General features: G+C 43.4%; 5 protein-coding genes across 6 annotated transcripts in view; 3 read left to right on the forward strand and 2 right to left on the reverse strand.

Annotated features, from left to right (window-relative positions):
* Positions 1-5,618: 5,618 nt before the first annotated feature.
* Positions 5,619-13,098, reverse strand: hnrnpub (heterogeneous nuclear ribonucleoprotein Ub). Its single transcript, XM_015948358.3, has 14 exons — positions 12,533-13,098; positions 10,580-10,694; positions 9,269-9,348; positions 9,055-9,194; positions 8,867-8,966; positions 8,275-8,387; positions 7,665-7,928; positions 7,467-7,586; positions 7,147-7,275; positions 6,905-7,073; positions 6,535-6,816; positions 6,190-6,464; positions 5,977-6,111; positions 5,619-5,899 (listed from the first exon to the last, which is right to left on the reverse strand). Exons 1-14 carry the CDS (start codon positions 12,957-12,959, stop codon positions 5,849-5,851), a joined length of 2,400 nt encoding a protein of 799 aa, XP_015803844.3. The 5' UTR covers positions 12,960-13,098; the 3' UTR covers positions 5,619-5,848.
* A 4,982-nt stretch (positions 13,099-18,080) lies between these two features.
* On the forward strand, positions 18,081-56,261 carry LOC107378231 (kinesin-like protein KIF26B; the record flags this gene model as incomplete). The annotated part of the gene is made up of 14 exons (XM_070541943.1): positions 18,081-18,455; positions 24,853-25,332; positions 27,744-27,865; positions 28,457-28,628; positions 33,260-33,472; positions 33,587-33,680; positions 35,132-35,403; positions 37,311-37,488; positions 37,775-37,913; positions 38,108-38,267; positions 40,849-43,909; positions 47,670-47,810; positions 51,473-51,623; positions 55,817-56,261. Coding segments are annotated over 14 exons (5,613 nt in total), but the record flags the coding sequence as incomplete, so codon positions are not given.
* Positions 56,262-60,597: 4,336 nt separating this feature from the next.
* Positions 60,598-80,441, forward strand: cnstb (consortin, connexin sorting protein b). Its single transcript, XM_070548885.1, has 10 exons — positions 60,598-61,134; positions 65,829-66,210; positions 68,393-68,505; positions 69,240-69,270; positions 74,501-74,587; positions 74,669-74,771; positions 75,125-75,146; positions 75,224-75,269; positions 76,342-76,586; positions 80,183-80,441. The coding sequence occupies exons 2-10, from the start codon at positions 66,126-66,128 to the stop codon at positions 80,183-80,185; spliced, it is 735 nt and encodes a 244-aa protein (XP_070404986.1). The 5' UTR covers positions 60,598-61,134; positions 65,829-66,125; the 3' UTR covers positions 80,186-80,441.
* A 438-nt stretch (positions 80,442-80,879) lies between these two features.
* On the forward strand, positions 80,880-83,875 carry LOC139066368 (trichohyalin-like). Its single transcript, XM_070548884.1, has 2 exons — positions 80,880-83,653; positions 83,740-83,875. Exon 1 carries the CDS (start codon positions 80,882-80,884, stop codon positions 83,477-83,479), a length of 2,598 nt encoding a protein of 865 aa, XP_070404985.1. The 5' UTR covers positions 80,880-80,881; the 3' UTR covers positions 83,480-83,653; positions 83,740-83,875.
* A 21,910-nt stretch (positions 83,876-105,785) lies between these two features.
* snap25a (synaptosome associated protein 25a) overlaps positions 105,786-144,179 on the reverse strand; it is a 50,103-nt gene continuing 11,709 nt past the window's right edge. Inside the window, exons 2-8 of one of the 2 annotated variants that reach the window (XM_015948367.3) lie at positions 140,465-140,608; positions 139,560-139,601; positions 132,258-132,306; positions 123,791-123,908; positions 110,549-110,668; positions 108,310-108,454; positions 105,786-107,549 (exon numbers count right to left, since the gene is read on the reverse strand). In XM_015948367.3, the coding sequence (XP_015803853.1) occupies positions 107,481-107,549; positions 108,310-108,454; positions 110,549-110,668; positions 123,791-123,908; positions 132,258-132,306; positions 139,560-139,601; positions 140,465-140,536 (615 nt within the window). In that variant the 5' untranslated portion in view covers positions 140,537-140,608 and the 3' untranslated portion in view covers positions 105,786-107,480. Of the gene's footprint in view, positions 107,550-108,309; positions 108,455-110,548; positions 110,669-123,456; positions 123,575-123,790; positions 123,909-132,257; positions 132,307-139,559; positions 139,602-140,464; positions 140,609-144,179 lie in introns of both variants that reach the window. The other variant, XM_015948366.3, reaches the window with a different exon arrangement.

The raw sequence follows: 144,179 nt of genomic DNA on the forward strand, positions 1-144,179 counted from the left end.
ACTGTAGCCTCAGTTTCCTGTTCTTAGCTGACAGGAGTGGCACCCGGTGTGGTCCTCTGCTGCTGCAGCCCGTCTGCCTCGAGGTTCAACGTGTCGTGTGTTCAGAGATGCTCTTCTGCATACCTCGGTTGTAACGGGTGGCTATTGGAGTTACTGTTGCCTTTCTACCAGCTCCAACCAGTCTGGCCCTTCTCCTCTGGCATCAGCAAGGCGTTTTACTGGATGTTTTCCCTTTTTCACACCATTCTCTGTAAACCCTAGAGATGGTTGTGTGTGACAGTCCCAGATCAGCAGATTCTGAAACACTCAGACCAGCCCGTCTGGCACCAACAACCACGCTACGTTCAGTCACTTAAAGAGAGACTGGGTCGTTTTGGCTTGCTTTTAACACCCCCTAGTGTCTGTTTGTGGAACTGAAACCAAAACTGGTCAGTATGATTCTTTAGGTCACCTAGTAGAATTGGGATCCCTACTGAGTGATTTTAAGGATGTTTTACTCACAATGCTAGTTGGACCCATTCACTTACTGTGTTTTATGCTAAGCTAAAGCTAAAAGAGTACAGCCAGACTGGGCTAGTTACAAAATCCCACTTATCTTATCTAAATCTGGGAAATGTGTCAACAGACAAAATTTCAATTATGGGTGGACTATAAATCCTGATATTTCAGCCTTTATTTGTTATAACTGTGATGATTGTGGCTCACAGCTGATTGCAAACGATTTTAACAATTACTTTACTAATGTGGGACCAAACTTATCAAACAAAATCCCTAAAAGAACTAATTATAACATCAGTGGAAACATAACAAGTAATAAAAATAGTATACTTCTGAGTGCAGTAAGTAGTCTAGTAACTAGTCCAGTAACTAGCGATGAAATAAGAATCATTGTAAATAGATGCATCAATAAAAGAACTACGATTGTAACGATCTAGACATATCATTAATAAAAACTATAATAGAAAATATCATCCATCCCTTCACGTACATATGTCATTTATCTTTTACAACAGGGACATTTCCAGATAACATGAAAATATCAAAAGTCATACCAATATACAAAAGTGGTGAAAAACTCACTTTTTCCAATTACAGACCAATATCCTTATTGTCGCAATTTCAAAAATGTTAGAAAAACTATTTATTACTGGGCTAGATGAATTCCTGACGCAAGAAAATATATTAAACGAGAGTCAATGTGGTTTTAGAACTAATCATTCAACTTCCGTGGCACTAATGGAACTTACAGCAGAAATATCAGAAGCCACTGACAAAAAGAACCATTTCATAAGTATTTTTATTGATTTAAAAAAAGCGTTTGATACAGTAGATCGTGAAATTCTTCTTTAAAAACTTAGTAAATATGGTATCAAAGCAATGGCTCTAAAATGGTTAACAAGTTAAATGAATGATAGGAAACAATATGTACAAATAAATGACATTAAATCAAATCTACGTGATATTACTTGTGGGGTACCACAAGGGTCAGTACTGGGTCCGAAACTATTTATTATGTATATAAATGATATTGCCTCTATATCAAATATATTAAAATGTGTTCTATTTGCAGATGACACTACCTTTTATTATGCAGGAGATAATATCAAACAGATGGTATGAACAGTACAAACTGAGATGAAAAAATAAAATTATGGCTTGATGGGAATAAACTCTCATTAAACACTGATAAACAATTTCATGATATTTAGTAAAAGTAACTCAAATGATACAAGTCTATTGAATACAGAAGATATTAATATTACAAGAGTAAAAGAAGTAAAATTTTTGTGAGTTATAATCGATGAAAATGTATGTTGGAAGCCACATATAAACAACGTGAAAACTAAAATAGCTAAAACAATTGCAATGTTACGTAGAGTAAAATGGTCACTGGATGATAGCTCCCTATATTTATTATATAATTCACTTATTGCACCATATTTGAACTATTGAATAGAAATCTGGGACACTACATACAAAAGTTATACTAATTCTATCTATATATTGCAAAAAAGCTATAAGAATCATTACAAGGATTAATTACAGAGATCCATCCAACCCGTTATTCATAAAAACAAAAACAGTAGAATTCTATGACCTAGTGGACTACAATATTTCTATATAATGCAAACAAAAAAAACCTTCCTACAAATTTACTTAGAAGATTTATAAAAAGACAGAGTAAATATGAACTAAAAGGACATGAATTATTTACAATACCTAAGCATAGAATAATTATAAAGGAGCGCTGTGTCTCTACATATGGAGTTAAAGTATGGAATAAGCAAGGTAATGTAATCAAGGATGCAAAAACGATATTTACTTTCAAAAACTAATTAAAAATGAAATACTGGAATCATACATGTGCAAATCAATTATATACAAATAAATAAAGCTATAGAAGATGTGAGTAGGTATGTTCATGTGTGTATGTATACATATGTATGTATGCTTGCGTATGTAGTGGATACGTGTGTACATCTATATGTATATGTAGAGATGAAGTATGTGTGACCATATGGGCATGCGATGCACTTTAATGTATATATGTATGAATAGGTATATGTGCAAAAATCCTGTTGCTTTTTGAATTATTATTGCTATTAAGTTTTTCGTTTTTCTTTAAAAATTGAACTCAAGTTAGCTAACCAGTCGAGCCATTACTTTGTATAGGCTCATTTATAATTATTGTTATTTCAGTGTTAAAATGTAATTTTAGTTAAAAAGGGGCAGAAAATACGTTTTCTTCTTTCTGTTCCCTTTTCATTTTCTTGTTTTGAGAAACCTCATTTTATTGTTAGTATTGATTTTTTTCTATTTTCTACTATAAATGAAACAAATAAAGAAAAAAAACACATTCAGAATCTTAGGCAATTATATTATGAAAAGGTTCAATATAAGTGTCCCACTATAATCAGTTAATGGATCCAGAACACCTGCAGAGGGTTCCTGAGCCTTTAGATGGTCTCCCAGTCTGAGCTGACCATATTGGTTTATGCTTGACGCATTCACTTTCCGCGTGGTGATGCAGCTCGCGGCTGGAACACGCTTCACAACTTGCAGTGTTTATGGTTCATGCGGCTCGTCTCTGCGGTGAGCCAATATTCTGGAGGTAGGAGGTGGAGGTAGTCAATAAGTACAAGTACCTTGGGCTGTGGGTGGACAATAAACTGGACTGGTCATGCAACACAGGCCACCTGTATAAGAAAGCCCAAGGTCGACTGTACTTCCTCAGGAGGCTGAGGTCTTTTAACATCTGCAGGAAGCTCCTGAGGATGTTTTACGAGTCAGTGGTTGCCGGAGTACTTCTTTTTGCTGTGGTGTGCTGGGGGAGTGGCACAGCGAAGAAGGACACATCTAGGCTGGAGAAGCTGATCAGGAAGGCAGGCTCTGTGGCCGGCATGAAACTGGACACGTTGGTGTCAGTGGCAGAGGAAAGGACATTAAAAAAACTGCTTGACATCATGGACAATGCTGGGCATCCTCTGCACACGGCCACAAACAAACAGCAGAGTCTGTTCAGTGAAAGGCTGCTTCTCCCCAAGATGAGAACTAACAGACTTAAAAACTCCTTCGTCCCACACGCCATCAGACTGTATAACTCCTCTCTGGAGGGGAGAGGGAGGAGAAACAGGAGGACAAAGGAGGGGGGGACACCGAAGCTGTAGTGACTCTTCGCTTCACTGTGCAATACCTCAATGCAAGTACAGTTAAATTGGTTTAATGCTCCACGGTGCTAAGGACGTTGATATCCGGAAGGTGCGATTCAATTGTATTTTTATATTTATTTCTATTTTTATTATTATTTAATATTTTCTGACGTTCTGTAACCTCTGTCGGTGTTGCGCTGCTTTTTTTGGAAACTGAATTTCCTGAAGGAACTCACCCGAGGGATTAATAGTTTTATCTTATCTTCTCCCAAACTGTAGGGGGCAGCATGGAGCTCTACAGCATGCATCCAACACTACACCATAGTAGAAGTAGAAATGACTGTTTACAACATGGCATTCCAGCATTTTTAACAGCGTCCTCGTCTTTTCCGACAGTGCGAGCTATTTCTCTCCAAGAATTATTAACAACATGTTGATCACGGTGATCTCTGAGAGCTGAATCATACAAATGCCTGTATTTACCAACCTCTGCCGTACTAGTTCTTGCTGGTCCGCCATGTTTTTCCGCGTCCGTCCGTCCGCGTGGTTAGAAATTTTCCGAGGTGCGCGATGCGGAAATTCTGGGCCGTGCGGAGACGCGGTGGAGGGGCGTGGTTGCTAAAATGACGCAACTTTTCCGCGCGGAGTCGCGCGGACGCGTCAAGCATAAACCAGCCAGGTTCACTGGTGGAGAGCCAGCAGACCAGCTCCAGAGGAGAACTTTGCTTTCCTTTTGAAGTAAATCGAATGAAGATCAAACATTTTCATTAGATTGATCTACATCTACAACTGGTTGGCTTGGAGGATTCAACAGATTTACTTGGGCCACTGGCAGCATAATTAAAATCTATGGAATCATGGTTCATACAGAATTTTACTACAAACACAGAAGTGCTCTGATGTGTTGGGTTTAATGTTCTGTTAGCAAGGGGGTGAATGCCTCTGCTGTTCTGTATTGGTTTACCAATAGTGATGTCATTTCCTTTATAATAAACATCTACTGTAAACCGAGACACCGCGGCAGTGATGCTGTTCACGCCAAAATAAGAGTAAAAAATCTCAAAAGGTCTTAAAATGTTGGAGTTATTTATTGAGACCTGATTGTTGTAAACCTGTAACACCGTCATAAAAATACACCACCAGCTGTCGGCCTTAAGGGTTTACACACGGCAGAGAAACGGACGGACATGGACTCCAGCTTCTCTTCACGTCACAGAACACATGCATGAATAACCAGTGGGGTATTTACAGGCGTCTAAAGCCCAGCAGGAGGTAAAGCAGGATGTTTCTGCTGCCATGGGGAGCGGCCGTTGCCCCAAAGCCACACAGTCACCGAGACAACGCAGCTAGAAAGGTCCAGAAGCTGCTGGAAAGCCGTGGGGACGCTGTGCAGTTCGCTGGTGAGGAAGTGTCGGAGCTGAAGCGTCGTCGGGTCAGCTCGGGTCACACTCAGAAGTCTACAGCGCTACAGGAAGCAGCAAACCCAAACCCTGCGTCTCCTGAAGCGTGTAGAACCAGAGCTCCAGTGTGACGGGGAGGATGGAGGAAAACCTTCTCATAAGCAGAAACACGCCAACGAGGCGCCCGTCCACAAGCCTTAGAGCTAAACTACAACTCACACGTCAGAAAGTAGAAAAGCAAAGGAGAGTTTATTGTAGGTCTATGACGTTTATTACAGATTTGAATGAAGGAAGTAAAACAACCAACTGTAAATGACCTGCTTCCTGTAACGCGTCAGATTAACAGCTATAATTTATCCTGGGTTCTGCGAAGGAACCCACATTTGTCTTGATCAGAACACACGTCTCAAACGTCCGACAGAACTAATAAAAAACAATATTTACAATTTGTAATAATAAAAAAGCAAAAATCACAACACAGATAAAATGCACAACCCTGAAAACGAAAACACGCCACGGGGAGGGTTTCTGCTCCTGCGGGTAGAGGTTTTCTCTGAGAGCAGGGGGTTAAACGTGGAGGAGGGACGAGCAAACCTAAAGAAAACCATAAAGACGCTGAACCCGACCCTCGTGCTGCTCCCTGATGGAAGGATGGAGCTCCGCTTCGCTCCGGTCTCCGTGGGCTTCAGGAGGTTAAAAGGGGACTCTAAAGAAAACAGACTAAAGGGGGTGGGGCGGGGTGGTTTCCGTGGCTACGGTGGGTTCTCAGTGTCGACCACCAGTCCCTTAGAACGAGTCTCAGTAGTACCCGGGCTGGTACTGCTGGCTCCAGCGTTTCTGGTTCCAGAACTGGAAAAGATCACAGACAAACAGGACGGATTACTTTCTGCTCATGAATCATTAATGAGGTGCAGGAGGACACTGACCCCTTGCTGCCAGCTCTGGTTAAAGGCCTGGGCCTTGTCCATGCCGTTCCTGTTGCCAAAGTTCCCACTGTTCCTGCTGTTCCCAAAGCTGTTCTTGTTGCCAAAGTTGCCACGGTTACCACCTCTGGGCTGGAACTGTGGAGAACACAGCCACACATGACTTGAGATATTTACGCTTGCAGCCACGCAGCAGACCCGGAGAACCACGCCCACCTGGCTGGGATGACCCCGGTTTGGATTCCGACTCATGTTGCCTCCGCCTCCTCTGTTCATCTGACCCCCACGGTTCATCTGACCCCCACGGTTCATGGGTCCGCCCCTGTGTCCCATGTTACCCCTCATTGGACCGCCTCTTGGAGAGCCTCCCAGACTGGGAATGGGGGCGCCGCCACGGCTGAAGCTGCCGCGGTTGGGGAACCCCCCCCGAAAGGCCGGCGGAGGCAGGAAGCCACGAGGAGGACGGCTGAAGCCACCACGGGGGCCAGGAGCTGTGGACACGTCGATACAGTTAGCTGTTCCACTAAACTCCCAGCATGCACCACTCCCCTGAAGACCTACCTCCTCTGAAGTTGCCTCTGTTCTGGAAGCCTCCACGACCCCCCCCCCTCTGTCCAGGTCCACCACCACGGCCAAACTGGTTCTTGCCTCCCCGGCCGCCACCACGCGGGCCACCGCCCCTTTTTGGCGCCGTGCTCCCCTGGTTGGGCTTCTTCTCGGCGGGCAGGGCCGACTTGCTCTCCTCTTTGTACTGGTCCAGCAGCTTGGCGGCGTCCGCCTTGGGCAGCTCAGCGTAGACGACCTCGCTGAAGCTGTCGCCCTCCTCCGGCAGAGCGAAGAAGCCTGGTGCGGGTTAGGGGCGCAGGGAGGAAACCAGGACAGAGTCAGACACCAGACTAAAGAAAAGACTTGTGGGTGAAATAACGCGGACCTTTCATCTTGAGCAAAGCGTGCTCCGGCACATCTTTGCCGTCACTCTCCACCTTCTTCTGGACTCTCTGCTTGTACTCCTCGTCAGACGGACAGACCACCACAGCTTTACGCTTGAAGCCGGCAAACAGACACATCTTCCTCTTCTGGCCGGGTGCAGACAGGTTGGTCTGGAAGGAAGCAGTCAGGAGTTACACACACGCGCCAACCCTGAAAACAGCGTCGTCACGACCGCCCACTTACATGGTCTAGTATGTAGTTCCTCTTCTTGCGGGCGGCGATCTCGATGAACTTCCCCAGGAAGAGAGGCGCTCTCTGGGAAATGGTGCTGAGCTTGGTGATGTCCTTGGACTGGCGCTTCAGGCTGTTGATCTGGTTTAAACCACACACACACACACACACACACACACACACACACACACACACACACACACACACAGATGAGTGGAAGGACAGAGCCACTTCTACCCAACCAGCTAGCTGCCACACACACACACACACACACACACACACACACACACACACACACACACACACACACACACACACACACACACACATACCATCATTTTGTCCACAATCGTGTCACTTCCCAGGATGTAGTACTTCCCAGGGTTCTGTTGGACCTGGTTCTTCACCCATGTGGTCTTGCCTGAGCCTGGCAGACCAACCATCACGATGATCTGCAAAAGCAGGCAGTTTGCTCAGGTTCTAGTCAGTCGCACCGTTATTCACACACCGCAGAGGTCCGTCACACACACCTCGCAGTCGGCCTTGGTCTGAGGCCCCTTCACACCCCTCACACGCTCATCGACGGGGATCTGCTGCATGAAGGTGTAGCCCTCAGGCTGAGGGAAGTACGGGGTCTCCATCTGGCCAAAGTTGAACTCCACAGCACAGTTGCGACAGATGACGTGAGGAAAAAGGGCCTGGCCGTTTAGAGAGTCTTTCTGGACCTGGAAGGCCACAGCTGGCTCTCCACCATTCTTGGAGAAGGACAGCACCACCTCCTCACCCTCAAAGTCCTGAATCGAGGAGGAAAGGCGACATTTTGGTTTAGAAAGATGTGGTGAATGTTCTAACCCTAGAACAATCTTCCTACGCCCCCTACAGGGGCTCAGAGGTAAAGCACCCACTCCTGCAGCTCTGGACCAGGCCTCTGGGAGGTTGCTGGTTCCATGCCAGGACACTGCTGCTCTTCTTTTGCACTACGTCCACTTTTTTCTAGTCTAGCTCAGCCTACTCACCTATCTCTGTGCCTGCACTGGCTCGTCCAGCCAATCACAGGAGGGGTCACGCCCTTTCCTACCGTACACCATGGTACGGGTCTAATGTGTGTCTGGAAGTTTTAAAAAAGGAATCTGGACTTACGATGAGGCAGCAGATGACGTCGTTCTCCTCGTACGGCTCTCCGAAGTCCTCGGTCACACAGTTGGTCGTCTTCTTGCCTTTCCAGGAGTAGCCGAAGGAAAACTCCTCCTCACCTGAACACCAACAGATTACCATCAGCAGCCACAACTCACCTCCGCTGGCATTCACACCAACATGCTATGTTGCTTACAGCCCACTAGAGGGAGCTGTTGAGTCGGTCACGCATGACCGCAGCTGCCTGACGTCATGACTAAATAAACACATGGGGTAGAGACTTCCCAGGCTAAATCTGATGTTATTTATATTTAAGAGAAAAACAAGATAAAACAACAATAAAAGACACGAAATCCAGTTCAGCAGCTGTGTGTTTGGTAAAAATGTGACCTTTGACCCTGATGAATGTCACACACAGCGCCATAATGAAACCCTACAGTGGGTTTAACATACGGACTGGACAGGCATAAAGACAGCTCGGCCTATCGCCGCTGGTCGTTAAACCGGCTTAAACAGGTTCTGCTGCTGCTTATGGAAGATGTGGTGCCAGGTGTGAGAAGCTAAACCCTCGTGTAGCTTCACAAGCTGCTTCACCGACCTAGGAGCAGCGAGCCGGTAGCCAGAGACCATCCGACCTGGACATCGTGAATCTCCAGGTTCTTGCTGGATATGTGCTTCACTGGAATCTTCTCTGTAACCTGCAATCACACCACACACGACTCTAGCAACACCACCAGTCGGGGTTTAAAACACCAGCGCTGCAGGAAGCAGCAGCAGAGGACTTACCTTCATCTCAAAGCAAGCCTTGCCTTGGTTTACACCGTGAGTGGCCTTGCCTCCAGACCAGAGGTACGCGAAGCTCTCCATCGTGAGGGACGAAGCGCTGTAACGGTCCCGCGACACCTTGAAGTGCAGGTCGCAGTTGTCTGCAGAACACAAACTTCCCGTAAACAACACCGGCATCAACGTGTCCCTGCAGGTCACCAACATCAACTCTTACAGCTGTCCAGGCAGACTTTGGTCTCATCAAGCTCCTCGTCCTCTTCCTCCAAGGGCGGTACCGGAGACTTAAACGAAGCACTGAAAGAAGACGGCAGCGAGTAAATTAGAGGATTCACGCGGGGGTGACAGTGGAGCACATTGATGTTCTTTGGGACCATTTGCTGAAAAACATCACAGGAGAGAAGTGGACGGGCTTTAAGAAAGGGAAACAGAACATGACTGAGCCTCACAAACCCTGGCAGGAACCGACTTACCCAACAGCATCCGCAGAAATCTAAAACGGGAAAGATACAGACCGTCGCCATCGCCCCGTGATGTTGATCAGATGTGAATATCGTCCAGGTGAGTGTGAGCTCAGGGCTGCTATGTGATGTGTGGGACCGCTGGATCATGTTGTGTTTTAAATCAAGACTAAGAATTAAAACTGGACATCATGAATCTATGAAACACCAGTCTGTGTCTGAAACCTTCCCTGGTGTCCTCACGCTGTGTAGCAGCCGAGTCTGGATCCCGTTCATACCAGGTGAACGAAGACTCTCGGCACCGTAGAGGTGATTTAATCCTTGTTCAAATAAAACCTCCAGATCTACGTTCAGCTTCTGCCCGTTCATCCTCGGTGTGCCAGCAGCGCAATGAAAACAAAACACTGACCGGTAATAGTTTCATGTACACACACACACTCACACAGGCCATGCATGATGTCACCTATGCAGGGGTAGAAACAGTCCTGCAAAAGTGCACGCACACACACACACACACGATACAGAAACAGCATCTGGACATCAGTCATCCAGTGAGATAAATGCACAACAAATGACAAACATCGATAGACCTGCGAGGCGGAAACAACGGGCGATCGGTGAGCGCCTCCACTGCTAGCTCAGCGGTGGTCCCCGCAAACCCACGCCTCTGGGATACTCCCCCACATCGACCCCTCCCCCTTCTACTAATGTCGCTGGGTTCTCCTAAAGCAGCCTGGAGTCTCCTTGAGGATACAACGGGCTTTCCAGAACAATAGGTGGCATGAGGAACAGATATGAGATTGATAGATGCACTTCTGCTACAGAATGCAGTCGTTAAAGACACAATGTGAGTGTAAAAAGGTAAATGGTAAGGCTTTAGCTATTCAGGGATGACCCTCAAACACATGTGTGAAAGGTTATATCATAAATATATGATAGAATACTTCAAACGAGGCTTTACCTCTTGCTAGTTATGTGCATTGGCACTTAAAGCCAATACAGTTCAACAAAGCTTGGATGGCGCTTCAGGGATGCTGAAGGCCACCTCGGCTCTGTCCCATCCTTACCAGCTGTATTTGTTCTCTTCAATAAATTCAAAGTAGCCCCTTCCATGTTCCTCCCGGCGTCTCTTAACACCCTTCTTATTCTTCTGATCAGCATTCGTGTCTTTGTCCGCATCTCCTTTGAAAATAGAACAAAGATATAGAATGAGGTGCTCCTTTTTGAGAGAGAGAGAGGTCGGACTGGCAGTGGGGTTCTGGCCCACGAAGCCCGTTCATTATTTACATTGCGTCTAGCATGATTACCAAGAGGAAACACCTCATAGTTACATTTAAAACAGTACAATCATATTACATGACTTGTAACAACTGGTAAGACCAGGTAGTAATTACAGCATGAACTGGCCCAAATGAACAGCAGCAGCAGAGCTTGATGGGGCTGGAAAAGGGGTCGTGAAAGGGTAAGAACCCTTCAGATACAAGTCCTCTAGTCCTAGATGAGGGTCTACTGCATCAGGGGGAGTTAACCATGCAGGGAAACCTACCTAAAGCCCAATGACACCCCCCGCTAAAGAAAAGGATGATATGTAAATAAAAATGTATGTATACCCTTTAATATCACGCTTGTATTTCAAATCGAAAACACACGATGGACGTATCAGGAAAGTTGTAGGCCACTCCGTTCTTCTGCAAAGCGCTGGGTTAGCAAGTTCAGAGGTTCCCAAGCTCATAACCCAAACTAACACCCAAATACAGCTTCAGGTCTTTTACATCAGCCTGCTGAGGCTCTTCCTTCAAACATCTGCACCTCATAACCAGACCTGATGCTAGTGTTGGCTTTTGATCCGGCTAAACACGATTCTGGACTTCACTCGTCTACACTAGATAGAATCTTTAATAATTTAATCAATCACATACAGTCCAAGACTGGGACAATTTAGTTCTTATGGGCAACTCAAAGTGGTCCAGCCCAAAAACACGCAGACATCTGGACTAACAGTTTGAAGCTGACATGCACTGACCTGCGGAAGGAAACCATGGAAACCCACACATGCACGCGGAGAACAAGCTAACTCCATGCAGAAAGGCTGGAGCTGGGATGTGAACCTTGCTAAAAGCTAAAAGTGCTACCAAATGGAGTTTGTGAAACCGTTAATCATTCAGTAAGACTAAAGTGTTATTGATAACGGGACCACATCAGAACCAGTCATATGAAGCAAGGTGACAGACTCTGGTGCCTTGCTGATCTCTGGACCAGATCAGAAGCGGTCCTTGTAGAAAACTTCATCAGTAATGTGTGCCACTCCTAGTTGATCAGAGGTAGAAAATGTAACGCATGGGGGATTTAGACCACGTTTGGACCCACTCATTAAAAAAATCTAAAAACTAAAATTGTCTTCAGTAATTTGTGTTTTTGCGACTGGAGCACGTAAGAACTGATCCTGTTCTGAAAACAGAACACGTTTTAGTTTTTATATGTATTAAAGAATTACTTTAGCCCCCTCCCGCCTCGTCTACGTGCTGTAGTTCTGAACTAGAGCTGATCAAACGTAGTCCAGATGAAGCCTTGGCGAGAGGAAAACCGACTAAAGCGTGATGGGAACCTCTGAAATGGCTAACACGGCTAGCTAGCGCAGACCGATACAAAGGAAAAACGATGCTAACTAGCGTGCTACTATCAAGCGACACAAGAGAAAAATAACAAATTAATTTCTTAAGAATTATTTATAAGCATGTTCCTTAGTTAGTCCGTGTCAATTAACCTACTATCCGTTGGTAAACTGGGTTAGAGAATCGTACATTTAAATTATTGTAACCAAGGCGTTGGCTAATGCTAACTAGCCTGAATCACGCTGACTGACTCAACATGGACGCCATGATAAGCGGTAACAACCGGCTACCCCTCCCTTACGGAAAAGCATTCAAATCTACGCTACAGTTCCCACCTCCCCCCACAAAATGACACCCAGCCACGGTTCATCCAACAAATCATTTTCATAGCGTATTGTTTCTTCTCACCCTCAGTAGCGTGATCGCCGGGCTCACCATCTTCTGTGTCAATTTTCTCCATGTCGTCTACATCCTCCTTTAGCATGGGATCCATCTCGTCCTCCTCGTCACCTTCCTCTTCCCCCTCACCCATCTCCTCGTCCACCGACACACCGTTCCCGTCGCCGTCATTCGCCGGCTCTTCTCCCTCGTTGGCCTCCATGCTCTCCTCTACCGGGCCTTCTTCTTCCTCCCCCATACCCTCCTGGATGTCCGCGGCCTGCTCGTCCGTCGCCACATCCTGAGCGGCCGAGTCTCCAGCGAGGGCCTCCTCGTCCAGCGCGGCCTGCAAGCGGTCCATCAGATCGGCCTTCAGCCCCTTGTCTGATAGGTTTCGTTTCTTGAGCTCGTCTTTTAGCTCGTTTACTTTAAGCTTCTTCACGTTAATCGTGCTCATTGTGGACGTTTAACGACAAACTACTAAAATACGTCGACAAATAAACAATAACGTGCACTTTGTTAGTAGATGTTGCTCGAAACGACGCCAAACGTTACGCGCGATCCAACCTTTCACCAACGGAGAGGGAGCTGATGAGCCAGCCTCGGCGGCGGGAGGGGGAGCAGAGCGCTAACCACTACCGTAATGATCCTAAAAGCAGCACAGTCGAGCCAGAGCCACCACGGTATTAAAACTGGAACAAGAACAGGGCAGTGCAGAGATGAGAGACGGGTGCCCCAAGTTTAAACGGGGCACCTAAAACAAGACTGTCAAACCCCTTACATCATTTACAGATGACCAGGTAGACTAATAACAACTCATTATCAATAATCTATCTAATCACACCATCTGCTTCAAGCTGTGTTTTGTTGCCTCTACCTTTATTGCGCCTGTTGCTTGAACAAAGGGCAAAACATTCAGGCTCTAGATGTGGAAAGCTGGTAGGGACATAACCCAAAGAGACACCCCCCAAAGCCATTCAGCTGTAATTGCAGCAAAAGATGAGTCCACAAAGTATTTATGCAGGGGGCTGAATACAAATGCACAACACACTTTCATATTTTTATTTGCTTAAAATTTTTGAAAACCATGTTTCATTTCACACTTATGTGCTTTTTTATGTTGATCTAGCAAAGAAAATATCAATAAAAATATTGAAGTTTGTGGTCAAAATATGTAGAAGTTCAGAGGGTATGAATACCTTTGCAAGGCACCACGTATGTATGTATGTATGTATGTATGTATGTATGTATGTATGTATGTATGTATGTATGTATGTATGTACGTACGTACGTACGTATGTATGTATGTATGTATGTATGTATGTATGTATGTATGTACGCATGTATGTATGTATGTATGTATGTATGTACGTATGTATGTATGTACGCATGTATGTTTGTATGTATGTATGTACGTATGTATGTATGTATGTATGTATGTATGTATGTACGCACGTACGTATGTATGTTTGTATGTATGTATGTACGTATGTATGTATGTATGTTTGTATGTATGTATGTATGTACGCATGTATGTATGTATGTATGTACGTATGTATGTATGTACGCATGTATGTTTGTATGTATGTATGTACGTATGTATGTATGTACGCATGTATGTATGTATGTATGTATGTATGTATGTATGTATGTATGTATGTATGTATGTATGTATGTATGTATGTATGTATGTATGTATGCATGTATGTATGCATGCATGCATGCATGTATGTATGTATGTATGTATGTATGTATGTATGCATGTATGTATGTATGTACGCATGTATGTATGTATGCATGTATGTATGTATGTATGTATGTATGTATGTATGTATGTATGCATGCATGCATGCATGTATGTATGTATGTATGTACAGACGCAAACTGCCTTTCAACCAGTGATGGGTCGGCAAATGTATCTAGCTCATAGAGCGAGACCCTGCTTTGGTATGAAGAAGTAGTCACATGACCAAAATGGCTGCTGTTTCGCCTGCCACTGAAGCACCAAACTGTGTTAAATGTAGGAGTGTCTTCATCTGTCCACGAGACGAGTTTCTGCCAGAAGTTCATGTTTTGGACCTAAATGATTCCACGGTTACATCATGGAGCCAGAAACAAAATGGAAGGTGGCCCTCAAAGGATAATTTTTCCTTATATAGGCAAATAAGTTATTTGTTTTTGTTTACTTGTTTCCTCTCAGTTTCTACTTGATCCATCAGAATTTCTTTTCTAAACTATTCTTTTAAAACATTCATTCTATTTTCTGCAGGTTATATGCTGCATTTGTTCAACTGAACTTTCATACATTAAAGACGGATATGGAACACCAGCGTAGTGACATCCAGTGTGTGGAAGTTGTAGTTGGAATAATAGAACATGGTTTCCAACTGTCCGGATACCAGGTTTGTTGCCGATACGTGAAGTGACCAGCCAGCACCATGTCCAGTGACGAAATACTGGTTAAAGTATAATTTATACTAATAAGTTTAATTATTGTATATTTCAAATGTACCAAAGATATTTAAAGCTTGGATTAAATAATGCTGTGACGACCCTCGTCATCCTTACCTGAGCCTGCTGTCCCCACCGCCGAGTTTTCAGCACCTGGGACAGTTCCCAGAGCAGTTCACTCTCCCTCCGGGACCTTAGAGAGAGAGGCGAGCCAAAAAGGCAGCAGCTGATCTGAATCAGCCATCAAGCAGCCCACAGGACTTCAAAAGAGGAGCACAGCAGACAGTCGAGGAGGCCCAGAACTAGTCTGCGATCCTCCTACGCCGGTGTACTCGTTTATACTAGCCGTAGTCTTTGCCCATGTTGGACTTGTTATAAGTTTGTGTTTAGACGTTAACCGTTTATCCTGCCCGACTTGGTCTTTTTACAGAGCTAGACTCTGTTTTTGATTTCATTTCTCCCCGAGGACTTTAAAGCTGGGGATCATTCTGATTTAGGGGTTTTCGTTAGAATAGCTGTGGACCTTTAGTTAGATCATCTTTGGTTTAGAGAAGGATTCTTTAGTTATCGTTAGCCTTTAAGAGGACTCCCTTTGTTAATAAACCCTTTTAACTTTTACTCTTCTCACCTCGCTATTTGCACTGTCACACCCATCCACCTATTTCCACTGTGTTTGTCCCCTCATCCTCCTAGACGGCCAGGAGGGGATGGAACAAATGCAGTGTATAAGACAGAGTTGATGCTTAAGGTCCAGCAGGTGTCAGTAGACTAACATAGTGACACAGTTTGGGTAATGTGCACTTCAGAGGCCTCATCTGCCCATCACTACTTTAAATGGAATAATATTCTAAAAGAAACTCATGGAACAGGCCTGGACAAAAATTATGGTATCCCTAGAAAATAAAGGGACATGTTAATTCAAGGCGTGTCCACTAATTAGCATCGCAGGTGTCTACAGTCTTGTAATCAGCCAGTGGGCTTTTGTATGGCGCTCAGGTAGTCACCGTGTTGTTTGGTGGCATGGTGTGTACCACTCTCAACATGGACCAGAAGAAGTGAAGGAAAGGGTTGTCTCAGGAGATTAGAAAGAAAATTATAGACAAGCATTTTAAAGGGAAAGACTATGAGACCATCTCCAAGCAGCGATGTTCCTGTAACTGCAGTTATTCAGAAATGGAAGATCCATGGGACGGTAGCCAACCTCCCTGGATGTGGCTGCAGGAGGAAAACGATCACAAACCAAAGAAACGGATCATCCGAATGGTAACAAAAGAGCCCAGAAAACCTTCCAAAAAGACCCGAGGTGAACTTCAAGATCAAGAAACATCAGCTAAAGTGGACTACATAGGAGACGACCGAGGAGGACACCACTGTTAGAAATACATCATAAACAGCCAGACTGGAATGCCAAACTACATGGTGACAAGCCACAAAGCTTCCGGGAGAATGTCCTATGTAGAGGCCGACCGATGTGGGTTTTTAAGGCCGATGCCGATATCGATTTTTAAAGAATTTTGTTGCAGATGGCCAATATCTAAAAATAAAAATGGTAAATGGCCTGTATTTGATATAGCGCCTTCTAGAGTCCTAGAACCCCCCAAGGTGCTTTACAACACAATCAGTCATTCACCCATTCACACACACATTCACACACCGGTGGGGATGAGCTACGATGTAGCCACAGCTGCCCTGGGGCGCACTGATGGAGGCGAGGCTGCCGAGCACTGGCGCCACCGGTCCCTCCGACCACCACCAGCAGGCAAGGGGGGTTAGTGTCTTGCCCAAGGACACAACAGCAGCGACAGACTGAGTGGGGCTCGAACCTGCAACCTTCTGATTACGGGGCGAGCACCTGACTCCTGGGCCACCATCGCCCCCTTAAACTGATTATTAAGGCCGATATACATACGTTTTAGCAGCACATTGATTGTGGAAGACAACTGAACACTGTGTGCAATATAAAATAAATAAATCAATAAGTCAATATTTATTGATCTTCAAATATAAAATAAAATCAAAAACATAATAAAATTGTGTGTTGAGGTCCTTCGGGTGCTTTCTTCAGTCTATAGTGGAAGCAGTTGGCCGTTTTTTTTTTTCAAATCGGCTTTTAAAAATAATTTCAGCCGATTTAGGAAAATTGAATATATCAGCCCGATATTTCTATATCGGCCGGCCTCTAGTCCCACGCAGAGGTGAGTCAAAGATGGAACTTTATGGCACATTAGCTCTATGTTCACAGATGGAAAAATGAAGCATATTAAGTAAAGAGCACTGCCCCTACTGTGAGACATGGAGGAGGATCTATGATGTTCTGGGGCTGCATTGCTGCATCTGGTCAGGGCGTCTTGAATCTGCACAGGGTACGATGAAATCTCAAGACTGTCAAGGGGTTCTAGAGACAATTGTCCTGGCCAGCTTCAGAAAGCTTGGTCTCAGTCGCAGGTCATGGATCTCCCAACAGGACAACGACCCTGAACACACCCAAGAATGGCACATGAACCCTAACCTCAGTCAGTGAGCGTCTTTGGAAGGAGCTGAAACCCCTCTGGAAAAGGCGCTTCAGACCTGAGGGAACTGGAGCAGTTTGCTGGTGAGGAGTGGGCCAGAATACCTGCTGAGAGGTGCAGACGTCTCACTGACAGTTACAGGAATTGTTTGATTGCCTCAAAAGCATGTGTCCTGGTTATTTATCAGGCGCTGCTTATTGTGAAGAAGAATGAGAAAATTCACTCAGATATTCAGTGATATCTCACCAGTAGCTAAATACCGCCCCCCTGAGGCCTTACACGGAACTCTCCGTCCGTCCCTCTGAGCTCACCGTCATCTCTTCCCCTCCTGTCCGACTTTCGCAGAGTTGTACCCAAAACCTGACACGACTCAGCAGGATTAGTTTATACTCTCAGAGCTTCAGCTATAAACCGCTCCCTGCTTTTGTTCCACACCTTTTCTAATATTTACAAGTTCTCCTGCCATCTGGGAGGGGAAAGGTTTCCAGCCCAGAGGAGATGTGTTTATTTATTATTAGCTATTATATTATTATGATAGTCAGACACTTGGTGACACGCGAGGAGGATGCTGCGGAGTTTTAATGTGAGCATCATGTTGCACTGCATGAAAAAACCCATCAGGGTGTGGTTACAGTTGTCCGCGTCTACTCAGATCTAATTTCCCCGAGCCAGAGCCCATCCTCCGTGTTCATGAGGAGTTATCTCCCAGCCTCGCCGGGAGCCAGCAGAGGAGGGCGGAGGGGGTCCAGCAGGGGCGGCCCACACCGGAACAGAGAGCGGACGGTGTCCCGTCCTACAAGTCCCAGCCCGGATCAGCGGGAGCCCGCCTGAGGATGTCCTTCGGCAGCGGGACCGTATGCAGAGGCTCTGGACCGGCCGGGACCGGGAGGTCCGGTGCGAAAGTTGGCTGCTGTGAGAAGTGCTCCGCGGCTCTTGTCGGTCTGAAGAAGCAGGCTCTGAGTCTGGCGGTCCACCATCACTTCTCCTATAAGGTCAGTGGTTCTGATGGACAGCAGCTTCGTGGACCAGGGACGCGTTACCCGTGTTAGAATGAACAGGTTTGGTTGCGGGTTGCAACAGTTTGTCCACATGTGGCAGAACTAATTATGTCAACAAATAAAAATGGTTTATTTTTCTCCAACAAGATGATCACTAACTGAGTTTGCGGGATTTAGATGTTTAGAAATCATGTTTCAGCCGCTGAGACGTGACGTGACGCTCTCTTTGTCTCAGTGGTTTTACCTTTGGGCGCGTGCTTGTGTCCGTCCCACAGTCAGAACGTAATCTTATAAATTCATGTTGAAAAGATGAAGGTTACTGCATCATTTTATTGGATTGATTAGATCCCATGTGTGTTTTAAACATTGTCTGTTACTTTATTTATTTTATCTTTCATTTATTTGATCATAATTTTACTTTATTTATCATTTATGCATGCTATCTTAAACTGTGCCTGTTAATAAACATGATCTAAAAAGGATGCTCAGCTGATCAAAGCTGCAATGGCAAATTTCCATGCCCCTCGCTGGGCTGCCACCTTGGTGGAGGAATTTGAGCGTCCCAACAATGGGAGCTAAGTTGTCTGAGGCTTTGTGCCTCTGGTAGGGTCAACAAGAAACACGATGACTTTATATTGATTTAACCAATCAGTAATTTATGAGGTGCAAGACAAAAACTAATGTTCGGACAGAACGTCTTCTTCAGACGACATTCTTCCAATGAATGTGGAAACAGACGTGGGCCACCAGGGCACCCCTCTGGAACCAGGCCTGGAGGTGGGGCACACTGACGAGCTCCTGGTGGCTGGGCTTTCACCCATAGCATGATAATGTTTGCATTCAAAACCTAGCTTGTATTCATTTCAGTTCAGTTCAATTCAATTCAATTCAATTCAATTCAACTCAACTCAACTCAATTAAGTTTAATTCAATTCAATTCAAATCAACTCATTCAGTTAAATTAAATTCAGTTAAGTTCAATTCAATTCAATTCAATTCAATTCAGTTCAATTCAATTCAGTTCAATTCAGTTCAGTTCAATTCAATTCATTTCAATTCAAATCAGTTCAATTCAATTCAGTTCAATTCAATTCAGTTCAGTTCAATTCAATTGAATTCAACTCAACTCAATTTAGTTAAATTATATTCAATTCAATTCAATTCAACTCAACTCAACTCAATTCAGTTAAATTATATTCAATTCAACTCAACTCAACTCAATTCAGTTAAATTATATTCAATTCAATTCAACTCAACTCAACTCAACTCAATTCAGTTAAATTATATTCAATTCAATTCAATTCAACTCAACTCAATTAAGTTTAAAGGGGCATTATGGAAGTGTGACAGCCAAAACATGTATAGAAATAATAAATGTCTTCTTCAGACATTCTCCTGCAATGCCCTGGTCCTGTAGAATGAGCCCTGGCATTTTTACTGTGATTGCCTGTTTTTCTGTAAAACCACAGAAAAAGAGAGATGCTCGGGTCGAGCAGGCTGCTTCATGCGCGTTCACGCTCAGGCATCGCCCGTAGCATTTGCTATCCGTAGCTTTAGCAGCAGAGAGAGAGGCAGTGCCACTTTGTCGCTGTTCCTAACGCCTAGTGACAAAGCTAGCTACATTTCTGAGGACCCTTAGCTACTTTCTTGTAGATATTTCCTGCAAATTAGCAACAAAATAGCCATTTTCACTCCGAACCGTTCTTTGAACGTTGTTTCAGCTGTCATCAAGGATATAAAAGCTACAGATACAGAAGACGTTATGGGTGCTTTAGCTCACTTAGGAAGACGATGGGTTCAAATCTTGATGTGAACATAGTTTATTTAGAGTTTCTTTTTTTCATTAATGATATATTTTTTACAGTAAGATGCCCAAATTTTTATTTGAGACTCGCCGAACGGCATTGAATTCACAGATAAAAAAGATGTGGGTTCAGCTTTCATTTTGGAACAAATTTTCAAGCAAGGGAAGGGAATGATCTGAGCATGCAGGAGGACTGACCCATCATAAACCTTTGTCGCTGTGCTGAAGAGAAAGGTACAGAACCACATTATTTAATTAAGTAGCTGCACGTTCTCCTGTCCTCTGTCCTCCGGCCCCCCCCCCCCCCCCACCACACACACACACACACGGAGCTGACTGTCTCAGCTGTTATTTTCGTTAAGGAGTGTGCACGTACAGCATGCGCGCCTCGTGCACGAGCATACTATTGAAGCTCCTGTTATGCTTTTGGCCTGAGGGGGCAATCGCAAGCATTAAAATTCAAAACTCAGTAAAGTCCTTTTAATTCAATTCAGTTAAGTTCAATTCAATTCCGTTCAGTTCAATTCAATTCATTTCATTTCATTTCAATTCAACTCAACTCAACTCAAATCAACTCAAGTCAATTAAGTTTAATTCAATTCAGTTCAATTCAATAAAATTTCATTTAATTCAGTTTATATATTTAGCACTGAATCACAAAAAGAGTTGTCTCATTCCAATTGAACCTACAAATTAATGAATGCATTAAGTTCAGTTCATTATGCCAATTAGTTAAAGGTGTCCTAACCCAACAGGTTGCAAAGACGGCAGACACGTACACGCACCCACACACACCCGCACACACACACACACACACACACACACACACACACACACACACACACACACACACACGCACGCACACACACACACACACACACACACACACACACACACACACACACACACACACACACACACGCACACGCACGCGCACGCGCACACACACACATACACACACACACACACACACGCACACACACACACACACACACACACACACACACACACACACACACACACACACACACACACACACACACACACACACACACACACACACACACACACACACACACACACACACACACACACACCAAGTGAACTAGTAGTAATAACACATTCTTTGTTTAGAAACATAAAAGCATCAACACATGGAGATACATTTTGGCAGCTGGCAGTCTTTCTTATGAGCTAATTTTTAATTGATCACATCTTTGTTAAAATTTGTAGGTGAGATGTGGCACTGCTCCTGATATTTTAAGTAAAGAAACAGAGTATTTGGCAAGAAAATCCCATTTACATTTTTGTTAAAGTAGTGTGAAGGAAGACACCATGTACATCTACAACTGATGAGCAACACATGTTGCATGAGCTGTTGGAGCAAACCAAGTTCAAGATGGCTGCCAAAGCTAACAAGGTTAGCTTCAGTCATCATTGAAGTAAAATGTAGACGGTCAGTCCCTAGGTTTCATCCACAACACCTACAATCTGAGCAGTATCAATACGTGTATAAATGACACCCCGAATATTTCCTCACATTAGATGAAAGATGATTGTCTAATAAAAATATAATTTTTTGACAGAAGAGAATATGTTTGTATTTTGTGTGATGGACATGGACAAAGATGTTTTAATGCATCTCTAGCTCTACGCTGTTGTCACCTCCACCATCTGTCACTCGGGCGCCAACAGGAGTAAATCTGTGGCATTCCTGCGTGAGTGGTTTCAGATGAATATTTCATAGCGACATCCCTGTGTCGTCGTCAGATCTCTGCACTGGAGAAAGGCTATTTATTTCTGTCCTCCTAAGTGGGGAAGGCTGCAGGGCTGATGTCATGACTTCAGGGAGGGACCACAGAAAATGATGGAGAAAGCTGAGAGCTTTCTGCCACTGACATGGTCAAGAGAAATCCAATAAGCCCGTTAGCTCCTCAGGTTTATTGATCAGCAGCGTGGATTCTCAAAAGCGCCATGACCCTATGATATCATCGTTGTTGTTTAATGGGCCGGTCGAGGCCAAAAGCTCTGTGTCTTGCGTGGCAACAGAGACCATTACTGTTGTTCTGATCCAATTTGAAGCACGTGAAACTTTAAGTTGGCTTCCAGACACAGTTACAGCCACTTTAGCGCAAACAGTACATCCTGCTTGTTTTTCTGCTTCTCCGTGTTGGTGTAAGGATGCAGCAGATCTCGGAGGCTGGAAACAGAAAAAAGAACATTGTTTTGGTTGTGATTCAGAAACGTCCTCATCAGAGTGAAAATGGAGGATTTCTGATGTTATGTTGTCAGATTTGACAGCCAAGCTCCAGACGGAGCCTCCAAACATCAACAAATGTTTAGTGTTATCATTTAAATTTTACAGCAAAAATATCCTGGACTCTTCCGGGTTATGGCGTAGAAACGCACACGTGTTTTCTCTGTTTGTTAAAATTATTCACACATTCCTCGTTAATCATCAGGTGTGCCATCATCATCGCTTCAGTTTGTGACTTTAAGGTCAAATTTAGTCCTATTTTTAATACATCTGCAGTGGTCTCTAGTAGGAAAGCATGACTTTTAATTCATCGACAGGGAGAAAAAAAGCTCCGGTGCACCATTTTCAGGAACTACACGTGAGCCAGATCAGAGCTGAGCTCGTAGCATTATAGGTTAGACTTGGAGATCACACAGCCACGTGTTAAGAACCGATAGCCTCACCAGCGCAGGATGTTCGGTGCTTTATTACAATAATCCCCAACCGTACACGCCCGCTTGGCTAGATCAGCTTATACCAAACAAAGCCACGTATCTCACATGAGGCAAAGCAAACAACATTAGCTTCCACATGTGTCAGATTCATCCACACTGTCATGTTGAGGTGTGGATGGCGGAGGACCGTGTGTGGTGGAGCTGACCAGGAGGCAGGAATGCAGGCACGGATAAAGTAACAATGGTTTTAATGACAGGGAACGGCAGGAACAACGAGATCAACACGACAAACAACAACAATCCGACGATGACTGATACAAGAAGGGAGGTATAAACACACGGGGGGAATCAGGAACACACGGGCCGGTTAACAAGGGGCCGGCGAGAGTCACGGTCAGGGAGGCAGGAGCAGATTGTGACACACACGAGTGGGAGAACACGACTCTACCACTGACTCTGTTTGCTCTGCTCCACAAATAACACAAGCCTGGAGGAGTTCCGCTGTGTGGTGGAGTTGCTAATGCTAATGGTTAGCTTCTACAACCCGATGTGTTTTCTGCTGTCTCCTGGACGCTGAACCAACAACAGCCTTCCCCGTCGTGAGTCCATGAATGTTAGTGACAGGGTGACGTAGATCTGTCGGGATTTTCCAATCCTAGAGTTTCACCGTCTGTTTTCCATCAGAAGCTACAGCAGGAGGGAGGTGTAGGAGACTATTCTCATGTTCAGCCTGCATGAAACACTCAGAGTGACTGATAATAATCAGAAATAATCATTAAAAAGGTTTCTCAGTCAAGTTTTTTTAAACCTTTTATAAAATGGTGCTGACGCACAAAAAAGGCAAAATAATGTCTTTGACTCACTCCTTGATGGTGATGATGACTTACAGGAGCGTGTTGTTTCCTGCTGCAGCCTAAGGAGACATTTGTTAGACCGGACTTATTAGAGAAAGCAACAAGTCCAGGAAATGGAGGGAATGTCTTCGGAAAGAGGATCATAGATTCTCACAATGGCACAAATCTTTTGCAGCCGTTCCTAAAGAGTCATCAGTTTAAGCAGCTTTTTATGAGTAAAGGTCATTAAAGCAAAGCCAGCCACCCCCCCTCAGGTGGTAGGAAACTGGTGAAGTAGATCAGGACCAACCAGGAACCAGCTGGACCGGTGTTTCCATCTCCGGGGCTGCTCCAGAAGACCCATTCAAAGCCAGCTGTTCACACGAAGCAGACCAGTATTTTCTAGAGAAATGTTTCTGATCATCAAACACATCAGAACCGGTTTGTGATTGGTTCCAGCAGGCTGACAGTAAGCATCAACCCTGGTGGACGTACGGATTTCCATTCAAAGTTGACTTTGACCAGTTTAACCCGACCAATCCTGCCAAGAAGGGATGCAGCACCAGCTGGGATTATTCCAGAAGAAAACCCACAATAATAGTTTCACGTGTTTAAATCCTTCAAGTGGAAATTGATCTAAGCTCCACTTTAGCATCATGTTTATACGCTGCTAAAGGAAAAGAAGTCTCTCTTCCAGGTCTTGTGTAAAAGTGAACGAAGCATTAAAAATGAGTGTTCGTGTACCGATCAGCTGTGTTTACGATGAGCCGAGGCTGAGCGGAGCTACACTTAGCATGGCCAACAGAACATGTGAGTCTGGTTCCCGTCGGACTATTTTTGATTTTATGTGTAAGAGCAGGTCCTTGTGTGAGGAAAGGAAAACAGACACAATAACGCGTCGTGCAACGATGATTCCTGACACGTAAACTTTGGTTCCTGCAACACACCGAACTAACGGACACTCCAGGAGTACGAACAACATCTTTTTACATGAGAAAGCTAGAAGCTTGAAGTTTTACAGGATTCTGAAAGTATTTCCTGCTTGTTTGTTCAAACTCTGCAGGAAACCAGCGACCTTCCATCCTTTCTTCATGACAACCTTCGTGTCCACACCCGTCCCTACACAGAGTCCAGGGAGAGGGAGAGAGAGCTGGGTGTGTGTGGAGCCTGTGGTGCTAACCTGAGCCAGCTCAAACACGAGGCCATCCACCTGGCTCTGAGTCGGGGTCGCTCATTAGCAAGGCCCCAGCTTGGGCCCGGTCTCCGAGCTGGAGCAGTGCTGGGACACACGGAGACGAAGCACGAAGACAGAGTCACAGGGGAGGCTGTGCATCAAGCACGCAGCCAATCACACAGCCCTCAGGTCTCACGGAGCCCCAGGACCACACAGAGGACTCCTCAGAGGACCCCTCAGACCCTCAGACGGAGGGGGGGCAAGCTCCCCAACCACGATATGGACCGATGGGTGCAGGAGCAGCAGCAGCTGGTGGGCTCCAAATCTACATCCACTACAGATGGTGTCAGCCTACATTCTCACCATAAGGTACCCCTAAAAGCCCGCTGTAAGCACCGCATCACTCAGCCCCCCCCAGCCCCTAATGAGCGACGGTTAGTGCATGTCTTCATGAGAGCCTGCCTCAGCAGGTCCGTGATTCATCGTTCCAATCAGAGTTTATTTCCATCTCGTGTTCTTTAAAAGTCCTTCTGCTAATGGAATCAGGTCATGATTTACCCGTCATAAAAGCTCGCCAGTCAAAAAGCACTTGTGATCGGGGGGGGTCAGCCATATTTAAAATTGCAGCCGGTGAAATATGCATTACTGTGATGGAAGCTGCTGCAACGTGAACCCGCCCCTCCCCCACTGCCAGGGAACCACAGTTACAACTCAGGTGGCAGAGATGAGAGAGAGAGAGAGAAGAGAGAAGAGAGAGGGGGAGAGAAGAGAGAGAGAGAAGAGAGAAGAGAGAGGGGGAGAGAAGAGAGAGAGAGAGAAAGAGAGAGAGAGAGAGAGGGGGGGGGGTTGAGAGAGAGAGAGAAGAGAGAGAGAGAGAGAAGATTTCTAACCTGGATCTTCGTCTTTATTCTTCTGGCTGAGCAATAACTTCCATCCTATCCTTCTTATTTCCAAAGACGATCACTTCGGTCTTGTCTTTGTTTAACTGGAGGATGTCTGATTGCATCTGGTCACTAACTTTCTCCAGACACCGACAGAGTGAGTCTGGAGGACCACAGTCCCTAGGTGATAGAGCTAGGTACATCTGGGTGTCATCTGCATAACTATGATAGGTGATGTTGTTATTGTTCATGACCCAGGGGGAACATGTGGAGATTGAAGAGCAGTGGTTCAAGAATTGAGCCTTGGGGGACCCCACATGGCACGGTGATCAGCTTTGATTTGTGATCACCAATAGCAACAACATAATCCATGTCTTCAGGATAAGACTGAAACCAACTATGGATCTAATTTCCTTTTCTTTACAAGATATTTAGCAGCAGCAGTTTTCAGTGATTTAGGAAAAATACCCGACATCAAGGAACAGCTAACGGTTTTCAGTACATCCTCTTTCAAGCAGCTACTTTGGAAGAAGTTAGTTGACGGGGTGTCCCGACAGCAGGTAGATGAGTTTAAGGTCTTAACTATGTTCTTCGGAGTTTTATCACTAATCTGGCACTCTACCCAGATAGCTGTTGTGTGGCTGTAACAGAGGTCTGGCTGTGTCTGTGGCGGGATCAGGAGGAACAAATCTGATCTGATGTTTATGATTTCTTATTGAAAAATAATTCAAACCCATTGGACTTAGTTTGGGATATGACATTAGGCTTTAGCTGTGTTAATGCCTCAGTAATATCAGGAGTGGTTCATATTATCATTAATGACTTTGGAGAAAAAGGCTTGGTTCTGACCCGAGGTTCTACCAGCTGACTGAGCCCTGCTGGGTGTGTGCACAGGAAATAGATAACAACACAATAAGTGTGCAGCTGCATTCTGAAGATTTCATAGTGATCTGGTAGCTTTCCTGCATTCTCTTTTCTGATTGGTTACTGGTTTAGTAAACCTCCATGGAGCCAAGTGCTCGCCAGAGATACTGGTGTCGAGGACTTCAACAGTTCTGCAGTTGAAGTGATTTAAAAGTGAATCAGCACAGCTGGTTGTCAGACGTGTAGATGTATTCATACGTTCATCCGTTGTATAACGACGGATGCAGTGTGATCACCCAGACACCTCTCTGAGCCTCTGCTTGTGCAGATCATGTTCAGGATACGAAACACAGGGCGGCCTCGCAGGCTGCTCGTTGATTCAGAGCGAGGACTCAAGTCTGTGTTCCTGCAGGGCGTGCACCGAAGGAGAAAGTTAGCATGACATGAACGGTTACTGAGGGATTCTCGCTCTGATGAAGAGACGTGGAGGTTGAAAAGAGGAGGGATGAAGAGAGGAATGAAGAAGAAAAACAGGAGAGAGGTAGGGAGACAGAGGAGAAAACAAGATGATAGAAGACTGCATGGGAGGGATGTTCGAGCAGAGAGGAAGTAAACGTGAAGCCGAGGACCCGAGTCCCCATCAGCCCAGCCTCGTCTCAAACCGCTGCAGCACTTAAGGCTCATGTTCCTCACAGAAACCTGGGCAGAGACGCACGGATGTGATTTCATGCAGACACGTTTACTGCTAACAGTGACTGAGTTAGTGACACCTCTGAGCCGTTACTGTTAACGTATCTCCACATGGGGCCTTCTGGTGTACAGATGTGCACCAAGGCCATCATCTGAACTCAGTACGATCAAAAAGCACATCCTTCATGCCTCAGACCCAAACACAGACAGACAGAGTCTGTTTACTGTCTGTGCTCCCAGCCTCAGATAACCTAGTTACAGCAACATGCCTCTGATGGTAGCGCCTCTCCTCTGAGCTTCAGGATGAACTCTACATGTTTGGGTATTCATGCGTTCCCCCAACAGGCTGCAGATGGCTCCACGGTGACCTGTGGTGATGCTGGGACCATCCAGGCGAGCTCAAGGATCCCTCACATCTCCAGGATGGTGACCATTGCCAACACGGCTGCTATGTCGCTCCTGGCTAAGTAAGTCACTTCCTACCAGCTCCACTCTAATGAAAATAGTGTTTTTTCCATCTTCAGCATGTTCCTGAGGCATTTTCTGTTGCTACAGGCCACACCAGCACTCACATCACTGTGAATCAGTAGCAGACGGAAACATTCAGTCTAAACCTTACTGGCTTCGCTATGGCACACACTGCACTAGAGAGGAAGATGGATGTTTATCTGTCTGCAGATGCCAAAAGGATAGCTCGACTAGTGAGGCACCCTGCTGCCATGCAGGGGACCTGGGCTTGAATCCAGGCGGGGCCGTCATCACGTCATTTATCGTCTTCTTTTTACATTAAAACAGCAACACGTGTTACTGCTTTCTGCCCCCCGGCTAACTTCTACTTCCTGAAGCAGGAGCCCGCTCACATATGGACACCAAAACAGTTGACATTGTTTAAAAAGAAGCCAGATTAAAGCATGAAATAATAAACCATGCAATAACTTCGTTTTGAATTTGAACTCCAGGGCATTTGCATGCAGTGGGGGTATTTTAGTGCATTAGTCACCGTTGCTATAGCAGTGCTTCCTCCCTGACCACTGACATCTCCTCCCTCATCCCTGCAGCGCAGCTGAGAAGCTCAACATGACACTGAGAAAAAAGGGCCAGGCTTCTGATCCAGCTCCCTCCAGTCTCACCTTCTGCTTCAGGGAGATCATCCAGAAAAACCCGCCTCCGGTCCCCTCCGTCCTGCTGCAAGCTGCGGCTCGAACCAAAGACCTGCCCGATGTGGCCAAGGTGGACGCCAAACTCCATCACATCTTCATTTATCTTTCCTACAGTGAAGCTCATTAACATTCCAGAACATGTGTCCATCTAACTGCTTCTGTTTGCTTGTTGACACACAAAACTAATACTGCATGAAGTTGTTTATTAGCTGTGTTAATGCAGCTTTTAAAGTCAATCCGGTTCCCTAACCCTCAGAAAACCTCGGGTGCCCCGTTACGCTTTGGGGGTTTCAGGATGTGAAAGGATAGAAAAATCCCAAAGAAACGGTTGAACATCTAAACTAACCCTGACCCTACTCAGACGTCATCAGCTTGTCTAGAAGGTGCAAAGGTCGTGTCTCGGTACTCCTGTAAACATGTCCGGATCTGTTATAAACGTTGTTTTAGCTTTATAAACACTGATTGTAAACACTCCTTACTGATCTCTGATTGGTGTTTAGTTACTCTACCAGGAGCCTTAGACAGTAGCAGGTGAACTTTAAAGAACCAGCAACATTTATGATTACTGCATCAAACAGTGTTGATGAATCCAGTTTAAGATGGTTCGTGTTGAGGCAGCTCTCACCTTCTCTAACCACTCTACCTGAACAACAACAACAAACAGTCACCACCACAGAAAAGGTCACACACACTAGTATTTCGCTGGACCGCCTTTAGCTTTGATGATGGCACACACTCGCTGTGGCCTTGTTTCGACCACCCTCTGCAACGTCGCCAGTGTTTCCATCCAGTGTTGCATGAATGTGTCACCAAGGTGTTGCATCGATGATGGTGGACTCTGACCGCTGCACAAAGCCTTCTCCAGAACATCCTAAAGATTCTCAGTGGGGTTCAGGTCTGGACTCTGTGGTGGCCAATCCCTGGACCACTCTTTCACTATCTGACCCGATGAATCCTGGAATTGTCATCCTGGAATATGGCCGTGCCATCAGGGAAGATGGAATAACCTGGTCCTTCAGGATATCCAGGTAGTCAGCGGACCTCATTCTTGGAGCACATCCTGTAGCTGAACCTAGACCTGACCACCTGCAGCAAGCCCAGATCATAGCCCTGCCCCCACATGCTTGTACAGTAGACACTAGGCTTGATGGGTGCATCACCTCATCTGCCTCTCTTCTTACCCTGATGCGCCGTCACTCTGGAACACTCACAATATGGATGTTGGTCTCCATCTCCTGATAAAAGTAGCTATTTTCTCCAGCTCAGAGAAGATTTGGTGCTGTGTTACAGCCAGACTGCTGCTGGCCCATAGACTGAGCCGGTTTAGACCCGAGAGCACCGTGCAGAAACATTTTGCTGTACAGTTTCCTGGACATCCCTCCATCCTTACCCACGAGCAGGATCTTGGATGTGTTCTTTTACCATTCCTGTTTCGGCATAAGGAGATCTCAGTCAATTTGGAAGAGATCCAGTATCACTCCCCCTCCACGATACACTGTAATGTGGTGCTAATGTCTCCATCCCGTCACCCCCACCCTTCTCCTCGCCTCCTGTGGGAGAGAAACCGAGAAGATCAATATGGCAGCTTGTGCTCCCATTGTCTTGTAGATGGACTCCTGGGTTCAGTCTAGAGTTACAGATGAGGGCTCAGAAGGACCCCGCCTGATTCATGTAGACCTTAATCAGTGATAGGAGGATTCTGTCTGCTTGTTTTCTTTATTCGTCATGAATAGTTTTGGCACGTGTTGGACGGCGTTAGACGTCCTGTTCCTACTTTAATGAGAAGGAAGAAGTGATCACATGACAGAAGGAATGTGGATGTTACGTTTCCCGGTTCAGTCAATGAATGATGAGCTCATCGTGGTGTAATGTGATTCTGTGGAAGATCAGGACAGCCAGGTTCGTTTGGGTGTCAGGATGCATATGTCTACTGTCAGTCTCGCTGAGCTGAAGCCGGAGCAGGGAATGTGGAGCTGATTCCGTGTTGCATGCTGGAACGTGAGTGTAATCTAATCAGGACGGGAATAAGAAAGGAGGAGCAAAGTCGACCTGGCCAGGAGAAACGCTAATGGATGAGATAAACATCGTAGAGTTGTGCTCTGGCTTTCATTACTGACCCTAAATTATACTTATCATTGATTATTGACTCAGTCTGACCTGAAAATCCAACATGGCTGCCTGTTACGTGAAAAGCGTCGGTAGCTGTGATAAGTAGTTTATGTTCACCGCGTGAAATCATGCAGAACTGTCAAACCTCAGCAGCAAAAGCAGTGCCGTTATGATTAGATGCACAAAATGTAGTGATGTCATACATGCTAGCTACTTGAGTTGCTAACAGCAGCTAGCATGATTACTTAGCAAACAACTGGCAAATCCTCTTGCAGCAAACTTAAACATGTTCCAACGGCACGATAGAAAGTGTTTTCGATGCACGACCAGAGTAGCACACCTGTTACAACATTCATACACAAAACGTGGCGCGAGCGGGGTGTCAGTGGAATCGTACCACTGGACCACAAGCCGCCCTGAGACTGGATGGTGGTGGGTTCAAATCCACGGTCATACCAAAGACTTTAAAGGTGGTTCACTCATCATACTAGTAGGAATGAACGCCTTGTAAGTCGCACTCAGGAAGGGGGTGAAAAACACCGGTGCTCCGATTCCAGGAACCAGAAGTGAGCCACATCACATGTTGAGCTGAACACAGCAAGATTTGGAGTCTTACTTCCTGATATTTGGACATCTCTCCTCTGATTGGCTAACAGCAAAATGACTCTACCACTGACTGTTTTCTCTGCAACATGGATGTTTTATCTCCACACATAACACGAGCCTGGAGGAGTTCTGCAGTGTGGTGCAGTTGCTAATGCTAATAGTTAGCTTCTACTAGCTGAGACATTCTCTGCAGTTTTCTGGACGCTAAACCAACAACAGCCTTCCCCTGTGTGAGCAAGATGGGTGAGTCCATAAATGTTAAAGTGACAGTGTGTATTTTTCCTGGCGATAGGGGGCAGTAGATATCTAAATCACTGCAAGCAAGCAGTATTTTTGTGTTGGAGTAAGACCTTACCAACGGGTGGCCATTAGGGTCAAAAAGCCCCGGGGAATGCAAACTTTAGCAAAATAACGGGCACATCCGGCTCCCGGTGGCAACAAGTGAAGAAGGAAATGTGTAAAACAACATTTAAGACTAATGAAAGTTTTGTAATCATTTGCTACAAATCAGTAAATGCCTTTTGTCCTCATGGGCTACCGTAGAAGGAAACATGGCGTCGCCCAGAGACTTAGATCCGCTCCCATACCTGATTTTTATGGTTAAATGTTACAAAGCTGCTAATATTTTTCAACAACTGGGAATCATTTAATTCATTTTCAACTACAGTTTGATAGATATTTCCAGGAATGAATAGTTAAAACTACTCACTGTCTCTGTGGCAGAAGCTAATTCTATCAGAAGGTAATGCAGGAGATAGGTGTAGGAGACTATTTTCATGTTCAGCCTGCATGAAAAACTCAAGAGTGACCCGTTATATCAGAAGGACCTCTTTAAATGAATCACGTACAAGTGCACCGTGCTGATTAAATACCTTTACAAGCGGGATCTCTGGAGGGCTACTGTTTGTGGTTCGGATGCTGGATGTTCGTTCGGGTTCTTTTGATTGTAGGGTTAGGGTTAGGTGAGATTTAGGTTTGACATACAAGATCCAAGTGAATTTTATTTTGCTTTCTGGTTTTTATTTCGGTTCCAAACGGACCACAGAGCCGATGCCAAGTACTTTCATGCACTTTTACTGGAGTCGTAGAGACATGATGTCATTGATTGGACTGTTGTCATGTTGGGGCTGGGCCAAGAAACGGATCCAGGACAGAAACCTAAATGGTGACTGCAGTGGAAAGTTGAACGGACTAATATTTGGGATTTTAAGCTTATGTACTGTTTCTCAAGCTTCTCCTGGGGCATTGATCCTGTTGCATTGTGGGTTGGGAATATTCAGGAGTCATAAGCTAGGTTTCATGTCCAACCCCCCCATGAACATTAGGAATGTTTGTTCAACACAAGTCGCCTAAACCAAGCGTTGCAACACTTGACTTGTTTCTGTTTTTGATTCTGTTCTCAGACTATTAAGTTAAAGGAGACATCTTTTATTTTAATTATATTAGTTCAACGATCAATACATGCTCAGTTCTGTGCTTCTGTCCCTTGTGACATCACAATGAAGGACTTTTTGAAATGGCAGATTCTAAAAGCAAACTCTGACAGGAAACAGATGGACAGTTTTCATTCCCACTTGGAGTGTTTATGGAATCACTGAAGACACACACGGCAGCACATGGACATAATTTTCACTTTAGAAGTGTGTGTGTGTGTGTGGGGGGGGGGACACACGGGGGGGGGGGGGGGGCTTTACAGTATGTTCTAATGGGAAACAGGCTTCAACACAAACGGTTGTCTTCCGCTTGGTCCTAGAGCTCAACCAGTGTCAATTTAATACAGCGTAATGTTGTTTTTGGATGGTAACAAGTGCAGGGGTCAAAACTTGACTTTGGAAAAAGTGGGGGGGACATGTCCCCCCCCAAAATTACGTCCATGCGGCAGCATAAACAGATGTAAAAGCGAGATTTGCCTTTCATTTTATGAAATGCAAGAAATCCCTGCATGCTGACATGCCGCCATGGTTCTACTTGTCCTTTGGTGCACAGGTCAAAGTCGTGCTGAGGGTGAGTCGGCTGCTGTCCGAGAGCCAAGACCAGCAGCCGCCTGTTCTTTGGATCGACCCAGCCAAGAAAAGAGTCACCATAATGGATCCGGTGACCAAAACTCTACCGTACTCCTCACTGACACTGGGCCGGCAGGGCAAGCGTCCACTGAAGACCTTCAGCTTTGATGCAGCTTTTTCTCAGGATTCAGGCCAGGTTGGGCTCTCTGTCCTAACAACAGTGTGAATCTTCCTGCTGTTGCTGGAGCGTATGCTCTTCACCCGTGAACCCTTCCTGAGATGAACACTGGGCTTTGTTCTGTGTGACCAGGCTGAGGTGTGTGCCGGTGTCCTGACTGATGTCCTCCGCTGTGTCCTTAGTGGCAGCGACGGATGTGTTCTGGGTCTGGGAAGTGCTGATGTGGGTGAGTTATCAGTCAAGAGATGAGAGTGGGGTGCTCTTACCCATAATCCCCTCCCCTCCCAATTACCCCTGTCTCACTCCTCCTATCGTTCATCCTGTCACCCCGTCTCCGGTTTAGGTTCTTGTCCTTCTACAGGTCTTCATTAGATCTTAAACTTCCTTAAAAATTCCCCTTTTTGTCTTTTTTAGTTGTGACTCTCGAAATCGGATCAATCTTTCACCTGTTAGTAAATCAAATCATGTGCATCAATACACCACAGATCTTTTTAAAAGCCTCCCGCTCTAACATTTCAGCCAAAAGGCTCAGATATTTATTTATTTATTTATTTTAAACTCAAATCAACTGTAAACAAAATGGAATGTGATCTGTTAGGAAGATGGGACCCGCACTTAGAGCTCGTGAAGGACAATAAGAGATTTATCCCTCTCTCTCTCTCTCTCTCTCTCTCTCTCTCTCTCACACACACACACACACACACACACACACACACACACACACACACACACACACACACACACACACACACACACACACACACACACACACACGGTAAGGACAGGGTCTCCATGTTTTTTCACATGACGCCATTCTCCGTGAGCCTGATTGAATCAGTGGGCTGATGCAGACTGCCCGTGGCCCGAGGCCCGCGGCCCGGGGGGAGATCCATCTCCTGAACAGGAAAGCTTTCCCCTCTGAGTAACGGCTGGCAGCTTGGCCTTTAATTGGGGTAAACCGATTCTCTTATCCTCATTCAATTAGAGTCTGGAGAAGACGAGAGTAGCTAAAACAGGCTGCATGGTGGCACAGTGGTTAGCACTGTCGCCTCGCAGCAAGAAGGTTGCAGGTTCAAAACCCAGTTGTGGCCTTTCTGCGTGGAGTTGCGTGTTCTCCCCATGCATGCGTGTGTTTCCTCCGGGTACTCCGGTTTCCCCCACAGATCACAACACGCCCTACAGGTTATAAACTGTAAGTCGCTTTGGATAAAAGCGTCTGCCTAATAAACAAACATAAACATAAAACTGGCCCGTAACTCAGATCAAATGTAGTAGAAAATATGTCTTGTTGTATTAGCTGACACGTATCTGAATAACTGCTTTAACCTTGAATGTTTTGTACGTGTAAAAAGCACATTTTCTCATATGAACACTTGTTAATGTTGATGTAAAAGCTACTCCTTCTAATATACGCATAGTCATGGTCACGATGACTTTGGGCTTTTAATTAATGATTTAGACCAATTTGTCTCAAAGGGGAAATACAACATGGGTTCAGTGTGTGTGTGTGTGTGTGTGTGTGTGTGTGTGTGTACACATACATATACACACAGACAAGTTTTGGGTTATATAATAATTCCATCTAGGAAAAAAGCTGTTCGTTCAGTATTTGAGTCGTAAAATACGGCGACTCTTTTCCCTTTCATCAGAACTGTACATGTGGTGTTTTTAAATCAGGATCCTGGTCCAGCATGGTGGGCAGTGGTGAGAACATCCAAAAGCTTGGTCTGATTCCCTTTGCCATCTCCTGGCTGTACGGTGCCATCGAGCGGCGCAGAGAGAGGACATGGACTGATCTGACGGTGTCTGTGTCCGCCATCGAACTGTGCTGTGGTGAGGAGGACACTCTAAGGGATCTGCTGGGGGAGGTCGGCCCATCATCGGGGGGCATCCAGGACAGTCCAAAAGCCCATGTCAGAGTCCAAGAGGACCCCACCCACGGGATACAGGTATGGGAATATGTTTTCTTTGAAGGGGAGAAGGGGAGCTGGATAAAGAGCCCAAACAGGATTAAAGCTCATGGGCTGTTTCATAAATAATTTGGTACAATTGAATCTATTTGGCCCTACCCCCCTCTATTAGGCAGTCTTCATCCATTGCTGGTTTTAAATCTCGGCTGAAGACTCACTTCTACAACTCGGCTTTTGGACAGTGACCCTTTTATTTTGTGTTTTTACTGATTGTTCTTTTCTCTATTGTGATGTGGTTTTATGATTGTTTTGTGCAGCACTTTGGTTGGCTCCCATGTCGTTTTTGAAATGTGCAATAGAAATAAAGGTGTATGGTATGGTGTGGTACTTTAGTTAACAGGACACGCTAGAGCCAAAAGGTAGTAAAAGTATGTGTAACCACTAAAAACAGTAGTGTTCTGGCCCAGGTGGCAGTAAAACCCAGTTCACACGGCTTGCACGAACGGATCTAAAGATAATCTTAGCAGATAGTCCTACATTGTGTGGTGTGTTATGAGCACGCAGGTCTACTTGAAGCACATCAAGTTTGTAAATCTGGACTTTCACATATGTCGGAATGTCTTGGTCTGAAAAATGTTTTCTTCACAGTGATGTTACTTTTTGAGGTGTTTGAGCACGGAAAGTCCATGAATGAAAGCGGTTCATATGTATATGTGCAGAGGTGCTGCACAACACACTGCAGGACTAAAACGGACATACAGTTTTACTACTGTGTGTGGCCTCTCAAGCATTGAAAACTGGATGATAATTTGAAAATCCCGTTTTAGAATTAACATTCAGTAAAGTGATGTAACACTTAAAGAACAGCGCATCCTTGTGTTTTAGAAAACACCGTAGAAGTCACTGCATGAGTAGCATACTTGTAACGGCCCATGGTCTTTTGGGCCGTGCTGCAACAGCTCTGCGCCAAACTTGGGCTGGTTCAGCACCCTGGACAGCTCCTAGCTCCTGCTGGCCTCCTACCCTGCCCCTCCCTCTGTGACTGCGTCAGCGCCAAGCCTGGTGAGGAACCGGATCAAACGCTGTCAGATGTTTCTCAGAGAGCTACAGAATTGTTTCTGTTAGTCTTCAGGTCGCAGAGATCAAGCTGTTATTCGGGTGTGAAAGTAGACCTCAGAAGTGTCGTAGAGATTGTTGGGCAACACTTTAGTTCATTTTTTATCCTGTGATCTTGGTGGTAGTAGTCGCCGCTGTGATAATTCAGGTTTTGGTTTGTATTAAGAAGCAATTCTTTGGTGATCTTGTTTACATTGTGTTGGTTTTTTGCTACATTTTAAGGATGCACGCTTTCCAAAATGTCTTTAACCGGCTGTTTACGCCCGTTAGCGGTCAATAGTCGGTTACCCGAACCGTTGGTCGAACATGTGTGTTGTTTGAAAAAACAAAACACACTTTTACTTCCAAACTCACGCTGACCTCTTTTATTCTTTTATAACATCAACCCTCCCTTCACACTCTCCTCCATGAGGGTTGTAACATGTTTTGCTTCCTTTTCTCTTAGTTTCATGACTAGTCCTGCTGCAGCAAGCCCTCTGTTCAGAGTTTTCACTGAAATGTGTTTTTTTCTTTTTACAACCCACTCGCTTCTCTAACATGGTCCATGAACCCCAGGTGTCTTTTTCGATTTTTGGTGCATGAGAACCACCTCACCCCTGCCTCTTGGACCCTAACCCTGTTCAACCATCCTTTGTCGGGGAGGGACCACCTAATAGGGCAGTGGGAGGGTTAAAAGGATATCTCTGCCATTTTAAAGTCGGTTTCCATAACGGTTATAGAAAACAACCATACTTCCAGTCGTAGCTTACTGAACAGCCTCAGTTTAATTAATTAGCTAATGTCTCCAAGCACAGTCAAGACCAAAATGGTTCTTTTGTCCTTCCATCTAGATACGTAACCATAACCGAGTGAAGGCTCCGACGGCGGAGCGGGCCGCTTCCCTACTGGATGCTGCCATCGCAGCTCGTCGACGCACAGACTTTGTTACATACCTGTGTCACAGCTCTATAATGTTCTTCACCCTTTACATCCAGCCTCCGCGTACAGAGAGCAGCACCATTGGCAAAGGTTGGTATGAAATATCCATCTACAGCAAGGTGACTTAAAAATAGTGCATAGGAGGGTGAATTTATCCTCTTAACATATTTTTGATGGAAGATTGTGTTTGACTATTTCAATAATCGTTGGGGAATCTCTTCAATCTACTTTCATTTTGGTAGGCTCCTTTCGATCTACAGCCGTCTGAATCTGCATGTTGGTTAGGCATTAACACAACCAAGCGCTGCTATAGTTTACCTACAGTCCTTTAGGGGTATGTGTGAAGATCTCCCTTACCTGTCATTTCTATTCTCAGGTTCAAAAGGCCCCCCCAAGCTGACCATGATTGATGTGTGTAGTGGTATGAGAGGTGTGAGCAGAAGTAGACCCACTCATTCTGAACTGGGGCCCATTGTCCTGTCTCTCCTGGGTGGACATAAAACCACCCCCAGCAAGTAAGACTAATGTGTAACTTCAAAATTATACTGGTGTGTACATTTAGTAAGTTACAAACCCATATTCAGATTTATATTCAACACTATCGGTTGCTTATAACGGAGCTCATGATTAGCATGTTGTCTACACATATTTGGCCACCAACGGGCTGAAGCATGTCCTGGGTCATTATCTGGCTACTGTCTTTGCACAGGGTCAGTAAACTGTCCATGCTCCTCCGGGAATCAATGCTCCACTCAAACTGCCACGTTGCTGTAGTTGCTCAAGTTGCTGACTCATTGGCTCAACTTCAAGAGAGCTTCTCGACTATCCAACTGGCTTCTCGCATACGCAGGACACAAAAGAGGACGAAGGTACTGTTTCAGCTGCAAGTCAACAAGCTCAAATGGGCCCATAGGGGCATGTTTCAGACTATTTTAAGTGTGGTTCTGTGCAAAAGTTATAAATAAGCGCTATCTGAACCATTACAGATGGATTTTTTAATGGCCTTAGTCAGAGAAATAGAGTTTAAGACCCCTATCAGAAGCCCCCCAATGCAGGGAATTGGGGTAGAATACTTTTTCATGTGCCTGCATGAAAAATTCAGACTGACCAATCAAATTTAAAAAATGACAAGTAGAAATGTGTTTCTCAGTGAACTTCACATTTAAGCAAGTCACACTGTGTCTGCTTTAAACAGTAAACACAAGTAAAAGCTCAAAGGTTGGATGGCTGCTTTTCAAGGTCCAGAAGAAGTGCCCAGTGGTATTAAAGGTCAGGAGTCTGGGCTGGGCAGTATGGACGAAAACTTATATCTCGATATCTTTTTGCTGAATTCCGATTTACGATATATATCTCTAAATTAATACTGGAAAAACAATAAAAGATATTGTGGATAGTATTTTTCTTGATAAAGTAGACGAGAGTGAAATATTACAAATAGTGCAACAGTGTCCGAACAAGACTCCAGATGATTATGTCGATATGAATATGTCTCTAGTGAAAAACATCATAGACGCAGTTATTAAACCTTTTACATATATATGCAATCTATCATTTGTTAAAGGAATACTTCCAGAAAATAGGAAAACTGCTAGAGTGATACCACTCTATAAGGGTGGAAATAAGCATGAGTACTTAATCATAGGCCAATATCACTGCTTCCGCAGTTTTCAAAAATTCTGGAAAAATTATTTGTTGTTACACTGGAAAAGTTTATTCATAGGCATAGTGTTTTGCATAATAGTCAATATGGGTTTCGTTCTAATCATTCAACTGCAATAACTGACTTAGAAGAGATTTCAATAGCAATAGATAATAAACAATATTTGGTGAGTGTTTCTGTAGATTTACAAAAAGCGTTTGATACGCTGGATCATGTAATATTATTAGATAAACTACACAAATACGGGATTAGAGGAGTAGCACATGAGTGGGTCCGAAGTTATTTGACGAACTGACAACAGTTTGTGGAAATTAATAATATAAAATCCTCTATACATAATATTAGTTGTGGAGTACCACAAGGATCGGTCTTTGGACCATTACTCTATTGCAGATGACACTACCTTATTTTATTCAGGAGAAAATATAAAAGATGTTTTAAATGTAGTTGAAAATGAATTTACAAAAATTAAAATATGGCTTGATATCAATAGGCTTTCTTTAAATATCGATAAAATTAAGTTTATAGTTTTTTGTAGTAGTAAAAAAAGTGCTGATGCATCAATAAATGTTGAAGGAATTGGGATAGAAAGAATAAAAGAAGTAAAGTTTTTATGTGTTATTATTGATGAACATTTATCGTGGAAGTCTCACATAAATTATATTAAAATAAAAATATCTCGAGCTATTTCAGTACTAAATAAGACGAAGGAATTGTTGAACATAAAAGCTTTGCATATTCTATATAACTCGTTAATACTTACATATCTGACATATTGTATGGAAGTATGGGGAAGTACCTGCAAAACATACACACATTCAATTCTTCTTTTACAGAAAAGAGCGGTGAGCGTTATTAGTGGAAGTGGATACAGGGATCACACTGATCCGATGTTTTCACAACTAGACCTCATGAAATTTGACAAACCAGTAGAATATAATTTATTAAAACGTATGTACAAAGCACATAAAGGAATTCTACCAATAAATATTCAAAAGAAACTTGAAAAAAGAGAAAGTAATTATAATCTAAATTATAATCGCCTTCAAAATAAAACATTTACCCTATAGTTTACCATTCAAATCTTTAGAATAAGTTTGAGGTAATTTGGCCACTCCAGCTATCTGTAGATGTTTCCCATTACACAGGGGAGGGAGGGGTTTGGCTCGTCTCTCCGCACAAGTAGGATGGAAAACAGAACGCCGTTGGCGTTGAACGTCCCCAAATAATTAAAAACCAGGAAGCCAAATGCAGTTTAGAGCAGCACATTCACACAGGGGCTCTCAGGTTGAGCAGAATTGTGAGAATACACGTAATAACCTATATTAATGTCGTTGGTAATAACTGCTTAGAGATGGAACAACATGTCGCTAGCATAGCGGCTAATCGCTAGCATAAGCAGTTTGACCAGCTACATCGATATAAAGATATAAAGTCATCTTGTATCTTGTTTAAAAATTATATCGATGTTTTAAAAATATCGATATATCGCCCAGCCCTATCAGGGGTCCATCATAAAGTGGAAGTTTCCTCGGATTTTATACAATCCCTTCCTCAATATTACCCCTCCCCCCCCATCCCCCACCTACTCCATAAAAACAACAAAAACTATGTTGAACATCATCACACAAACGGTCAAACACAGTAACTGTGTTCTAGGTGGAAGGGTCTGGGGCCGAGAGGTCCATAAGAAGTAAAAAAATCATAGAAATAATTTCCTCGTTGACTTTTGACCCTAATTTAAGCTTTATGAGAAACTTTAATGACATGATTTATCTTTTATTCAACAGCAGTCTACATCACGTTCTCCTTGTGGAAGGAGTCTACCCAAAGAAAAACGGGGGGCTTTGCCCTTAAGAGCATTTCACTCCACTGAAGAAGTAGATTTGGACGGTCAGCCTTTCTGCCTTCGTGGTCGGCTGGATCGTTCCAGCAGCGACCAGTCCTGTGACACTGTCATCCAAATAAATTCAGATGGTTCTGTCCATTCTAAAGCAGCCCCTCTCCTCACGCAACCTAGGTTTGTGCCCATAATACCTTCTTTGCATCCCAACAAAGGTGATTTGGATGACCTAGAGTTTACGGCTCTTCTCGAAGAACTTCTGAGAATTCCTCAGCTGCACGAAGAAAAGAAGGCAGAGGAAGCAGTCCAGGGCTGTGTGGATGCTTTAAAAACAGAAAGGAAGTCACCAGAGAGGGACTGTCTCAAATGTGATACCTTTGCTGAACTTCAGGAACGTTTAGGTTGTATTGATGGAAGCGAGATGACCATGGACGTGCTAAAGTCTTCCTTAAAAAGTGCTTCTCTTAAGAACCTTTTAACAAAACCACAAATCCCAAAAGAAACATCCGAAGCATCACAGACATTGTTGACTACGGGGATGGGTTACAGTCAGACCGCCCTTGGAGAGAAGAAGTCTGATGGTGCTTCCTCTGGAGACAGTTTTCAGAGAGAGGACTCTGGTCTGTTTGACTGTGAGGAGTGCAGTGGAACAAGTTCCAGCGAGGAACTGCTGAATCAGACTCTGGGTCTGAGCATGACCGGTCGTTCCGAGTTTCCCAACACCAGACCTAGTAACTCAGGAAATAAGCAGGACTCTAGGGGAAAGACCACTGCTAGTCCGTCTGATCGTCACCCATCAGATAAACAAGAGTGTCAGGAGTCTGCTGACTGGTTCAAGGCAGACAAAAGAGCTTCACCAGTAGGCAAGAGCTCACCCATATCTCCTTCCTCCTCCTGCTCACCGAATTCCCTCGCTAAAAGCATCGTAATAGGTGACATCTTGCCTAACCGCACCACACAGACTGTTAAGGAAATGAAGGCCACTATCACTGTGACTGTTCAGCAGCCGCTGGACCAAACAGGTCAAGATGAACTTGTCCTCTCAATGGTGGAGGAGGTGACCTTCAGCGGTGCATACGACAGAGGGAACACGGGAGGAAACATCATTTGCATAAGAGAACCTGCACAGCCTCATGTTCAGACTGCCGCCAGCTGTCATCCCATAAAGATTATCAGCAATGTCAGTGATGATGACTCTTCTGCTGCAGCCGGTTCGTCTGTTGTTCAGCCCACAGACTCAGGTGCAAGCAGAGAGAAGAACAGTTATCCACTCAGAAGAGAAAAGGGGTTCTTGCCTTCCTTTATAAATCCCATGTTGATCGATACCGATCTAGGCTGTGACTTGGATGGTGCCAAAGGAAAGGAACGTCCCCAGGAAACTTTAAACAAAGTCAAAGTAGGGTCTGAGCTCAAAAGGAACGTTGCTGAATGTCAAGAAGGTGAGGAAATAACCGATGAACCAAACAGAAGAAGTCATGGGACACATCAGACAAAGAAGTGTGAAAAAGAATGTTACTCAGCTTCTGCTCAAATGTCTTACGGCAAAGACGCTTTCAGAGACAAGGACCGCCCCCAAAAAACAGACAAAAGCAAAATGTGTGAAAAGAGACACGAGAATATGGACCCAAGTGTCCCCAGACAACGTCAGCTTGTTTGTTTCACTAACAGGGAAAAGCTCTCAGCTGGGGCAGCATCTACCAGCAGACCTGTTGACAACATCCCCCAGAGAACAGCTGTTGTCCCTGGTTGCCAAGAAACCAACCCTGCTTCCTCTCAAACAAGCAGTTTACCAAAGGCCTGGCGAAACCTCACCCACCAAGAGAGCCACTTAAGGGAGGTGACATCATCTACCCCCTGTAGCCCGGGGGAGGTGTTGGAGACGAGGCATGGCAGACAGCAGTCTGCAGCAGACCACGGCCTCCATTCATCCTCCTCGCCTAAGCTAGCAACAAAATTCAAACAGGATCCTAGCGGTGCTCTCAGGAAGGCCACAGGGTCTTCTATGACCTCAAGTTGGACAAGAAAACTTGATGACCCCTGCAGCAGGCTAAAATCCCCCGCTGAGAATAGCAGCAAGCTCTTCAGCACCAAACTAGAGCAGCTGGCGACTAGGACCAATTCCCTCGGAAGGACCCCGAGAGATTTTCCAACCCTGGAAAGAGGCAGTAGCAACACCTCTGTGAGCTCTAAAGGAAGCTCCCGGGGAAGTGCTGAAGCTGCTTGGAAAGTTGGTTGTAAAGAAAACTGTGATAGAGAATGCACATTTCCCCGGTCCAATAAGAGTCCCAGGAGGAATCCTCGTTCTGACCTGGGACATCACTTCTTTCATTCTGAAAACTCAACATCCTCGCCTGCGAAGAATTCTCCTTCCAAGCTTTCAGCTGTAGGAAAGCTTAGGATGGGAAGCCCTAAAGTTCGTCGCCTGTCCACCCCTAGCATCAAGAGCTTAAGCATGTCCCATAAAAGCCTGCAGCAGTCCAACCGCAGCGCCAGTCTTTCACCAGACTGCAAGACAGTAAGCTTTGAGAGGACTTCTTCCTTTTTTTCCTCCTCCCCTCCACGATCTCACCGCTCCATCAGCCGGACCCCAAGCCAGAGCTCCACCTGCTCATCGACAAAATCTGCCATTCAGGGATTTGTTAGCAGCAAGATCTCAGATTTCCTCAGGGAACGGGCCCCCAGCCCAACACTGGCAGGATTAGATCACATGACACCTCTCCCCTCCCCATACAGCCAAGTGACCGCTCCACGCATTCCCGATGACCTGAATGGGCATGCGAGTGACACCACCAGTGTTTTAAGTGGAGACTTGCCACCAGCCATGGGAAAGACATCCCTACACTTCTCTAACAGGAGCAGTCTGGTGAGCAGTGGCTACGACAGCTTGGTCAGGGACAGCGAAGGCACCGGCAGCAGCGCTTCTAACCGAGGATCCATCAGCGATCGGAGCGGCTCGCTGCTCAGTGCGGCTCGCAGCAGCCGATCATCTCGCAGGAGAGGGAATGCAGGTAAAACCTCTCACATGCTGGATTACTGACTGAACTAGATGACTGAATGGTCATAGGCTGCAATCCAAAGCACCCGTGTATGTTATGTATATTTTACGGTTTAATAGCTCTAGGTTGGGTAATTATCAGAGGTGCAGACTGGAGACACGTGACTTGGACTCGGGTCAGACTCATGTCACTCCGGGTCGATTTAGACTAGACCTTAAAAAACAGCAAAAGGCTTATAAAACCATGACTCGGTACCACTTCTGGCAATTTTGTGTGAACAAAACCCCGTAAATGGTTTGGTTTTCATAGTTTAGCTCTTTTCATGATAATTTGCTGATTAATAATGTAAAGCTCACATTTATTGTTTTCTTTTGACCTACAATAACCCCACTGAGTAAAGTCACTCAAAAACAACTAGATGTTGTCTCAGATAAACGCAGTGATGTTAAACCGCCACACGGATTCTAAAACCAAACTACTACTCAGCATGGACCCAAGCCAACGATGTACTCTCATGGAGAAATATCTGGTTTAATTCAGCATATTAACAGCTGTGGTTAATGACGGTCCTTGACCAAGACTAAGATGCAAGATGGCGGCTTCAATAGCGAGTCCGGCAAGTGCTAAAAGGCCTTGACATGAGTGGGACCAGCGGCTTGTGTCGTTTCTAGATCAGCAGCAGAGTGAGGGGTTGTTTGGTGACACTGACATGATGCTACCTACGTGTGATGTGCACACACAAGTCTCACAAACAATTTACTCAGGCAGCCGGCGTCAAAACAGCATCGGCAAGCACGAGACATGGCGTTGGCATAACTATCTTGCCCCTGTGGACCGGGCCTAATATGTTTTCCTCCTTTCCTGAAAAGTCCATTTCGGAAAATGCAAGGCTTCCTGGCTAAAAACCAAAATCTGCTGACTCATGAAAACGTGATAAAAATAACTGTCTGTAAGAGTCTGCCTATAATCCCGGTTCAACACATTCCTTGGTTCTGATTTCAGGTTTTCTTTTTTTAAACAGGTGTGGCTTTAATAACGTTCAAATAAAACGCCAGTAACAGTAAATTCCCAAACAACGTTCCAGTAGGCGTTCCAGCTGGTAGATCTGTTCAGGTTCAGTCAAACTTCAGGACTTTTGCTGGAAATGTCCACATTGTGTCTGGCTGTGGACGCGTCCTCTCCTTTTGCTGCTGCGTCTGCTTTAACTTCTGTTTAGCATCTTCCTGGATGTGAGGTAACAGCACCAGCCTCTTCCATAGCCGTCCTGGTCAGCAAAGTAACTAGCCTACCTCGACAGGGTAGGAAGGATCCTTCAAAGGATGCATCTGCTGAATTTGGACCAGATGGGCTCGAGCAGCCTGATCTGCCCAGGGCCTACTGATGACATCACACTGACACAAGGCCACTTGCACAAACTAAATTTTGCCCCATTGTTTTTTTTACAAAGCTAAGCACTATGATCAGTTTCGGACTCTACCAACAAAAAGCCTCTAAATGCAGTTCATACGTGTGTTTTTGCATGTATTTATATAATTATCTGCTTAAGTGTTGAATTCTTCTTCATACTTATTAATTCTATCCTTGAAACTTGCTGTTTGTTCACTGAAGTTATTTAATAAATAAAAATGCATCATCCCCACAGCTTACTTCTTGCCATGTGAGTAATTTGAGTATTTAGATGATGTCATTTATTGATTTATTTGGTGCAGTCTGGGATTATTTATTGGATGGAGTATCGGTTGAAAGGTGATGGTGGATGCCTGTAAACGTTCTACATCAGTGAAAACTACAACCCCGAGTAGATCAGGCTAACAAACCAAACTCCTGAGCACCAACATACCAACGCCCAGCCAGTCATGCAGAGTGACATCATCATTGCAGGTTTGAAACTCGGCTGCGGTCTCTCTGCGTGGAGTTGCGTGTTCTCCCCATGCACGCGTGGGTTTCCTCCGGTTCTCTGGTCTCCCCCACAGATCACAACACGCCCTACAGGATATAAACTGTAAGTCGCTCTGGATAAAAGCGTCTGCATGATAAATAAACATAAATAAAAACATCAACAGACACTGGGTCTGGAACAGATCTGGTACCTACACTACATGAGTTGCTGTTTCCAGAGGTGTGGACTCGAGTCACATGACTTGGACTCGAGTCACATGACTTGAGTCAGTATTTTAATGACTTCTGACTTGACTTGATAAAATCTATAAAGACTTACGACTTGACTCGGACTTGCATCTGTTGACTTGACGATGACTTGAGCATATTTGATATTTTAGCACAAACGTGGCCCGACATGGACAAAAATCATAAATCATTCTTGGTTCTGGGGTTGGTTTACTGCTAAATGCAGCAGCAGGAGCCGTGAGAAGCTTTATTTCTGGGATTTGTTTATTATCATCGCCTCGCCTCTGTCAGGGCGCCCCAGGGCAGCTGGGGCTACATGGTAGCTCATCACCATCAGTCTGTGAATGGATGAATGATGCACTGTAGTGTAAAGCGCTTTGGAGTCCTTACTCTGAGAGGCGCTATACAGAAGCGAGTCATTTATCATTAAATTGAAGTTGGACAGATGACTTGATTATGACTTGAAAATTCAAAGTTAAGGACTTGGACTCCCACATCATTGACTTTGGACTCAACTTGGTTGTCTTTGACTTGGACTTGACTCGAGACTCGACTGGAAAGACTAGTGACTTTTAAAGCAGTGACTTGGTGACACCTCTGGCTGTTTAACACTGGATATGGACACGCGCCTCGTTTAAAAACGTTTAATTTTACTTTAAAATGTACCGCTCACACTCCTAACAAGTAATGTTCGTGTTTCCCTTCTCACCTCTGAAGTTGTTTTACTGAATAACAACAGAGCATGACCGTAGTTCTGTAAAGTAAACAACCCGCATTTTAGGGTTCTACAACCCCCCAAGGCACTTCACAACACAATCAGTCATTCACCCTTTCACACACATTCACACGCTGGTGGGGATGAGCTGCGATGTAGCCACAGCTGCCCTGGGGCGCACTGACAAGAGAGGCCTGTCGAGCACTCCGACCACCACCAGCAGCAGGCAAGGTGGGTTAAGTGTCTAGCCCAAGGACACGACAGCAGCATTCTCTGGCCGGAGCCGGGATCGAACCAGCAACCTTCCGGTACTGAACACCCTGCTCTAGCTCCCGAGCTGCTGCTGTCCCAGTATGTGAGTTTTGGTTTGTAATCTGGCCCCATGACATATTAATGTGACGCTAATGAGAAGTGACACGTGGCTGTAAAACGCAGCCAGGCCTAGGCTCCTCCCCCGCGTTAAAGTGTAACTAGGTACGACGTGGCATAATTAATACATGAACCCGGTGTTGCACTCACTAACAGAAGCATAAATGTAGAAATTCATGTGCTAGGCTAACAAAACGGAATTATAGAGATGGGTGTTGGCAATCTGCTCTTCCTACAGAAGCGATGATGTGAGCAGGCAGAGCTATGAGGCTGCTGATGGAACAAGAAAAATCTGCTTTGTGGTGAAGGAAATTCTAATATTCTGATGCAAAGTACACAAAATCACTTAATTTGTGTACTTAAAGTTTTTCAATCCAGAAAGAGTACAAGTAAAACTTACTTTCACCCCAAATTACTTTGTTGACTAAATCCAGATTAATGCACACTGACACTGAAAAAGTGGCTCAGCAGCAGCCATAGTGGACCAAAAAGCTGTCTGATACATCACTATGTCTTCTTCAAAAGAGAAAATGACGAGATTCACCTTTTACTCTGTTTCAGGTCTTTCCCATGATGCACCTCTGTCTATGAAGCGCTCAGCCAGCGGTCTGCGGTCTCGCTGGACAGATCGTGGAATTCCTGAGGCGTACGAGATAAAAGTCTATGAGATCGACGATGTGCAAAGGATGCAGAAAACAGCAGGTGCTGGAACACAGAAGCTGCATTTACTATGGTCTTTTCAGAGGAGGTTAAAGGTCACCATGTAAAGTCAGGGCTTGTTCTTAAAACAGTCGATTCAGGACAAACTGGTAAAAACAAGATCCCAGGTACAATTATTTTACATTTTTGACCCCTCAATAAACCCTCTTACATCCTCTTCAGATATTTCTCCAGCACCTGTTTTTAAAGCTGTTTTATCACCATCAGCCCCAGGGTCCAGTCCATAGCAAGGGCCCCACTGGTCTCAGTAACTCCAATCCAGCCATCAGGTTCTGGTTAATATGAACAATGCGGTCATCAATCCAAATGTGAAAAGCTATGTACTAAATTATCGAGAGGATTGTGGCCAAGCAGCTACCTGCTGCTTTAGCAAACGTAGCATTCTGGATCAGTTTTAACCAGGCCTCCGTAGAGGTCATTTGACAGAGATGGCTCTTCTTATGCTTGGCCTCCCTCAGCTGTGATACAAGCAACCACCACACCTTACTAGACGGGTTTAGGTAATGGGCTGGTGTATCAGGATCTGCCTTACAGAGGCCATCTTCTATCCTTAGTGATTGTTCAGTTAGTGTTGCTGCTTCACTTTATAGGTCACCTTAAAGACATCTTTGCTGTGGTGTACCCCAAGGTTTTGTTCTCGGGCCCCTGCTATTTCGGATTCATAGCGTAACGTTTTGTAAGTGGTCATGTTGAGGTGTAGGAGTTGGTGGACCATGAGTGGTGGAGCTGACCAGGAGGCAGGAATGCAGGCACGGATAAAGTAACAATGGGTTTAATGACAGGGTACGGCAGAAACAACACGACTAACAACAATCCGACGTTGACTGATATAAAGAGGGAGGTATACATACACAGGGGAAAATCAGGAACACATGGGCAGGTTAGCAAGGGGCAGGTGAGACAAATAAAACTAATCAGGAGGCAGGGGAGAGTCACAGTCAGGGAGGCAGGAGCAGATTGTGATAATTAAACTGGCAATGAAATATGAAAGGCATTCAACAAGATGTAACGTTCCATAAATAAATGGATCATTAGTATTATTGACACTTTAATATCCAGTTAACACTGGAAATAGGTAATTTGGATGTTAAAAGCTCAAAAATATTAATGATCCATATATTCATGAACATAATATCTTGTTGAATACTTTTCATATTTCATTGCCAGTTTAATATTTGTGACCACTTACAAAACATTACAATAGTATGAACACCTCAAAGGTCAATAGAAACCCTTCATGGATTTTCTGTCTGATTTTACTTCTAGGAATCATAATCTTCTACAGGCCATTTCAAAATGTCCCCTATTGTGACATCACAATTAGGAAAATTAGCATAGAATCCCCCCTCACCTGGTTTTGGCAGGATTTCACTTTGGATGTGGAGGAGCAGCCCCAGCTTCTAGCCCCCTCCGGATAACCAAGCTCCTCACTTCCTATGGCGCAATCAGGGGATGGGTGAGCGTGGCCAGAAACAGCTTATTTACATCAACGTGACAGAGCCATGAAACGGGTCATTCTAGAAGTTGGTACTGAAAATGTCCAGAACAGAGCTGCTCAGATCCCTTCATATGAAACTGATTTTGTGCAAAAAAGTCATAAACTTTTTTTATACGAACCGTAGACCTGTTTTACCTTGTTTAAAGGCGTGGTTCACTTGTTTAATTGATACATTTGTAGTGGTCTCTAGTAAGAGTGAATACCTTTTAAGTTTAAGTCTGGTTTAATTCACTCTAATCGAGATAATTCAAAAGCTCTTTTTTCTCTCAAATAATTTCACAAAACCTCCCGACTCCCTCCCCCTCTTTCTGCAGTCCACTGACTTCTGTCACGCCCTCATGTCCTTTTCTGTTTCAAAAGTCACCCACATCACTCAACATCTAACTTCTCACAGTGCTTCTGTCCCCAAAGTGGACATCACTCTCCCTTCCCCACATCACTCAACATCATTTCCACCTTCTTCCCTCGCTCAGTCCAAGACATCACTGAACTCATCCTTAAATCCAGACCCTCCACCTGCCAGCTCGATCCCTTCCCTAATGTTTTTTTTAAACCTGCCTCTCTTCTCTCGCTCCTCTCATAACCAACATTATTCATCGCTCCCTAAGCTCTGGAATTGTCCCTTCAACCTTCAAAACTGCCATAATTACACCTCTTCTGAAGAAACCTGGCCTAGACCCCACAAACTTCTCTGACCCTATGTAGCGTCACCGAAGGTCCTCTAATTTGTGGCAAAGGTCACATCTACACAGCCGGGTCAAGCTGGGTCAAACAGTACTTTTAAATCCACAGATTAAACAAGGAGCCACGATGTCTGCTCAACATCATATCCACATCTGCTGCTGTAATCAGCCAACTTCACTGGCTGCCCATCAAACAGAGAATCAACAAAATTCTGCTCATCGCATTCAAAGCTCTCCATAACCTGGCTCCATCCTACATTTATGATCTCATTCACATCACCACTGCTGACCGCGCTCTTCGTTCCTCGACTGCTCCTCAGCTCCCCCCGCTCGCCTTGTCACCACGGGGAGTAGAGCATTCAGCCACTCTGCTCCCCACCTCTGGAATTTTCTTCCCCGATCTACGCACCACTCTCTCTCTCCCACTTTTTAAATCAAATCTCAGAACCCGCCTCTTCACACCTAGTTTTAATACGTTGTTTTTAAATGTTAGCATCTTGGTGTTTTTACATATTTCTGTACGGTTTAGCTTGTTTTATTATTTTCCCCATTTTTGTAAAGTCTCCTTGGGTGTCCTGAAAGGTGCTGTTAAATAAAATGTAGTATTATTGTTATTATGAAGTTATACTCTGGGTATATAAAGCCCGGGTGGGCCTGCTCTAGAAGATTGCCAGATCAGAGTGAAGCTTCAGACGACAGGGTTTGGAGTCTGATCACCCAGATATGTTGCCTGTGCAGAGCTTTGATGGGTTCGCTATAGTCGTTGGTGAGGGTAACAAAGTCCTGCCCTTCCATGATCCCACTCTCACAAGAATATGACCACCAACCATCCTCCTGATCTAACGAGGCAGCTATGTGTCGGGTTCTCACCGACTGCTGCTGAGGAACAGTGTTTACCAAGTGTGTGCCAGGACTGCTCAGTTAAAACATGCCTGAAAGCAAAATGTGGTGCATGTGGTGATGTCATGTCCCCATGGTGACAGGTCAGCTCCCCTGAGACTGTAGGTCTGCCTCTGCCGGTCTCAGACGCAGCTTCTTTGATACAAATTTAATGACCACATGGGGAAAACTGGGTCAATGCTCTGCAACGGGGAACAAAGGCGTCCTCCAAACGTACAGTTAACATGGCACACTGTAACACAACCGCTTCTAAAGAAGAACAAACCAACAATACTTATTGTTGCAAAGTTTATCGTTAACACTGAGGTCCATATTGTTGGTGTTTAACAGGACATGTGTGTGTTTCGACTCGTACATGTGATGAGGTTAGGGTTGCAGGAGTAACGCCCACAGACCTGCTTTGTTTCCTTCCTCAGAGATAGTCTGCATCCAAACATTGTGTTAATGTGTCTGAAGGGCGAGGTTGCTGCTCAGAGGTCATTCATCACTGCAGACGACGCAGACACACGACAATACATATTAAATAAATTAAACGGGTAAAATGTGTGTTTTTATTCCTTCAGGGCCTTGCATGCTTCAGCGCCAAGCTGCAGTTTGTGGAGCGCCATCAACGGAGGACCTCAGAGGTTCAAGTCCAATACAACAGCTGGGGGAGCGGGCTAGAGCAGGTCCAACACAACCTCATGCTGCAGCCTGCCAAACGGAACCAAGAGTGTGAGTAAATGTTATCGTGACATCACCGACGCGTCTCATTTACACCATCATTACAGGTCACAAATGATGATCAGGCTTTGTGAAGAGTCAGCACATGGACTCTGTTCACAGAGTGATCAGGAACATACTTTCATCCAGCAGTAGAGCAGCAGCAGCTCAGGTGGTAGAGCGGGTTACCTCACGATCGCAGGGTCATGGGTTCGATTCCAACTCCCGCCAGGAATAAGTTCTGCTGTTGTGTCCTTGGGCAAGACACTTCACTCAACCTTCCTGTGTTAGTGGTGGTCAGAGGGGCCGACGGCACCAAATGGCAGCCTCGCCTCGGTCAGACCTCCCCAGGGCGGCTGTGGCTACAAGTAGCTTACCATCACTGGCAGTGTGTGAATGTGAGTGTGTGTGAAAGCGTCTTTGAGTGTCCTAAAAAGCGCTATATAAGTTCGATGTATTATCATTATTAAAAATACAACTGAGTCAGATGTACCGTTAATGAACCTAAACTTTTAACCAAAACTGTGTTTCGTGTCTTTAGGGAATTTATAAAAAACCTCCCAACTCACAAAATTAACCCTACGATACCAAATAATTTACTTTGAAAAACAAGCTTCCTGTCCCTGCTGTGTCCATCTAACTTGATCAGATGGGAGATGATAAGAATTTGGTCAGTCAAAATAACAAATTGTGTTGGGCAATAAATTCTCACAGAAAGTCTTGAGAAAAGTGATAATTTTGTTGTTTTGAGACCTTTCTCAACAGATGCCACGATAATGGCAAGTACACCCTCTCAAAGGTCAACGAGGTGTAATTCCTAAAGAACGTTTAAGAATGGAACTGGAATACATATGAGATATCTAAAATAAACAAACAAAACAACCAAAACCAAGAAGCGTGATGGATTATGAAGTCGGATGGGGCTTGGGCCTAGAAGTCCCGTCCATGAAAAGTACGAACAGAATCGGTGATAACGGGCAGCCTTGGCGGAGTCCAGCCCTTACCGGAAAGGAGCTCGACTTACTGCCGGCAATGTGGACCAAGCTCTGACACTGGTCATACAGGACCCTAACAGCCCGTATCAGAGGGTCTGGTACTGCACACTCAGAGTACCCCCCACAGTACTCGACGCTGCAAAGCCACATTAACCAAACCAGCCCAAACACACCCAGAGCCTTAAGGAACTCCGGCGGATCTCAGCCATCCCCGGAATTTTTTGACCACCTCAGTGACCTCGGCCCAGAGAATGGGGTCCAACTCAAGTCCCCAGACTCTGCTTCCTCACTGGAAGACGTGCCGGTGGGATTGAGGAGGTCTTTGAAGTATTCTGTCCACCGTTCCACAACGTCCCGAGTAGAGGTCAGCAGCACACCGTCAACGCTGTAAACATTGTTGGTAGCGCACTGCTTTCCCCTCCTGAGACGCCAGATGGTTGACCAGAAATTCCTCGAAGCTCCATGGTCTCACTGAACTCCTCCCACGCCCGGGTTTTTGTCTCCGCGACCACCCGAGCAGCATTCCGCTTGGACTGCCAGTACCGATCAGCTGCGTCTGGAGTCCCGCAGGCCAAAAAGACCCGATACGACTCTTTCTTCAGCTTGACGGCATCCCTAACTGCTGATGTCCACCGTCAGGTTCGGGGGTTGCCACCACAACAGACACCGACGACCCCGCAGCCGCAGCTCTGGCCAGCCGCCTCAATAATAGAAGCACAGAACATGGATCACTCATAACGTCCCCCGCTTCCACCGGCATGTGTTCGAAGTTAAACGATACACGATAAAACCCTTTTTGGGTGTCTGGCAGAAATTAAGATACGGTTGGCAGAAAACTTCCTGCGTCTCGATGGGAAACAACAGAGGCTCTGTTGTTTGGTCCGAGCGGACACGTTGAGTTTTCAAACGTAGACTGCGGTGAACTGAACTCCTGTTTGGGTGTCTCAGCAGTCAGCCTTGGCGTGAAGATGGACGGTGCATTCTGCATGGATGCTCATGTGGGTACTGTAGTATCCTCTTCATTTGATCATGGAAGACGTTTGGCTAAAGCAAAGCCGTTTTTCTCTAGACGTGACCTTGAGACTGCTGTTCATGCTGTTACTACCTCACGACTCGACTGCTGTGATTCTGTTTTATGTGGTGGAAGTAAGGTGCTGTAACCCGGCTGCAGCTTGTCCAGAATGCTGCAGCTAGACTCCTGGACAACAAAGGGAAGCATGAACACGTGACACCAATGTTGGCTGCTCTCCACTGGTTACCTGCTGATTTTAGAGTTAGGGTTAAACTACTTTTAATGGTGTTTAAGGCGCTGAGTGGTGTGGCTCCAGCCTATTTGACGGAGTTGCTGCAGCCGTATGTTCCGGCCCGGTCACGCCGCTCTGAGAACCAGCTGCTGCTTGTGGCTCCTAGGCTAGGTTGAAGTTGAGAGGGGTCAGGGTGTTCTCTATTGCGGGTCCAAAACTGTGGAACGCACTGCCCCCAACTATTAGGGGCTCTCCATCGGCAGCGGTTTCTAACATGAGGCTGAAAACCTACTTTTACGATCAGGCTTTTGATTCTGTGGGTTAGCGATTGCTAATGTTTTATGTTTTGTGATTCTTATTTGTGGTTTTAATTACGTCTGTGGCGCTATGTGTTTTATTCTTCTGTTGTACCGCGCCTTGGTGGCATGCTCATGCCTGTAAGGTGCTTTATAAATGAAGGCTGAGTTGAGTTCGAAGTTCTGTCGGAGGTGGGACTTGCAGCTCCTTCTGACAGGATACTGCCGGACGTTCCCAGCAGACCCTCACATTACGTTTGGGCCTGCCAGGTCATCCAGCACCCTCCCCACCATTGAAGCCGACTCACCGCAGCTCCGCCCCTCTCTTCACCCGAGTGCTGAGGGCATGCAGCCGCAGGTCAGATGAAAGAACAACAAAGTCGATCATCGAATAGCGGCCTAAGGCATCCTGGTGCCAAGAGCACATATGGACTCCTTTATGCTTGAACATGGTGCCAGTCATGGATAATCCATGACTGGCACAGAAGTCCAGTAACAAAACACCACCCTGATTCAGATCAGGGGAGTCGTTCCTCCCAACCACACCTCTCCACGTCTCACCGTCGTTGCCCACGTGAGCGTTAAAGTCCCCCAGCAGAACGAGGGAGTCACTAGAAGGAGCGCTCCCTCCAAGGACTCCAAAAAGGGTGGGTAGTCTGACCTGCAGCTTAGCTAGCTAACCCTAAAGCCTGGTTTATGCTTCTCCGTCAGCTCCGCAAGGGACAGACACGCACGGATTGACGGAAGCGTTTTGCTCTTTCACTTCTCCGTCTCCTGGGGAGTGTTGCAAAGCAATTGCCCGCCAGGACAGCAGAGGGCATAGCGCTGTTCTGTGGTATCCCATCATGTATCGGTCCAAGATGGTTGTTTATATTGTGTTTTTTGTTTATATGAGACTTTTAACACGGACATATTTGTCTCTCATTCTCCCACCTCTTCATGCGCTCCCCACCTCTAAACCCACACTTCCTGTCATTTCCGTCCACCAATAAAACGCTTGCTGCACATCTTTTCACTCCTCCAGTCACGGGAGAACCAAACGTTCATATTTTTAGAGTTTTTTCGTGAGGTATTCTTCAAGCTGCTCCGTGTCTGCCGCTAGTTATCCTCGGCTCTCTTTGCAATGGCGGCGCTGTAAACAACAGCGGCGTCCTGACCAATCACAAGCTTGCGTAATCCGTCTCGTTCGATGGATGTTTAAAAAAGTGGGCTCGGCTCTGTACGTACTTGCGTGCCCTACGCAAGGATGGATAATGGCGTTGTGTGTCTCCGCACTGACACAGACGGAGAAGCATAAATCAGGCTTAACCCATGAGCACCAACCACATTCAGAACCCGCCCCCACACGAAGGCGGAGGGACGCTACCCTGTTGTTCACCGGGGTAAACCCCAACGCACAGGCACCAAGGTGGGGGGCAACAAGTATGCCCACCCCTGCTCGGTGCCACACACACACGCACGCACGCGCGCGCGCGCGCACGCACGCACGCACGCACACACACACACACACACACACACACACACACACACACACACACACACACACACACACACACACACACACACACACACACACACACACACACACACACACACACACACACACACACACACACACACACACAATAAGCAGTAGATCAGGTTGTGAGATGAAGTGTTTCCTTCCCCAGCAGACCCGCGGTCGACTATCGAGGTGGACTCCCTGGAACGTCTGGAGGCCTTTGAGGAGGTGAAGATCCTGCTGGAGAACGACATCAACCGTACCAAGGCCAGCATCGTGATGGTCACCTGCTCTACAGCGTCCAGCAGGACGCAGCTCGGTGAACAGCGATGAAAAGAGCAGAAGCTTGGAAAGATGTGGAAGTTTATGGTGTTCCCGTGTGAAAGACACGACTTCATCCCTGGACTCTGCCACTGCTGATGATAAACACAAACTCTGTTTGTCTAGTCACGGCCACCCAGGTGTTTATTTACAGTCAGCATGGAAACAACTCCTAATAACTTCTACACAGAAAAACACGTTAGAAGGGCTGAAGTACCTCAGTACCACATCCTTCCACCAGACACACACCTCTGTGAAGTGTACTACGCCGTAAACAGTCCCCGTCATGGTGGCTGGTGCATTCACAACGGCCACAGAGTGCATCAAGTTCTGTAGTTCAGATCGGGCCAAACACACCAGTAGTGGACAACATCTGGAAACTTTCAGAATAAAAGTCCCATGCAGATTTCCGGTTGCGTAACTAGTAAAAACTAGAACATGACGACCTGTGACGCTCGTGTAAATGGAACAGAAAATAAACCGCAGACCCTTTTGGGTCCGTGCTGCCATCCCTCTCCTTCCTCGTTAGCATGTGAACCGCTGAAATGACGCGTGGTCTCGCAGTACTTCGGTCGTCATGTGACCTTGTGTGAGCAGCTTTTGAGTAAAATGCGTCTGATGTGCTACGCGCCGGGTTGGGTTGGGTTGGTTCAAAAGAAGAGGCTGATGGATTTAAACCTGAGCACTAGTTTTGTTTCTCATGATGAAAGATGATGTCATCAGACAAATACCTCACGCAGAACTTTATCTGTTTCTGCATCCATGCTTTTGCGTCACCAGGGTGATAAAAATGTAAAGTCATAAGCGTAGCTAACATCTGAGCTAACGGTACTTGAGCGGACAACGTGCTGATGAGCAACGGTCCGGTGTTGTTGGGATTTAAGCTACTGACTGCTCAGAAAGTCTTCCAGACACGACACACCCGTCTGCATGAAGCCGCTCTGTAAATGTGTGAATATTATGAAAGGGTTAGGGTTAGCTCAGAAGCTGAAATTCACTCACTCACAGACAGAAGACATTCATACATTCACACATTTTAATGCTCTCACATGCTTTCTGTTCCTTACATTTCAGCCTTTCTCACAGTTTGACTCATATTAAATATGTGTGGCTGACCGGTTCTCAGAGACTTTTGTGGTTTTTATATCCGTAGGATAAGATTTTCAGTTTTGTGTGAAGCTGGTCTCGATCAGTCGGGCTGATCAAGTCTAGTCGTGTTGAACGTGTTTGTGTGTCGTGGTCAGTGAGTTAGCTCTCCTACCCCCGGTGCCATGGTGTACATAGACTTTTGGTGCTGACATGGTTGAAACTTCATATTTTATTGGAAGATCATGTAAAGTGATGCAGCTGATGCCTTTAAACGTGTTTCAGTGAAGACGTTACTGAGCAGACGTTGACATCCTAGAGGGAATGATCCGACGCAACAGGGAGTTGCTCCATAACGACCTTCTGGCTCTCAACCAATCAGAGAGCACCCACTGATGCACGATAATCAGCCCACAACTACAGCTGACCCAGATATGTGCATTTCAGTTTTACATGGAAGAAACACATAGTTTGTTTTTGAATCATGAATCAGCACGATGAATGAATGAATGAATGAATGAATGACCTCAGATTTGCGTTTGGATGTCAGGAGAAACTCTGGAGACTGCAGCAAAAATAAACTCTTTACACTCCAGTTTTCATGATTTCTGTCTTTTCTGCACATTTCTCTGTGACAGCTGATTCCCACCAACACCCTGGGACGGTCCCCGCCTGTCGCTGATGAGAAGGTAAAGAGAATGAGCAGAGATCAGCCCCGAAGGGGTCCAGTTACAAGAGCAGTGTTGTCAGAGCAGACGCACGTATTCCTGCTTCCACGACGTTCCCTGCATCTCCTTCTGCTCCATTTCCTCGTTGTTCTGGCTCGTCTAAAGGTTAATAATTCAGAAGGAGACCTTAGCTAGCTCATGCTCATTTCACAGGAGATTTCTGCTGGAATGAGCTTCAGAAATGTTGTTCTATAGGAACCATCATCAGAGTCTGCCCTGATAGCAACCCATCAGTGAACCATAGCTTTGGTTGTGGGTTCAGATCCCAGTAGTTCAGCAGGTTCTGAAGTACTCTAACTCCCACGTTACACAGGGAGGGAATGTCTGCTGATGCTTAGTTAGATCACCAGCAGACCATCTCCACCCTGGCGTATAAATGCAGTGGTACTGGTGTAAACAAGCAGCTGGATGTCACGACGCTCTGGTGAGTGGAGCGGAGGTACGGATCCAAACGCTGGGGAGGAATCAGGCAGGCAGACAACCTGGGACAGGTAAAGTCTTTTAATACTAAACACGCGCAGGACATGGGAACAGTGAGGCAGCAAGAGACACAGCACTGGAGGGGTTTAAGTACAGGAGGGCTGGGAGCTGGGGTGAGGGGAAGCGAGAGACAGGACAGGGCGTGAGTCTGGATAGGCGTACCTGATAAAAGAGGCTGGTGAGCGTTTATGCTCAGTTTTGTTCTTCGTCAGACCCTCCGTGGGCTTTCTACATCACCATTAGTCATCATCACGACTTATGGCATAGAGTGTGAGGAAATAAGGATCTTTCCACATAATCCAGTCCTCTCGGACCACTTTCTGATAACCTTTGAGTTTTTTATAACTGAGTTCTCGAGACATGAAAGTAAATTTCACTATAGTCGGTCTCTATCTGACAACGCAGTTGCATCTTTTAAATCAACTGTTCCATCTTTACTGTCCTCAGCATCTCAGAGGAACGTAGCAGAGGGCAATATTTTCACTTCTAGCCCCTCACAAATTGATGCCTTAGTTCATCATGTGAATTCCTCTTTACGTGTGCCATTAGATGATGCTGCCCCTTTAAAAAAGAAGGTAATTAGGGACAGGAAGTTGGCTCCCTGGTTTAACTCTCATTTACGAGCCTTAAACTCTAGTAAACTGAAGAGAACATGGCGCTCTACGCACCATGAGGAGGCCTACCTATCCTGGAAACATAGTCATGCTTGCTTAGTATGAGGATCGCTGTAAAGACTCTGACACGAGTCAGTGACTCGATGCGACCTGCTGGGTTCCTTATATAGGAACTTGTTACTGATTGGCTTGATGACCTGACCTGTACTGGTTACTGTGTGCAGGCCCTTGAGACGACTCTGGTCCTGACTTGGCGCTTTGTAAATAAACTTGAATTGAATCTCTTTTGTGCTTTTTCCTTTTCTTGTGACACTTTATGTTTCTCACGCTGAAGACTTGTACTGAACACATTTGAACCTCCTTATCGGTACTTTTACTTGAATGAAAGGCGAGCATGACGTCCACCACTTTTTAACAGTTGGTTCTAGGTGTTCCTGTTCCCGGCTCCACCTGTCTGCTCCCCACCCAGCTCTCTGATTGGCTGTAACAGGATTTTTCTGTGAGAACATCTAAGCAGCATCAGTGTTTCTGTAGGAACTTCCTAGGTTATGATGTTGTTTTGTTCATTTATATTTATGCAGGTAAGGCACAGCCAGGAGGCTGGCTAAACAGAACCGGTCTTAGCAGCGGCAGAAACCTGGTATGGGGGTGGGAGAGGGGGCAATAAACAGTCAAATGTCAGTGAGTAATGCTGTTTCACGAGTTGCCAGGTGGGCTTGCAGCCTTAACAAGTTCACTGAGAAACCAGCCAATCAGAGGCAAGATTTCAGAATATCAGGAAATAATGAGTAAGAATCCAAACCCTACTGGTTTTGCTCTAGCTAACCACAACTTCCTGAAACAGGAGCACCAGAGCCGTGTCCCACACACAGATCGACTCACAAGGCCTTCGTTAATACTAAAGACCCACAGATGTGTTGAAATCTAGTGAACTTGGCCTTCTGATAAAAAAATGTTCGAAGAGATAAAGTACTACAACATCTCTGTAACCGTTTCACAATAAAGAGGGCCAGTACCACTCACAGATAAAATGTGACAGTCACATGATGTAGAAGCCATTCCATTCATCCGTTCTGACTCACAGTGATGCAGGGTTCTGGTTCTGGTCCTGCTGGACCTGACTGCAGCCTTTGACACTGTTGACCATCACCTGCTACTGGAGAGGCTGAGAGACTGGGTAGGCCTATCAGGATCTGCTCTGGAGTGGTTCTCCTCTTATCTCTCTGAGCGCTCCTTTTCTGTGGCCGTCTCCAAGTTGAGGTCCTCCACCACCTCTCTTACCCATGGTGTCCCACAAGGTTCTGTGCTGGGGCCTCTCTTACCCATGGTGTCCCACAAGGTTCTGTGCTGGGGCCTCTCTTACCCATGGTGTCCCACAAGGTTCTGTGCTGGGGCCTCTCTTACCCATGGTGTCCCACAAGGTTCTGTGCTGGGGCCTCTCTTACCCATGGTGTCCCACAAGGTTCTGTGCTGGGGCCTCTCTTACCCATGGTGTCCCACAACCTTCAGGAAGAGGATTTCTGACTGGACAGCTCCAAGGACTTCACTGTGAAATGGGAGAATGTTGTATTTAGTTTTTTCCACATGCACATTAAATATGTTTACTTCATTATAAATGTGTTACAGCTAAATGTGACCTCCATAACCACAACCTAACACTATTACAACGACACCCTCTCAGATCAGTGGATCGCTAAAGAAAAAGCCTTTAAAAACCATCCATGTTTCACTGCCTACAACCGTTCTGAATGCATGCAACATTTCTATAGTGCAGCCCTGGCTTTGGTTATTTGTAGACTTACATCTTTGTTCAATGAAGAGAAATAACTCCTCGGTGGCTTTGAGCAAGTATACCACCAAAGCCCCGACAGGGAAACCGCTGCCCTACACCATTAATAAAGGTTTAGAGCCCGTGTAAGGACTAATACAGTCTTGTGTCATCGTGTAACAGTGATAACACAACGTAGCTAGGTGGTTATTTCCCCTCATATCCAGGAGGTCTGCAGCTCATCATCTGGTTACATTAACAGCAGGAGCAGATGCACACACCCGCCAGCAGAGGGCAGCCTCGGACTCGGGTTGCAGCACGCAGACAAGTCCGTGCAGGAACCCTACGTAGACGTGTGTGTGTGCGTGTGCGTGTGTGTGTGAGCGGTGAGGGAAGCAGGAGTAAACCGAGCCTGGGTCCTGCTGCACAAGAGGAACACATCACCACGCTCCTGGTGCACTGATGCGGACACTCCTCATCCTCCAGCTGGGTGAGTTCGGCTCTTGCCTCCATCCTCACGACCCGTTCTTTAGATGGCTCACATAAACATACAGAACCCGAACAGAACGTGTGCTGGTTCGGTAGGGCTCGGCGGGCTTAACTCGGTACTTTGAACCACCATTAGGACCATGACATGGCTTCAGTTCAGCCAAGCGGGTGTTAGAGCCAAGAGCGCAGAGATGTGATGATGATGATGATAAAGGTAAGAAGAGTAATAACAATCCCAAGATTAATAGTATCGTTACTATTATAATAATAATAATAATAATAATAATAATAATAATAATAATAATAATAATTATTATTATTATTATAGAAATTCAAACGTGTATGTACTGGAGCGTGAGCTTTGATTATGTCACACACACACACACACACACACACACACACACACACACACACACACACACACACACACACACACACACACACACACACACACACACACACACACACACACCTCTAAATATATTTTGTATGAACTCTGTTGTCTATATTCTATTTCTGATGACAATAAAAGTAGTTTTATACTTTTTACAGTTGGTATAAATATTTGGTTTTTAGTTTTGTTACCTGGGGCTGATTCCTCATTGATTTAGTCACTTTATGTTTGTGTAATTATTAACTTAATTATTTATTAGAATATTTTGACACTTAGGCCAAAACATATGTAAAGAAAAATAATGGATTTTAATAATAACACTGCACACATTTATTGTAATGATCAATATCTAGTGATTAGATAAAGAAGTAAGATGGCATGGATATAATAATAACTCATTAGTTAGGTCATTATAACCCAGCAATGACGGTTCAAATAACATAAATGCTGGGTTGAAAAAGAATACCCATCAGGATCGACCCAAGGGTTTGGTTAACAACAGGTTAATTGGATAACCCAGAGTTCTGTATTAAAGTAACCCAGTGTTAGGTGAGACCACTCTACCCGGTGGCAAAGTACCACAAGTGCAAAGTGCCTTGTGGATCTCATGCATATACATAAGCCGGCTCGTTGAAGCATTTCAGTCGCGACCGCAGATTAAGGAAACCTTATTTCACCCAAGCAGAAGTTCAGGTACCTGTAGGTGGGGTGGAGAAATGAAAGGAAGTGCTTTTGCAAAACAAGTAAGAGAAAATCCACGGAGTAGCACAGTGTTGCTGAAGCCGTCAATGCTGTGAGTTCTTTGTGAGTTTGTTCTGCGTGAAAACGAAGCAGTACACGTGATAAAGCTGCTGGATTTCATAATGTTATCCTTCTCAGCAGCAGCGCTGCAGGTGCTCTCCATGTCCAACATGTGTGTAAGCTCCTTAAAGTCATCTTAAAGTTGCGTACATTTTCCCGTTACGTTTTCTTTCATAAATCCCAAAGTTTGCGTGGAAAGTTGCTTACGCAGTTTTCCGACCCCGTTTAGTGCGTAAGCTAGCTCGATAAATGAGGCCCCAGATCTTGTTCTTGCCATTGAGCTGAGTTCTTAGGACTTGCCTTGCTTGTTGTTTAGGACTTGCCTTGCTTGTTGTTTAGGACTTGCCTTGCTTGTTGTTTAGGACTTGCCTTGCTTGTTGTTTAGGACTTGCCTTGCTTGTTGTTTAGGACTTGCCTTGCTTGTTGTTTAGGACTTGCCTTGCTTGTTGTTTAGGACTTGCCTTGCTTGTTGTTTAGGACTTGCCTTGCTTGTTGTTTAGGACTTGCCTTGCTTGTTGTTTAGGACTTGCCTTGCTTGTTGTTTAGGACTTGCCTTGCTTGTTGTTTAGGACTTGCCTTGCTTGTTGTTTAGGACTTGCCTTGCTTGTTGTTTAGGACTTGCCTTGCTTGTTGTTTAGGACTTGCCTTGCTTGTTGTTTAGGACTTGCCTTGCTTGTTGTTTAGGACTTGCCTTGCTTGTTGTTTAGGACTTGCCTTGCTTGTTGTTTAGGACTTGCCTTGCTTGTTGTTTAGGACTTGCCTTGCTTGTTGTTTAGGACTTGCCTTGCTTGTTGTATAGGACTTGCCTTGCTTGTTGTTTAGGACTTGCCTTGCTTGTTGTTTAGGACTTGCCTTGCTTGTTGTTTAGGACTTGCCTTGCTTGTTGTTTAGGACTTGCCTTGCTTGTTGTTTAGGACTTGCCTTGCTTGTTGTTTAGGACTTGCCTTGCTTGTTGTTTAGGACTTGCCTTGCTTGTTGTTTAGGACTTGCCTTGCTTGTTGTTTAGGACTTGCCTTGCTTGTTGTTTAGGACTTGCCTTGCTTGTTGTTTAGGACTTGCCTTGCTTGTTGTTTAGGACTTGCCTTGCTTGTTGTTTAGGACTTGCCTTGCTTGTTGTTTAGGACTTGCCTTGCTTGTTGTTTAGGACTTGCCTTGCTTGTTGTTTAGGACTTGCCTTGCTTGTTGTTTAGGACTTGCCTTGCTTGTTGTTTAGGACTTGCATTACTTGTTGTTTAGGACTTGCCTTGCTTGTTGTTTAGGACTTGCCTTGCTTGTTGTTTAGGACTTGCCTTGCTTGTTGTTTAGGACTTGCCTTGCTTGTTGTTTAGGACTTGCCTTGCTTGTTGTTTAGGACTTGCCTTGCTTGTTGTTTAGGACTTGCCTTGCTTGTTGTTTAGGACTTGCCTTGCTTGTTGTTTAGGACTTGCCTTGCTTGTTGTTTAGGACTTGCCTTGCTTGTTGTTTAGGACTTGCCTTGCTTGTTGTTTAGGACTTGCATTGCTTGTTGTTTAGGACTTGCATTGCTTGTTGTTTAGGACTTGCATTGCTTGTTGTTTAGGACTTGCCTTGCTTGTTGTTTAGGACTTGCCTTGCTTGTTGTTTAGGACTTGCCTTGCTTGTTGTTTAGGACTTGCCTTGCTTGTTGTTTAGGACTTGCCTTGCTTGTTGTTTAGGACTTGCCTTGCTTGTTGTTTAGGACTTGCCTTGCTTGTTGTTTAGGACTTGCCTTGCTTGTTGTTTAGGACTTGCCTTGCTTGTTGTTTAGGACTTGCCTTGCTTGTTGTTTAGGACTTGCCTTGCTTGTTGTTTAGGACTTGCCTTGCTTGTTGTTTAGGACTTGCCTTGCTTGTTGTTTAGGACTTGCCTTGCTTGTTGTTTAGGACTTGCCTTGCTTGTTGTTTAGGACTTGCCTTGCTTGTTGTTTAGGACTTGCCTTGCTTGTTGTTTAGGACTTGCCTTGCTTGTTGTTTAGGACTTGCCTTGCTTGTTGTTTAGGACTTGCCTTGCTTGTTGTTTAGGACTTGCCTTGCTTGTTGTTTAGGACTTGCCTTACTTGTTGTTTAGGACTTGCCTTACTTGTTGTTTAGGACTTAACTTACTTGTTGTTTAGGACTTGCCTTGCTTGTTGTTTAGGACTTGCCTTGCTTGTTTAGGACTTGCCTTGCTTGTTGTTTAGGACTTGCCTTGCTTGTTGTTTAGGAGTTGCCTTGCTTGTTGTTTAGGAGTTGCCTTGCTTGTTGTTTAGGAGTTGCCTTGCTTGTTGTTTAGGACTTGCCTTGCTTGTTGTTTAGGACTTGCCTTGCTTGTTGTTTAGGACTTGCCTTGCTTGTTGTTTAGGACTTGCCTTGCTTTTTGTTTAGGACTTGCCTTGCTTGTTGTTTAGGACTTGCCTTACTTGTTGTTTAGGACTTGCCTTGCTTGTTGTTTAGGAGTTGCCTTGCTTGTTGTTTAGGACTTGCCTTACTTGTTGTTTAGGACTTGCTTTGCTTGTTGTTTAGGACTTGCCTTGCTTGTTGTTTAGGACTTGCCTTGCTTGTTGTTTAGGACTTGCCTTGCTTGTTGTTTAGGACTTGCCTTGCTTGTTGTTTAGGACTTGCCTTACTTGTTGTTTAGGACTTGCCTTGCTTGTTGTTTAGGACTTGCCTTACTTGTTGTTTAGGACTTGCCTTACTTGTTGTTTAGGACTTGCCTTGCTTGTTGTTTAGGACTTGCCTTACTTGTTGTTTAGGACTTGCCTTACTTGTTGTTTAGGACTTGCCTTACTTGTTGTTTAGGACTTGCCTTACACTCCCGTAGGTATTTGGCTGTGGCTCCTTGCAGCTTCATCAAGGTTGCCATTTGCTTGTGGGATACCAAGGTACTTGTAGCTGTCCCCAATGTCTGCTATTGTTCCTTCTGGGAGTGATACCCCTTCTGTGAGGACTACCGCAGGTAGTGTTGGATTTCAGAGGAACGAGGAGGGAGGACAGAACGACGTCTCGTGCAGGATCTCTGGGAGGAAAAACACAGGAATAAGTCACGAGGCTAACGCAGGTACAAGTCAGGAAGGCCTGTGGTTACCATGAGAGTAGTGGAACAATCTGGTGCTGTCCAGGTGGAGTCCCGCTCCTGTTATGCTCCTTTGATGATGCACCTGATGAAAAACAGCTGTGGGAGCTGCCTGCCACACCCTGCAGAGGGGAAAAAGGATAAACAAGGAATACTTCCAAAACACCAGCAGGGAAGGGGAACCCGACAAGTACAAACTAATAAAACCTGGAATTCAGAGAAATGGAATCATGATGGAAATCTGGAAGAAATCAAACACAAATAACTGGGCCGGCTTAAAAAGTAAAATGTTAACATCGAATGACGTCACAACAATCATGGATGTTGTCTCGGACTGGTGCCATCTTAAAACAGGGTTAGGGTTAGGGTTAGATGATCTCATCACCAGTAAACATAGAAATCAGCATTTTTCATTCTTCACTTTAACTGTTTGTGTCTGCTTGTCTTGACAGCTGATTTGGAACAAGGTCCTGAAGTACTGATGTTTGAAGAAAAGGAAAAGATCAAAACCGCCTAGTGTTGTGAGGTCAGCCCTCTCTGTTCTCCGCTCCATCAGGACCCATCTCAGCATTTCTGGAAACTCTTGCTCCGTTGCTGGGGTGGAGTGGAGCACATTTTTTTAAATCCTTATCCTTGCTTGGAGGGAACACAGTTCCTGTTGGCCCAAAGGGTCTGGGGAAAAGACACAGCCCCTGGAGCAGCAGCGTTTAAGAAACTTGGACTAGAAGACTGCAGCGGTGGGGAAGGTGATGGGGAACAAAAACACCAGCCTGCCCAGAGGTCCTGATGCTGTCCCAACACTAAAGGAGCAGGCGGTATCTGATGATGTCACCGGTAAATGACTTTATGTTTGTTTGATAGACAACATCTTTCTGATGTGCAGCAGCTTTGGGAAATAGTTGTTGCAGTATTGCAGCGGCTTTCGCATGGGCTCCATACTCAAGTGATGAAGCCTTCATGCAGCCACACACCATCTCTTGGAAACATGCTGCACCTACATGCTTCACATTGGACCTCAGTGGCGCTGAGCCATCGAACATTTTAATAAAAGACTTTTTTGTCTGAGTATAAAGAGCTGAGCATCGTCTGACGTCCCTCGTAGACATGCTTTCCAGGCTACTGCACCTGCTTACGCAGGAAGTAAAGTTTAGTTGTTGAGTGCCTTTGTGAAGCATCTGATCACTGAGTAGCCTGCAGGAGGAATGCGCGACATGGCCTGAAATCTATCTACTGATAAACTTAGGTAACGATATATGTTGCAATGGGTTCTTTTCTTCTGTTGATGTAAAAATGAACAATCTCAAACCAGAAGAAATGTAGAACAAATAATTCTAAAAAGATAAAAAATACATTTAGTTTTCAAAGCGTATGTAAATAAATACAAAAAATCTCAAATAGTTTTTATGTTATGGTTCTATTTCGTCTAGTCTTAGCCCTTAAGCTAGCTGCTATTGGAAGGGTGATCTCAGCATCAGCCAATAATGAAGAGCTTAAATGTACGCCCACCAGAGGTGGGCATCCCCGTGGGTATATAAGTGGAGCGACTCCACTGTTCACCTCCGATATCTCTTCAAGCCAAGCTTAAGAGCTTTCATTAAAGAGCAATTATCCAAGAGCGATTATCCTCACCGACCATGTCCAGTGACCTCAGGACCTGCCCGGCCTGCCAGATGGGCTGCATCTCCAGCGGCAACCTGCACGCCAAATGTGGGGTCTGTCTCGGGGCTCATCACGCTGGCCTGGCCTTGACCCCCCAGGCTTCGCACCCGTTTTGTGCCGCTCTGGCCATGGCTGAAAAGATCCGCCAGGTTGAGTACTTCAACCCCGCCACCGACAAGGAATTTCCGGTGGCTGACATGCACTCGCTGGACAAGGCCTTGAAGGTTCCTCAACGTCGGCCAGGAGCCGGCTGGCTCCAACCGAGTGGACGATGACATCGACCTTGAGGAGTACGACGAGGCTGGCTGCCATAGCCCTTCTTCCCTCCTGAACAACATGGAGGTCGACGACCCTAACCCTAACCCTCAGCAGATTCCTCTCCTCCAGTACCTTCTCGCTCCTCCATGCCAGCAGTTAGATCACCGGTGCTGCAGGAAATAACATCGCCCTTCTTGCCTTTGGCGTCTCCAAAATGGTAGAAGAGCTCGACGCTCCTGACAAGTCGAAAACCATCATTACCAAAACTGCTGGTGCCATTCTCAATCTGTGCGCTGCTGAACGCGGTGAACCAGCGGTACCTCTTTACCCGGCCAGCTCCACCAACACGTCATATTTCAACCCATCTTTGACCAAGCAGTGTTAGGTTAAACACACAGCATTTCCTCCCATTCAACTAGCGAAATAAAGTACAGAAACATAATTTTACTGGATTAGCAGAAACTTCTTGGATGATCTGTTGGTGCAGTCAAAACCACAACTTGCCCTCTTTGTCCAAATAATTCCATGTTGAACATTCAACCACGAACACACGGAGGACTCAGCTACAGCTCACTGAGTCAAAATGACCAAACATCGGTTAACGTGAGTCCCAGGCTGAGGCCTTCCCCGCTAGCCGCTAGCGCTAGCTCTGACGCTTGTGCTACCTGTCAATCAAATCTAATTATTCATATTTTCAAGTATTAAATTAAGCCTAAATGAAAGAGTTACAAAAACATTCACCCCCTCAGAGCTGAATGTAAACTAGATCCATTAAACCTAAAATGGTTTTTTGAACCAGGATGTAAACATGTTTATTTCTGCTGTGAAATTAGCATCTTTAACATGGGAGTCAATGAGGATTAGCTCACTTCTGCTGCCAGACCCTAGTGGACGAGGGTGGAACTGCAGGTCTGTGCAAGTCTGGTTCCCCCTGAAGATCACTGGCTGTCTCTGGGAGAAAACCCTTCCCATAATAGTTTTAGTCTTAATAGACTCACTCAAATATTTGTTTTGACACAATAACTCCACACTGAGGTGAATTACAGGAAAACGTTCTTAGCGGTAGCATGAGCTATATTTAGCCTGTTTGTGTTTGTAGGTCTTGTCTCTACACGCCATCCTCTGAGCCTCAGCCCAGAGCTGCTGGCCTCCCTGCAGCACCTCAGAGAAAACCACGATGACTATTGCCTGCTGCCACAGTCTCTGCACCAGGTGTGTGTGTGTGTGTGTGTGTGTGTGTGCGCCCATGGTGCTTGACTTGTTGAGAAAAACCCAGAGGAATATATTCTTCAGGGTTTTTGTGAGTTGTGTTGGACTGAAATAACTAAAGAACCTGATAAAAACCAGATCAGTTTATTATGTCCAGATGCATCAAATCTGTGGATTTTATTGATGTGTTTTCTTTTTTCTGCCTGTGGGAACTCACACGTCTCACATTTACTGGAGTTAACGTGTATAATCCTCTTCCAGTGTTTTCTAGTCTCGGTCGGTTGGAGAAGACAGTTATTGTGTTATAGTTTTCTCCTGATTTACGATGAAGAACAAGTCTCCAGAAACAAGAACATAAAAGGACTCGGAGTGGCTGTGATGGAGGCTTTAGGAGATATTGGTGTACTGGCTACTGAGTGAAGTTAGAAGCGACTGGATGGGAACAAAAGCTCACAAAAACACGTAAATCCTTTCCATAATCAGGTTCGTGTGACTCCATGTCCGACAGTCAGCTCCTGATCCTGCTAGGATGCCGACGTGATCTTCAGCTTTAAATTATTTGAGGAATTTCAGGCAAAAGCCTAGAGTTGAAAACGTCTGAGTAAAGTGGAGAAGCATCACTCGTAGTGTGGCTTGTTCCATGGAGAAATTCTCTTTCATCGTGTGTTTTCTGCATCTTCATAAGGGTTTGAATAATGTAGGTTGTGTTTTTAATGATAACTTTTGCTTTTTCCCAGACTGCAGAGGTGTTTTCACTGAAAGGCGACTGTATCCTTTAAACAGCACAGAAATCTTGTAACATGCTTTGACTTTTGAGTCTCTTCAGTGTTTTCATTATTCCAGCTGAGTCAAAGAAACACGCATGAGGGCAAAACGGTATGGTTGTGAAATCAGCCGTGGAATTAGATGCTTCCATCACATTTGGCTGGAGGAGGATTCATTTGTTACAGGGCAGCTTTGGGGATTTGATGGCTGCTTCTTCATATGAAAAATAGACCAGTTCTTGCTGACTTTTGTCTCTCTGGGCACTTTCTGTCAGCTCATCCCCCTGCAGACATGGGGTGGGTACTTCACCTAGGTTAAAGCCCTGAGGGTCTGGAGTTGTGGTGGTTTCCTCTGGAGCTGTTTGCTCTGTTGTCCTGGTAGCACGTTCGTGTTTAAACGTGGAAGGAGGAAGGCAACAGAGAGAATCTGTTATCTAACGGCAGAGCTGAAGAAATCATCAGTATTAAGCTACAGAACATCACCAGACCTTTTAGCACAACCATTTATTTACAAGGCTGTGAAAAAGTTGATGTCCGTCTGGATAAATCATGACATAACCGAGTTAAACACGGTGGTGGAGGTTTAATGGTCTGGGGCGGCTGAGCTGCTTCAGGAACTGGTCCAATGGAGGACGTTCATTAGGCCTCGTGTATTTATTCTAATAGGCACTGAGTAGTAGCAGAATAGATACCTAAGGGTTAGGGCTTCTCGCTGCTTCATGATGACAATCTGCTGACGCGGCTTACACAGGTGCACAACACATTAAACAGACATTAAAAACAGATTGTCAGTCCTTCTCAGACCCGGTCTGGTCAGGTGAAACAACTGTGGGAAGGAGCAAGGACCTTTGCAGGAATTTCAGCATCAGAATTTAAAAGCGACACCGGTCTATAAGAAATGCAGCATGTGTTATTTTTTTTAAATCTTTTTTCAAAAGCAGTGAAATAACAGTTTGATGCATAATTGGTGGAAGTGACCGAACAGTCAAGGACTCATTAAATACTGACGACAGTACTGGTGAGAGTAGTCCAGAAATTTTTAGCCACAGAACCATCCAGTCCCTGGGGATTCACTACTTAGACCTATTATCGCACGATCTCGGACATTAAGGTTTATTTTTCTAGACCCTCAACCAGATCCGCACTTGCAGAGGGGACAAAACCTTCAAATCATCCCCAGTGAAGCAGATTTAGACATCTGATCGTCATTTATTCCTGTGATGATCTGAGTGGCCGATTCTTGTCTCAGCAGATGTCCAAGCAGTCATCACACGCGTGATTCACAACTTCATGTTCGGCCATTCGATTCTCAGTTGTCCTCCTAGGACCCTGTGTCCACGTACGTGTCCACATACGTGGACACATACTGTGTTTTCCAGCACCGGTAGTTTAGTAACGGCTGTGGGGGAATTTCACCTTGTTTTCCAGCACCGGTAGTTTAGTAACGGCTGTGGGGGAATTCCGCCGTGTTTTCCAGCACCGGTAGTTTAGTAACGGCTGTGGGGGGAATTCCGCCGTGTTTTCCAGCACCGGTAGTTTAGTAACGGCTGTGGGGGGAATTCCGCCGTGTTTTCCAGCACCGGTAGTTTAGTAACGGCTGTGGGGGAATTCCGCCGTGTTTTCCAGCACCGGTAGTTTAGTAACGGCTGTGGGGGAATTCCGCCGTGTTTTCCAGCACCGGTAGTTTAGTAACGGCTGTGGGGGAATTCCGCCGTGTTTTCCAGCACCGGTAGTTTAGTAACGGCTGTGGGGGAATTCCGCCGTGTTTTCCAGCACCGGTAGTTTAGTAACGGCTGTGGGGGAATTCCGCCGTGTTTTCCAGCACCGGTAGTTTAGTAACGGCTGTGGGGGAATTTCGCCGTGTTTTCCAGCACCGGTAGTTTAGTAACGGCTGTGGGGGAATTCTGCCGTGTTTTCCAGCACCGGTAGTTTAGTAACGGCTGTGGGGGGATTCCGCCGTGTTTTCCAGCACCGGTAGTTTAGTAACGGCTGTGGGGGAATTCCGCCGTGTTTTCCAGCACCGGTAGTTTAGTAACGGCTGTGGGGGAATTCCGCCGTGTTTTCCAGCACCGGTAGTTTAGTAACGGCTGTGGGGGGATTCCGCCGTGTTTTCCAGCACCGGTAGTTTAGTAACGGCTGTGGGGGGATTCCGCCGTGTTTTCCAGCACCGGTAGTTTAGTAACGGCTGTGGGGGAATTCCGCCGTGTTTTCCAGCACCGGTAGTTTAGTAACGGCTGTGGGGGGATTCCGCCGTGTTTTCCAGCACCGGTAGTTTAGTAACGGCTGTGGGGGAATTCCGCCGTGTTTTCCAGCACCGGTAGTTTAGTAACGGCTGTGGGGGAATTTCGCCTTGTTTTCCAGCACCGGTAGTTTAGTAACGGCTGTGGGGGAATTCCGCCGTGTTTTCCAGCACCGGTAGTTTAGTAACGGCTGTGGGGGGAATTCCGCCGTGTTTTCCAGCACCGGTAGTTTAGTAACGGCTGTGGGGGAATTCCGCCGTGTTTTCCAGCACCGGTAGTTTAGTAACGGCTGTGGGGGAATTCCGCCGTGTTTTCCAGCACCGGTAGTTTAGTAACGGCTGTGGGGGAATTCCGCCGTGTTTTCCAGCACCGGTAGTTTAGTAACGGCTGTGGGGGAATTCCGCCGTGTTTTCCAGCACCGGTAGTTTAGTAACGGCTGTGGGGGAATTCCGCCGTGTTTTCCAGCACCGGTAGTTTAGTAACGGCTGTGGGGGAATTCCGCCGTGTTTTCCAGCACCGGTAGTTTAGTAACGGCTGTGGGGGAATTCCGCCGTGTTTTCCAGCACCGGTAGTTTAGTAACGGCTGTGGGGGAATTCCGCCGTGTTTTCCAGCACCGGTAGTTTAGTAACGGCTGTGGGGGAATTCCGCCGTGTTTTCCAGCACCGGTAGTTTAGTAACGGCTGTGGGGGAATTCCGCCGTGTTTTCCAGCACCGGTAGTTTAGTAACGGCTGTGGGGGAATTCCGCCGTGTTTTCCAGCACCGGTAGTTTAGTAACGGCTGTGGGGGAATTCCGCCGTGTTTTCCAGCACCGGTAGTTTAGTAACGGCTGTGGGGGGATTCCGCCGTGTTTTCCAGCACCGGTAGTTTAGTAACGGCTGTGGGGGGATTCTGCCGTGTTTTCCAGCACCGGTAGTTTAGTAACGGCTGTGGGGGGATTCTGCCGTGTTTTCCAGCACCGGTAGTTTAGTAACGGCTGTGGGGGGATTCTGCCGTGTTTTCCAGCACCGGTAGTTTAGTAACGGCTGTGGGGGAATTCCGCCGTGTTTTCCAGCACCGGTAGTTTAGTAACGGCTGTGGGGGGATTCCGCCGTGTTTTCCAGCACCGGTAGTTTAGTAACGGCTGTGGGGGGATTCCGCCGTGTTTTCCAGCACTGGTAGTTTAGTAACGGCTGTGGGGGAATTCTGCCGTGTTTTCCAGCACCGGTAGTTTAGTAACGGCTGTGGGGGGATTCCGCCGTGTTTTCCAGCACCGGTAGTTTAGTAACGGCTGTGGGGGGATTCTGCCGTGTTTTCCAGCACCGGTAGTTTAGTAACGGCTGTGGGGGAATTCTGCCGTGTTTTCCAGTGTGTGGCGTTCAGTAAAGCGATGTGGTGGCGTATGAGCGCATGTTTCATCAATCAGGTTTTGACCGTTCTTACAAACATTCTAAATTTCGTTGATAGGAAGGAATTTAGGGATTTTTCTACGAACGTTTGATACATGCGGCCGCAGACCTTAACCACGCTGAGGGTCTTTGGGATGAGCTGGAGGAGGCTTTGTGCAGCGGTCAGACTCTGCCAACGTCAAAGCAAGATCTTTGTGACAACAATTCTGGATGAAGTTAATCTTGTGACATTGCAGAAGCGTATCGAAACAACGCCACAGCGAACGTGTGCCGTAATCAAAGCTAAAGATGGTCCTATGAAATATTAATGTGTGTGACCTCTTCTTTTGGTAGCTGCTTGTTTTTGGCCAGGGAGTTTAAGTCTGCTGGAGAAAACTGGCAGACTACAGTCAACTCACTGTGAATATAAACAATCATTTCTATGTTTGTTTTAAGGAAAGACAAGCGCGTTCTTATTAATTATAGGCCTAGCTGGGCTAGCCACCATGCAGGCTACTGTCCATGGATAGTAAATAAATTCAGCACATTACTGAAAATACACAAAGCTGGTCTTCAGTCATCATCAGAGATGATTGACTCTGTTGAGGCGTGCGTCTCTTGCTTTGTGATCTGAAGATTTATGTCTATAATTAAGTATTTTTCCATATAATTCTAGTTTGAAATCTTGTTTCGGCACTAACCGCTCTCGTTGTAAACATTCAGGAAACTAACAGCTTGTCTGAGTCAGCAACTTAAGCTGAAGAGGGTGGGGCTTGGTGGGGACTGGGACACTTTCCTTTGGCTTGGCAGTGTATTATATTGTGGCACGCCAGCATGTGTGGCAGGTGGAAACATGTTTACTGGGCTGCATGGTGGTGCAGTGGTTACCACTGTTGACTCGCAGCACGAAGGTTGCAGGTTCGAAACTTGGCTGCGGCCTTTCTGCGTGGAGTTGCGTGTTCTCCCCATGCATGCGTGGGTTTCCTCCGGTTCTCCGGTTTCCCCCACAGATCACAACATGCCCTACAGGTTATAGATTGTAAGTCGCTTTGGATAAAAGCGTCTGCTAAATAAGTAAACATAAACATAAACATGTAAAGAGAAATAGCAGTGAGCACGCCAGCTCCCTCGTGTGTCCGGCGCAGCACTTTTATGCTGAAGGCAGCACTCATCCTTGCCTCCTTAGTAATTGTGTTCATTTGGAGGTTTCTATGGGTCAAGTGTGCTGAGATGAGTGGAAGGAATTATTTAGGAGAGAAATGAAGTCGTTTAACAGTTTCAGTCATTCAGGGACTCGCTGGATGTGATGATCAGTTTCTGACGAATGACTGAGTCCAGTTTTAGGGTAGGAAGAGTGATGCAAATTCCCCAGTGAGCTGTGATGCACAACAAGCTCTTCCAGAGAGAGATATTCATTTTAAGGCAGATCCAGTCTTTCAGAGGCAAAGTGGGTCCTACAATAACAGTTTATCTACTGGGGACACAGAAAGCAGAGACGAGCATCTCTCACCAGTAAAAGTTCGATCCAGAGCAGTCAGGCACAGATGGAGAAAGAGAGGGAGTCAGGAGTCAGGAGAAGGTCTAGAAGACGATACTAGTGTGGTTTCTTTAACTGGTGATGCTCTCAGACCAGTGGGCCATCCACTTCTTGCAGCTGGAGAAGATGTACCATGAACGGCTGCTCTCCAATCTCGCTTCCCTGCAGGAGGACTGGGGTACTGCATGCATTTAAAAATCTCTATTTGTGTAACAAAGTCACGTGTAACAAATGAAATGAATTGAATTTTTGTCTCCAGAACGCCAGCTAAGAGAGAATGACTCACACCTGACTTCTGATACAGAGGGTATCAGTCAGAAACACATGGAAACACTGGCTCACATCTGCAGAACTCACCACAGGTAAACACCAACTGGTATCTAGGTCTGCCAGTTTACATCCTTGTAGTGGACCTCCAGGTGACAGAGTGTCCTTCCTGGGTTGAGTCATATTAAAGTCATGATGACTGGACAAGCCCAGGAAGGCTGGAACCGCTCACTAGCCTTGGCTTCACTAGTAACACTTGTTTTTATGTGCCTGACTTTAGAGACAGCTTCTTCTTCTGCTTTATACTGGCAGCCTGTTGATGAGTCAGGTCACTACTGCCACCTAGTGACTGGAGGCTTGTTTAGCATCTATTCACCAAAAGAAAATAAGAATAATGAGTCCACCTCCCCTATCACCCCCCCCCCCCCCTCTCTCTCTCTCTCCTCAGACCAGCCGTGAGAGTGACCCAGGTAGGACATGTAGCCGTTTGTTGGTGATCTTTAATAACTTTTAGTTTGGAGTCAGTTTTCTTTGTTTAACTCAACAGGAAGCGCAGGCGAACCGTCACATCCTGCAGTCTAGTCACAAAGAAGGTAAAAACTCACTGGTTGAAAAATTTGGACCAAAGTTACAAAAAGTTCATTTTGTCTTTGTTTTAAATCAAATGACTAAATGTTCTTTTGCTGATTTAAAGATGTTTATCTCACACCTGTGTGCAGTTCCCACTGAAGGCTTCAGTCTTCCTCAGAGCGTCATCCGACTTTTGCCGTTGTGTCATTTATCAGAGTGGGATGAGGCTCTGAGGAAGACTGAAGCCTTCGGTCGAAACTGAAAAAAGAAAACAGGACAACGACACAGAAAAGTCATGGATGTGTAACCTTTCAGAAGCAGAAGAAAGCAAATTAACAAAAGGTTTAAACTTTGCAGTAACACCAGCAACATACCTAATGATGGATTTATTGTAGCAACAGAACTAGCATGTCAACAGGTCACAGATGAGGGAAAGAAAGCAGAACTGAGACGTAATGTAGTTGGGATATTAAACAACAGCAAAACTCAACACGGTAACGTTCCAACAGCCACGACAGCCCTATCCAAAAATGAACACACCATCATTCTACCAGCAGACAAAGGAAGAAGGACAGTGGCGACGGAAAAAGAAAAATACAAACAACACATTTAGTTGAGGACGGTTAGGGTTAGGTTCTACTTTTTAACATGATTTTTACAACTTTGCAAAATTTTCCCCATTTTTTAAAAACTTGTCCTACTTTTATTGTTCTTTTTAAATAAATATGAATAGATCTACTTTTAAGTGTTTGAACTTTTTTCATTGATACGTTTTTACTTTCTCTTACTTTTAATTAGTTCTTTATTTTCATTTCTCTTTTTCTTTGATGTTTTTAAACGTGTTTAACTCTAAATAAACCCTTTTAGCCTTTTGCTTTTACTTTTTAGGAAAGTTCCCGGTGTAGGCCAGTCAGGCTTTGTGGTCTGTAGGTTTGCCCAAGGACGCAGATGCTCAGTGACACCTGCTCTCTTCTGCATTTGCATCATTTACCTTGTGATGGTTGAGAGTAGACGTCACCACCCTCAGCCGTTCACCAACCTTTTCCTGTGCGCTAAATCTGCAGTAAATGTTCCTCTTTGTTTTCTTCACGTCAGCCAACGGGCCCGAGGCGTGTGAACGGGAGGAAGATCAGAGCACCATCTCCGACTCAGAGCTGTGTTCACCGCTGATGAGCCGAGAGGAGGAGCAGGATGGAGGAGAAAAGGCATTTGAAGAAGGACTAGAAGTGGAGGAAGAGGAGCAGGAGACTCCAGAGGAGGAGGTGGTGAAGGTGGAGTGGCCAACAGGAGTACCTCAAGCCTCTGACAAAGACCTAGCCAAACTTTCCCACACAGAGAGGGTGAGGAATGCTGACGGAGATAGCGACAGAAAAAAACCACTCAGATTCTGTTGCGTTCATTTTAAAACTTCCCGTATCCTCTTTTTCATCTCCGTTTCCTGATTCTTTTGTCTTTCCCTGCCATTCACCGCTCCGCATTAATGCACTTCCTTCCTCTTCCTAGTCTCTGCTCCACTTAGTTCCTACAGAAAATCCTGACTTGTCCTTCATCCTGGCCAGCCCTTTTCGTTGCCTTTAAAATCCCATAAAGTGGTCTCTGTGTGAGGTCATCATGGTTCTGCTCCCGTGTTCCCCCCTCCCTGCTGCATGTGCAGGATCTACCTCCTCCCTGCTGCATGTGCGGGATCTACCTCCTCCCTGCTGCATGTGCGGGATCTACCTCCTCCCTGCTGCATGTGCGGGATCTACCTCCTCCCTGCTGCATGTGCAGGATCTACCTCCTCCCTGCTGCATGTGCGGGATCTACCTCCTCCCTGCTGCATGTGCGGGATCTACCTCCTCCCTGCTACATGTGCGGGATCTACCTCCTCCCTGCTGCATGTGCGGGATCTACCTCCTCCCTGCTACATGTGCGGGATCTACCTCCTCCCTGCTGCATGTGCGGGATCTACCTCCTCCCTGCTACATGTGCAGGATCTACCTCCTCCCTGCTGCATGTGCGGGATCTACCTCCTCCCTGCTGCATGTGCAGGATCTACCTCCTCCCTGCTGCATGTGCGGGATCTACCTCCTCCCTGCTACATGTGCAGGATCTACCTCCTTCCTGCTGCATGTGCAGGATCTACCTCCTCCCTGCTACATGTGCAGGATCTACCTCCTCCCTGCTGCATGTGCAGGATCTACCTCCTCCCTGCTACATGTGCAGGATCTACCTCCTCCCTGCTACATGTGCAGGATCTACCTCCTCCCTGCTACATGTGCAGGATCTACCTCCTCCCTGCTGCATGTGCAGGATCTACCTCCTCCCTGCTGCATGTGCAGGATCTACCTCCTCCCTGCTGCATGTGCAGCAGGTACCCCCTCCCTGCTACATGTGCAGGATCTACCTCCTCCCTGCTACATGTGCAGGATCTACCTCCTCCCTGCTACATGTGCAGGATCTACCTCCTTCCTGCTACATGTGCAGGATCTACCTCCTCCCTGCTACATGTGCAGGATCTACCTCCTCCCTGCTACATGTGCAGGATCTACCTCCTTCCTGCTACATGTGCAGGATCTACCTCCTCCCTGCTGCATGTGCAGGATCTACCTCCTCCCTGCTGCATGTGCAGGATCTACCTCCTCCCTGCTGCATGTGCAGGATCTACCTCCTTCCTGCTACATGTGCAGGATCTACCTCCTCCCTGCTACATGTGCAGGATCTACCTCCTTCCTGCTACATGTGCAGGATCTACCTCCTCCCTGCTACATGTGCAGGATCTACCTCCTCCCTGCTACATGTGCAGGATCTACCTCCTCCCTGCTACATGTGCAGGATCTACCTCCTCCCTGCTGCATGTGCAGGATCTAGTTCCTCCCTGCTGCATGTGCGGGATCTACCTCCTCCCTGCTACATGTGCAGGATCTACCTCCTTCCTGCTACATGTGCAGGATCTACCTCCTCCCTGCTACATGTGCAGGATCTACCTCCTCCCTGCTACATGTGCAGGATCTACCTCCTCCCTGCTACATGTGCAGGATCTACCTCCTCCCTGCTGCATGTGCAGGATCTACCTCCTCCCTGCTGCATGTGCAGGATCTACCTCCTCCCTGCTACATGTGCAGGATCTACCTCCTCCCTGCTACATGTGCAGGATCTACCTCCTCCCTGCTGCATGTGCAGGATCTACCTCCTCCCTGCTACATGTGCAGGATCTACCTCCTCCCTGCTACATGTGCAGGATCTACCTCCTCCCTGCTACATGTGCAGGATCTACCTCCTCCCTGCTACATGTGCAGGATCTACCTCCTCCCTGCTACATGTGCAGGATCTACCTCCTCCCTGCTGCATGTGCAGGATCTACCTCCTCCCTGCTACATGTGCAGGATCTACCTCCTCCCTGCTACATGTGCAGGATCTACCTCCTCCCTGCTACATGTGCAGGATCTACCTCCTTCCTGCTGCATGTGCAGGATCTACCTCCTCCCTGCTACATGTGCAGGATCTACCTCCTCCCTGCTGCATGTGCAGGATCTACCTCCTCCCTGCTGCATGTGCAGGATCTACCTCCTCCCTGCTGCATGTGCAGGATCTACCTCCTCCCTGCTGCATGTGCAGGATCTACCTCCTCCCTGCTACATGTGCAGGATCTACCTCCTCCCTGCTACATGTGCAGGATCTACCTCCTCCCTGCTACATGTGCAGGATCTACCTCCTCCCTGCTACATGTGCAGGATCTACCTCCTCCCTGCTACATGTGCAGGATCTACCTCCTCCCTGCTACATGTGCAGGATCTACCTCCTCCCTGCTACATGTGCAGGATCTACCTCCTTCCTGCTGCATGTGCAGGATCTACCTCCTCCCTGCTACATGTGCAGGATCTACCTCCTCCCTGCTGCATGTGCAGGATCTAGTTCCTCCCTGCTACATGTGCAGGATCTACCTCCTCCCTGCTACATGTGCAGGATCTACCTCCTTCCTGCTGCATGTGCAGGATCTACCTCCTCCCTGCTACATGTGCAGGATCTACCTCCTCCCTGCTGCATGTGCAGGATCTAGTTCCTCCCTGCTGCATGTGCAGGATCTACCTCCTCCCTGCTGCATGTGCAGGATCTACCTCCTCCCTGCTGCATGTGCAGGATCTACCTCCTCCCTGCTACATGTGCAGGATCTACCTCCTCCCTGCTACATGTGCAGGATCTACCTCCTCCCTGCTACATGTGCAGGATCTACCTCCTCCCTGCTACATGTGCAGGATCTACCTCCTCCCTGCTACATGTGCAGGATCTACCTCCTCCCTGCTACATGTGCAGGATCTACCTCCTCCCTGCTACATGTGCAGGATCTACCTCCTTCCTGCTGCATGTGCAGGATCTACCTCCTCCCTGCTACATGTGCAGGATCTACCTCCTCCCTGCTGCATGTGCAGGATCTAGTTCCTCCCTGCTGCATGTGCGGGATCTACCTCCTCCCTGCTACATGTGCAGGATCTACCTCCTTCCTGCTACATGTGCAGGATCTACCTCCTCCCTGCTACATGTGCAGGATCTACCTCCTCCCTGCTACATGTGCAGGATCTACCTCCTCCCTGCTACATGTGCAGGATCTACCTCCTCCCTGCTACATGTGCAGGATCTACCTCCTCCCCGCTACATGTGCAGGATCTATGAGCCACATCCAACACATGAAGTTAGACACTGAGCTGGGAGGGAGGAATCAGAACCATTCCTAACAAGTGATGCGGTCGAGGGCGCCGCCACAATGGAGCTAGGAGCAGGACTGTTCTGTCATTCAGCCTTTTAGCCAAATGACCCCCTTTTTCTTTTGTGTTCAAGTTATTAAAACACACAAAAATAACACAGTTTAAGCCATAAAATGATATTTTAACACCAATAAGATGATTTCCGTAACTGAAAACTTGGTGTACGAGGTTTTGTCTTCCTTCCCCTTTCTTAGTGAAACAGCTTTCTGTACATCTGCTGCTCCACACAGTGTTGGGCTTGTAAAGCAAACTGTCTGTAGCATACTTTATCATGGAAACTTGTGAAGAAGACGATGAAGGAGGAGGAGAAGAATATGATGAAGGAGGAGGAGAAGATGAAGACGATGATGGAGGAGGAGAAGATGAAGATGATGAAGGAGGAGGAGAAGATGAAGATGATGAAGGAGGAGGAGAAGATGAAGACGATGATGGAGGAGGAGAAGATGAAGATGATGAAGGAGGAGGAGAAGATGAAGACGATGATGGAGGAGGAGAAGATGAAGATGATGAAGGAGGAGGAGAAGATGAAGATGATGAAGGAGGAGGAGATGAAGATGATGAAGGAGGAGGAGATGAAGATGATGAAGGAGGAGGAGATGAAGATGATGAAGGAGGAGGAGATGAAGATGATGAAGGAGGAGAAGATGAAGATGAAGGAGGAGGAGATGAAGATGATGAAGGAGGAGGAGATGAAGATGATGAAGGAGGAGGAGATGAAGATGATGAAGGAGGAGGAGATGAAGATGATGAAGGAGGAGGAGATGAAGATGATGAAGGAGGAGGAGATGAAGATGATGAAGGAGGAGGAGATGAAGATGATGAAGGAGGAGGAGATGAAGATGATGAAGGAGGAGGAGATGAAGATGATGAAGGAGGAGGAGATGATGATGATGATGGAGGAGGAGATGATGATGAAGGAGGAGGAGATGATGATGAAGGAGGAGGAGATGAAGATGATGAAGGAGGAGGAGATGAAGATGATGAAGGAGGAGGAGATGATGATGAAGGAGGAGGAGATGAAGATGATGAAGGAGGAGGAGATGAAGATGATGAAGGAGGAGGAGATGAAGATGATGAAGGAGGAGGAGATGAAGATGATGAAGGAGGAGGAGATGATGATGAAGGAGGAGGAGATGATGATGAAGGAGGAGGAGATGAAGATGATGAAGGAGGAGGAGATGAAGATGATGAAGGAGGAGGAGATGATGATGAAGGAGGAGGAGATGATGATGAAGGAGGAGGAGATGAAGATGATGAAGGAGGAGGAGAAGATGAAGACGATGAAGGAGAAGATGAAGACGATGAAGGAGGAGAAGATTAAGATGATGAAGGAGGAGGAGAAGATGAAGACGATGAAGGAGGAGAAGATGAAGATGATGAAGGAGGAGGAGAAGATGAAGACGATGATGGAGAAGATGAAGACGATGAAGGAGGAGAAGATGATGAAGGAGGAGGAGATGAAGATGATGAAGGAGGAGGAGAAGATGAAGACGATGAAGGAGGAGAAGATGAAGATGATGAAGGAGGAGGAGAAGATGAAGACGATGATGGAGAAGATGAAGACGATGAAGGAGGAGAAGATGAAGATGATGAAGGAGGAGAAGATGAAGATGATGAAGGAGGAGGAGAAGATGAAGACGATGATGGAGAAGATGAAGACGATGAAGGAGGAGAAGATTAAGATGATGAAGGAGGAGGAGAAGATGAAGACGATGATGGAGAAGATGAAGACGATGATGGAGGAGGAGAAGATGAAGACGATGAAGGAGGAGGAGATGAAGATGATGAAGGAGGAGGAGAAGATGAAGACGATGATGGAGAAGATGAAGATGATGAAGGAGGAGGAGAAGATGAAGATGATGAAGGAGGAGGAGAAGATGAAGACGATGATGGAGAAGATGAAGACGATGATGGAGGAGGAGAAGATGAAGACGATGAAGGAGGAGAATATTAAGATGATGAAGGAGGAGGAGAAGATGAAGACGATGATGGAGAAGATGAAGACGATGATGGAGGAGGAGAAGATGAAGACGATGAAGGAGGAGGAGATGAAGATGATGAAGGAGGAGGAGAAGATGAAGACGATGATGGAGAAGATGAAGATGATGAAGGAGGAGGAGAAGATGATGAAGGAGGAGGAGATGATGAAGGAGGAGGAGATGAAGATGATGAAGGAGGAGGAGATGAAGATGATGAAGGAGGAGGAGATGAAGATGATGAAGGAGGAGGAGATGAAGATGATGAAGGAGGAGGAGATGATGATGATGAAGGAGGAGGAGAAGATGAAGACGATGAAGGAGGAGAAGATGAAGATGATGAAGGAGGAGGAGAAGATGAAGACGATGATGGAGAAGATGAAGACGATGATGGAGGAGGAGAAGATGAAGACGATGAAGGAGGAGGAGATGAAGATGATGAAGGAGGAGGAGAAGATGAAGACGATGATGGAGAAGATGAAGACGATGATGGAGGAGGAGAAGATGAAGACGATGAAGGAGGAGAATATTAAGATGATGAAGGAGGAGGAGAAGATGAAGACGATGATGGAGAAGATGAAGACGATGATGGAGGAGGAGAAGATGAAGACGATGAAGGAGGAGGAGATGAAGATGATGAAGGAGGAGGAGAAGATGAAGACGATGATGGAGAAGATGAAGATGATGAAGGAGGAGGAGAAGATGATGAAGGAGGAGGAGATGATGAAGGAGGAGGAGATGAAGATGATGAAGGAGGAGGAGATGAAGATGATGAAGGAGGAGGAGATGAAGATGATGAAGGAGGAGGAGATGAAGATGATGAAGGAGGAGGAGATGAAGATGATGAAGGAGGAGGAGATGATGATGATGAAGGAGGAGGAGATGAAGATGATGAAGGAGGAGGAGATGAAGATGATGAAGGAGGAGGAGAAGATGAAGACGATGATGGAGGAGGAGAAGATGAAGATGATGGAGGAGAAGATGAAGATGATGAAGGAGGAGGAGAAGATGAAGACGATGATGGAGGAGGAGAAGATGATGAAGGAGGAGGAGAAGATGAAGACGATGATGGAGAAGATGAAGACGATGATGGAGGAGGAGAAGATGAAGACGATGAAGGAGGAGGAGATGAAGATGATGAAGGAGGAGGAGAAGATGAAGACGATGATGGAGAAGATGAAGATGATGAAGGAGGAGGAGAAGATGATGAAGGAGGAGGAGATGAAGATGATGAAGGAGGAGGAGAAGATGATGAAGGAGGAGGAGAAGATGATGAAGGAGGAGGAGAAGATGATGAAGGAGGAGGAGATGAAGATGATGAAGGAGGAGGAGAAGATGAAGACGATGATGGAGAAGATGAAGATGATGAAGGAGGAGGAGAAGATGAAGACGATGATGGAGGAGATGAAGATGATGAAGGAGGAGGAGGAGATGAAGATGATGAAGGAGGAGGAGAAGATGAAGACGATGATGGAGGAGATGAAGATGATGAAGGAGGAGGAGAAGTGGGCATAGAAGAGATTTTTTTGCAATGTCTCTCAAAATGAAAGCTGCACAAGGTGCATTAGAAAAAACAGATTATGAACATTGGAAAAAAGATTCATGAAGATCATAATAAAAATGAAAAATTAAGATAAAAAATAAGAATATAAATGAGCAGAATCGGTATCGGCCCAACATTTCATATCGGTGCGTCCGTAGGTGTAGCATGAACCGACGGAACCATTGAAACAGAATAATAATGATGTATACGTGTTTTGTTCTTGGTCACCTAGAACTGCTGCCCTGATGGCCTGGTCTCCATTCTGAAGAGGAGGCGAGCCTCTCTGGACGGACTTCCTCCCGCCTCTAGCAGCAGCAGCTCTGACAAACACCACTCCAAACGTCAAGTCCGTTTCAGCGAGCCAGATGACGGCGCAGAGCAAGGTGCACTCGCCACATTTAAAGACAACCATAGACCTCGTAGTTTATTTAGCAGACCGTCTCACCAGCTCACGGCAGTAAGAGCCTCTGTGTCTCTTGTAGATGAGGTTGGAGGTGATTCCTGTCTCATCCTGCTTCTGCTGTGCTTGCTGACTGTGGTGATCAGCGTTGGAGGTACTGCGCTCTACTGCACCCTGGTGGACACCTACGCCACCATCTGCACCGACTTCACTCACAACATGGACTTCTACGTGTCAAACGCACGGGCTTTATTCCAGGGCTTTGGATGGCTGCCCTCCTGGACGTAGACAGTTCTGATCAAAGCTACTTTGGGTTAGGAGATCACGGTGCAGATGGACTCCTGACTGGTTCCTGCATTCATCTCACGCTGCTGTTTACAGCTCTGCTGACTATGATGGACGTGGACTGAAGAGGTGCTAACAGCAAGAATAACACGTTAAAGCAAACGCTCCTGCTGTCTCTGGAAGGTCCGTGTTCCAGGACCAGAACCTCTCAGCTGTGGCTGGATCTGAACCCAGGTCTGTCATTGTTACTGCTGGTGAAGAAAGCTGCCCTCAGAGAGAGCTCAGTCACACAGGCAAGGATTATTTACAGCAATAACCATCTCCCCGTGACCTGGTGCCGTGTTTACACATGTGAGCTGTAATTATTCAGTTGAACAGTTCTTTTTCTGGGCTGGAAGCATCATACAGCACAGCTCAGTCATTTTTATAAACACGTGTGTGTAGAGGCTCAACTATAACCACCCCCCCACTAACCTCCCTTAGCTGGTGTGTGTCCTCAGACCGAGGATAGGCAGGATGTTGGTTCGGGTCTAAAAACCTCCAGACTCCTACAAAACCGACTTCTTCTAACTGCGTCCATAAATCTCAACCACCCTCTCATCTCGGCATAAAACCTGTCCCCAGAAGACATTTGTCTTGTCCGTGGGGACAGCCGCAGCTCTCCATCCCTAACCCTAACCCTCCCTGTTCATGAGCTCTGGTGTTCCAGCAGGAACCAGGCTCTGGCTTAAGCCTTGGTTCCTGCAGCATCCTGAACATCCCAACAGAGAGAGTGGTGTGTTGTCCTCGTTCAGGCTTTGGTAAAATGGTGGAACATCTGAATTTAGCTTGTTTCTGTACAGTTAACTGATCCTGGACCCTGAAGCAGTTTAAAATGGCTCCTAAGACTTTTCCAACTGTGTCAAGCTACAAACCTCTCTCCCCAAGATCATCGCTGGGTTCCTTGACTTCACCGTTGTTCTCAGTGATGGTTGGTGTAAAACGTTCTTCATCCTTCAGATGCTGCAAGCAGAAAGTACCAGAACCATGACCTCTAACAGGAAGCTCGTCGGAGGCAGAGGATGTTCTGGAACGGGTCACCAACCTTTGTGATGCTCAGAGCTACCTCAGGTGTACTGAGCTACAGGTAGGGCTACCAGCTTGATACAATAGTGACCTTTGAACTAGAAAAGATGAGAGTTAAACTAAACTTCAGGCGTATTAAACATATTTTAATGTTGTTTTAAACAAGAGTGTAGTTGTAAAATCTATATTAAAGCACTTGTGAATAAAAAACATGATTTTCTTTAGACTTGTGCTATTTGGAGAAAAGGCCCATGGGCCCTCCAGGGGGGTTCCTGGGGGCACCAGGCTGCTGACACCTGGATGTAGGTACATGTATGAATATGTGTGTGTGTAGCACTACACCAGCTACAGCAGGCTCACCCACACCGTTTGCAGGCTCCACTCTTCATTAGACTCTCCTGGTCTGACCTACGCACTCCCGGCACTCGTCCCAGGTCTCAGGGCCACCAGACTCTTCTCTCCTTTCAGTCTTTCCCTCCGTCTCCAGCGTCTGTGCTTCTGCAGCACCTGCTGGTGATTGGCCATCGGCCTCAGGTGTGCTCTGCCACAGTGTGAGTCTGTGTGTATAATTGTGCTCCAGTGTGAACCCACAATAACCTAAAAGTTAAGCTCTGGCGTGTTTTTCATTGGGCAGAGAACCAGCCCTTCCTACAGGGCCTGTGTGGTTGTGTCTGACCCTAACCCCCCACCCTGGGCTCATCCTGTTAAGGCTCTCTCCTCTGGGAGGAGGCTGAGCTCCTCCAGAACAACAACCAGCTGCAGCTGGGCTGCTCTGTGTCTGCGCAGCCCCCTCATCCTGATACAGTTTACTGCAGCTTCAGCTGATCTAACACGTTGCACATTTGAACGTTTTTATGTTTAAACGTTTGCATCCTGCACTAAGCACCAAAGCAAAGTCATTGTGAGTGTAACAACAATAAACCTCGTCCTGGTTCTGCATGTTTACCTGCGAACAGGTGATCAGGACCCACATTAGCAACAGCATCACTGCACATGTGCCTTAATAAAAACCCTGGCACAGCATTTTAAATGTGTACATTTTACTCCGGTACCACTGAGATGCATTCAGAAAACCTGTTTGTGTTTCATGGTTAATGTTTCTATCAACCTGCTCAAATAAAAATGTGTTCAATGTCCGTGTTGTAACGAAAACAGTCACGTGTGTGTCTCACTCTCTGGCTTTCCTTCAACTTACCAACACAAGTCTTTTATTTTTATTTATGAAGTGTCAGGGACCGAGCGGTAAAACTCCAGGACAATGGTTTAAAAAGAATAACTTCTCCATTTATTTCATAAAGAATTAAACAAAATCAAAACAAAAACTGGGCCCAAAGGAAAAAATGGCCACAGAAAATAACCTTAACTAAAAGTAACAAGCAAGACTCTCCAAACTGAGACGCACAGGGGAATTTATACACACAGGCTAGCCTACAGACAACGAGGAGGGGAGAGACAGGGGCAACACTAAGACAAACAGTAAATAAACCTAGGAAACTAAGTCAACAAAGTATAACTACCACAAAAAAAGTTTAACTAATACATCCTAACAAAATCTGGTAAACTCAATTAGAGCTTCAGAACATCTGGTTTCTGGTTTCTTCATGATCAAGTCCCCTGCTTCCAGGAGCCAGATGGAATGTTCCACTTCCTGCCTGGAGTTACACCGGGCGTGTCCCCTCTCTGCCACTTCATCCAATCTCAGAATACAAATGAAAATAGTTAATGATCACATAAACTGTGTATAAGATAAATGACTGAATGTGTGCACCCATTAGTAAACATCTTACAATACTGCAACAAAATGAAATAAACCAGCATGTGGAAAAAATAAATAATACTAACACTGAGGAATGGCTGGAGGAACCTCCACATGAAGCATTTATAAAACAGCATGGCAGCTGACCTAAGTGCTGCACATTAAATACTTAACAGTAACAGGCCTAGCCACAAGGTGGCGCTGTCCACAGCAGAATCAGTGCTTTTTGAATTAAAGGTCCAGTGTGTGATATTTTTACCTGTTTCCTATCAAATCCTGTGTTCACAAACGTGTCCCTGTTCACGAATATTTCTCACCAACATCAATTCTAATTATTCCTCTCAACTTGAAATTATACATTTTTAAATAAAATAAACTGTGGTCAAGCTCCTTGGTCATCCACCGTCTTGAAATACAGTAGCTGTTGAGGGACATACGAGCTCCACTTGACCCGTTTGGACTATGACTGTAACCTGAAAGAACCAGCAGAGGGCAGCAGTGCGCCCTGGAAGCACGGAGTCTGCTAATTCAACAAAGAAACAGAAAATAATAGCTGCACCGCTGCTGTACTTGTTAGTTTGAATAAACAACTATTAAATCAGAAGACATCAAATGTGTCAGTTCCTGACCCGGACCAGTTCCCAGACCGGAAGGTTCTAGGATTCAGCAGCTCTGAGACCAGCAGCTGGTGTTTAAAGCCGGGCGGACACTGTGCGACTTTTTCACTTGTAGCGTTCAGCTTCAGCTCAAACCGTACGGCTTCCTCACAGAGCAAATCTCACGAGTCATGTGCTCACACGTGTAATGAAGTCAGTGGAGGGTAAATTGGATGAAATAAATTGCTATTAAGAGCTACTTATTTCTATTCTCATTACTTTGTGACCGATAGCTGTAATACTCTTATTAGAGAAGATCACCTTGCTTGGTCTTAGGATGATTAATGAGAAGGTTCTAGGATTCTTTTAATCATTAAGGGATCGTCACACTTCGCTTTGATTCAAGGACCCGTCAGTGTTTGCAAACAAATAAGAATCTATTTACAAACAAGTTTAAGCCTTGACAAATGGTTTAAACTATTATTTACTGTGAGTGGATGCAAACTAAGAGATGGGCGTCTGGAACTAGGCGTGAATTTAGTATTTCAGAGTCAAAATCTCCGCATCTCAGAGAGAGGAGAGTTCTGGAAAATAAAAGAATTTGGTTTGCATCTGAGCTGTAAGCTGTTCTTATCGACCTGCATACAGACGCCATCTCACTGGGTTCTACGTGCCCAAGTGGAGGCGCCCTTGTGTCAGACGTGCTGGAGTGCGAAGCGGAGGTAAGGATCCAAACACGGGTGAAGAAGGCAGGCAGACAGGAACGGTTAAAGGCTTTGATGATAAACACGCTGACACAGAAACAATGATCCAACACGAGACAAAGAACTGAAGGGGTTTAACTACAAGAGGGTTGGGAACTTGGGTGATTGGAAAACGAGATGCACGTAGGGAGCAATTAACAGAGACACATGACTAAACCATAAGGGGAGACAGGACAGGGTGTGACACCTTGTGGATCCGAGATGTCGGGGGGTTGGAGACCCCGGGTACAGAAGTCCGTAGACTAACTGCTAGTACCACCAGGTCGGTCCAGGATCGCTCCAGGTAACATGGGTGGACTGGATGAAACCAAGCGTCTCAAAACATCTCTGAAGGAGTGTTGCAAAATCAGCTTTGTTCTGCAGGAAAAATCTCTGTTGTCCTCAGCTTTGCAGGTGCAAAAGCTTAAGGTTTTGACCGTGTGTCAAAATCCTTTGGTAGCTCAGCTAAAGAAAGTAGATGGCGAAAAATACACCTGACGTAATGATGTGCTTGATGTCTTACAGTGGAAGGTGTCAAATCACAGATGTTGAAAATAATTGGAAAATGATCTGAAAAACAAACTGGGTTCACTGAAAGGTCAGAAATTTAAATTCCGATAGAGAAAACTAAATCCAGGATGTGAGAGCGATCATGGGTAGACTCCTTAACCGGTTGCTGGAGGCCAAAACAATCCAATATGTCCATGAACTCCCTCACCAAAGGCTTTGCAGGACTATAGATACCGTAAATCCTCTAATATTAGCCTGTATTCAATTAACGGCCGGGTCTCATATTTTGGCCGGTGTCGGAGTCGGCGGAGGTGAATAATGGCCGTTTTTTTATTGTGGCCGGGTGGAATGTGGTAACAAGCAAGTACGGGGCGCGGTTGTGTCATCGTCTCACTTTAGATTTTCCAGTGATAGACCTCGAGGGTAACTTTAACCGTGCGGAGACGAAGAGGAGGCAAAAATTTGATATCAAGTTCAAAGAGAACGTGCTGATTATGCTGCAGAACACTCTGGGGAGCAGTAGCAGGGGTTGTATGAACTAGTCACTAGTCGACTTCACCGCTCTATAGTGACTTGTTATGCCTGTCATCGACTAGTCGCTGTCACGTGATAATGACCGGCAAGATGCAGTCCACGGAAAAGACAGCAGCCTGCTGTCAGCAGGTGACAAGCTCCTGCGCTCGGGGGTGTGTGGGGGGGCAACGCGCTGTGCCAGAGCGTCGGTACTGACACGCGATCGTTCATTTCGGCTCATTTACTTTAATGTTTTCTGTCTTTTATTTGCGCCTGATGTGTTTCGCTGCTGTGGAGCGGGGCGCATCACCTTGTCATCCAGTGACGCACCGATCACTGATGCGGCCGCCAAGCAGCGAGCACTCCGCTGTTTTTGCGGTCGGTAGATCTGCGTCCTGAGCACGGCCACGGTAACATTATCACATCAGGTGTCGCCACCTCAAAAACTAATTTAACACGCGATCGTTCATGTCGGCCCATTTCCTTTTATGCTTTCTGTCTTTTATTCTTTTATTTGTGCCTGATGCGTTTCGCTGCTGTGGAGCAGGGCGCATCACCTGTTTTGTCCTCGGTGACGCACCTAACTGATGTGGCCGGCGAGCACTCCGCTGTTTTAGCAGTCGGTAGATCTTTTAGAGCTGCAGTTCAAAGGTAACTCATGAGGTGAATATATATGAACCCAGGTAGCAGTTTCTCTTTAGGATTGAGAGGAGATGCAGGAAGTTAATAAACAGACAGGACAGAAAAATAGTCAAATAAAAACAAGTTAGTTTTTGTACCTGCTGGTTGCAACAAACAGACACCACTGAAGGTAATCAGAAGTGAGGAACAGAAAATGAAATAATTATTTTAATGTTTAGAGCAGCAGGAACTCTGAGAGGCTGCAGGCGCATCAGTGAGTTTGCGGCCGCTGCGCGGGGGGAGGGGGGGAAGGCTGAAGCAGGGGGAGGGGGGAGAGGGCTGAAGCAGAAACTACCGTTGTTAAAAGAAATGTGTTTAACTTTGAAAATGTGGGCGCAATTTTAATTGTCAAAAACCCCAGCGAACCATTAGTTCATTTTGCTCAAATAGAAATTGAGGTCTGCCTCTAATTCTGGCCCTCCTTCCAATAAAGGCCTGGAGCTTGATGAGCTTGAGTCAAATACAGACCCGGGCCTGTATTAGAGGATTTACGGTATGAATTTTAAAATCGTTGAGAATAATCACTCTGTCACATTTCAGGAGAAACTCTGCTAAAATTTCAGAAAATGCATTTAAAACGTTAGAATTGTACTTTGGTGGGCCGTAGCAAAGTAAGAACAACACTGGGGAGCTAAAATCCAGCTCAAAAAGTTATAATTCGAAGCTATTAGGAGTCACAGAGGCCGAGAGTTGTTTCAGGTGGAGGGTAGAATCAAACAGAGTTAGTAGACCCCCACCACGACCGGAAAGTCTAGGCACGTTGAACACTGAACAATCCGAGGAACAAAGCTCTGAGAGAGCAGCCAACTCACCAGGCACGACCCAGGACTCCGTCATGCAGAACAGGTTTACCTTGTGATCGACAAAATAATCCCCTAAAATGGCTGTTTTATTTCCAGTTGAACGTACTTTCTGGAGAGCAACCCTAAGAAGTGGTGTGGCCTCCGGGCAGATTGTTTGGAGGGATGAGGCAGCATCATCCAGCATTGGATAGCTCGGGTTGGCAGAGTTAACTCCACCACCCCGCCACCGTCCCCGAACGCACTCGATGCGCCGATGCCCCGGGAGGAGAAGGTTGAAGGACTCCATGGATGATCCGAAAGCTGCAGTAGGTCTGATTTCCTAGGCTGGAACGCGGAAGCAGCCCTAAGCCTTGCTCACCGCCCCCCACGCTTGCCCCGTCTGTGACGTCTCCTTTGCAGCCACGCTGGAGACAGTGGGCGGTGGAGGACTGCCGGGACCGCGGCAAACAGAGGGATGAATGTTTTTTAGACTTACTGCCTCAGAGATCTATGGAACTCAATTCCTGACGAAGATCCAAAAGGGTGAGTCGATCATAGGTGATACTTGAACTAGAAACCACCAGTAGAGAGCATGGGAACAGAAAAACAAGCAGGAAGAGTAGACGGCATGCCAAAATCACAGGCGCCATCTTGGTCTAGGTGATTGATGATGAAACTAGGTACTTTGGGTAACGCCAGGGAAACAACACTTTATAATAATTTGATAGAGAGACAAAATTATAGTTTATAAAATTCTATTTATTACCATATTAATGATGAAAGTGGTTATTAACTTACTCACTATTTCTCATCCTGCTCGCTCACAACTCCGGGGTATAGGGAGCCTAAGTCGCTTCCGTATCACGGGTCCCCGGAAAACGAAAACATGACTGCGTCAACAGGGCTAAAAACGTTATCTTCTAATCTGCTTTGCCTTACGCCCTGGATCACAGACATGTTGTACTGCAGTTTAATGAAATGTAATGATCGGGGTTTCGACCATGCCAGTCCACGCCACGCCATTATCATAAATGGTGATTCAAAGTCAATTTAAATGAGACAATGAACGAACTCTGATTAAACACGACCTTTTGCTTCACTAAGTGACTCAGAAAGGTGTGATATCTGGGTTTAAAACAGTAATTTGGCAGTTTGTTTGATGTAATTTAACAAGTTATCAGATTATCATTCACTCTGACTCCACTGAATAGCCTCTGCACCCTGGAGGTCCGGTCTGCAGGTGAAGCCGTCTCATAGCGAGTGAGTGGACTTCTGAGGTATCTGGAGATCGTAGGCTACCTCAGATTACACATGACTGGTCATAAGATACTTCCCAGGTGGCTTCTGTCGGACATTTTCACATCTGATGAGTTGGTGGTGGATTGAGCAAATAATAATTGATTGATCTAAAAAAGAATGGTGATTTAAATCGCTAAAGTAATTCTACTGAAAAATCAGTCTGATTCCCCGTAGAACGGTGATTTAGCATGAGCTGTGTGCTTGTCTGTAACTCGGAGCTTTGGCTGGAGCTGGGGAAATAAGTGAGTTTAATTTTAATAAGTGTTTGTTTATGAACTTTTACCAACCAGACCTGAGAAAATTGTAAAGGCATTTACCAAGATCCTCAGCCTTCACACACTCCTCAGGCACTCAGAAGAGGCTTATTCCACTTAAAGGGAAGTAAATCTGTTAAACATTCATCTGTTACATAATATACTGATATTAATATGTGAATGTAACTGATGATACTGATATTAATATGTGAATGTAACTGATGATACTGATATTAATATGCGAATGTAACTAATGATACTGATATTAATATGTGAATGTAACTGATGATACTGATATTAATATGTGAATGTAACTGATGATACTGATATTAATATGTGAATGTAATTGATGATACTGATATTAATATGTGAATGTAACTGATGATACTGATATTAATATGTGAATGTAACTGATGATACTGATATTAATATGTGAATGTAATTGATGATACTGATATTAATATGTGAATGTAACTGATGATACTGATATTAATATGTGAATGTAACTGATGATACTGATATTAATATGCGAATGTAACTGATGATAATGATATTAATATGTGATTGTAACTGATGATACTGATATTAATATGTGAATGTAACTGATGATACTGATATTAATATGTGAATGTAACTGATGATAATGATATTAATATGTGAATGTAACTGATGATAATGATATTAATATGTGAATGTAACTGATGATACTGATATTAATATGCAAATGTAACTGATGATACTGATATTAATATGTGAATGTAACTGATGATAATGATATTAATATGTGAATGTAACTGATGATAATGATATTAATATGTGAATGTAACCGATGATACTGATATTAATATGTGAATGTAACTGATGATACTGATATTAATATGCCAATGTAACTGATGATACTGATATTAATATGTGAATGTAACTGATGATAATGATATTAATATGCCAATGTAACTGATGATACTGATATTAATATGCAAATGTAACCGATGATAATGATATTAATATGTGAATGTAACTGATGATACTGATATTAATATGTGAATGTAACTGATGATACTGATATTAATATGTGAATGTAACTGATGATACTGATATTAATATGCGAATGTAACTGATGATAATGATATTAATATGCCAATGTAACTGATGATACTGATATTAATATGTGAATGTAACTGATGATACTGATATTAATATGCAAATGTAACCGATGATAATGATATTAATATGTGAATGTAACTGATGATACTGATATTAATATGTGAATGTAACTGATGATACTGATATTAATATGTGAATGTAACTGATGATACTGATATTAATATGCGAATGTAACTGATGATAATGATATTAATATGCCAATGTAACTGATGATAATGATATTAATATGCCAATGTAACTGATGATACTGATATTAATATGTGAATATAACTGATGATACTGATATTAATATGCCAATGTAACTGATGATACTGATATTAATATGTGAATGTAACCGATGATACTGATATTAATATGTGAATGTAACTGATGATACTGATATTAATATGTGAATGTAACTGATGATACTGATATTAATATGTGAATGTAACCGATGATAATGATATTAATATGTGAATGTAACCGATGATACTGATATTAATATGTGAATGTAACTGATGATACTGATATTAATATGTGAATGTAACTGATGATACTGATATTAATATGCGAATGTAACTGATGATACTGATATTAATATGTGAATGTAACTGATGATACTGATATTAATATGTGAATGTAACTGATGATACTGATATTAATATGTGAATGTAACCGATGATAATGATATTAATATGTGAATGTAACTGATGATACTGATATTAATATGTGAATGTAACTGATGATACTGATATTAATATGTGAATGTAACTGATGATACTGATATTAATATGCGAATGTAACTGATGATAATGATATTAATATGTGAATGTAACTGATGATACTGATATTAATATGTGAATGTAACTGATGATAATGATATTAATATGTGAATGTAACCGATGATACTGATATTAATATGTGAATGTAACTGATGATACTGATATTAATATGCCAATGTAACTGATGATACTGATATTAATATGTGAATGTAACCGATGATACTGATATTAATATGTGAATGTAACTGATGATACTGATATTAACATGCGAATGTAACTGATGATACTGATATTAATATGTGAATGTAACCGATGATAATGATATTAATATGTGAATGTAACTGATGATACTGATATTAATATGTGAATGTAACTGATGATACTGATATTAATATGCGAATGTAACTGATGATACTGATATTAATATGTGAATGTAACTGATGATAATGATATTAATATGTGAATGTAACTGATGATACTGATATTAATATGTGAATGTAACTGATGATAATTATATTAATATGTGAATGTAACCAATGATACTGATATTAATATGTGAATGTAACTGATGATACTGATATTAATATGTGAATGTAACTGATGATACTGATATTAATATGTGAATGTAACCGATGATAATGATATTAATATGTGAATATAACCGATTATACTGATATTAATATGCGAATGTAACCGATGATAATGATATTAATATGCGAATGTAACCGATGATACTGATATTAATATGCGAATGTAACCGATGATAATGATATTAATATGTGAATGTAACTGATGATACTGATATTAATATGTGAATGTAACTGATGATAATGATATTAATATGTGAATGTAACTGATGATACTGATATTAATATGTGAATGTAACCGATGATACTGATATTAATATGTGAATGTAACCGATGATAATGATATTAATATGTGAATGTAACCGATGATACTGATATTAATATGTGAATGTAACCGATGATAATGATATTAATATGCGAATGTAACCGATGATAATGATATTAATATGTGAATGTAACCGATGATACTGATATTAATATGCGAATGTAACCGATGATAATGATATTAATATGTGAATGTAACTGATGATACTGATATTAATATGTGAATGTAACTGATGATAATGATATTAATATGTGAATGTAACTGATGATACTGATATTAATATGTGAATGTAACCGATGATACTGATATTAATATGTGAATGTAACCGATGATAATGATATTAATATGTGAATGTAACCGATGATACTGATATTAATATGTGAATGTAACTGATGATACTGATATTAATATGTGAATGTAACTGATGATACTGATATTAATATGTGAATGTAACTGATGATACTGATATTAATATGTGAATGTAACTGATGATACTGATATTAATATGTGAATGTAACCGATGATAATGATATTAATATGTGAATGTAACTGATGATACTGATATTAATATGTGAATGTAACTGATGATACTGATATTAATATGCGAATGTAACTGATGATAATGATATTAATATGTGAATGTAACTGATGATACTGATATTAATATGTGAATGTAACTGATGATACTGATATTAATATGTGAATGTAACTGATGATACTGATATTAATATGTGAATGTAACTGATGATACTGATATTAATATGTGAATGTAACTGATGATACTGATATTAATATGTGAATGTAACCGATGATACTGATATTAATATGTGAATGTAACTGATGATACTGATATTAATATGTGAATGTAACTGATGATACTGATATTAATATGCGAATGTAACTGATGATACTGATATTAATATGCGAATGTAACTGATGATACTGATATTAATATGTGAATGTAACTGATGATACTGATATTAATATGTGAATGTAACTGATGATACTGATATTAATATGTGAATGTAACCGATGATAATGATATTAATATGTGAATGTAACTGATGATACTGATATTAATATGTGAATGTAACTGATGATACTGATATTAATATGTGAATGTAACTGATGATACTGATATTAATATGCGAATGTAACTGATGATAATGATATTAATATGTGAATGTAACTGATGATACTGATATTAATATGTGAATGTAACTGATGATAATGATATTAATATGTGAATGTAACCGATGATACTGATATTAATATGTGAATGTAACTGATGATACTGATATTAATATGCCAATGTAACTGATGATACTGATATTAATATGTGAATGTAACCGATGATACTGATATTAATATGTGAATGTAACTGATGATACTGATATTAACATGCGAATGTAACTGATGATACTGATATTAATATGTGAATGTAACCGATGATAATGATATTAATATGTGAATGTAACTGATGATACTGATATTAATATGTGAATGTAACTGATGATACTGATATTAATATGCGAATGTAACTGATGATACTGATATTAATATGTGAATGTAACTGATGATAATGATATTAATATGTGAATGTAACTGATGATACTGATATTAATATGTGAATGTAACTGATGATAATTATATTAATATGTGAATGTAACCAATGATACTGATATTAATATGTGAATGTAACTGATGATACTGATATTAATATGTGAATGTAACTGATGATACTGATATTAATATGTGAATGTAACCGATGATAATGATATTAATATGTGAATATAACCGATTATACTGATATTAATATGCGAATGTAACCGATGATAATGATATTAATATGCGAATGTAACCGATGATACTGATATTAATATGCGAATGTAACCGATGATAATGATATTAATATGTGAATGTAACCGATGATACTGATATTAATATGCGAATGTAACTGATGATAATGATATTAATATGTGAATGTAACTGATGATACTGATATTAATATGTGAATGTAACCGATGATACTGATATTAATATGTGAATGTAACCGATGATAATGATATTAATATGTGAATGTAACCGATGATACTGATATTAATATGTGAATGTAACCGATGATAATGATATTAATATGCGAATGTAACCGATGATAATGATATTAATATGTGAATGTAACCGATGATACTGATATTAATATGCGAATGTAACCGATGATAATGATATTAATATGTGAATGTAACTGATGATAATGATATTAATATGTGAATGTAACTGATGATACTGATATTAATATGTGAATGTAACCGATGATACTGATATTAATATGTGAATGTAACCGATGATAATGATATTAATATGTGAATGTAACCGATGATACTGATATTAATATGTGAATGTAACCGATGATAATGATATTAATATGTGAATGTAACTGATGATACTGATATTAATATGTGAATGTAACCAATGATAATGATATTAATATGTGAATGTAACTGATGATAATGATATTAATATGTGAATGTAACTGATGATACTGATATTAATATGTGAATGTAACCGATGAAAATGATATTAATATGTGAATGTAACTGATGATACTGATATTAATATGTGAATGTAACTGATGATAATGATATTAATATGTGAATGTAACTGATGATAATGATATTAATATGTGAATGTAACCGATGATAATGATATTAATATGTGAATGTAACTGATGATACTGATATTAATATGTGAATGTAACTGATGATAATGATATTAATATGTGAATGTAACTGATGATAATGATATTAATATGTGAATGTAACTGATGATACTGATATTAATATGTGAATGTAACTGATGATACTGATATTAATATGTGAATGTAACCGATGATAATGATATTAATATGTGAATGTAACCGATCATAATGATATTAATATGTGAATGTAACTGATGATACTGATATTAATATGTGAATGTAACTGATGATACTGATATTAATATGTGAATGTAACCGATGATAATGATATTAATATGTGAATGTAACCGATCATAATGATATTAATATGTGAATGTAACTGATGATAATGATATTAATATGTGAATGTAACCGATGATAATGATATTAATATGTGAATGTAACTGATGATACTGATATTAATATGTGAATGTAACTGATGATAATGATATTAATATGTGAATGTAACTGATGATAATGATATTAATATGTGAATGTAACTGATGATACTGATATTAATATGTGAATGTAACTGATGATACTGATATTAATATGTGAATGTAACCGATGATAATGATATTAATATGTGAATGTAACCGATCATAATGATATTAATATGTGAATGTAACTGATGATACTGATATTAATATGTGAATGTAACTGATGATACTGATATTAATATGTGACTGTAACCAATGATAATGATATTAATATGTGAATGTAACTGATGATAATGATATTAATATGTGAATGTAACTGATGATACTGATATTAATATGTGAATGTAACCGATGAAAATGATATTAATATGTGAATGTAACTGATGATAATGATATTAATATGTGAATGTAACCGATGATACTGATATTAATATGTGAATGTAACTGATGATAATGATATTAATATGTGAATGTAACTGATGATAATGATATTAATATGTGAATGTAACTGATGATAATGATATTAATATGTGAATGTAACCGATGATAATGATATTAATATGTGAATGTAACTGATGATACTGATATTAATATGTGAATGTAACTGATGATACTGATATTAATATGTGAATGTAACTGATGATACTGATATTAATATGTGAATGTAACTGATAGGGCTGTGGGTAAACGATTATTTTTAAAACGATTATTCTGACGATTATTTTATCGAATAATCGACTATTCTAATGACTATTTAGAAAATTAATCTAATGATTATTTTTCTATTGCACAATTAACAAAAACCAGAAAATCTCAAATAAATTCCTCAAAAAAATTGATAAATTCTTACTGTAAGAGAATAAACACTACAGGCCTTCCATTTTGTATAACACTGCTTTTATTGTGTTGCGGTTGGTTATGTTCTGGTGACGTGTAGAACTTGGGAGTGCAGGCTGCTGCCTGAGAGGTGGTAGAAGATGGAGTGTCTCCATGCTGCTTTGTTTTGGTCACTTATGTGCGTGAGGCGAGTGGTCTTACGGGTTAAACCAAACTCAAGGTGATATTTTAAACTAAACCGAAAACCCACAACACTCTAAATGTAATAAAAAGGGAGATCTACACCACAAAAAAGATTAACTCTAAACCAAAACGTAACAGCTTATCCCAACGCAAGAAGCTGTTAGCGAAGATGCTAACAGTAGCTTTACCAACATTAAGTTCAAGTTACCAAGTTTAAATAAACCAAAAACACCCAGCAGCAAACAGACCAGCACAGAGGAGAGACTGCTACCACCAAAACAGCTCTCCTCATGTCTGAAAGAAGCTCCTTAATGAAGGGAGAAACGCTCCCGGTGATTTTCTACATCTGCGATAGACACGAAGCAGCGCGTCTGACCCCGGAAGTTGTTGTCCGTTGCCGGGAGACAAAGGGGCAAACAGGAAAATAATCTAGTAGTGGACGGACGTTGTTCCGGGTCTTCGGTATTTGGCGGAGATGTTAGTGAAGGCGGAGAAGAGGGCGAACTAGAGGAAAAAGAGGCAGATTCCTCCTCTATTTACAAACTCCTGGGGATGCAACAAGTGGGCGCGGTGCGTCGACTTCCGGATCTGACGTCGACAAATTTTTAGAATCGAGCCGTCGACTTCGTCGAGGCTTCGCTACAGCCCTAGTAACTGATGATACTGATATTAATATGTGAATGTAACCGATGATAATGATATTAATATGTGAATGTAACTGATGATAATGATATTAATATGTGAATGTAACTGATGATACTGATATTAATATGTGAATGTAACTGATGATACTGATATTAATATGTGAATGTAACTGATGATACTGATATTAATATGTGAATGTAACTGATGATACTGATATTAATATGTGAATGTAACTGATGATACTGATATTAATATGTGAATGTAACTGATGATAATGATATTAATATGTGAATGTAACTGATGATACTGATATTAATATATGAATGTAACCGATGATAATGATATTAATATGTGAATGTAACTGATGATACTGATATTAATATGTGAATGTAACCGATGATACTGATATTAATATGTGAATGTAACTGATGATACTGATATTAATATGCAAATGTAACTGATGATACTGATATTAATATGTGAATGTAACTGATGATACTGATATTAATATGCGAATGTAACTGATGATACTGATATTAATATGTGAATGTAACTGATGATACTGATATTAATATGCAAATGTAACTGATGATACTGATATTAATATGTGAATGTAACAGATGATAATGATATTAATATGTGAATGTAACTGATGATACTGATATTAATATGTGAATGTAACTGATGATACTGATATTAATATGTGAATGTAACTGATGATACTGATATCAACATGTGAATGTAACCGATGATAATGATATTAATATGTGAATGTAACTGATGATAATGATATTAATATGTGAATGTAACTGATGATACTGATATTAATATGTGAATGTAACCGATGATAATGATATTAATATGTGAATGTAACTGATGATACTGATATTAATATGTGAATGTAACTGATGATATTGATATTAATATGTGAATGTAACCGATGATACTGATATTAATATGCGAATGTAACTGATGATAATGATATTAATATGCCAATGTAACTGATGATAATGATATTAATATGTGAATGTAACTGATGATACTGATATTAATATGCGAATGTAAATGATGATATTGATATTAATATGCGAATGTAACTGATGATACTGATATTAATATGCGAATGTAAATGATGATATTGATATTAATATGCGAATGTAACTGATGATACTGATATTAATATGTGAATGTAACTGATGATAATGATATTAATATGTGAATGTAACTGATGATACTGATATTAATATGCGAATGTAACTGATGATATTGATATTAATATGTGAATGTAACCGATGATAATGATATTAATATGTGAATGTAACTGATGATAATGATATTAATATGTGAATGTAACCGATGATAATGCTATTAATATGTGAATGTAACTGATGATAATGATATTAATATGCGAATGTAACTGATGATACTGATATTAATATGTGAATGTAACTGATGATAATGATATTAATATGTGAATGTAACTGATGATACTGATATTAATATGTGAATGTAACTGATGATACTGATATTAATATGCAAATGTAACTGATGATACTGATATTAATATGTGAATGTAACTGATGATACTGATATTAATATGCGAATGTAACTGATGATACTGATATTAATATGTGAATGTTACTGATGATAATGATATTGATATGCGAATGTAACTGATGATACTGATATTAATATGTGAATGTAACTGATGATACTGATATTAATATGTGAATGTAACTGATGATACTGATATTCATATCTGAATGTAACTGATGATAATGATATTAATATGTGAATGTAACTGATGATACTGATATTAATATGTGAATGTAACCGATGATAATGATATTAATATGTGAATGTAACTGATGATACTGATATTAATATGTGAATGTAACTGATGATACTGATATTAATATGCGAATATAACTGATGATACTGATATTAATATGTGAATGTAACTGATGATACTGATATTAATATGTGAATGTAACTGATGATACTGATATTAATATGCGAATGTAACTGATGATACTGATATTAATATGGGAATGTTACTGATGATACTGATATTAATATGCGAATGTAACTGATGATAATGATATTAATATCTGAATGTAACTGATGATAATGATATTAATATGTGAATATAACTGATGATACTGATATTAATATGTGAATGTAACTGATGATACTGATATTAATATGTGAATGTAACTGATGATACTGATATTAATATGTGAATGTAACTGATGATACTGATATTAATATGCGAATGTAACTGATGATACTGATATTAATATGGGAATGTTACTGATGATACTGATATTAATATGCGAATGTAACTGATGATAATGATATTAATATGTGAATGTAACTGATGATAATGATATTAATATGTGAATGTAACTGATGATACTGATATTAATATCTGAATGTAACCGATGATAATGATATTAATATGTGAATGTAACTGATGATACTGATATTAATATGTGAATGTAACTGATGATACTGATATTAATATGTGAATGTAACCGATGATAATGATATTAATATGTGAATGTAACTGATGATACTGATATTAATATGTGAATGTAACTGATGATACTGATATTAATATGTGAATGTAACTGATGATACTGATATTAATATGCGAATATAACTGATGATACTGATATTAATATGTGAATGTAACTGATGATACTGATATTAATATGCGAATGTAACTGATGATACTGATATTAATATGGGAATGTTACTGATGATACTGATATTAATATGCAAATGTAACTGATGATAATGATATTAATATGTGAATGTAACTGATGATAATGATATTAATATGTGAATGTAACTGATGATACTGATATTAATATGTGAATGTAACTGATGATACTGATATTAATATGTGAATGTAACTGATGATAATGATATTAATATGTGAATGTAACTGATGATAAATCATTATTAAATCATCAAGTACACTCGTTTAGTGCATTTAAGATCTGAAATAAGTCATGAAATAACAAACATTTATGTTGATTAATTAATTAATCATGAAGTCACTTTAGATAGAACGTTCATTGTAGATAAACAGAATATGATTGTAAACCTGTAGATTGAACGAAATCATTTTATGAGACCAAAGTAAGAATGACTTTATCAAAAGGAGTAAAATTCTTGTTTTCCTCATTAGACCTTGCAGTTGCAGCTTGTTGTAAACGCGGGCAGAAAAGAAGTTGTTCTGACAATCTTCTGAAACGACAAGGTTACAAGCAGTGTGCTTTCTCGTTCGGAGACCAGCCAGTTAAAGCTTCTTTCTGGAGTATTTCTCTTATCCGAGGGCACCATCTAGTGGCTGACAAGCATATCACACAAAAACTCTGTTGCTCTGTTTAAGATGGCGACTTCACGTTTCTGCTTATGAACGTGCTTCTGTAGCCGACAAACAGCTAAAACACGTTGTTTTGCGAGTATTATTCTCATGTCATGCTGTGTTCTCATATATTTATGTTTTAGAGACTTTCTTGTCTGTGTAAAGATCATTAACTCTGCATCAGCCGAGGTATTCCTTAAATGTGAAGCAAGTAAGCGGTAGTCTAACGCTATTGGTTAGTTCTGGTCGGCGCTCAGTTTCCTATAGCACGGAGCTTTGCGGGGGAGGGGGCGTGCTTACCAGAAAAAATAAGACATATCGCTTACATTATATCACATGAGATAATCACCTTTACAGATTTCTGAAAAATTATACATCATTTCTGAAAGGGGAGAACACTGGAAAGCAGCTTTAAGATGTGGCACACTGTCTGTTGACCTCTGACCTTGCTGTGGACAAATACATGTGTTAGATATTTCTAACATTACATTAATTAGCATCTGGAAATCCTCCTTCCCACACAGTAACTGTGTTTGCTGTGTTCCCATCTCCACCATAAGGTGTCAGTGTTTCCCCAGCTGTTACTTTATTTACATATTCACACAGCCTCACGACAGCAGAGGTCATTCCATGCCTTTGAGGATGCACAAACAGCTTTTGGCCTCAGGTAAAACATTGCAGATGGCCTGTTGTAATGAGACGAAGCAGTGATGACTAAAGGTTTAGTTCACAACGGCAGCTATTTGAAATGTATGAAGAAAAGGTTAAAAAAGCAGGTCCTGGTTATGAGTCCTCCCTGTTCAATCAGCTTCTCAGCTGGGATGAAGCAGCTGTTTCAGGGATGTGCTTACATAAAAGCACACAGAGCTGCTTTTAGCTCTGCCACCACAGCAAAAACACAAACTAGCTCCTTATCACGGTCCGATGAGGTGCTTTCAAAACAAGGTTGTGCATTTTCTCCTGCGTTCAACAGTAGTAGAGTGGGGGAGGGGGAATGCAGTGGTGTCCCTTTGCATAACAGAGAGCAGCCCCACTCATCTGGACAATGCACTGCATACATACATACATACATACATACATACATACATACATACATACATACATACATACAAACATACATATACACACACATACATACATACATACATACATACATACATACATACATACATACATACATACATACAAACATACATATACACACACATACATACATACATACATGCATGCATGCATGCATACATACATACATACATACATACATACATACATACATACATACACACATACATACATACATACATACATACATACATACAAACATACATATACACACACATACATACATACATACATGCATGCATGCATACATACATACATACATACATACATACATACATACATACATACATACACGTACGCACGCACGCACGCACGCACGCACGCACGCACACATACATACACACATACATACATACATACATACATACATACATACATACATGCATACATGCATACATGCATGCATACATGCATACATACATACATACATACATACATACATACATACATACATACATACATACAAACATACATATCTATATCTATCTATCTATCTATCTATCTATCTATCTATCTATCTATCTATCTATCTATCTATCTATCTATCTATCTATCTATCTATCTATCTATCTATCTATCTATCTATCTATCTATCTATCTATCTATATTTTTGCTTTTACTTTGTTTCCTTTGGCAATACAAACATATTTTCCACCAAAATGTTCGTTTTTGGGACTACAACCACTAATCTTTTAGGACCAATCAACATCTCCAGGGTCAACGTGCAAACGTGTCTTTTCTGGACGTGGCATCGCAACTCCCATAAGTCATACTTTGAGCCAATCACCATCATCGGCAGGCACAGGACCTGGAGCAGATCCGGTACCTACACCAGCACGTTTGTCCAAGGTGCACACCACACATGCTGCTATATCAGACCAAGATCCGGTTCGTGATGATCAGAGGTCAGAAGCAAGTCTAACTTTTATGCAGAAACACATTTTAGAGCAGAGGGAACACCCCTTTAACAGAATCCAGAAGACCTCAGCAAGACGCCGTAAACACGCCTCACAGTCAGATGTAGTCTTTAGGTCGTAGTAAAGTCTTCATCCTGTGTGAACAGGGCCTAAAGATTCCTGCACTTCTGTTTTTTTGGCATTTAGTGGAGCGTCTGTTGCATCAGCTTAACGGAGCCGAGCCTGTCCCTCTCTGTCGACCGGGACGTGAGAGTAGGAGACAACTCTCCGATGAATAAAGACAAACACGGGTGTGACTAAGGTTTATTACTTTAATCAGTTGAGCTAGCTACAAAATGTCCACCACTTCACATACTGACAGGATACACAGAGGGAGTCTTTACTAGGACATGCAGTGAGGACATCAATCTCACAGTTTAAACTATTGTGCCATTCAGGTTTGAGGGTGTTTAATCACTTTACCGGAACTACTCAACATTTTGGCCATTTGGTGTGCATAGCTCTAAAGTACAGAAGCGAAAAAGAAAGAAACTAATAATAATAATAACTTTTTATCTGTTTTATTTTAGAGTATAGGCATCATTTTCATTAATATCAGCATTTTTACCAATAACAAACCACACTGGGAAAATAAACTTAGGGATACAGTCTTCTTATAAAAGTAAGGTCTCAGAAATATGCGTCTTTGCTTTACATTGCAAACTTTTATTTTATTTTTCAGAGCATCCAAAACCTATGATACAGTACACAACCAGTCCTCCTCTTTCATCACATAAGAAACATCTTCCGCAATGAACTGCATATTTGTTTAGAAAACAGGTCATTTTTTTGCAACACAACCCCTAAATATCTTTCTATATATATGTGTATACATATATGTATATATATTCATACATATATATATATATATATATATACTTGTATATACTTGTTTTAGCTTCATCTCACTTTTTGATTCATTTTGCATTATTGTACAACAAGATGGTCACAGTCGGTAAATATATCGAGACAGAAAGAGTGGCACGATTGCAAACTTGCAGGAGTATGGAACGATCAACTGTGTCCTAATACTGAGCATGCGTTTTGTCAGTTCTTGCTACTGCCGTGTCTTGTTTTTACATTTATTTTTCAGACAGGATTTATTTATGAGACTAAAATCTACCATTGTCATGCAGAGAACGCACAATTCACATCACTTGGAATGCAATGTCTAATACAGTTACAGAGTCTAGTTACACGTCATCTAAACAGTAACTCAGGATGATTAAAGAAAAATGTAGTGAGGGCTGCCTCTTGACTGTGAGCACTCTTTGCAATCTCTTCCAACTGTTCTACCAAACTATGTGTACACATCACTGATGTCATCTTCGTCCAGCCTGTTCCTCTCTGTTGTCATGACAACATGAAAATAAGGAGCGTGATCATAGCCTAAATGGTATGACACAGGTTCACAAAGACAATACTGATACTGAAAGAAAGAACGAAACAAACAGCTTGTTTAGCATTCCCATTATTTACCTGTCATCCAGAGAGAGAGAGAGAGAGTGTGTGTGTATATATATATATATATATATATATATATATATATATATATATATATATATATATATATGTATGTATATACATATATATATATATATATATATATATATATATATATATATATATATATATATATATATATATATAAGAGATAGAGAGAGAGATAAAAAGAATAAAAACTTCACAAGTGAGCTATAGAGCCATCAAGTCAGCACTATATACAACCTTTGGAAAGAATGATATACGGAGTATAAGAAATCATCTTTTTACGAGGACAATCATCTTGAAAAAGCTCGACAGACGACACAGAACAACATTTAATTAGGGGAAGGGAAGGTGATATGTGCATGTGTGCAAACCTAGAAGGTCAATACCATGAAGTAAGCATGTCAGCGCCTGCTGATGTGCGGCGCCAGACGCCAGGAAGATCATGCTCTGGGCTCAGGGGGCTTAGCCACTGCCCAGCATCTTTGTGGCACGCTGGTTGGCCTCATCAATTCTAGTCTTGTTGGACTCAGCCTAGAGTAGAGAACGAGGAAGACAACATCATCAGGCTGACTGTGTTTGGGGTGTTGCTTTCTGGACCACTCATGTTCTGAACAGAGAGGACAATACTTGTGGTGAATAAGAGGTGCCGTTACACACCGTTTCATTGATGTGACCAAGTCAACCAGGTCCAAAGGTCCTGATGACCATCAGGATTGAGGGGAATGATTTGAAAACTAGTTTGCATTAACAAGATTCTTCACACATGCTGAACAATCAAAATGAAGTTTTTGTATCTACCAGGATCACCACAGTAACACTAGCAGGCCACTGGAAAAGGCATGGACACAACTGTGAAAGGTGATATACAAAAACGTCCTTCTGTTGGACACCGATAACTATTTTTTATGTGAATCTCCAGTCTCTCTGAGTCATCTGCTGATTTTTTACCAAAGACAAAGCTGAACACTTGTCCTAGGGCCACGGCCCACATGAGCCCTGTGTGATGGTTCGTCCCAGAGCTTAGAGAGAGCCATAACATGAACGCTGTCAGTGGCATTCGTTAGCTGTAAATGTTATTTCGTGACAAAGGACAAACAAACTAACCTCTTGTTCATATGATTCATAATGGTTGGAGGTTTTGTGATAACTGCGGTTAGGGTTAGAAATTCCTCCCAATTCTTCAGAGGTTTCAAAAGTAATACAACACTTGCTGTGCTGTTTTCTTCTTAAATCTTAAAATCTTAAAAAAGAACAAAATTATGGGAGGATTAACATAGAAAAGCATTCGCACCTTCTCCATGATCCTGTCGATCTGGCGGTTCTGGGTATCGATCTCGTTGCCCATGTCGAGGGCCATGTGCCGCAGGTTACCGATGATGCCTCCCACTTGCTCCAGGTTCTCATCCATCTCGTTTTCCCGGGCATCGTCTGTTACCCTGAATGACAACAAGGTCAGATTTAAATACTGTAAAGTCGGCATAAACACAAGGCCATGTTCCACCTCTGATGCTCTCCGGGGACGACACCGACATTAGGATTAGGAGACATGGAGGATCTTATGACGTGTAGAACTGTATCTAGCAATTAAATGTGTGTAAATGTTGCTTTTTTCAACACACAGGGAAACACATGATTAAAAATAAAAATGTGAAAGACTTAAATGGAAGTTGTGATCTGCACTAACATGATTATATTATCTGTGTTACACAGTTTTAGAATGGTCGCTGAAGACGTCCCTAAAGCTGAAACATGGCTGGAGTCAGGCTCTCTCATCTAAACTGGGCTAAAGTTGTGTATATTATGGGTATATGGGTGCATATTAACCCTAACCCATGTTTCCTATTGCTCCCTGACAGCAGAGGTACTCCTTTCTCTGTGGTAGACATGGTGTGGTCATTGAGGAGCAAGTAGATCTTTAATGTGTTCCTTTAATCATTCAACAATGTACTCAGTCTAAAAAATAGTCCCCCACCTGAATACAGTACACACCCAGAGGAGCCATGATTCTATATTCTGACAGTCAGGCAGGACTTGAGATCATTCAAACAGTTGTCCTCAAAACCTTCTCAAGCTCCTCCCACACCCGACTTTTAGCTACAGATGTTTGTTATATGGTGGCCTGAATGGTTCAATGACACGTCAGGAGACCTCTGCACCAGACGAGCCCCGGAGATCTTTGTTCAAGGTGTCCACCAGAAGGTCCTACAGTTTCTGTTGTGACAGGAACTAATGGCATTGAAGTCACATCTCCAGTGGAGTTCACACATTTTACTTGTTTACATTTCCTGTTCTCTGAGTCATGATATTGGCTGTTAGGTTCCCGTATGGCCGGAGTCAGAGCTTGGTCTGCACTGACAGCAGTAAGTCAGGCTTGTTTGCGATAAGACTTGGTCTCCACCAAGCCTGCCCTTTGTCACTGATCCTGTTCATAACTTTTAAGGGCAGGAGTTTTCATTGCAGCCAAGGTGTTGAGGAGATCCGTTTTGGTGGCCTAAGGATCAGGTCTCTGCTTTTTGCAGATGATGTGGTCCTGTTAGCTTCATCAGACAGTGATCTCCAGCTGGAGAGGGTTATAGCTGAGTGTGAAGCAGCTGGGATGAGAATCAGCTCCTCTATATTCAAAACCATGGTCTTGCACCGGAAATTAGTAGATTGCCATCTCCGGGTCAGGGATGAGGTCCTGCCCCAAGTGGAGGAGTTTAAGTATCTCGGGGTCTTGTTCACGAGTGAGGCAAAGATGGAGCATGAGATCGATAGGTAGTTTGATGCAGTGTCGGCAGTGATGTGGGCGTAGTACCGATTTGTCGTGAAGAGGGAGCTGAGGCGGAAGGGGAAGCTCTCGATTTACCGGTCGATCTACGTTCCTACCCTCACCTATGGTCATGAGCTTTGGGTAGTGACCGAAAGAACGAGATCGCAGATACAAGCGGCTGAAATGAGTTTTCTCAGCAGGGTGGATGGGCTCTCCCTTAGAGATAGGGTGAGAAGCTCGGTCATCTGGGAGGAGCTCGGAGTAGACCCGCTGCTCCTCCATGGAAAGTCTCAGCCATGTGGAGACCGCTCAGACTGGGACGTTACTCGAGGTGAATCACAAGCTAGAGGTGTTAGTGCGCATACAATACATCTGTATGTGATCTTGGAGAAAGTCACTGCACGTATGGGCAAGATCAAAACCAAAACTTGGATCTATTGAAAGACAACATTATCAGTTAAAAAGTGAAAGCCACGAAGGAATGCAGACAGATTCAGTGAAAACCTGACCTACCCCGTCTTTGGTTTGGTGGCCTTAGCCTGGCGAGATCTACAACTGAAGGAGTCAATGTGCTCTTCACTCCCTTTTTTATTAGAGCTGCTGCATCATCATGCTTCTTGACTGATTTTGCCATTGGGAAACTCACCAACATAGCCCTCACAGTGGTGGAAAATCACTTTTTATATTTACAAAGACAGAACAACTTTAGGAACAGTTGGAGTTCATGACCACTCGCCTGCATTATATCTCAACCATTCAGTTTCAGGTATTTTAGTACCTGCGGATAAAGCCTCCACTGATGGCCATCTGTTCACGCTCATCCACCACACGGGCAGGCTGGCTGGCCACCACACCATCCTGATTGTTCCCCCAGGCCTTGCTAGCTCCACTCTTCATTCTGGGTGGCAGCAGCAACGTGGAGGGTGAGGAGAGACAGTTAGTGACTGAGCAAATCCTAGTTCACCTCAACAAGGCAGGCTTCCCAATACTGATAATCTACAAAGAGCCTTGGGCTTGAGGTTTTAACAGCAGATTCATATTCATCAGTATGTAGCATGATCAGCTGACACAGAGGTGTTAATTGGTTTCATGCATTCGACACATAAAAAATGAAGGGGACTAGAGTAAGTCAAGCAAAGCATAGCAGGCATGGGTTTAGTATGTACAGGCTAATTCATTTGAAATGTTATATTTAAGGGTAAATACAAACTGATCAGGCTATCCTTTTATTCTATAGTAAAGTAATCATTTTATTACACACAGCTGCTTTTCTTAACACATCTGTGAAAATCCCATCCCACTCCCAAACAGAGAACAAGGCTACGGCAGACACACAACACAGAGTACGAGACGGTCACATTCTCAGGTAGGACCACAATCAGTGCTGAGAACAAACTCAAAATCATAAAAGTGTACAAAACAAAACACACAAGTGGAAGAAGTCAGTTGAGAGTATGTTTATCTACCCCTATATCTTTGTGTTCACCCCCACCAAGCCCTATTCTCACCCTTGCTTATATTTATTCAGTCATCACCGCTTTCCCATCAAAGTTCTGGAAATCTGAAGGGTGAGGTAGTGGTGAAGCACACGAGGGTGATGGATCACCCTGTGTGGACCAGGATATGTACTGACAAACACAGCTGTGATCACACAGCTTTGCAGATGTCCTCTCACTTTGACCGTCCATCGTGGCATCACCTCACCACACGCAGTTTTGGCACCAAAACAAAAGATAAGGGGAAGGGGATAAACAGAATTTCATACTGTGGCTTTTGTCATAATGAAGGCACTTGTCAAAGGAGGACTCGTCTATAGTGAACATAAACAGTACAGAACACTTTCCACCCTGTGAGGCGGTTTTGGCTGCTAAGTTTCTAAGGCTTTCACGTGTTGTCGGAGGCATTAAGGCTTTTAGCAGTTCAGACATTTACTTCCAATATTTCTTGAAAATGGTGGTGGGGTTAATAATGTGGAATGTATTTTTTCAGTAGTTTTGATACTTTATTTGGGGTCACTTCGCAGTAATCACAGGTTTCTGACATTGATGTCAATGATCCAAAGAGCCCTGAGATGCACTTCACCTGTGGCTCAGTCCCACTGGGCCCAAACCAGTAGCATCTAGCTTGATAGAGCGGCGTTAGGGTTTGTATTTGTGGTTTTCTGAGCGTCATTTGTGTTTAAATACATAAATATGGTTGAATAATGTCCCTGGGGCACATGGCATCCTGAAAGGACAATGAATGGAGTTTATTGTATACAAATTTCCAAAACCAAAACAAAACATGGACACATGCCTCTGAGGGAGAAAGCAGTAAGGTGGACCACACAGTCAACTCATTGGGAATATTAGTAATAATTCCCATGTGTTGTGTAAGATAACAGTGTTCTTAGCAATTATAAGCCTAGCCATTGTGAGTTTTCTTCAGCTAGCCACCAAGAAGGCTATAATCAGTGGATGGTAAGTAAATGAAACACAGTGTGCATAAATAAAGCGGGTCTTCGATGACGTTTCTCACATTAAAGATGATTGACTCTAGTGAGGTGTCTGCCTCCTGTTTAATGATCTGAAGATTTGTGTCTATAATTTCAGTTTTTTCCTCATAATTCTAGTTTGAAGTCTTGAACAAAGCTCTCTGAGGCATAATGCTGACCTTTTGAAGCCTCTTTGCAGATATTACCTGTGTGTCTCTAAAAGTTTTCAAGAGCCTCTTAAGGAATTGTTTCGGCACTAACCACTCTCATTGTGAACACGCAGGAAACTGTAACAGCTCGTCCGAGTCAGCAGCTGAAAGCTAAGAGGGCGGAGCTTAGTGGGGACTGAGCTTCAGGTCAATTACATCTATAGGTTTAATTAAAAAACACAGGAAAACGTCTTTATATCATCAAATTACAATTAACAAGATACTTTGGATTACAGTGTACATAAATGATGGATACACCGCTGTGATACCAGCAGACGAGGAACTACGCCAGCGATGTAGAGGAATTTCCAGGTGAACAAAGGTGACCAGAGTAAGGCGGACTGCAAACTACGTTCATAATGCAATTGCTCAGTTTACGGTTTGTAGAGGTCAATGATGTTGCCTTTAGCACAAAGGTATATATGCTTTCTTCTTGCATCATCCTGTTACGTCCCGGACAGGAGATGTTAAAATGTGAAGGAGGGGCCGTAACACTTCCTGAATGCAAAAAGTCACATTTTTGTATGAGAACATCTCAGGTTTACATTTCCAAGCACCACAGATGTAAACAACAGAGGGAGGAGAGGAATGCACATCCACTAGCTAGAAATACTCTAAGTTTGTCTCGGATACAGATGGCAGTAATACGGCTGCTTGTGAAATCTGCGGTGGTGACAAAGTGTCATCTAGCTTCAGAAACTGCACAGCATGGCTGCCGTTATCTTTATTTTTCATGAATACCTTCTTTAAGTTCACTTCAAATATCAGGAGACACATTGTCGATGTTAAAAATGCAATTCCAGTGAAGTGACATTTTTACACTAAGAGCGTGGCTCTGTCAATAACATACAGCAGGTAGATAAAGGTAATAGATAGTTCTACTAGTTAAAGGGTAATTACATAGTAGTAATGTACACTTAAAGGGATATTCCACCCCTAAGAGAAATGTAGTCAGTTGCCATCATCAGTAGAGTTAGATATATGGGACAAAGCATTCTGGAACCAGCCCAGTCATTCTCCTAATCTGGGAGTATTCTGTTATCGTTAGCTTAGCAGAAAATATGTAGCATTTCACCCTATCTGTGGGCCATGTATCACCAAATCTTGGGTAAGAACATCTCTCCCTCAGCCAGGGAAGGGAAAATGTGTCCTGGGTAAGAGGCCAGCATGGAAATGATCCAAAAACCAGTCCAGGCAACTGAAGAAGCCTGAAGCAGAAGCACCAAGAAGTTCTCTTGGAGTGGCCTAGTCAGTCTCCAGATTCGAGTAGCCAAACATTAGCCATGAAACATTACAGCCATGGTGAGGATCTTCAAACTACTAGACATGTCTGACCTCTGTGATTACTGTGAAAAGGCGTGTTTTACTTAATACATGAAAATGTGAATGACTGTATCATTTTTCTAGATTTAGTTTTTAGGGTTTTGGGGGTTTAAATGTGTTTTTTCCACCATGACTGGATGTAATTTTCTAAATAAAAGCTGAAGAAAGTGAAATAAAATTGTTCACACCTTATTTTTATTATGGATATCTACATGCCACCTAACTACATTTATTTTGATATTTCTATGTTTTACTCCTTATAATTTTACTTTCCAAAATGACTTGTAGACTGCTCCCATCTAGCCGTGACTTACTGACGGGTTTGTAGAAAACTCCACAGCGGAGCTGCATAATTCTAACTAAAATATATCTAGCTTGTTGTTTTCCATGCAGCCAGTTTGAGTCAGCGTCCCAAGAGGCTACCATGTCACTAACTGATATGACTGACCTACATGTGAAAGAATTCCCCGTGGGAAAAGGGGCTTAGCGAACAGTAATGTTTGCTGCAGCCTGTGCAGAGTGAAGGCTAATGTAGCACAGAGCTCTGTAGGAGAGAAGGCACTGCAGAGAAACTGCAGCAGAGCCGACGGGGGAGAAAACAAGGCAGCAGAAGGCTGGATCGCTATACGGAGCCATGAACAGACAAGGGTACCAAGCAGTGCATGCACAGTAGTATGATGTACCCATCTACTCTTAAAACCTGGAAACAGCTGATGGCACACGTGCTCCAACCTTATGCTTTGCTTTCAATTGGTCAGACGGTCACAGGGCTTGTTCTGCTGTTTTCAGTGTTTTCTTTCAACATTTTATAGAACGATGTGCTTCTTTTCTGCACTGAGTTTTGTGTTTTGATCTCACATCTTGATTATTATTTAAGATGGAGGCGATTTTATCATGTTTGCTTGAATGACTCTGATTCAATTTGCCTTTAAACTAGCTCAACATTCTATTATTTATTCCATTGTTGGTTTATTGTTTCTACTTTTAATGTTGAGTACTTTGGTCACCCTCTGGGTAGTGTAAAGAGCTATATGAATAAACTTTGATTGATTGATTTTCTCTCAATCTAACACTTTTCCTTTGTGCTTTTAGGACATTTACAGGTGAAACAGGAAACATGAGAATCTGGTGCAAAAGTTAATATATGTCAGCAATCCAGCTCAGAATGAGAGACCATCTAAAGGCTCAGGAACCCTCTGGATTCATCAGCTGACTGGAGTGTGACACCTTGAGTCTAGAATAATATTCTAAAGGTCTGAGATTGTGAATGTGGGGTTTTCACAAACTGTAAGCCATACTCATCTAGCCTGGCCTGCCAGACTCCTCACAGAGGAAGGGGTCTGGGAACGCTCCTATTTAAATAACCCAGCCCCCTAAAAATTCTAACCAAGCCAATCAGAGCTGAGTAGCGTCTCACGCCGAGTTTGTCCAACATGGCGACTGAAGCGGAGTTCACTGCGGCTCTTTCCTCTGTTCTAAATGACTTGAATATCTTTAAAACAACAAGTAGAAGCGCTAAAAGCCTTCCTTCTAAAAGAACAAAAGATGTTTGCACTGTTGCCAGACGCCATTTTTTTGACTACAGCTAAACAACTACAGAGGTACAGTGGGCATTTCCGTCTTTTTTCTGATTGGTTACTTTTGAGCTGGCTAGTCCCGCCCCTCATGTGCCTCTCTACCTGCGAGTTACCAGACTCTCTCTCTGTGCAGAATTAACCAGAGGACGAGTCCGGCAGGCCAGGCGAATACTCGTCACAGTTATAACAAATAAAGAGTGAAACATCAGGATTTGCATGGAATGAGTCTGTCTCGTGGATTAGTTTTAACTTTTAGGTTGAATTAGTGACATAAATTTACTTTTGTAACCAAGCAGTTTCACCTTTTTAACTCCTAAATTAAAGTTCGCATCATCCCAACAGTGTTACTATTGAGGACTGTTGGGGTTATAGGTCAACGAATAATTTGTAAGCTTTTACTTATTTTTGGATTCTTCAATAATTTCGTAAATTTGGAAATATTTACCGATTTATTAATTAATTAGGATATCCGGAGATATCTACGGGGCACCATCCCCTTCTAACCGGGGAAAAATTGAATCCAAACTCTTATCAGTCTCGACTAAATGTTCCGTGAATCCTAACAAGCTGCTGTTGAATTTTATATCACAAACAAATCCACTTGAAGACAAAACTTAATTGAATAACATTTATTAACTAATATCACTTCACTTCAGCTCCTTCTGAAGTGTTCAGCCAACAATATTAACCAACGTATTTTATCAAATGAATAACAGGAGAATTAACAATGAAATAATGATGTAAAACAATCTGACCCAATAAGTGTGTCTTTAGCTTGAATCCCCCCCAAAGGCTAAAAACAAGTATGTGTGTGTGTCCCCCTAAACAGGGAAAACCAGAATGTGTGTGAGAGCTGTCTTGCTCCAAGCTGGTTAGTCAGAGAGCAGACTTCTGGCGCTTTCAGGAGCCTCTGCGGCCAAGTAGCTGACAAGAGCCGGTGGCTACGTGTCACACTGACCAGCAGGGGATCCTTCTGGCACAGGTGTTCAAACGTCTGCTGGCTGATGACTGACTTCTCTGACCAAAGAGCAAGGTGAGCATCTGAGATGTGGGTGCAGGTGATGGTGAGACCACCAACTATGTGTGGTGCATATGGCTGCAGGCTGACGTTCTTCAGCGAGCAGAACACATGTGTGCGGAGAGGGGTTCCAGGAGCGGTTTCGTGCCTTTGCAGGCGGACATCCTCTGTGGGAGCCATAGGGCTTAGGTGTGTCCACCTGAGCCCAAAGTTGATCCTTCTGGCAGTCGATGAGGGGAGCTAGATGTTCAAGCAGGTCCTGACCAATGAGAAGTGGTTCAGTGTCTAGCTGGCAGACATAAAACGGGTGAACCAGAGTCATGTCTTGGAAAATGATGTCCAGCCACGCCCGGTTAGTGATGCACTGGGTGTAGCTGGTGATTTTCAGGTCACAGGGTTCAACCTGGGCTGGTTTCCCGAGCGACCGCATGGTGTTGGACACGCGATGGAACAGTGTGGAGCACATCAGGGTGATTTCGGAGCCGGTATCCAGCAGAGCATCAACCTGTATGCATCCACCTACATTGGTGCTACAGTACAAACGGCGAGCATGATCATGGTTTGTTAAGTCACCAAGGAACTTCAGAAATTTAGTATCAGGTTTCTCTGGGGGGTAGATTTCAGGAGACTCCTGTGATCTACCAGTAGTGTTCCCCCAGCTGATCAGGTAGGTCCTGGCCACTCTGGGGAATTGAGCCACGCCTAGTCATGCGGACGGTGGCTCTGGGTCTGGCTTCTTAGAAGAAGCCTTTGGTGCAGGGGTCTCATCTGCAGATTTCAGCTGTTCCTTTTGTTTAGCTAGGAACTGCTGAAACATCTCCTGGAGGTCGGCTTTGGTCAGGGACTCACCCGCGGACTCGCGTTCGGGACTTACCTGTGGGCGGCGCTCCTTAAACCTTCCATTGTTCCAACCTGCTTGCCGTTGGTTTTGGTTGGACCACTTCCTGTCTGATTGTCCAGACCTAGGTGGCTGCCAATCAGCACCCCCTTCCCCTGTGGAGGAGGTTGGGACTGCTTTCGCGGTTTAGCGGGTCTAGGTTTAGCAGATTTTGGCTTAGTGGGTGGAGCTTCTGTGCCTTCCAGCTCCAAACGCGGCTCGGCGACGGGAGCTAGGTGCATGACGCGTTGATGTGCGTCAGGCTTGTGGGGCTTCCCGCCTGCTTCCAAGGTCTGCTGAGCGTACCTCCTAATCTCCTGCGTTGTTAGTTTTTTCATTCTACAATACATTGAGACTTCAGAGCGGACACATTCGTGCAGGTTGTGAATGAAAAGGGATCTGAAGGCAGGATCTTCCTCGAGCCCAGGGGAGTTTCGACATTGGAAATAAGCACTTTTGAGTGGCGATAATACTCTCTGGGGGGTTCATTCCTCCCGTGTTTGATGGAGAAGGCCCCCATTGTAGCTGACGCAGAGTCAGCATACGTAGAGTATTCATCCCTCAACGCTCGGCAGAGCAAGGAGTACCGATCTCGAGTGTCAGGTGGTAGAGTTTCCATGAAACCATGCACCGTTCTAGATGTGGTTTTCCAAATTAGCTTGAGCTTTTCCATTGAAGATGGTGCTGGGAGATCAAACAGACAACGTTCTATCTCCCTGAGATAGTCGTCGATGTTGGACTCACTTGTGTTAGGATCAAAGCGTTCTATGTCCTTAGCTAGCAATTCAATTTGACGTACACGAAGTCCTGACTCACAATACGGCACGTCATCCTCTGACTCTGACCCACGGTCTGTCTCAGAGTGCGCAGGATATTGTTGGTGTGTTCTGGGCTCCCAATGCTGACTCCTCGGGCCCAAATCGGGGTCCGGCATGCTGTGGCGGGCTGCTGGCACGTCACGTGGGTGTCTTGGGAGGTCCTCCTCCCGGGGCACGTCTGCGTGGTGCAGCCTGCGTCTTTCAACTGGGGCTTCTGCGTAATACGCTCTGTCCGGGTACGGACTGGCGTAGGATGCTTTGTCATGCAGCTGGTTACCGGCATGCCGAATACCGGAGTAGCTAGGATGGGTGGATGGTTGAGGTGCAGGGGTATACTGTGCATAACCCCAGTCAGCACCTTGCACCCTTCGTGGACTGGGGGAGCGGTCTAAATAGAGGTGCCGCTTGGCTGGTCGACTTCTCACTGATTGAGAAGGCTGTGAAGATGAGGGTGGTGGTCCAACCTGGGGTCCGAGGGCGGACTGCCCTCGGCCCCTAGGTGGTCCTGAGTGCCCTATAGAGTGTGTAGGGAACGGGGCCGAAGGTTGGGACAGATAAGCTTCATCTCTCCCCTGCGGCGTGCGTCCGTCCAGAGAGTCCCACACTACATACTGCTGATTACTGTACGGGGATGTATCAGGAGGCAGGCTATCAGGTACCTTGGAAAGAGGTGGCCTACCTTTACGGCGGGATGGCTGTCCCTCGCTTCCTACGGTGGAGGAAACCAATTGCTCTTTGCCGATCGTCCTGGGTGGACCCCAGTCGGCTCTGCCGGTTTGCTTTCGTACCGGCGTGGGGGAGAACTCTGACTCAACTTCAGAGTCGTGGTGTACCCCTCCTTCCCACTGTGTGTTCTCATCAGTGGGGGTGGGGGGTGGGGGTGGGGGGGTGCGGGGGGTGTCTCCTCCCCATCTTCCCCAGAATCGGTGCGGGCGTCGTCGTCCTCCTCGTCATCCTTCAGCCTTCCATTTTGCTGTTTTTCAGCTAGCATACTCTGGAGTTCCATGATCTTCTGATCACGGTGAATTTCTCTCTGATGGAGGAGAAGAACTAACTTTGCCAATGAGGCCTGGATTGGTACTTTACCATCCGGGTTCTCGATTTGATACACCATTGTGTACCACCTGCGTGGGTGGCTCCTCCTCGTTATGCGCGTGGGGACTATCCCGTTTCCTATCCCCTTTTGATTTTGTGCCTGACCAGGATCCAAGACAAAGACCAAAGACAAAGACCAAAGGCGTCCAAGGAGACCAACGTTCCTAAGGGACAAACCCATACGTGCTTCCGACAATCAAGTCGACCGACGACCAAGTCGACCAACGTCATGAGGGACGAACCCATCTGTGCTTCCGACGATCGAGCTCTGGCGCGATCCCCGAAACCAAAAGGGGGAATGTTGAGGGTCTGCCCTCATGAGGAAATCACTATGCAGTAATTTTATCCAAAAGACTGCCAAAATTGCTCTGAAGAGCATATTTACACATCAGCGCCAGCTACAACTTCATTTCCCATGATTCCTTGAGCCAGAAGCAATGTGATGACGTCACCGCCGAATACCGAGAGCACGAGTTCTGCGTATGTGCGGGAGCCACACATTTTCCCCGCCAGCCGCTAAAGCTATAAATTATAGCGAAACGAAATCGTTCTTTGTTCTTTTGTTCAGTCAACTGGCGGAGAAGGACACGTTTACTGCTACGGCTCCGGACTCAGACGAGGCCTGGCTGGAAAGCAACGGAAAACCATCAAATCAGCACGAACCACACAGAGACGCTGTAAGTTATAAAACTCAGCACAAAGCGAAACTTCGCTCTCTTTGTGTCCAGCTCCAGCTGGTGTGAAGAGACACTCGTTTGCCCACCGAACAGCGTGCGAGGCCTGGCTGCCGAAGTGGACGACGCCGAACTGCGGAGGAGCAGCGTAAAATCACATCTGATCAGCGAACTACAAGGGACGCCTTGGCTTCGGTCAGAGAAGTTTTGCTCCTGCAAGTTTTTTTTCTTATCTCTTTATCTTCCGACTTCTTCTAGACCAAAATAAGCTATCAAACCGCGGATCGTTTTAAAGTAGCTTCGGTTTCTCTGTCGTACCAAAATACGCCATCCGAGCATCTTAAAGAGTAAGCTCCATTTCTTTATTGTTAATATCTGGGTTGTTGTCTGTCAGCTGTGGCCAGGCTGACCGACTCTGTTAGATATTTTCATTTGCCCTTTGATTGAGTTGTTTTTCTTGAGCCTTGTGAAGAAAATTAGCATTTGAAGTGTTTAAGTTACTATGCATGAAACGTGCCACATCACTGATTGAAAGTGGAGGAAGCTTCACACACACCCATACAGGCTGAAATCTGATCTCAGCTTACACATTCACACCTTCTTTCAGCATCACCTCACTGCTCCACACACACACATACACACACACACACACACACACACACACACACACACACACACACACACACACACACACACACACACACACACACACACACACACACACACACGCACGCACGCACTCACGCACACACACATTCTGGTTTTCCCTGTTTAGGGGGACACACACACATACTTGTTTTTAGCCTTTGGGGGGGGGGACTCAAGCTAAAGACACACTTATTGGGTCAGATTGTTTTACATCATTATTTCATTGTTAATTCACCTGTTAGTCATTTGATAAAATACGTTGGTTAATATTGTTGGCTGAACACTTCAGAAGGAGCTGAAGTGAAGTGATATTAGTTAATAAATGTTATTCAATTAAGTTTTGTCTTCAAGTGGATTTGTTTGTGATATAAAATTCAACAGCAGCTCGTTAGGATTCACGGAACATTTAGTCGAGACTGATAAGAGTTTAGATTCAATTTTTCCCCAGTTAGAAGGGGATGGTGCCCCGTTGATATCTCCGGATATCCTAATTAATTAATAAATCAGTAAATATTTCCATATTTACGAATTTATTGAAGAATCCAAAAAGTAAGTAAAAGCTTACAAATTATTTGTTGACCTATAACCCCAACAGGACTAATGTATTTAAAGTATGTTCATCTTATTTAACAGAGAAAAATATGCCTTACATTCTTTTTTTTATTAGTAAATTACCCACGATATTTGAAATCTAGTCTCCAACCCCTCTAAGAGTTGTTTTACATTTGGGACTCAGAAACTAAACTGAGGGGAGCTCCAGAGTGACCCTGTGACCTTATTAAGAGACTGCTGGTGTTTGTGTTCATAAGTTAGCCAAGTCACAGACCCACGAGATTCTGGCTTAAGTTAATAAAAGGATTTAGAGGCTTTCTGCTGTTCAGTGCCTCATTATTTTCAGCATGTTGACTGCAACCATGATGTAAGTAAAAACAAAGATTCCTCCAGTTAGACAATCAGCATCACCTTCATTGTTAGCATCAGTTTCCTCATAGCCTTACTGAATGTAGCATTGCTGTTAGAACTTGCATTATCAAGCATGCATGAGCATTCGAAGGGTCATGCTCGCCAGTCATTCATGGTCATTGGCACCCAGTGTTTTAGAAATGGTGGCAGGGGTTGGGTGGTGTTTAGGGGAACATAAAGGTCTTGTTGCCTGCAGAAAGGTGAGGATCTACTGGATGTTAGAGCAGTGCAGTGGTGGTAGAGATCATGCAGATGAGGAGAAGTGTCAAACAGTCCTGGACCAGACTGCCTAAAAGCCATTTTAGAACTGAGATCTCATTCATTTCCATTTTGGAACTGATTCATGGAAAAAATCTCAGTGCCAAGATGCTTTGGGTGGCTCAGCCCTGCTCGTCTTCGGTTAAATTTAATTGGTTTAAAAGTTGGCAAAACCAAACGCTACAGTGATAGATCACTGTTTAGGCCTTTCTTCTTTAGTTGCTAAAAACATAAAACAGTCTTGCTCAGAAGGAATCAGCAGAGATGCTATATGTGTGGGATGTGTACTTTTAGGAGAGTCGTGTTTGAGGCACTTCTGGCTGAACCATGGCCTAGCTGGCCTCAAATCACCAGTTTTATCCATCTAGACGTTGGTGATAAAATCGTCACATTGTGCTTCGGATTATTTGTGGCCAGAGTTGCAGGAATGGCCAACACTGGTGGTGCAGCTGTAAGCTGATGAGGGCAGTGTGTTTAGAGGCCAACCTACCAGAAGAGCCCAAAGCCGCTGCATGTGCCTGCAGAAACCTCTGTCGTGTTCTTAAGTTAAACTTGTAATAAAGTTTAATAGAAAATAAAAAAACCTGTTTGTTATGTTTAACCCTCCCACTGTCCTAACGGGTGTGACCCCGCAAGGAAAGTTGACCTTTGAGCAGGATTGATGGTTTATCTCTTGGCAGGGGTGAGGAGTGAGCACCACCTCACCCCTGCAGCATGGACCCAAGGGATAAACCATCAATCCTGCTCAAAGGTCAACTTTCCTTGCGGGGTCACACCCGTTAGGACAGTGGGAGGGTAAAAAAAATCTGTATTATATATCTTAATTTGTGTTTTTTTCTTTGAGTTTTACTTTAAAAACCATCCAGATTGTTCATGAGGAAAGAAAAGCGTAATGACTTTACTCAGCATGATTTAGGTGTGCAAAGTACACACAGAGTCCATGACGACTCAATAGTACTAGTGATGGATGTTATATCAACCTGCAATGCTTAGTGAAAGCTGGTTATGAGACGTGGAAAACCCTCAGTGACAGAGAAGCTTTGAACCAGCATCCTCCAAAAGGCTAAGGGGGTGAGACGGTCACTTTTATCTGTCTGCTCAGTAGTAAAATATCTGACGAACCATCTAACCTGATCTGAATGAAAATCTTATATTCTTCATTAGAAAGACATCTACTAGTGCCTAAGCGTTGGCATTTAACCAAACTAAAGATGGCTGCAGCAGCTAATCAGCCCTGACACTAACAGGTTTTGTGTGTTAGTAGCTCAGAGGCACTTGTGATATTTTAGATTGAAACGTTGCCCTGGAGTCAGACATTTACCATCAGCGATCTCTCTGGTGTATCTGTCAGCCTAATGCCTTGTGAACAGCTGGATGGGTTTTAACAGAACTCTCAGAAAGTTCTAGATCGGACTTGAAAAGAACCGCTGTCCTTGAAGCAACAGCCTGAATGACTGAATAGATTTACATCAGAGCTTCCGTTAAGTGGGCTTCTCTTTGGGTGAGGACTGCTAAGACAATATCCCCAGAAACAAACACTGAAATATGTGCTGGGAATGAAGTTTAGAATGATTTCATCCACATGTGCTCACTGAAAAAGGCCCACAGATATAGTTTGCATTCAGAGCTGAGCAGAGCCGACTGTTGGCCAATGGTCACCGTGATGCCACTTCTTCCTTGGCTGCTTTTGATTTCTCAGATATTTAGTCGCATTTTTGAATAGCAGGCAGGCAGGCAGGCAAGCAGCACCTACTTGTTACATGGACAGGAGCAAAGACCACAGAATTTCCCTAGATCGTTCAAATTCTTTTCTGCATCCTTCATGTCCTTATTGATTTGGTCCATTCCCTCCTCGATGCGCTCCAGTTGCTCTGATTTAACACAAGTCATTTATCCCCCACAGAACGAAGCACAAAGAGAGAGAGGAAGAAGAGGAGAGAAAGAGATAAAGAGCAGACAAAGGAGAGAAGACAACAACTTCAGACACTCACTGTGACAAAAGAAAGTAAAACAAAATAAAACTAAAGAGGAAAACTGGACGCCACCACATATGTAAAGAACCTTTGGGGCACATTGTCAGTACCTACTTGTTACATGGACATATGAAAAGCCCACAGCATTTCCCTAAATCTTTTAAATTTTTCTCGGCTTCCTTCATGTCTTGGTTGATATGGTTCATGCCTTCTTCAACACGATCGAGTTGCTCTGGTCAGGACAAAGGGATGACAGTAGTGGAATGAATTTCATTGACTAATTGACAGAAAAATGAGAAATGATGAGCAGCAAAGATGTATGTCTGTATGTTTATGTCTGGAGTATTGACGACAGCGTGTAAAAGTGAGTCAGTTTTGGTGATACAAACTATTAAGAACAAAGGATAATTTACAACACATTATTTTAAATATGAATTCTGTAAAAATAGTGACTGGAATTGCTGCTTCATGTGGTTAACCCTTCAGGGCTACTTTAGAGCTACACTTAGCTACTGCAGATGATATTTACTCTCATAAATGCAGAATTTAGTGTTGATCACCATGAAATGTAAACTTGACAATTGTTTAATAATGCATAATAACTTTATGAACTATGGTGGACAAGTTATACTCTACTTTTGTCTTAGCTGGTTGCCTGTTAGCTTATTAGTTCTTGCAAATGTTAATTTTATGACTTCATAAAAGGCCATCCAGGAAACTGCCTGCAATGGGTAATAAAGTTATTATTCATAATATTAACAGAGAAGCAATGAAGTGTTTTTAAAGAACTATATTTGTCATAAATACCATCACTGTTGGCTTATTTTATTAGCTAGGAAAACGGACAAACAGCAAGATAATTCTGTCCAAATGAAAAATGTCCGCCTTCCACTCTGAATAGAAATGTTTTGTTCTTGTCTTTTAGCACATTTTTATTTTTGCTGAACTTAAGTGGTTTAGATTAGTTAAACCTCTTGGATTGATCCTGCATCCCGCTATCTAAGCTAAGCTAACTACAGTATGTTCACATTAGGAACACCAGGTTTAGTGGTACTCTTTTAATGGTATTTAATTTATTTATACAAGTTTGTGTGTGTCAAATCAGAATTTGAATTATTGTGCAAAAACAAAATCCTAAACTAACCAAAATAACTTCAGATCTGTGCTCCATGACTGTACCAGGTCTTCCTACATACTGTGTTCAGTAAACAATTAAGAACTTGCATCTCATAACAACTGATGTTTTTTTTTTGGGGGGGGGGGGGGGGGGGTGGAGTAAATATGACCAGTCAGTATCTTATGTGCAGAACATCTCAGTGATCTCAGAGTGATGAATCTGAGAGAACTTTCATTGAGGGAATAAGAATAACCACGATTCCTACCAATCAGTGTGTCTACATGCACACCAGAAAACCAAGCTATTGCCTTAAATAGGCGGACAACATTTTTAAAAATGCATATAATCCCATTAGTCTGGCTATGGGCAAACTGGTTCTAATCCAGATAAAACAACCAGATAATGGGTTAGGGGGAACACGACTTCCTCTGCATGTAAACAGCTCAGTTGAGCTGGTACTGGTGACTCCTGGAAGTAACAAGACCGCAGAAGCGGTCTTTTTATAATGTCATTGCCACAAAGTAACGCCATCAAACTCTGTCTGCTTCACTCCTGCCAACGTTTGTTTACAACTTGTGTTGCTATAGGCTAACCGGAAGAATACCAACACAAAAGGGCGCGGGTCACCTCCTATTGTAGCAGAGTGGAAACACACTTCATTTGAAAGTCCAGTTTTCTAACGTCCATGTAAACCAGGATGTAGCCTTCTACTTATTCTACCTTTCATCGACCTAGATCTACTTGTGCATGCAAATTCATTTAATGTCATTTTTTCAATCTAAAGCAATTTACACTCTGGATTTCTAAACTCACAGCTGGAGAAAGAACTACTTTTGCACAAGGCTAGTTTAACTACTTCTCCTCAACAATGTCTGTGTTAAAGGGGTCCTAGAATTCAAAGCCCTCTATACCTTGTTGTTGTTGAATGTAGGCAGTTTGGAGTGAAAAATATACCAAATGTCTGTGCCATCAAGAGAAAACATTTCATTCTGTCAAAAGCTGGTATAACATGTAGCAGGCGCAGACACGTCCCCTAAAATTTGTAAATCCCTACCAACGTCAATGGCAGCAGTATCTAATTCTTAGTCATAGTAGTGCTAACCATAGAGCAACTCAAGCCAGAGCTACTGCAAACATTCTTTTTCTGTGTGGTTTTGTTTGTTGGATGAGAAGAAAACAACAACGGAGACCGCTGGAGTACTCATGTAAACTTCCAGGATGAACTGGATGGGGCTGCAGCAACGAATCGATAAAATCGCTAAAAATTGATAAAAACCGATGAAATATTTGATCATCGATTTGTTGTGCTGCGCTACTTTTTTGTGTCGTGCAACCTTTATTTACCAGTGAATGCTCGCAGCTCATCTGTAGGCGGCGATGAAAAGAACTCTGTGCGATAAAATATTTTTAGACGCAGCACTCGTGCGACATCTTTTAAAGTGACTTTTTCCCCAGAACTTTATTGAACAAAGGTAAGTTGCTTGTTATTGTGTAAGGAAGATGCTTTTTACTGGCGCACAATGTGCCAATCTCAGTGGTGTGGAGGCAAACAGAGAAACCAGCAAAGACACAAAAGCAGAAACGGTTTGGGATCAAAAGTGTAACTACGAGCAGATAAGCTGATGCTAGCCGGTAGCAGGGCCGTGATCAAGTGGGGATCTGAAAACACGATGGTCGTGAAACTAATGTTATCTAAACTCTACAAGCAGAAGAAAAGTCCCCACCATCCTGTTATTCTTAGCTGTCTGCAGCGCTGTGGAGCAGAACCGCTGCAGTCAGGTTGCTGGTTCGAGTCTGCTCTGCTCAACTCCGCTGCAGGGTTTTTGGGAAGCCACAGTAGCATGTAATTCACAAACCTGTTGTGAAATTTCTTTTGGAGACTTAATAAAATAATGAAACAGTCCATGATTAAGTCAAAAGGGTTTAATTTCAATATTGCAATATAAAAATTCCATCACAGTGTCTAATTTAAGCTGGATTATTGCTAACCCGTACATAATAGATACGTCGCCATTACGTTTTTAGCAGTAGAAATTAAATGTTATTAGCATTAGCTATTGAACTGTTTAGCAGTTTTTAAATGTTCCCGTTTAATCTGATCAGTCGAGTCGAGACCCCATCCGATTCATCGTTTATCGTTTATAAGAGGCCTCACTTAAAGCTTGCTTATGCACAAAACTGGATCTGAAAACAGAGTAAGTAACTTTCTACACAAAGATTGTGATTTATAAAGAAAACTTGATGGAAAAATGTGCACAACTTTAAGCAAACTTTAGACCTGGCATGAGCACACTGGAGCTGGTGAGATGTTAAAATCTAACTTAGGATACGTTTTCAAATACGCACACACACACACACACACACACACACACACACACACACACACACACACACACACACACATCATGGCTGTCATGGTTACCTGTGACATGCCGTCAATGAGCAGGTTTATTTTTATGCACAACATTCGTACTGTAGTTTGCATCCAGCGCTTTGGGCTTCCTGACAGGGTTGCGGAAGGCGCTTTATAAATAAATCTTTGATTGATTGACTGATTGATTGCTTTGTTCATTTATGGCAGATTAGTTTGGGTAACAATTAATCATTTGCTGAGCTTAAGTAGGGTTGAGAGAGGAATTTACAGAAAGTTTGATAAATGAGGCCCCAGGGGTCTCATTTATCAAACATGGCGTAGAATCCTTACTAACACCGTGCTTAAGCTCAGCAAACAAAAAGTACTTACACCAAGTAGGTTTTATCAAACATGGAGTACACACAGCTGCATGCAATCTCCGCTTCATAAATCAGAAACTATCTAGAATGTTTCTCAGCTGCTTTTTAGTCATATCCCGCCCTCACCACGCCCACTTACTGCCATAAATGGTCAATGAAAAGTGCCTTGTGGACCTCATGCATATACATAAGCCGGCTTGTTGCAGCATTTCGATCACGACTGCAGATCAAGGAAGCACAATTTCACAGAAGCAGAAATTGAGGTACTTGTGGGTGAGGTGGAGAAATGAAAGGAAGTGCTTTTGCAAAACAGTAAGGGAAAATCCACGGAGTGGCACAGCGTTGCTGAAGCCGTCAATGCTGAGTTCTTCAGAGAGATCTGTGGTGGATATAAAAAATGGTCCAATCGGGATTCAATCTCCAGACTCCTGGGTGAAAGTCACATGTGCTAACCAGTCACCCAAACGGAGATCTCCCCTGTACAAGTAGCCAGGGCGCATGATCAATCGAGTCACAGTGACAGGACACACACTGTCACAGACGCATGATGTTCTGTCTCACTCTGTCCCCCTGCTGATGTTCTGCATTCTGCGCTTCAGGCTGTGTGTGTGTGTGCGCGTACGCGCGTGTGTGAGTGTTCGTGTGTGTGTGTGTGTGTGTGTGTGTGTGTGTGGGGGGGGGGTCTTGTTCTGTGTGAAAACGAAGCAGTACAAGTGATAATGCTGCAGGATTTCATAACTGTATCTTCTAAGCAGCAGCACTGCAGGTGCTCTCCATGTCCAGCATGTGCATAAGCCTGGTCCTTAGGCAACTTAAAGTTGTGCACATTTTCCCGCTACGTTTTCTTTCATAAATCCCAAAGTTTGCGTGGAAGTTGCCTACGCAGTTTTCCGACCCCGTTTTGTGCGTAAGCTAGCTTGATAAATGAGGCCCCTGATCTTTTTCTTTCTCTCTGAATCTCCAACCTGAGACCACACACATTTGATACTGAGAGCTCACAAATCCCCTGTATGACCACACATTAGCAGAATAATGAAAAAGTGTTGAATAATTTAACAATTAAAAACCACGTCTTCCATAAGACCTGTCTGGGCTGCTTTTGCAAAGACCTGGCTGTCAAACGGCTCCTGGTGAATGAGTCAGGGTCTGTGTCATGCGGATGAGGCAGATGTTGTCAGGTCCTCTATAACTTCTACATGTGAGTGAAGTAAATAAACTGCAAGCAGAGTGTGAAAGGATGTGGCACGGTTAAATATGGAGTGGATTCAGAAACAGCTTCACTAAGTCTTTAGGATTTGTTAAATCCCTGGTTGGCATGCTTTCCTGGTCCCTAACAAGTCATGACTTGTTAGGGACCAGGTATTAACTCAGTGCTTATAAGAGAAAGTTTAGTCTGAATAGAGTTTGGAGAAATATTCCAGAAAGCAGAGTACGTGAAAACTGGAAAGTTCTGGTTTCTGTTAAAGAAAGAGGGGTGAGTGAGTCTCTGAGTCTATCACCATGGTAACGGATGTAAAAAGGTATGCTACAGGTTTGATACAACCAGAAAAAGAAAAAAATGCCAAACATGACCTAGTTGGCAAGATTTTACGTTTACCATGTGAGCTTAACTGCTGCTAAATTTAAACAGGATGTGGATGTCAGTCTAAAACAGACCTTCTTGATAAACGGAAGAAACAGTTGATGTAAAATAATAAAAACCATAATAGGATATCGAGCCTTTACCAGGTAGCTGGGTGTGAGTTTGTGTCCACACATTCTTATCATGTTGATTATATTGCCCAGCCCTATAACAGACTCAGGGTTTGTAATAGACTCATAGTTTGTAATAGACTTAGTTTGTAATAGACTCATAGTTTGTAATAGACTTAGTTTGTAATAGACTCATAGTTTGTAATAGACTTAGTTTGTAATAGACTTAGTTTGTAATAGACTCATAGTTTGTAATAGACTCATAGTTTGTAATAGACTTAGTTTGTAATAGACTTAGTTTGTAATAGACTCATAGTTTCTAATAGACTTAGTTTGTAATAGACTTACAGACTGTAACAGACTCAGAGTTTGTAATAGACTCATAGTTTGTAATAGACTTAGTTTGTAATAGACTCATAGTTTGTAATAGACTTAGTTTGTAATAGACTCATAGTTTGTAATAGACTTAGTTTGTAATAGACTCATATTTTGTAATAGACTTAGTTTGTAATAGACTCATAGTTTGTAATAGACTTAGTTTGTAATAGACTTACAGACTGTAACAGACTCAGAGTTTGTAATAGACTTAGAGTTTGCAATAGACTCATAGTTTGTAATAGACTTAGTTTGTAATAGACTCATAGTTTGTAATAGACTTAGTTTGTAATAGACTCATAGTTTGTAATAGACTCATAGTTTGTAATATACTTAGTTTGTAATAGACTTAGTTTGTAATAGACTCATAGTTTGTAATAGACTTAGTTTGTAATAGACTTACAGACTGTAACAGACTCAGAGTTTGTAATAGACTCAGAGTTTGTAATAGACTCAGAGTTTGTAATAGACTTAGTTTGTAATAGACTCATAGTTTGTAATAGACTTAGTTTGTAATAGACTTACAGTTTGTAATAGACTTACAGACTGTAACAGACTCAGAGTTTGTAATAGACTTAGAGTTTGTAATAGACTCAGAGTTTGTAATAGACTTAGTTTATAATAGACTCATAGTTTGTAATAGACTTAGTTTGTAATAGACTCATAGTTTGTAATAGACTTAGTTTGTAATAGACTTACAGACTGTAACAGACTCAGAGTTTGTAATAGACTCATAGTTTGTAATAGACTTAGTTAGTAATAGACTCATAGTTTGTAATAGACTTAGTTTGTAATAGACTTACAGACTGTAACAGACTCAGAGTTTGTAATAGACAGAGTTTGAAATAGACAGAGTTTGTAATGGACTCATAGTTTGTAATAGACTTAGTTTGTAATAGACTTACAGACTGTAACACACTCAGAGTTTGTAATAGACTTAGAGTTTGTAATAGACTCAGAGTTTGTAATAGACTCAGTTTGTAATAGACTTAGTTTGTAATAGACTTACAGTTTGTAATAGACTTACAGTTTGTAATAGACTTACAGACTGTAACAGACTCAGAGTTTGTAATAGACTCAGAGTTTGTAATAGACTCAGAGTTTGTAATAGACTTAGTTTATAATAGACTCATAGTTTGTAATAGACTTAGTTTGTAATAGACTCATAGTTTGTAATAGACTTAGTTTGTAATAGACTTACAGACTGTAACAGACTCAGAGTTTGTAATAGACTCATAGTTTGTAATAGACTCATAGTTTGTAATAGACTTAGTAATAGACTTAGTTTGTAATAGACTTACAGACTGTAACAGACTCAGAGTTTGTAATAGACAGAGTTTGTAATAGACAGAGTTTGTAATGGACTCATAGTTTGTAATAGACTTAGTTTGTAATAGACTTACAGACTGTAACACACTCAGAGTTTGTAATAGACTTAGAGTTTGTAATAGACTCAGAGTTTGTAATAGACTCAGTTTGTAATAGACTTAGTTTGTAATAGACTTACAGTTTGTAACAGACTCAGAGTTTGTAATAGACTCAGAGTATGTAATAGACTTAGAGTTTGTAATAGACTCAGAGTTTGTAATAGACTCAGAGTTATTTACAGCTACATCCTGGAATATTTCCTGGTTCAGAGTTGTGGAACAAGATCTTGCAGGTGAAAATCAGATTGGAGAGTAGAACTTCATCTTGGATGAATGTGTATTTTGACCCCAAAGGACTTGTGAGATGGACTGTATACCTTACAGCTAAATGAAATACTTGGAGGCTCATGAACTTATTGTTATAATTGCAAAGTAATGCCATTTAATTTTTACGATCAACGAGGGATTGTCCAAATCAGTACATGGGTTGAGAGACAAGTGGTTGGATATTTTGTCTTTACCAGTTAAATCGATCGTTTCTTTTGTCCACTTCTTTTATTCCTACACTTTTTATCTGAACAGAAGGAACTGTTCTCCGACCAGTTTGAATATTCAGCCCACCAGTAAAGCTTAGCCCAACAGGTTGAGAACAGGCTCGCCCTTTCACATTTAAGATGGCTGGAGCCATGACACTCTATTTATACATAAATAATTACATATGTTGTCTTTAAGGAACAGTGCCGCCACAAACTGGTATGAGAACAGTTTTACTCTGAACTGCCACCAGCTGCAGCGTCACGTTCACATCAGCTACAGGATGGAGCTGTGGGGATTCAGCTACTGCAGTGGCTGGCTTTAAATCATCTTCCCTGGATTTGTTAGTGTTTTGGCACTTTGATGCTGGTTATGATGTCTGCCTTGGCTAAAAGGAAATGAAAGAAACATATAAAAACAGAATAAAACAGCTGGTGACAAATTAAAAGCAGAAAAAAGGAGAAAAGGTTAGCCAAGGTAAAGAAAGGTTAAAGAAAGGAAAACCTCTCCAAAGTAATTTCTACTAATGAGATAATCACGCTTTAAATCAAAGACAACATTTTGAAATCGTTAATAAAAGAAAATCTAACAGAAGTTTGGTTAAAATGCATTGAAATGAAAACAAGAATACATTCTCAAACATCAACAGAACAATTTCTTTCTTTTGTGGTTCAAATCCAACATGAACACTTACACTCATAAATATTCTACCAGCCTGGTTCTGACATGATGCCATAAATCATCCCTCTGACTCCAGACTTACCTCCCTGCTCGTCCAGCATGACCAGAGTCCTGATGCCGGCATCTTTGCTCTACTCCCCAGAGACGGCCGTGGACGAGGAACAAGATGGGGGGTGGGGGGTGGGGGGGGTGGGGGGGGGGGGTTGAAACAGAACAGAGATTAGTGACGGACCAGAAACTCAAATCTGCTGACCTATTGTCAGACGAAGCTCAAAACAGATTTTTGTAGGATGCTGAAAATAGCTGGTAGGGTCTATCTACTGGATAAGGGCTCAGAGTGGAGCAAACTGAGCTTGGATTATTTTATATTCATGCACTTGTTCTGCTCCAAAGCAATAAAGTTAACAGATGAGATGTTTTCATGTAAGAGATAATTTTTGGTTTTTGTTGTTGGCCTGTAAAAAAATGAAACCTACTCGAAAAAGGGACCTGGAAACGCTACAGGCTGATGAACAGAATAGAAAATCCCTTTACTGTCCCTGAGTGGGGAAACTTTGGCGTCCCAGCAGCGATGACACTCATTACAGAAGTAAAAGATCAGAATAAAGATCAAACAACAAGAAAACAGAAAAACTTTAAACATTCAACAGGTAAAAAAATGACTAAATGCCGAGTATGTACACATGTGAGGAATTAAAAGAGTAAACAAAACAGGGACAGTGGTAACGACTGATATGTTTTATCTAAAAGTTACTTGCTGGTGTGTGATTTGGTCATCCCATGTTCAGTGTTTATGCAAAAATAAGTTTGTTTCCATGAAATGGTTCAACAACACACATCTGTAGATAAAGGAAGATGTGCACATTTGCGTCACTTTTCTATAAATACTGAGTTAGGCCCGCGACTTCGTCCCAGTGTGAATTAGACTTTCACCCCTGCTGTAAAGCCAGTGTTGCCAACTGCTTTTGACTGAAAGTAGCTGAAGTTCCCCCCAAAAGTCGCCAGATGACGTCACGTGCTAATTTGCATACGATGCAATGACGTCATCTGGTTTGCGTCATGACATCACCACGTTTGCTTCATGACATCTCCGGTCTTGTAGAGTAAATCAAATAAAACCCACGCGATTTAATTTAAAGTTATTTAATTTCTTTTTAAATATTTTATTAAAATAAAAAACCCATAGAATACAAAACAGCAGCTTTTAAAACATCAAGGAAAGATGGCACATAAAACTGGAAGGAGCATTTATATTTTGTCTGAAGAGAATGGAACTCGTAAACACAAAAATATTAAATCGATAGGAATGTATGTATGATTGAATTCAAATGAATTTTCTCTTGTAGTTTTCAAGTGCCTTGAGATGTCTTCTTCTGTTGTGATTCAGTGCTATATACTGACCTAACAGATTATATAAATATGTTTTGTTTTTGTTTGGTTTTGTTGTTTTTAGTACTTTTGTGTAAAAAGAAGCAGGTCGTATTTAGTATTCAGAAACGTTACATGCAAACTGCCAATGACCTGAGGTGTTTGTCTTACAGTATTATTCTGTTTTTTATAAAAGTTTTAAATGTGCTACGTTATTGAACTCATCATAGAGTTCCAATGTTCCTTGAATGCACCACAAGTGGTGCGAGAAGCCATGTGTGAGTGCGACGCTGCCTGCCAGAGCCAGCCGAGCTCAGCTGCTGAAATGTGGCAGGATGTCGGAAGGAGCGGTCGCCCTTTATGTACAGTGGGGCAAAAAGTGTTTAGTCAGCCACCGATTGTGCAAGTTCTCCCACTTAAAATGATGACAGAGGTCAGTAATTTACATCATAGGTTCACTTCAACTGTGAGAGACAGAATGTGAAAAAGATCCATGAATTCACATGGCAGGATTTTTAAAGAATTTATTTGTAAATCAGGGTGGAAAATAAGTATTTGGTCAATAACAAAAATTCAACTCAATACTTTGTAACATAACCTTTGTTGGCAATAACAGAGGTCAAACGATTACTATAGGTCTTTACCAGGTTTGCACACACAGCAGCTGGTATTTTGGCTCATTCCTCCATGCAGATCTTCTCGAGAGCAGTGATGTTTTGGGGCTGTCGCCGAGCAACACGGACTTTCAACTCCCTCCACAGATTTTCTATGGGGTTGAGGTCTGGAGACTGGCTAGGCCACTCCAGGACTTTCAAATGCTTCTTACGGAGCCACTCCTTTGTTGCCCGGGCGGTGTGTTTGGGATCATTGTCGTGTTGGAAGACCCAGCCACGTTTCATCTTCAAAGCTCTCGCTGATGGAAGGAGGTTTTGGCTCAGAATCTCACGATACATGGCCCCATTCATTCTGTCCTTAACACGGATCAGTCATCCTGTCGCCTTAGCAGATAAACAGCCCCAAAGCATGATGTTCCCACCCCCATGCTTCACAGTAGGTATGGTGTTCTTGGGATGCAACTCAGTATTCTTCTTCCTCCAAACACGACGAGTTGAGTTTATACTAAAAAGTTCTACTTTGGTTTCATCTGACCACATGACATTCTCCCAATCCTCTGCTGTATCATCCATGTGCTCTCTGGCAAACTTCAGACGGGCCTGGACATGCACTGGCTTCAGCAGCGGAACACGTCTGGCACTGCAGGATTTGATTCCCTGCCGTTGTAGTGTGTTACTGATGGTGACCTTTGTTACTGTGGCCCCAGCTCTCTGCAGGTCATTCACCAGGTCCCCCCGTGTGGTTCTGGGATTCTTGCTCACCGTTCTCATGATCATTTTGACCCCACGGGATGAGATCTTGCGTGGAGCCCCAGATCGAGGGAGATTATCAGTGGTCTTGTATGTCTTCCATTTTCTGATAATTGCTCCCACAGTTGATCTTTTCACACCAAGCTGCTTGCCAATTGTAGATTCACTCTTCCCAGTCTGGTGCAGGTCTACAATTCTTTTCCTGGTGTCCTTCGAAAGCTCTTCGGTCTTTGCCATAGTGGAGTTTGGAGTCTCACTGTTTGAGGCTGTAGACAGGTGTCTTTTATACAGATAATGAGTTCAAACAGGTGCCATTAATACAGGTAACGAGTGGAGGACAGAAAAGCTTCTTAAAGAAGACGTTACAGGTCTGTGAGAGACAGAGATTTTCCTTGTTTGAAGTGACCAAATACTTATTTTCCACCCTGATTTACAAATAAATACTTTAAAAATCCTGCCATGTGAATTCATGGATTTTTTTTTCACATTCTGTCTCTCACAGTTGAAGTGTACCTATGATGAAAATTACTGACCTCTGTCATCATTTTAAGTGGGAGAACTTGCACAATCGGTGGCTGACTTAATACTTTTTTGCCCCACTGTAGCTCCGGTGGCGATCTCAAATAATGGACTTGTGAAAACCCACAAAAGGTTTGATTGGCCAGTGGGGGCAGCGTGATCACACTGCAAGCACATGCGCAGATCATTTTCTCTCTGATCCTCTGGAAGGAAGGACGGTCGCTTCAGATGCATCTCTAATCTGCAGGTAAAGTCGGCTACAAAGTTGTAGTCAAAGTAGCTGAGGGGGTAAGAAATGTGGCCAGATTTGTCGCTAGGCACTTTTTTGAAAAAAAAAAAGTGGTTAAGGGGGTCTGAAAAGTCGTTAGAAATGGTGACAAAGTCGCTAAGTTGGCAACACTGTGTAAAGCATGTTTCTGGGTTAAAAAGTTTGAAGGTTGGTGCGTTATCTCCCAAAAGGCGATGAGCCTGAACGCGTCTCATGTTGTTGCCTTGTTGTGGAGTTGCTAATGATTAACTTTTACTAGCTGAGGCATAGAAGGGAATGGTTTATCTGACTCGATCGTTTCCTGTCTCTTTCTAGCTGCTACTCACCATATGACCAGATTCATGGTGGTTCTTTCCTCCTGTGGGAAGTTTGCTGAACTTACAGCCCTTTCCTCTCAGTTTTCTCCGTGTCTGGTTCGACACTTTGGTGAAGCGCATTTGTAGTCCTGGACTTATTTTCACACATAACCTAAAAATGCGTTTCCCCCGTTCGAAAATAAGCGCGTTCTTAGTATCAAAATGTGTCTTTAAAGTTCACGGACATCATACGTGAAATCCACGGCACAAAACAAGCGGAATTAGAAAATAGTGTTTTTAGCCCCGTTGACTTGCATTCATTTGTTCGTTCTTCCGGGGACCCGTGGTCAGGAAGTAGGTGGGCGTGGCTTAGGCTCCCTATAGCAGCCTGAGTGGGGGATGGGTGGGTGTGGCCACTTTCAGCTTGTTTCCTTAAAGGGACAGAAACCTGAAACAGCTCAATCTGAACGGTACTGAAACTGTCCAGAATATAATGGCTGAAACTGCTTTATGTGAGAGGGATTCAGTGCAAAAACTTAAAGAAAGTGTTTTTACAGTCATAATAAGACAGGAAATGATGTAAACGATTTAATACAACCCTAAAGTCTTTACAGTTTGTGTCCAATAAGCACGGGTTCTGAAGTGATCTTTAAGAAAAGTCTCAACAATTTTCTGACGGTTTCTGCAGCTCTTTGGAAGTTTTGGTCTGTGGGATGTGGCTCTCCTTTTACTTTGGAAGATTGGAAATAAATGTTTAAATCTAATAAAGTTGAATTCAGATAAAGACAGTCTAGTCCAAATGTATAACGGTGCACCTAAATGTGGAAATCTACATCTAAACGTGTTAATTAAAGCTGCTTTAGTGAATCTAGAGAACAAGCTCACCCGCCCTCTCAGTTTGATGCTTCTGTCGGAACCAGAAACGCCGGACGAAACAACTCCGGTGTTTTTCCAAAGCTGAGGTGGTAGCAGCCGGCTGTTTCTCCTTCTCTGATGTTATTGAGTGGAGAACCTCTCACACCGGTGGTGTTCTGTTGCTAAACATGTGAGTGTGTGATGAGTGGAGGACCCGGGGAAGTGCGGCTGCGGGTGGGACTGACAACCGGAGGGTCAATTGTTGCTTCTGGTCCAAAACATGCTACTGGTGGAGGTTTTTAGACAAATGCGAGACGACCACCACTTTTTATCTCCACAATATTTTACAGCAAGATCATGTTAGAATGTTGTTAAGAGGCACAAAAATGTTTTAAGCTACTTTATTTATTCAAATTTTCCATGACAGCTTTAAGACTGAATATTTAGCCTAGATCAAAAATAATTCTGTCTGCATCACAACTGTGGTTTGTTCCTCTCTCAACCAAAACGCCCACGTGAACTACGGAAAGTGTTGTGTGCCCAACAGTCGGCTTCTTTTGAGGTGTTTTTTTAGCAAAGAGACTAGAAGCTGTGGGGAGGTTAGAGGGGACTGCTGCTGGGGAAGGCAGACTAAACCCCGTCCAGGTCTGATTAAGGACCTGCAGCGCTTTCCTTAACACTGTTGGATGTAACATGACACCAGTCCCTATCGATTCGTTCAAGGACCCAACCTTTAAATGAGCCGGCTAACCACCGGTCTTACTTGATGAAACCATCTCAACTTTAACATTAGTTTTAATGCTGTGAACAACAACATCTCCTTCATTTAGACAAAAACACGTTTTCAAGAAAGAAAGAAAAAGACTCGAATCACAACCAGTGTGATTGTCTCTGGAAGGGTTAGGGTTCTCTGGGATGAGAGGCTAAATGTCTCCAACATATCCAGCAACGTCCAGCTGTTTCAGCTACAACTCTCAGGATGATCACGTCCAGGATGACACCAAGCCCTACGAGCTGCAGCAGCACTCAGTCAGAAGGGAATGTATATTATTATATTTATTATCTTATTACCAGCTCCCAGTGGGCAGACGCCGGTGCGCTCCACCGCAGAAAGACTGATCTAGCGTGATGACTTAAATTATTTTACAGCTCAGCCTTCTGATGCTCACGCTCATCAATCACCCTGAAGGACGTGTCAACCTGCTCCAGCTCTTCCTGTCTGCCTCCTCAGCCTACGGTGTCGTTTCAGGCTGAAGCCGTGTGATGAGGTGTGCAAACGTGTGATCAATGTGACCTTGAGAGCTCTCTGAGTTTCTGTCATCCCTCCTTTACATCCAGCTGCTCTCTGTACTCCATCTCTGTCTGCTTGTTGCCACGGTTACGCTTGGTGTATCAGTTTCACTCCTTGGTGTGCGTGCTTTGTAACGTCAATAAAGATCCTTAGGGTATAGGAGTGTGTGTGTGTGTGTGTGTGTGTGTGTGTGTGTGTGTGTGTGTGTGTGTGTGTGTGTGACGTCTGTTCATTTCCTGTAACTAGCTATTTACACAACCACTCAGCTGACTCATCGTTCTCCCGGTCACGGCGCTTAGATCAGGACGGTGTTAAAGATAAATGTTGATTCTGTCATTTCATCTGTCAGTGAACGCATCATCACCTACTTGACCTGTGACCTGAACTAAGGCCTGCCGTGCTTTAGTCCTGGTTTAGCCTACTTCACAGTGTCAGTTACTTTTCCAGGTTACGTTTGTTTCATGTGGATTTTTTATTTGAAACATTAAAAGTAAAAAAGCAAAAACAGGAAATATGTAATAGTTTTCACAGCTGGAAACATCAACATGTCTGATCATCAGTGAGCAGCCATAACTTCTAGATAGAAGCACCAAGACTGAATCCAGTAGATATAATGTAATCACACACCAGCGCTGCTTTTCTTAACAATTAGATCATTGCCCCGTCTTCTCATGACCATAACGAGACGCTGTCGAGCTAAAAGAGGCTCCATGGTAACTGAAAGTTGACGAGACCTGAGGAAGTTTTCGTTGACTGAAACTAAAAACGGGAAAAAACGATGCTCCGAATGCACGAACGCCTGCCTGTCGGACCATAAAGGACATCACTGATGCCTCTCTGGGATGATGCAGGGGTGGACTGGGACCAAGTGTTGGCCCCAGAGCGGGGGTTGGACTTGCTGCTTCTCACGGACTCGTCTGTCCCACTACTCTTGGCATTTTCAGAATGAACTGTTTAAGGGCTTGTCACTTTAAGGGAAATGAGCTGTTGCTGGCCACGCCCACCTCTCCCCTGATTGGCTGCTATGAGGTAATGAACTCAGATATCCAGGGAGGAGGTTGGAGTAGAGCTGCTGCTCTTCCACATCCTCCCTAAGCACAGACAGGTGAGGGGAGCCTTGTTGTGACATCACAATAAGGCACATTTTCAAACGGCTCATAGGAGCATGGAACACCTCAGTCTGACCAAACACAGATGGGTGGTTTTAATTATAGAAGCAGTAGAGAGGATAATATGCCCCCTTTTGGATCATACCCAAGGTCAAATCAAATGGTTAAAACTCGACTAATTATTTGTTTTCTGGTCAAACTCAGCACACTTCCTAAGAATTGTCTGATTCTCCTTTCTACCTGCTTCTTCTGTCATAACCTGTCCACTTAGCATTCCCATAAACAAAGAGTAATGAGTGACAGTTTAGTCTTACCTCCTCCACCAGCTGGAGCATGCGGCGAGTGCTCTCCAGTGACTGTTGGGATAGAAAACAACAGGGTTGGAGTCTGAAACAACAAGCTTTCATCACAGGGTAAAACAACAGCACACGATGAGCAGCAAACATGGACTCAGACTAAAACTCCAGAAGGATCACATCTGCTGTTTAAGATGATCGTCACTAATTTGGTCTCTCTCCCTGAACTGTTATGGGGTAAGGAGGAAACGGCTTTCTTGCTGTTATTCCACTTGTCTCCTCTAGGAGAACCAGACCTCCAGGGAACAGCAGCAGGGACTGTGATGCTCATCTTCTTAAAGAGCAAGTCACCCCCTACCAGAGTCTTACCCCACTCCCACTTCCTGTTTAAAAAATGCAACAAATGCTGTTCCCTGACAGAGCAAGAGGGCGGAGCCACTAATACACACACACACACACACACACACGCACACACACATACACACACACACACACACACACACACACACACACACGCTCACACACACACACACACACACACACACACACACACACACACACACACACACACACACACGCTCACACACACACACACACACACACACACACACACGCTCACACACACACACACACACACACACACACACGCTCACACACACACACACACACACACACACACACACACACACACACACGCTCACACACACACACACACACACACACACACACACACACACACACACACACACACACACACACACACACACACGCTCACACACACACACACGCACACACACACACACACGCTCACACACACACACACACACACACACACACACACACACACACACACACACACACACACACACACACACACACACACACACACACACACACACACACACACACAGTGCTTCTCTCACCTCGTCGGCCAGCTGGTCGGCGCGTTGCTGCATGTCTGACAGCTCATTGCGCATGTCCGCATCATCTGCCATGGCTGCTGGATGTGGAGGATGGAGAGGGTCTCCGACAGGGAAGAGTAGATCCTAACGGGAATCAGGGACGGGCTGGAAGAGACAACAATCACCTTTTAGCTCCAACTGTCTACTTCATGTGTGACTCTGCATTTGCAGGAGTGTGTGGACGTCTTCTGGAGGAGGAATCCAGCTGGAAGGTGTTGTTCCCTGAGCAGCAGGCTAACCTGTAGACACACGATTTGTCAGATGTGGATTAACCGGGAGGCGAGTGGGCGAGTGAGGAAAGGCAGCATCAGTCAGGGCAGGATTTGAGAGGATTAGCTGTGGAGAACGTGTAACCCTGTTACTCCTGTAGCTGTCTTCCTGTTCTCCATCATCAGAGGCCAGCAGGACAGGACAACGATGAAAGATGATTAAAAACGGTCAAGAAACGCAGTTCTCGTCTTCCGACACTCTCAAGGACACACCGGCGGCCTAAAGATAATCCTGGTTGGTAAGAGTTCTCTGGTCTGCTCACAAGCACACAGAACCGCTCCAGTTACAAATTGGGGAAGCTTGATATGTTGGAACTGCCCCAATGTCACAAAGTGTAGGTGCATGCTGCCTGTCTTGAGTAGCCAATCAGAAAGCGAGGTGACCGATGTCACCCCTCCATAGGTGGACTGGCCATCTGTGAGTTCTGGAGAATCCCAGAATCACTTATAGCACCAAGTCTTCTGGAACATGCTGCCACAAGCTTGGCACACCTGTCCTGCAGGTGTGTGCCTTCCCCATCATGTCTGATCTACAGAAGTTACAGCACGTGGACTCTGACTGCTGCAGAAACGTCTCAGGAAGGATGACCTAACTAAACCCTAACCCTCACTAGAACCAGCTGTAACTCAGTCAGCTTGAGTTAGGTCTGACTGCACACGCTGGCCTACAACATCACCGTTTTCCATCTACTGGAACGGATGACATGGAATAATGAGATGAGGAAAACGCCTTCAGAGACTGCAGGAATCAAACCAGTGACCTGAACGACCTTTAACCAGAAGGCTTCTCTGTTATCCGCTCAGGAAACACACGTTTGTTTTCAGATTGCATCTGATTACGTGTGGGATCACTCGTCTCAATGCTCACTAGAATCACTGCAAGGCCTGGGGTTGTGTAAGAGGCCGAGCCTGGAGCTGTTACATGTTTCATCTACAACTGTGTTTTGTTATTTGCACAAAAATCAGAATCTGCTCTGATAATCTCTGGCAGCCAGCCTCCGTGAGTCTGCCGCCCTGACCTGACACACACCTACACGTCCTGTGGCTCCGAGTGCCCTGCCCTCGTCATCACACGTTACACTCCCTCTGACATTTCCCATGTGAGGCAGTGAGAGGTCTGACCTCCTCACCCGAACCGAGCGGAAAGAACAAAGGAAAGAGACAACGGAAGAAAAGAAAAGTATGACGCTCTTGGTTGTTAAAACAACACAAACAGCTCAGTGGCAGCTAGTCCAGAGGGTGCTCCATAAAAACATTTATACATATATTTACATCATTGTAAACCTACATTTAATCAGAATTACACTCAACACAAGTATAAACGCAGCACCTTTGTTTCTGCTCCCATTTTGCATGAGATGGACTGAAAGATGTAAAGTTGTTGAGTGTATTTACACATTTATACCATCTGAACTGCAGCGAACCAGCCAATCGTGTTTAGTGTGGAGCTAGGACTGAGACAATATTACAAGTAACTTGTAATATGTTTGGAAAATTGTAACTTTCATTTTGTAGCACGTAGTTCACATTTTGTAACACATAACTTGTTTTGTAACGCGTATTTCTCATTTTGTAACATTGTAACTTTTGTTTTCTAACTCAGTTCAGAAATACTTACAGTACACTACAGTACACTACAGTATAATACACTACACTACAGTATAATACAGTACACTACAGTACACTACAGTATAATACACTACACTACAGTATAATACAGTACACTACAGTGTAATACAGTACACTACAGTACACTACAGTATAATACACTACACTACAGTATAATACAGTACACTACAGTACACTACAGTATAATACACTACACTACAGTATAATACAGTACACTACAGTGTAATACAGTACACTACAGTGTAATACAGTACACTACAGTACAATACAGTACACTACACTACACTACAGTATAATACAGTACACTACAGTATAATACAGTACACTACAGTACACTACAGTATAATACACTACACTACAGTATAATACAGTACACTACAGTGTAATACAGTACACTACAGTACACTACAGTACACTACAGTATAATACAGTACACTACAGTATAATACAGTAGACTACAGTACACTACAGTATAATACAGTACACTACAGTATAATACAGTACACTACAGTACACTACAGTATAATACACTACACTACAGTATAATACAGTACACTACAGTGTAATACACTACACTACAGTACACTACAGTACACTACAGTATAATACAGTACACTACAGTATAATACAGTACACTACAGTACACTACAGTATAATACACTACACTACAGTATAATACAGTACACTACAGTATAATACAGTACACCACAGTACACTACAGTATAATACACTACACTACAGTATAATACAGTACACTACAGTATAATACAGTACACTACAGTACAATACAGTATAATACAGTACACTACAGTATAATACAGTACACCACAGTACACTACAGTATAATACAGTACAATAGACTGCATGTCTGCTAGCTCACCATTTTGTTTTTCTGTCTCAACGCTTGTTTTTTTCACTGACACAGCTAAACGTGGTTGTAAGGAGGCGATGTACGGAAAGCTGAGACTTCACTTGAGTGTGATTAATAAAACATGTTTTCTGCTCTGCTGCACAAAGTGGAGCCAGGATGATACTTCAGATGAACACAGTTTACGTTTCAGTAAAACGGCTTTAACTCTCCAGGGTTGGTAGTTAGTCACAACGGAAAAATAAAATAAAACTTAACTATTTATTTATGAGATTGAACCAGCATCCATCAGAGCCAGAGTAACAATAAAATGTTCCGCTGGAATCCCACTGTTGGTATATTTAGATAGCCACATTTACGCACAGGTCCCGTCAGTGTCCTACAAACCTTAAGTCAGTCACAAAATGCCCTAATGATTCCATCTCGAAGGTCTTTCTCTGTCCCTAATCACTCCTGCTGACGGTTGCCCACGGCCCGGGTCACACGGCAACACAGTTCTGCAGATTTCTACTCGGGCCCACTCGGACCACAAGTTTCACATGTTGGATTGTCTTGGCCCAATATTGAGGACAGTAAAGAGTGTTGCCTGTTGAATGTGACATAGCCAATCAGAAAGGTGACAGCGAAGCGTCTTGCCCAAGGACACAACAGCAGAATTCCGTGGATCGGTCCTGCAACCCTCCGATGACCGGACAACCCACTCTACCTCTGGAGCGACCGCTCAAGAGGTCTCATGAGATTTTCCATCTGACTGGGAATGTTTGAGAGGAACATCGGAGAGGAAACTAGACAAAAGCGCGAGACATCCACAACAATTCTGACTACACCGGTAGAAAAGTTCTGGAACACTCACTGACGGTTCTGGACGTGAACAAACTCCCTCCTGTTTACGATTTATCACCAACTTTCA

The sequence above is a fragment of the Nothobranchius furzeri genome, chromosome 2 (assembly GCF_043380555.1).
Source record: "Nothobranchius furzeri strain GRZ-AD chromosome 2, NfurGRZ-RIMD1, whole genome shotgun sequence".
In the NCBI taxonomy this organism is placed as follows: domain Eukaryota; kingdom Metazoa; phylum Chordata; class Actinopteri; order Cyprinodontiformes; family Nothobranchiidae; genus Nothobranchius; species Nothobranchius furzeri.

Excerpts from the sequence above, each read along its gene's own strand:
- hnrnpub (XM_015948358.3), bottom strand. The coding sequence starts at position 12,959 with ATGAGCACGATTAACGTGAAGAAGCTTAAAGTAAACGAGCTAAAAGAC. Across the intron at positions 7,929-8,274 it reads ACGTCATCTGCTGCCTCATC|GACTTTGAGGGTGAGGAGGT; the intron begins GTAAGTCCAGAT and ends TCCTCGATTCAG. Across the intron at positions 6,817-6,904 it reads CGCTTTGCTCAAGATGAAAG|GCTTCTTCGCTCTGCCGGAG; the intron begins GTCCGCGTTATT and ends AACCCGCACCAG.
- cnstb (XM_070548885.1), top strand. The coding sequence starts at position 66,126 with ATGGGGAACAAAAACACCAGCCTGCCCAGAGGTCCTGATGCTGTCCCA. Across the intron at positions 68,506-69,239 it reads TGCCACAGTCTCTGCACCAG|ACTGCAGAGGTGTTTTCACT; the intron begins GTGTGTGTGTGT and ends GCTTTTTCCCAG. Across the intron at positions 74,588-74,668 it reads TTCCCTGCAGGAGGACTGGG|AACGCCAGCTAAGAGAGAAT; the intron begins GTACTGCATGCA and ends TTTTGTCTCCAG.
- LOC139066368 (XM_070548884.1), top strand. The coding sequence starts at position 80,882 with ATGGAGGAGGAGATGATGATGAAGGAGGAGGAGATGATGATGAAGGAG.